This window comes from Eumetopias jubatus, unplaced genomic scaffold, assembly GCF_037043125.1.
Source record: "Eumetopias jubatus isolate StellerSeaLion01/CBP00866 unplaced genomic scaffold, mEumJub1_p1.0 scaffold_4, whole genome shotgun sequence".
NCBI classification, from domain to species: Eukaryota; Metazoa; Chordata; class Mammalia; order Carnivora; family Otariidae; genus Eumetopias; species Eumetopias jubatus.
Genome location: NW_028274810.1, coordinates 90,558,269 through 90,701,951, shown reverse-complemented (window position 1 = coordinate 90,701,951; position 143,683 = coordinate 90,558,269). Strand labels below are relative to the sequence as shown.

The following is a 143,683-nucleotide window of genomic DNA, read 5'->3' as shown; positions in this document are numbered from 1 at the left end:
CCCATCTGCACCGTCACCTCCCCGGTCTGAGCTGCCAACATCTCGCACCTGTGTTATGACAATAGCCCCTCCCTGCGCTTTCCACTTGCACTCTTGCTCCCAATGGTCTACCTTCCATATAGCAGCCAGAGGGATCCCTTAAAACGGACATCAGATTTCTTTCCTACCCTACTTAAATCCTCCAATGGAATACAAGTTCTGGTTTTCACTTTGGCCTACAAGGTCCTACCCAATCTGGCCACTGCCTGTCACTCTAACCTCATCTCCTGTGGGCCTCCCCCTTGCTCATGTCATACCAGCCTCTTTGTTGCTCTTCACTCCTGCCCAACACACTCCTGCCTCAGGGCCTTTGCACTTGCTATTCCCTCAGATATTCCCAAGGCTCATTTACTCTCTTAATTTAAAATACTCCCTCCTCCGAAAGCCCATCTCTGGTTTCTATACCTGAAATAGCACTCCTTACCCTGTCACTCTCTGTCCCTATACTTTTCTTTCAAGCACTAATCACTTTCTAACATTGCATTTTATCATTTATGTGATGGTGCCTCCCTCTAGAATGTAAGTTCTATGAGCGCAGAGGCTCGCTCAGTTCTTTTTCATCCCTGCATCTTCAGTGCCTAGGACAGCGCCTAGTGTAGAACAGAGAGGCTCAGTAAATATTTGTTAAATGAGCCAGTATTCTGTTTTGCATAGGGCTGTATTTGCATACATAGCAACACTTCCCACCTAGATGACATTCTTATGGAGGGGAGGCGTTCTATACCCTAAAAGCAATTTCCAAAGTGGCATCCAAACTGCCTCGAACCATAGTGGTTTTGTTGGCGTAACAGGGGTGGCAAGTAACAGCATCCTTGCTTCAGTTTTCCCCTTCCACTCCCATAATAGACATTATTTATGGACCATGGTTCACCAGGCTTTTCCCAAATGTGGGTTTGAAATCTTGGACAGGTGATGTTATGGACTGCAAGTCTGTGTCCCACCCAAGTTCATATGTTGAAATCCTAACCCCCGGTGGGATGATATTGGGAGGTGGGGTGTATGGGAGGTGATTAAGTTTAGATGAGGTCATGAGGGTGGAGCCCCATGATGGGATTAGTGCCCTTCTAAGAGGAGAAAGAGATTAGAACTCTCTCTGTCCACCAAGTGAGGACACAGCCAGAAGGCAGCTGTCTGCAAACCAGGAAAAGGGTCCTCACCAGACACTGGATCGGTTGGCACCTTGATCTTGGACTTCCCAGCCTCCAGAACAGTAAGAAGTAAATGTTGTTTAAGGCGCCCAGTCTCTGGCAATTTGTTAGAGCAGCCCAGGCTGACCAAGACAGGTGAGGCACTGCTGGGGTCGTCCTCATCAGAGAAAGCTCCCTGACCTTGAAAGTCTGGATGTTTTCTTTGATGTGACTCACAGCTGGGGGAGACCACAAATGTGGCAGAGGACAGAATGCCCAGAGGGGCTGGACTACCCATTCGAAATTGACATAATGAAGTTCAAGCAAGGTCAATATTGTCCTTCATTTAAGTTCCCGAAAATCAAGCATTGCGATTTCTCCTGAGGGAATAATATAGAATGTAGATAGAGATATATGTGTCAAATTGTTTATCATGACCTTATCTGTCTTAGTGAAAAACCAGAAGCAACTCCATTTCCAACAAGAGGAGATTGGATGAGTCAAGTCTCGTGGATCTACGTGAGGGACTACTAGATAGCAGGGGTCTCAGCCTCGGCACCATCAGCACCTGGGGCCAGAGAATTCTCTATCGTGGGGGCTGGCCTGTGCATTGCGGGGTGGTTAGCAGCCAGTAGCAATGCCAACCCCCCCCCCCCCCCCCGCCGCACCAGCTGTGGGAGTCTCGAGACATTGCCAATTGCCTTGTAGGGGGCAAAATTGCCCTCAGCTGAGAACCACTGCTGTACACTCAAGAAAAATAACACTTCTTAATACCATGGGAAATGCTCATGCTATGATGCTGGCTTAAGAAGAAAAAGAGGCAAAACGTGTTTTCAACTATATTCATATATAAAATAGAAAGCAGTTTGGAAGGTAACCTACCAAGATGCTCGCAATAATCTCTGAATTTAAAAGCTTTTCTTTAACTCTTTATTTTAAAAATCCATTCATTCATTCAGTAGATATTTGTTGAGTGCCTATCACATACCATATATTGTTTCAGGCTCTGGGAACAGGCTGTGTACAAGACGGACACAGGCCTGTGTATACGCAGGGCTCTGCCTTCACGTGGGTGAAGTTCTAAGGGGGGCACTGACATTAAACCCAGAACCTTTAAGGAATGATAATCTGAGATTATGAAGGGAGCGATGAAATACAATAGGAACAAGGCGAAGGAGAGAGAATTGGCCCAGTGCTGCTGTGTTCAATGAGTAGTTTTTAAATGAACAAAGAACACTTACAGGTTTTAAGAAGAGGAGATAAATGATCTGATTTCCCTTTAAAAATAATTCTTGTCAGAAAAAAATTAGTTTCAGGAAGTTAATGCCTGTTTGTTCTTATGAAAATTCAAATAGCCTCAAGGAAAAGCTATATGGAGACTATAAAGATCCCATGGAATGCAGCCACAGAGAAGAGGCCCCGCAAGCATGTTCATGGCCATCTTTTCAAGCACGCTTCTCGTTCCTTCTCTCTCTATTCCTGTCCATCTCTGCCTCTCTTTATAAATATACAAAAGCGTTTTATCCAAGTGGATTCAAACCATTCATGCTGATTTGTAACCTGCTCTTTTCCTGCCCTTTGTAATTTTATGCTCATTGTAAACTTTCCACAGTGGGCATATATTACTTTTATAATCCGAAACAACAACAACAACAAAAAAAACACAAAAGACCACAAAAAATAAAGTGAAACCCGCAAATACAGGATGAGGGATCTCTGGCTGAGCAATACGGCTGTGAAGAAAGGCTTTGGGGTTTCGCTGACCACAAACTCAGCATGAGTTGACGGCATCATGTGGTTTCTAATTTCAGCTCAGTTCATTTTATCAGACAATTCCCCAGCTCCTAGTACGGGAAAAGCCAAGGGCAATATGAACAGCCTTCTTTGGGCTCAGCTCAGAGTAACTCAGTTCTGTTCAATCCCCTGCCTTATAAGTTTTGAAGCACCTACTATGTGTGAAACTGGGATGATAATAACAGCTCATGTTTACTTAGCACTGACTCTGTGCCAGGCGCCGTCCTAAGAGCTTTCCATATATTAACGCACTTAATCCTCCCAATAACCCTATAACCTGGGTCACTTTATTGTTCTCACGTTATAGATGAAGAAACTGAAGCCCAGAGAGGCTACATAAAACCTGTCTGAGGTCATGCAGTTCAGTAAAGTATCATGAGAAATACCAAGAGGACCAAGTTACGGGTCTGCCCTCAAGGAGCTGGCAGTCAAAAAGGCAAATACAATAACCTCACATTAATTCATTTGGCAAACATTCACTGTACCAGGGGTCCCACGAATCTAATCTCAGCCTAACCTTGGTGGATATTCATTATTCAGTAATCCAGCACATTTTTATTGAGCACCAACTATGTCCCAGGCAAAGTGCTTGGCACTAAAGAAAGAGTGGTGAACAAGACAAAGCCCCCACAGTTCAGCTTACAACTGAGTGGGAGAGAGAGACAAGCAAGTAAGGACCTGGTCTAATTTAATCCTGTAAGGAAGCAAGTCTGATGAAGAAAAAGAAGACTAGGGCAGGGGTTGGAACCGACGGATGTGGGAGTCTGAGCAGGAGAGCCAATGTAGGTCATTTAGAGATGACCATCAGGAACAGCCTCTTAGATAAGATAGTTTTGGAAAAGTGATCTGAACAAAGAGAGGTAGCAATCTTGGGAAGCTGTGGTTCAGTGCTCTCCAGGCATGAAGAAAGGCAAGTGCAAAGGCCCTGTGGCATGAGCAAACTTAGAAAGCCCAAGAACACCAAGGAGCGGATGTGTCTGGATCAGAGCGAGTGAGGCAGAATTGTAGGAGCCTGAGAGGCAGTCGGGAGTCAACAACACACAAGTGGCGTTTGGCTGCCAGGTAGGACAGTATTATATCCAGGCCGGGAAGTCCCCAAGAGTTTTTAGCAGAGAAGCAACAGGCTCTGATGTCTGCTTTTGAAAGGTCACTGGACCAGAGGGCAGCAGGGAAGAGGAGAAGCAAGGCTAGTTCAGCAACCGGGACATATGCTGATGGGATAGACAAGGATGTTCGTGGCAGTCAAGATTCATTATTAAATTAGCACTGACCACACCTGTGGCTGGATAGAATGCAGGATGTGAGGGAAACGGAAGAGGCAGGATGACTCCAGGAGTCTGGGTTGAAGCAACCAGGGATGTCATTGACCTAGGAGCAGAAGACGGAAGGGAAAACGGGTTTCAGGAACTCAACCTAGATGTGGTGGGTCTCCTCCAAGTGGGAAGCTGGGTGTAAGAGTCTGGAGGTCAAGGGAAAGACCTGGCCTAGAGATAGACGTTTGGGAGATGTCAGGTTATAGAGATTCCATCTACACCCTCAGACTGGATGAGCCTACCTAGGGAGAGGATGCAGAGCCCCGGGGTGCTTCAACATGTATCCATTTGGAAGAAGAGATAAATCCCAGAAAGGAGCCTGAGAAGGAATGCCCAGGGAAGGAGGAAAACCAAGAAAGTGTGGTGTCCTGGGAACCAAGTGCTTAAGGCAGGAGACAGAGATTAGCATCCCCAAACCTAGACTTCTTGATTTCCAGCTCCAGCCACAGACTCACCAGCAGCTCAGTGACCTCTCCTCAGCCCACACAGGTATCTGGCAGAGGATTCCAGAAAACACCAGCCAGTGTGCTGGCACGGCCCTCCCGGCCCCAGCAGGACAGACCATCCTCCCCGGACCAGCAGATGCACGCAGGGTGCAATTTCCCAGAGACCAGTAGCTCCCTCCTCCATATGGTTGTGAGGGTCACAGAGCCTGGAAGAAACCCTCGTCAACTCAAACACAAGGTAATGTGCCTTCCATAATGAGCTCTGATCATGGTCATCAGAAAATAACTCCTCCCATGGGCGCCTGGGTGGCTCAGTTGGTTAAGCGACTGCCTTCGGCTCAGGTCATGATCCCGGAGTCCCGGGATTGAGTCCCACATCGGGCTCCCTGCTCAGCGAGGAGCCTACTTCTCCCTCTGACCGTCCCCCCTCTCATGTGCTCTCTCTCTCTCTCATTCTCGCTCTCTCAAATAAATAAATAAATCTTAAAAAAAAAAAGAAAATAACTCCTCCTCCAACGCCGTCTCCTCCTTCCCACTCCTCCCGGAGGCGACTCACCATCCCTGGGACTCCCCCGCCCCCCCCAAATTTAGCCATCTCTTTCAGGGGTCTTTTTGGCCATGCAACTGACAGTTCACCCCAGTCAGCTCAGCCTTCCTTCCCCTCCTCTGCTCATCACATTCTTCCCCCACCCCCAGGAGAAAGCGGAAGGGTAATAGCAGTGAAAGTGGGGATGATGATAATGATGAATGCCGATGCCCCCACGCCAGCATTTCTCCATGCCTGACCCAGTCAGTCTTCTCATCTCTTGTCCCTGCAGCCACCGCGGTAGGTGCTTTCCAAGTGACAGAGCTGTCCCAGACACCGGCAGGACAATGGCAACGCCTACTGTCCATTAGGCACTTACCACATGCCGGTGTGGGCTAGGCACTTTCTGCTCACTCCCTCCTTCTGGCCTAACCTCAATGGTAGGGGATAATTACTCAATGACGACAGGCTGAGTTGTTAAGTAAAAGAATAAATCTTGGATCAGAATTCAAAACTCAGGGTGGGGGCAGAGAGACTCCAGAAACAACTGCTAAACATTGTCTCCCCCTGAGTGCCCGGAGAAATGCAGGTGTGGGGTGTATTGTGTATTGGATGGGGGAGCAGGGAAATGCACAGCGCTGCTCTCTTGGGAGTCCTGCCCGGAGGGAGGGACCCCTGGGTCCTTAGCTGTGAGAAGTGCAGGTAACAGAGGCGCCAGTGACTTGAATGTGTCCCATGGGGGATTGTGGCGGTCTTTGCATTTTTGTGGCATGAGGTGGAAATTTGAAACAATAAAGAAAGGGGAGGGAAGAGACAGAAAGGAGAAAGAAAGAAAAAGCAAGGAAACAATAAAATGTTACCATCTTGCAGGCGCCAGCCCTGGCGATGAAACCGCTAATGAGCCGAAGGTTCTGCAGAGCCCAGCATCTAATTCAAACCAGACAGATAACAGCCCCAGACGCCCCTGTCCAAGTGCTGAGAATGTGCCCTCGAAGCAAGGCTTGGGTGGGTGTCCCTGCCCCTGACCATGCTGCCCATCCATCCCACGGCCCAGCTGGGGCTAGTCAAGGTAGAGGAGAGGGGACGAGAGGTAGCTGGAAACAAGGTGAGTATACACCCACCTGCCAGGAGCTGTCCTTTTGTCTCCTTGCCAGGGAACATTCTGGAGCATCACCTGAGGCCAGCTTACCCACAGCACTACCCGCTCCCCATTTCAAACAACGTTTCATGTTGGGGGATGCACATCTTGCTAAACTTTTAGGGAGATTTCCCCCCTGATAGTCTACCTTTGAACATTTTAAGGATTTTTATTTTATCTCACTTTTTCTTCTTCTTTTTTAAGAGGGGGGGGCAGAGGGAGAGAAAGAATCTTTTTTTTTTTTAAAGATTTATTTATTTCAGAGAGCGAGAATGAGAGAGAGAGAGTACATGAGAGGGGGGAGGGTCAGAGGGAGAAGCAGGCTCCTTGCCGAGCAGGGAGCCCGATGCGGGACTCGATCCTGGGACTCCAGGATCATGACCTGAGCCGAAGGCAGTCGCTTAACCAACTGAGCCACCCAGGCGCCCGGGAGAGAAAGAACCTTAAGCAGGCTCCACGCTAGGCTTGGAGCCCGCCCGACACAGGGCTTGATCTCACGACCCTGAGATCATGACCAAAGCGGAAATCAAAAGTCAGACGATTAACCGACTGAGCCACCCAGGAGCCCCTAGGTCACTTTTTCTAAAAGCACTTGCTCATTTGAATAAGCAACTATACTTGTTTCTTGATTGCTATAATGTAAGTTTACTCTTCCAAGTCTTGTGACTACCTTTTAGGTATCTTCGAAACACGATAGTGCAAGGACCCTGGAGTAGAGCTTCCTGGGTTTGAGTCCCAGTGTCACCAGTACTAGCTGTGTGATCTTGGGCAAAGAATTAACCTCTCTGTGCCTCAGTTTCCCATCTTTAAAATGGAGATAGGGAGAGTCTCTACCTCCCAAGGTGGTTGTCCAAACCTTAAATGAGAGCATTAAATGAAATGGTATACATGTAAAACATTTGTCACTGAGTAAACATTGAATGAACTTAGCTGTTTTGTCTACTTTGACACATTTTATTTATTTAAGACTCAGTATTGACTGAGCATTTCCTGGAGCCAGGTGCTGGTCTGGAAACTAGGGAGACAATAGTGAACATGACAAACAGGCCCCTGCCTTCACGGTGCTCCCTGTGCAGTAGGAAAAATAGACCAGCAAAGAGATGATTACAACGAAGTGTACTGGGGGGATGGGGCAGAGGTCTATGGCAGAACACAACAGAGGCATCCAGCTGGTCATAAGTAATCAGAGAGGGCTTTCTGGGGGAGGTGATATTCCAGTTAAGACTTAAAGGATAAGAAGGCATCAGGCAGCATAGAGGGACTGGGCATGCCAGGTGGTGGGAACAGGGTTTGCAAAAGCTCAGAAGCATACCACACCAGGATGCTCTCGGAGAACAGCGACAAGGCAGCTGAACAGGTCATGGACAAAGCAGGGGCCAGGCCCCAAGGGGCCTCCTAAGCTTCAAATGCTGGACTGAGGAGCTTAAACACTATTCTGAGGTTGATTTGAATTGAGCTCCTTCTTCCTTGTCTATAAAACTGGGGTGTATCGCAAGCATTTGGATGACATGACACAAGCACTATGCCCTACATGGGCCCACCATGTAGCCCCAGCTCCACACGTGCAGGCTGGAGTGAACACTACCATCCTAGTCTAGCAGAATTATCAGGAGACCAAGTGAGATAATGTAGGCAAAGTTCTCAGCACAGCATCAGAGAGCATGGTGGTGAAGAGTCCGAGTTCTGCAGCCAGGCTTCTTGGGCTCCCGTCCTAGACCCTCCACCTAAGAGGGGGCGAGTCACCTCACCTTTCTGAGCCTCGCCTGCCTGGTCCATTACATAGGGGCATTTACCCCCTCGTGATGTGAGGATGAAGAATGCGGCAAAAGCCTGAAATGTTCCTGGCAGATGACAAGGGCTCGACGAAATTAAACACTTGGCAATTATGAGCACTTACTCATCACCACCAGTATCTCTGCATCTTCTCCCAGTTACACACAACCTCTTCGACTTCCGATTACACATGAGACCCTTTGAATGAATAGTTTATTAGCCGCCAGGTATTTTGTTTTGTTTTAAGATGGTAGGCATAAATCCAACTCAAACTCCACTGCTTTTCCAATTTGGTGAGGATCATAAATCCCTTAAAGCTACTGCAGAGTTCACAGGTAACTAACTACTGGTAATTAGTAGGTAACTACAGGTTCCCTGCTAAATGCTGAGTCCTGGACTTTCGACATAAATGGTCCGCGTTAACAACGAGCACCTGCCTGGCACCATACTTTTAACAAAGGGCTTTCCTATCCGGCACACTTTGAGGCACGGCAGCATCCCCTCTTTGCATTAAGGAGATGGAGAGTCAGAGAGATCCCTTGGCAACCAGCACTTGGACCCCAAGCCTGTGCCCTGAGTCAGGCTGCGATCTCTCCTTGGATAGGAGTGGGTGGGGTCTTAACCTCCTTTACCACTGTCCATTATGAAGCTTATTCGAGGCTCAGAAGGGAGAAGACCTGTCCAAATCACACCAGGAGAAAATGGCTGTCCAGAAGTGTAGCCAGAGCCTCCTGGCTCTGGAGGAGAAGGGCAGAGAACAGATGGGGGTGGAGGGTAAGGCGAGTTCTCAAACCTGGGAGGCCACGGGAAGAGGGAAGCTAGGGAGAGGAAGGAGGCTGCAATTGGAAGGATAGAGGCTGGGGGAGAGGGGGGAGGTTGGGGAGGGGGTGGGGATGAGAAGGGGAGGGAAGCTAGGAGAAGAAGGGATCTCTCCCCTCTGCCCAAGGCAACGCTCCTGCTCACAGATGTGTCCCCAGCACCTAGAAGGCCGGGCATATGGAAGGTATTTAATAAATACTTGTTTCAGACCCTGAGGCAAAGGAAAGCCATCTGTTGACCTTTCTGCCCTTGAGCGGAGCAGACCACTGGCTGGCCTTGGGGCTTAGGCGAGCTGGGGCTGAGTTTAGAGCTGGGAGCAGATTCAGGCCTGGTTAGTGTTGAGTTTTTGGACTGGACGGTAGCTGCAGTGCATCCAGGTTAGGCCTGGAGTTGGCTGAACTTGAGCTGAGCTTGAGATAGAGTTGATGTCACGTTGAACTGTGGACAGGGCTGGGGTGAGGACAGTTACAGAGGTGCTTAGCGCTGGGGCCCTGATGAGGACCGAACAGGGTTTTGAGGTGGGTGCTGATGTCCAGTCTGAATTCAAGACGGTCCGGGAATGGCCCTGAGATTTGGGCTAAGGCCGGTTCTGGAGCTGATGGAAGAATAGGGCCTAGGGCCCCCTTCCCTCCACTGCCCTGGCCCCATGCCTCTCTCCACCAAGCCTGCCCCACGGGTCCTTCCTGGAGTCCTACCTGCAGGCCACTAAGGCCCAAGCAAACACCTCATCTTGACCTATGGCCTGTGACGCAGACACATAGAAGGGCCCTGGGGGTACTAGGCTGGGCCCTAGCTTCCCGAGGACAGAGCGTCCTTACAGCTCTGCCGGACTGGTCAGAAGCAATGGGGCCTGGACATTTACAGCCTTTTCACAAATAAAATATACCAAGTGAACCTTTTTTAAGGCAACAGTAAGTATGTACCACTGTGTGGCTTCCTCAGCCCCTGATTTATGGGGGACCTGGGCTGTGGGGCAGGGTTCCTAGCAGGGGCTGCCCCAACCCTGAAGCTCATGTGTTAATGGCTTGAGTCCAGTTTCTACACCTCCCTGGGCAGGGAGGTGCTGATGGGGCCAAGAGCAGCTCAGAACTCTGCCAACTGGGAAGAGGGAGACCCGCCATCTGAGTCTTAGCTCCCACCTCTGCGTATTAGCACAGGCTTTGCAGTCAAGCAAACCTCAGTTTTAATCTCAGCTCTGGGACTTATAAATCAGCTACCTCATCTCCCTGAGCCTCAGTTTTCATATCTCTAAAATAGGGATAATCTTCCTCTCATCAAGCTTTTGAAAGGATATATCCAGCTCAGTGTCTGGCTTACAAAAAAGGTTTGCTGTCCCTTCGTTCTTATAGAGGTTGAGAGATTAGGCTCGAGACTCAGACAGACCTGGGTTTAAATCTTGGCTTTGCCATTCATTATCCGGGGGACCCCGAGCAAGTCACTTCACTTTTCTGAACCTCGGTTTCCTCATCTGTAAGATGGCCAAGATAATAGTATCTATTTCATAGGGATACATTGGTCAAAGCAAATGATTGCAAGCAACAGAACCTGACTCTGTCTCTCACGAGTGCACAAGTGAATTTACTGAAAGCATATTAAGAGCCCACAGACCTCTGGCTGACAAACACCACACACAGAAAGTGAATAGAAAGCAAGGAACGATGAAGGGCAGGGCAACAGAGACCAGAGCAAGTGGGAGCAGCCCAGATGCAGGCCACAGTAGCTATATGAGAATGGCCAGGACTCCAGTGGTCCCTGGGCCGTCACATCACTTGCTCAATATTCATAACCTAACCTGTGTTTTACGTCAATGCCCCATTTCTTTGGTTTCCACAGAGGACAGCGTGACCTCCTAGCAATTCCCCAGGAATTATCTGGGTGCTCATGAGAGGGGCATTTGGAGGTAACCACAAATGTTCATAACAGGGGTCTTTGACAATGAAATAAACACATATGGTCCCCCCCGTGCCCGGCACCAAGTAATGCTAAATACCACCAGTAAATGGCGGCCATCAGCTGTTGCCGCAGCCTTTTCCAGCATGGCCCCTGCCTGCAGAGACTCCTGTATTAAAGCGGCAAGTGTGGACAGAGCGGGGAGTTTGGCTCATGAGGCAACTGTCTACTCCGTCAGGCAGCATGATGTGAAGGAAAGAGCGTTTGACCAGGAGTCCCGCTCTGCTTCTCGTCATCCCTCTGCTACTAATCAGCAATGCAGTCTTGACAGGCCCTTCGGCCCTCCCTGAGCTCCCAGTTTCTCAGCTGAAAAACAGCATCCCTGCAACCTGCCCTGGCGGCTCCAGCACCAGAAGTCAGGAGGAGCATATGTGATAGCATGGGGGAATTTTGTTTTATGTTTTCTAAGAACATTTACATATTTTTAAGTTAATAAATTAACTCATATACCATAAAACTCCCCCCTGTTAAGGTATATGCTCCTTGGCATATTATTATATTCACAAGGTTGACCATCACTACTAATTCCAGAAAATTTCATCACCCCCAAAAGAAACTTTATACTCTAACAGTGCCTGGCAACGGCTAATCCACTTTCTATCTCTATGGATTGGCCTCTTCTGGAGGGTTCACGTAAATGGAATCATGTAATATGTGGTCTGTTGCATCTGGCTTCTTTCACTCAGGATGTGTTCAAGGTTCAGCTGTGTAGTATCATGTGTCAATACTTTGTTCCTTTTCATGGTGGAATACTATTCCATTTAACGGATATACCACTTTCTGTTTACCCATTCATATAGGGTTATTCTCTTTTTTTAAGATTTTATTTATTTATTTGACAGAGAGAGACACAGTGAGAGAGGGAACACAAGCAGGGGGAGTGGGAGAGGGAGAAGCAGGCTTCCCGCAGAGTAGGGAGCCCGATGTGGGACTCGATCCCAGGACTCTGGGATCATGACCTGAGCTGAAGGCAGACGCTTAATGACTGAGCCACCCAGGCACCCGATGTAGGATTATTCTTATTCACACTGCCCCAGCGCTGGGGACTTAGGTGTTCTCAGAGGGAGGGAGGTCAGCACAGAATGAGGAAAAGGGGTTACATCCACACGGGGAGGGGTGTGCAGCCTGAGGAGCTCAGTCTCTGGCCTTATCTGTTCTCAAAATGCCTAAAGACATTACAGAAACTCCCTGGATTCCAAGCATGGAGAATTATTGCTACCTAGAATCTGGGCTTTCTATCACCTTTGCCTCAAACCCCAGGTTGCCATGAGCACCAGCAAGGATTTCCTGGGGGAGGGGAGATAGCTGACACAGGGCCAAACAAAGCACATGGTAAGTGCTCAACAAATACGTGGATGGATAAAGGGATTGATAAAGATATATGGATGGGTGGTTGGATGGACGGACGAACAGATGGATGGATAATGGATGGGAAGATGCATGGATGGATGGATGGTTAGATGGATGATGGATCGATTGGTGGATGGATTGGTGGATGGAGCTGGTTCTACATCTTGCTAACACCTATTTTATGCAGAGAAGAGAGATAAACTTTCTACTTAGAGAGAAATCCTAGCCCAAGGCATTCTTGAACCAAAGGACCTATCATTTATATAGTAACTCCTATTCAGGAGTAGGAAGGATTGAATCTCAAATCTTTGGAATTTCAAATTAAAGTTATTTAGGGGATCCTGAGTGGCTCAGTCAGTTGAGCATCTGACTTTTAATCTCAGTTCAGGTCTTGATCTCAGGGTCATGGGTTCATGACCGAGGGAAAAAAAAAGATCTAACTGTGCTTGGTACATAGTAGGTGCTTCATACATTGTGAGTGAATGAATGACTTAAACAATGGAAGAAACCTATTTCCCACCCATTTTATGAGTTAGGAAGTGACACTCATTTATAAATGAGGAAAGGGGCATCTAAGGTCACCCGGAGACCAAGGGCAGAGTGTGGTGTGGAATCTAGACCAACTGGAAGCCCACCATTCTTTCCCCCAAACCAGGCAGTTTTCTGGTTCCTGTTCTCAGCTGGGGACATGTCAAAACAAAGGGGTCATTTCCAGACCTTGGATTTTGTGTTCTCCTACCTGCAACAAGGAGCTCACTGAGCTAACCACATTTCTGTTTGATGTTTGAGAGTAGAGTGTGTGTGTGTGTGTGTGCGCGCGCACACAAGTGTTTGTGTGTGTGTGCATGTGCATGCGCACACTCAAAGAACAGAAACGCAAATATGTCTTGTCAGCAGCTTCCACCTTTCCATTGCCCAGCTGTGGCATGTCAGGTGTATGGGACACTTGAGATAAGCTGGTTTTGACACACTGCAGATGCCTGCCTACCTCCCAGGGAGGTTGTGACAGCTGCATGTGACTGGTACAATGACATTCAACATCTGGGTAGCAGCTTATATGAGTTAATGACTGCCTGGCACGTGGTAAGTGCTCAGTGGATGGTGGCTGCTTTCATTAAATAATCACAATCCCTCCAGCCCACGCATTCTTATCAGGCTGCATGCTTCTCAGTGCCACTGGACTGGGAATCAGGAGGGCTGGTTCTAATCCCAGCTCTGCCATGCACTCCCTGTGGGACCATGGATGTCTAACCTTACCAGACTCCAGTCTTCTCATCTGCAGAATGGCGGTAACCATATCCTCCTCACAGGGCTGGGGAGACAACAAGAGAGACGGGCTATGAGGGTTCTTTGCATGCTGCCGGCTAAGCAAGGGGCAGCAGACTACCATGGGCCAAATCTGGCCCACTACTTGTTTTTGTAAATAAAGTTTTATTGGAACACAGTCATGAACATTCATGCCTAGATTGGTTGTGGCTTCTTTTACACTACAACCACAGAGTTGAATAGTTGCGACGGAGACTGTAAGACCTGCAAGGTCTTAAATATTTACTATCTATTCATTGACAGAAAAAGTTGGTGGACTCCTGTTATTGATCAATTATTCCCAGGTCTTAGCAGCATAGACCTCCTCTCCTCCCTGGGAGCTTGTTGAAAGTATCACTCCCAGGCCCACCCTAAGGTTCTAATTCAGTAGATCTGGGGTGAGGCTTGGGTATCTCCTTTTTGACAAGGGTTCCTGATGATTCTGATAAAGAGAGGTCTCTAACCCAGATCTTGAAACACATTATGGTAGACAGCCTGGGATCAAATCCCTGCTCCCCCACTCATCTCTCATCTCTCCGAGTCTTGGTATCCTCATCTACAAAATGAGGACAACAATGTCTGTCCCTTAGGCATTGCTGGGGAGATTAAGTGAGAATCCCTATAAAGTGCTCAGTAAGTCCCGGGGACTCAGTACTTGACAGCCCTCTTTTCTTCCTACATCCCGGGACATGCATTCTCCCATAAGCCCTGGGCTGGCCCCATCTCCATCTCCCAGTTTTCTCCCAACCCTCCCAGCGGCGCACCCCTCCCACCCCCCGCCCCACCGCAGCCGGCAGGTCCTGCTGCCCCAGCACGTGGTTAGAGGCAGTGTCAGGGGCCTGGTCTGTTAGAACCTGGAGTCCTCAGCCTGTTTCTGACACCGAAACTGCCGCTAGCTCCATGTTGACACATTTACTCTCATAATATTTGCTTTCCATGGCCATTATTTGCCTGGGAGCTGACGTCAGATGAAGACAATCAACTCCCCACTAGAGCTTTCAAAGAGCAAGGTCAGCACCTCCCTGTCCCTGTGCACTGTCCCATCCTCTCTCCTTGTCTGCATTTTCTAAATTGACCACATTCTGGCCGGCAAGTGACTTGGCAAAACGTGATGGTGTGAGACCAGGAGAATAGGTAGATTCTGGTTCCAACCTGTCACTGACCTTGGGGCTACCTTGGGCAGGTCTGGACCTCTCCCAGGGCCTCAGCTCCCTCAGCTCAGCCCGAGAGCTCTGGCTTGTCAGCACCACGATTCCATGACTCTGGGGCTCCAAGAACTCCCCGCCTTGGAAGATTCCAGAGTTCACCTTGCTGTCACTCCCCATCCTCACCCCTCCACCCTTCTCAAGTGTGGGAAAAGTAAGGAGACAGAGAACAGAAATTGTGAAAAACTAAGCCAGACTTCCATTTATGTACAACCATGCAAATAGCACAATCTTTCTCTCATTAAGATAGAAAATAAGAGCCGAGAGAAACTACAAGCCCTTCAATCGGATCATCTCCTGGAGGTGTGTTCTTCTACCACCCCAAGTACCGTGCAAGCTGGGGAAGCTCGCAGGGGGAAGCTCCTCTGCAGCCTAGGGAGGACGAAGAATCAGGCCCGAGTCCCGGGGAAGAGAAGATGGCTATCTGAATTCAGAATCCCCTACCCTGTTGAAAGGTGCTACCATATCATGGACAATTGGTTTGTGAGAAGGACATTGGGGAGGGCACCCACACCTCCAAAGGACTAAATAAAGGGCATTCATCTGAAACCTCGGCCTGAGAGACTTTGGGGAGTTGTACCAAATTCCCTCCCGCCCCGGCACCAGTTGGTGTGGGGTCATGTTGTGGTTGAATGGGAAGTCTGTGGCGCTAGACCGACTAAGGCTACTGGGTGGCTGGGTGACTCTGGGCAAGCCAGGTCACGTCTCTGGGCCCCAGTGTTGCCAACTGTGAAATGGACAAGTCCTTGCAAGCACTCCCATGTGATCTGTCCTCGATAGCATTTCTTGCCCATAGACATCACTGTCCCTATTTTATAGCTGCTGAAACAGGCTCAAAGAGGTGAAGCAATTTACCCAAAGCTCACCATGCCTGAGTTAGCGGCAGACCAAAGCCCAGGGCTTCATCCCCTGGTCAACGCTCTTTGCACTTCCTTCCGCAGGGTCACATCCTACTGGCCCCCTATAGCCTGAGTGCACCCAGATGTGTCCAGAGGCCTCCCAGGTACCCGCCCCAGGCTTCCCAAATTCTCTTCTGGCTCAAGTGGACGGTCAGGGCCAGTGGAAGGAAGCTCACCCAGAACTGTGGGGACACAGCGCCCTCCAGTGGCTGCTTGCTGCAATGAGGGACACTGAAGTCAGGGGAAGCCTCATTTTCCCAAGGGCCGCAACCCAAAACAGAGAGGCACAGACCAGGTGTACACTCCAGCTCCTACCCTCACCAGTCCACTAGGGTCACTGGTGCCAGGGTCACTGGTTCCTTTACACCCCAAATAACCCCTCTGTCCAAGGCTCTTCGAATCATATCATTTTAATCTGGAAAGAAACTGCAACACCTCTTAAGCAAACACTCTCTTTGCACAGAGATTATGGAACCCAGGGTGGAGACAGCATGTCCAAGGTCACACAGGGAGTCGGGCAGAGTAGAGACCAGAACCCGGATCTCCTGCCTCCCACTTCAGGTCCAGCAGGGAGGCCAGGGAGGCTGGATCCAATAATGCTGCTGCATCTGCCCCGACCCTCCCCCATTTTCCCCTCTGCCCCCTCCCCCATCTTCCCCTCTGCCATCCCCATCGCCGCCCCCCCCCCCCCGCCACTGACTGCCAGACACACCAGGTAGAGTGGGACAGGCTAAGGAGTAAGAGTGACACTCAAACTGTTGATGTCTGTGTGACCTTGCACAGGTTACATAACCTCTCTGTGCCCCAATTTCCTCCTCTTTGAAATGAGAAAAATAATAGTACCTATGTCACAGGATTGCTGTGAGGACCAAATAAGCTGCAAACTAAGAAAGGTCGGTAGCTAGTAACCAGCCCCCAAACATGGTAACCCTTGCTACAGTGATTACTATTTGTGTGGTGTCTTTAATTCACTGGTTCACAAGCTCGCTCAAGCACAGCTCCCCTCCCCTTCTCTCACACCATTTCCTCTCACCAAACCCCAAAGTGGCAAATGGATCCCCAGCACCTGTATCCCGTGTCTCTCCTTTGAAGGAAGTGGCCTGTTCAGGGCCTGGAGGGTCGGCACCACAGGCACAGCCACCTGGTGGTTCAGCAGGGCCACTCTGGCCCAGGGTGAGCTTGGCCAAGTTTGAGTCTTGGAGAAGGGCTGAAACCCTAGAGGGTTTCTCTGGGGCCAAGAGAAGGACAGGCTCAAAGATGCTGTCAATACCTTCCTGGGCTTCTGGAATGATCCTGAGGGTCCAGCTTTAAAAGTTAGACACCACCAGGCTCAGGTTTCATGAGGGAAGCCCCTTGAAAGTCCCTCCTCGGTTTTTCCTTTCCCACCAGGTTTGGAGCCAGGCAGATGTGGGTTTAAATCCCGGCCCTGCCACTCATGAGCTATGTGATCAGATGTCTCTGAACTGTAGTTTCCTTGTCTGTGAAGTGGGGATGATGATGGGATTGTACAGAGCTGTTTTTTGGGTTTGGAATAAAGTACACAGAGCAGTTCCTGGAATGTGGCATTTTGAGCTGCTTATTCATCAGCAGCTCAAAATAAATTCACCCTCCTTCTCCCCAAATTCTGCTCTTCCTCCTGGATTCCCTGGCCCAGTAGGTGGCAGCATCCACCATCCATGGAGGAGCAGCCCCTGTTCTCTGACCTGTGTCAGCTCAGGAAGTGAGGAGGTCAATCCTGTCACACCTAGCCCTTGCCCACCTGCTCCTCCCCACCCTCCTCCGCCCCCACTCTCATTCCAGGACTGGGTTACGGCAAATTTATGGCAGTTTCCTCCTTCCACCATCCACACGTCTGCTGTGGTGGTTACACCACACTCTCAACATTCATGCACCTCACTCTGAAACCACTCACTCCCCTACACTGTGAAGTCCAAACTGCTCAGCGGAACCAGGATGGCAGAGGCCCTCCGGGCTCTGAGCCCCTACTCCACCTACCTCCCCAGCATCATCTACTCCCACCCCTGCCTTCTGGCTCTGACCTGTCCCTGTGCTCTGGTCCCCCAACAGCACCCTGCTACCTCATGCCTCCAAGCTTCTGCCCATGGCCACAGGCATCCAGAGCATCTCCCTCTAAGACCACATCTGTGAGCCCACTGACTGTGCTCCCTCATGGAGCTGAGCACCCCTCCTCCGCCCACCCATCCCCCACCCCCACCCCCCACTCCCCGGTCTCTCTCAGACCTCCGTGGTGGCCCCCTTCACCTGCACTTGGCACACTTACCTGACCAGTCAGTCCCAGAAGGCCTGAGAGAGCACTAGTTGAGATTAAGGCCTCTGGGGTCGTGTCCCTGGCTTGGGCTTAAGTCCTGGGTCTTCGTGCTAATTTACTAAGAGGACGTGTATAAAACCCTCGAACTGTGCCTGCAGCATAGTAGGTGCAAAATAAATGGAAACCATTCTTTTTATTACGATTCCCCCACAAGACTATAAATTCCTGGAGGGCAAGAGTCAGACCTTATTTATTTCTGCATACCCAGCAACTAGCATGCGATCTGACCCATAGCAGAAATTTAATAGATAGATGAAGGGATGTGACTCAGAGGAGGAAGAAAAATGTAAAAGCTGCCATTTGTCTGGTAATTAGGCAGTGACAGAAACACGCAGAGCACTTTACAAAGCGGTGTCACTTAATCTTCACCCCATCATGGAGATAGAATCTATTTCTGTCCCCATTTCAAGGCGGAGAAACTGGCTCAGGGAGGTGAAGACATCTGCCAGAGCCCCAGAGCGATGATGTTGGTGACAGAGCTGATAGTCAAAGTCACTTCTCTCTGGCTACAAACCGCATGCAACTTCTGTGTTTCTGCACTGCTTCCTTAAAGGGGCGGGGGGGAGTTGGCGTAATAGCCAGCATCTGAAGGAAACAATCATCAGCATTTATTGAGAGTTTGCTAAAATTGCTGGGCGTTTCATACTTATCTCATTTAATCCTCACAAGAAGGCAGGCTGCGCTCATCCCCACTATACAGATGAGAAAACTGAGGCACAGGGAGTGTGTAACTCACGGACAGACACAGGGCTCTTTGCTACTGCGTGAGCCCTTCTGCCTCCCTGATGCTGGTGGTGCCTAATGCAGCTCGGAGGGGTGAAGCTGGTGGGGCGCATCCTGGGTCAGAAAGTCAGAGACAGAGGTGAAGAGGCAGAGGTGTCTGCAGATGTTCAGGGCTTGGTATCAGGGTGCCCAGGAAATGTGGCTGTCATTACTGTTACTAATAACGTACTCTATTATTATAGATGCTAAATAAGTATAATTATTAAGTCGCTTACGTTGTCAAGGCACTTTACAATTTTCAGAGCACTTTTGCATGCATCACTAATTCTTCCTCACCAAGGTCCTTTGAGATATGCAAGGCAGGAATTTTTTTTTAAGATTTTATTTATTTATTTGACAGAGGGAGACACAGCGAGAGAGGAAACACAAGCAGGGGTAGTGGGAGAGGGAGAAGCAGGCTTCCTGTGGAGCAGGGAGCCCAATGTGGGGCTCGATCCCAGGACCCCGGGATCATGACCTGAGCCGAAGGCTGACACTTAATGACTGAGCCACCCAGGCTCTCCTAAGGCAGGGATTTTTTTTACCACAAACTTACAAAGCAAATGGCTTCAGAGGAGTTATGTGAATCCTCCCAAGGTCCTAAAGTTGGCAGGTGGCTCTCCCTGGGTCCAGATCTGGGCTTTTCAGATTCCTGATCTGAGCTGTTTCTCAGGCACCTGCAGCCTCTCCAAGAACCTCGACGGTACAGTACAGGCACAGTCAGCAGGTTGACGTGAGTGTTGATGGAGAGAGAGAGAGAAACAGCGGAGATGGATGAGAAGAAAGGAAGCGGGCTCATTAGGAACTAAGAAGGGAGACTCTGCTAGGACAGGGAACAAGAGGAGACAATCCAGGCCTCTCTGGGCTTCTCCCTGGGACCCAGCCTCTGCTCAGAGCCACGTGGCAGGCTGGCTACCCAGATGTGGCACAAGATGGCGCCCTTGGCTAGAGAACCAGCGGCAGTGAGCCTGCGGAGGCGCAGACTGTCAGGGCTGCTGGGGAGGCGGCTGTGGTTTCCACCCTGCCTCTGGCGACCAGGGGCATCTCAGCACATCAGCTTGTTTCAGAAGGACCCTTTCAGGCCTCCTCTACTGAAATCCTACGTCTGTACGCAAATCCACAGACAGCCGAGCCACGTGGTTAATCAAGGGTTCACAGTTTTTACCAGTCAGGTGCACCTGAACATGGGTGAATGCAGATTTTAACCACAGTCCAGACCTCCAGTGTATGTCCCTGGGAAATGCAAAGTGAGGGGTTTAGGCAGAGATCTTTCTAAAGTTATTGAGCCCTTCTGATGGGACGGGCACCCTGCTAAGTGCTTCCTCTGCATGTAAGGTTGTCAGATAAAACACAGGACACCCAGTTAACTTTGAATTCCAGATACACAGGGAATAATATCTTAGCATAAGTATGTCCCAAATATCGCATGGGACATACCTATACTACAAAAATTATTCCTTGCTCATCTGGAATTCAAAGTTACCTGAGCGTGCTGTTTTTCTACTTGCTAAATCTGGCAATCCTACCTGTATTGTATCATCCTTAGAGTCACCGAGGAAGATTTTGAAATTCATCTCCACTTTAGCAGGCATCATAAGCGAGGCTCCAAGAGGTGAAGGAACTTGCTGGTGTTCGCAGCAGGTGAGCAGCGGGGGCTGCCCTCCTCCTGAATCCATACCCTCAACCAGCCTCCTCCCTAACCAGCACGAGGGACTAAGAAAAGAGGCTGACTACCTCTGTTCTCTCATGGAAGGACCAATTAAAACTGGACCCTGAAGGCAGCGAATGTAAATATCCTCAACATGAGAGTAATAGAGGTCCCACTCTAAAACACGAATGGGTCTTACCAGTCATCCAGCTGGGAGGCAGCTCAGCTTTGGGGTTAAGAGGTGGGCTCTGGAAACAGGTCGTTGGATAAAAGCTCCAGCTCCATTTGTTACTAGCTGTGAGACTTTGGGCAGATTATGTAACCTTTTTGTGCCTCAGTTTCCCCATTGAGAATATGAGGAAAATACTACCCATGTTTCAGGGTTGTTGTAAAGATTAAATGAGGTAATACATGCGCAGCACTCAGAACAGTGCCTGCCCCAAGTTATATATATTAGCATCGTGTATGCAGTCCAACCACCTTACTTCACAAAGGCAACACCGAAGCCCAGAGCGGGGAACTGCCTTGCTCAAGGCCACACAGCACATGAGTGGCTGAGCAGAGTCTCACTCCCAGGTCTCTGAAGTGAAGTTTGTGATGTCAGCCTTAAAAGAAAAAGAGAAAAGAATCACCATCAGTGGCAGGCCAAAGCCCCATTCCTGATCTTCCAATCCTGACTTCTTCCACGTCAGTTGGTACAAAGGAATCTTACTGCGTTTGAGGCCATTTATAGAATTTAAATCTTCTGGTTCCTTTTCGCCAGTACAATACTGTAAATGTATTTCTTCTTTCCTTCCACAAACATTTACTGGGGGCCTGGCTCCTGCCGGGCACCGTATTCGGCACACAGGATGAAAAAACAAGTAGCTACCAAGAGACAGTGATGTGATTGACACCAGCAGCAGAGAGCCCAGGGCCCGTGGAAGCCAGAAGAGGGACACCTGGCAAGGTGGTGGGAGTGACAGAGAGGCAAGTGATAGTTGACCTAAGCTCTTTGGGACAAGGATGGTCAGCCAGGTACAGAAGGGGCAGAAAAGTTCTTCCAGGCTGAAGGAAAAGCGTGTGCCAAACCCGAGAGGCCAAACAAGAAAATATGCCATCTACCACAGGGCCCACGACAAGGAAACCAGAGTTATACCTGGGTGAACCAAATGCTCCCCCCAATACCCCTGACCTGTGCAGAGTAGACAGCCCCCTCCAGTGGGATGGTCAAGAAGCAGCCAAGAAGCAGCCAAGCCAGAGAGGTGCTCATGTCGTAAAGAAACCACTGCTCAAGAAAACTGCCAAGCAGCACCCCCATTGATGGCATTTACGCAGAGACTGTCTTGGGCTTGGCTTTGTGCTACCGTGAACATGAATTCATCCACCACTGGGTAACTGAACCTGGAATGGAGGCCAGGTGTCGCTGCACCCCGAGAGTCCCCAGTGTAAAGGCTGGCGTGCTGGCTGAAGGCAGATCTTTAGCAAATCTCCATCTGTTTCATCTTGGCGCCCTCAAGGCAGAAGACGAATTCTAATTGCTACCAGGCCAGTGAGGCGGTCAGCCATGCACTCTGGAGTCAGGGTGGCTCCAGCCCTGGATTGGAGAGTGTCCTCCAACTGGCTTTGTGCTCACTTGGATCTTCCTCTGAAGGTCATTAGCACCAAGGTCATTGGCAGCATTGCATCTCTGGGAGGCCAGAGGTATTTGCTGGTTATTGGATGATATTTCTTCCAGCGTCCTAAGGGAGCCCGAGTTGTGGGAACGCTGGGAAGTCTGAAATGCCTGCATTGCCGAAACTGTTGACATCATCTATGCCCAGCAGCTCCCTCCACTGCAGGTGCTCTCCCCTCTTCTACTAGGAGTTATTCCCCACCCCCACCCCCACCCCCACTCCCTAGAAGAAGATGGAGGCGGATTTAAAGGGGGCATGAGTGTTGAGTCAGTGTCTTCTGGAATCATTCTCATGGGCTTGAGGTCTCGCTTCTGGCTGTAGGCAGGTTACAGCCACAAGGTATAAATGGCACCACAACCAGCCAGTGGGTGAAGTCCAAGCTATGGAGACCCTCTTTGCCTCCTGTCTGTCCTGCTGGTCCCCTGGGCTTAAAGTCCTGGAGCTTTTGCCTTCCCAAGCCTCTCCGTCCACTTTCTCCACCACCCCTCCCTCCCACCCTGGTCAAAGCCATGTCATCTCAAGCCTAGGCATTGTGTTAGCCCACCTAGCAGCCTGTCCAACAGCCTACAATCTTAGCCCATGTGCTCTGTTTGCAATTCTACAACCTAGAGCCATCATTCTAAAGTTAGAATATGATCTTCCTGCCCTAAACCCTCCTATTCATTCATTCTTCATTCATTCATTCATTCATTTAGTCAGTGAGTCATTCACTTTATGCCATTAGGAATACCTCAAAACAAAGCCCCTGCCCTCATAGCATTTACCTTCTAGGGCATGTTCATCAAGAAATACACAACTCAGGAGCGCCTGGCTGGCTCAGTTGGTTGAGCATCCGACTCTTGATTTTGGCTCAGGTCATAATCTTGGGGTCCCAGGATCGAGCCCCGCATTGGGCTCCAAGCTCGGCTTGGAGTCTGCTTGTCCGTCTCTCTCTGCTCCCACTCACTTTCTCTCTCTCTCTCTCTCTCTCTCTCTCTCTCTCTCAAATAAATAAATAAATAAATAGATAGATAAATAAATAAATAATCTTTTTAAAAAAATCATTAAGAAAAAGAATTCTACACCTCAACATGTGATAGGAACAACAATAAAGTGGAAGAGATAGAGAATGATGGAAAGGTTGGCCATTCTCTAAGAGTGGTAGTGGAAGGGCTCTTAGAGGATCATGTGAGTGGATACCTGAATGAAGTAGGGGCCCAGCCAGGCAAAGCTGTGGAATCTTGGAGAACGTGTGAAAACACTTGCTCTATGGTACATCAAAAGTTGTTATAAAATGCTAGAAACGGAGAGAGTGAAGTGCGGGCACAAAGACAGACGAAGAGAAATCTAGGCTCGAACAAGGAAGAATAAGGAAGCCAGAAACACGCCCTCACCTGTCTGGAGAGTAGATTTATGACAAAGGGGTGGATGATGGTCTTTTTGATAAATGGCTTGGGGGAATTGAACATCTATATAGAAAAATATTTATCTCCTATGATTCCCCCTGTTCCCCCCAAAAATCCAAGTGGGTTATAGATATTAATGTGACAGACAAAATAATAAAACTTCCAGAAGATAGTATAGGAATATTTATTCTCATGACTTAATGGTAGGGAAAGATCAAATTGCACCCCCTCTGCTTAGGGACATTCCATCACCTCTCTGAGCCTTGGTTTCCTCCTCTTTAAAATGGGGGCAATATTACCCACCTCTGGTTCTTGTGAAGCTTAAAAACATAGCAAATACTGTGCTTAAGACAAAGCTTGAGGCAGAGCTGGAGAACATTACCTGCTTCTCTTCCTGTTACACCTACTCTACCTTTCATAGCCACACCCTCTCTACAAAAGGCTTCCTTGAGGAGGGAAGTCAGGTGGTGGGATTTCATGACCAGAACGTTCCAACCTCCATATACCTTCTTTTGTTAAAAAATGCACACATGCACTAGAGATCCTGGTTCAGATCAGAGGCAATCTGTAGCTTTCCAGGTGACTCCAAGGTAAGGTTTCCAGACCAAATTTTGAAAAGCATCATCCTGGAGCTGGAGGGAGAATGAACACTCAGGCAGAGATCAAGCTGGATAGCCCAGGAGAAACAAGAGCTCTGTAGGATGTGTTCTAAGCAAAGCCTAGGTAAAAAGCGCAACAATTTGAGTGCAAAATATCATACTTAGTGAAAAACAATATCCCATAGGAGACAGTAGAAAGTTTTCTAAGTATATAAAACTTAGCAAAAGAGAGTAGGCTGATCATCCCTACAAAAAGCTAGGTATTTAGAAAAACATATATTAGCTGCACAACCTTGAGCGACTGACTTAACCACTCTGTTCCTCTGTTCTCTCATCTGTAAAATGGACATTCTACCATTAGTACCTATTCATCAGGTCCTTGTAAGGACAAAATGAGTTATAGCATATAAAGTGCTCTAGCATGGTTCCTGGTACAAGTCAACTATGATTGGGATCACCACAAGCACCTTTTAATGGGGATCATGGACCCCTTTGGACTGATGAAAAATGTGCACATGTACACACACAACTCAGCACACAATTTTGGAGGTTCGTAGATTCCCTGATGCCCATCCCCAGTGGCAGGGGAGGGGCACATGGACGGAGCTCAGAAGCCTCCAGCTCCAGATTCAACTAGAGAAGCTCTATGTTCACCTGTTTTACGTAGCTGCACATTGTATTTCCATGTGTGATTTCATTTGAAGAAGGGCTATTTTTAAAAATATGAAAAATGCTCATCTTTCCCTCCCTTCTCACTTCGTAGATGAGGCAACTGAAGGTCAGAAAGGGGAAGATACACGGCCCAAGGTCACACAATAAATTAGACAGTCAGGACTAGGGTCCAAATCTCTTGTCTCCCGGGTTCACCACCCTGCCCTCAGAGACAAATATAAAAAGGAAACTGGTAGAGGCCTCAATGGGTGCACGTGGTCCCATTGGAGTGGGCACAGCTCAGTGGATGAGAACATGGGTCTGGGAGACAGGCCTGGGTATAAATCTTGAATCAGCCACTTACTCAAGTTTCTTAACCTCTCTGACCATCAATTTCCTTGTCTCTAAAATGATGTAAAAAATACTAAGGTGTATCAAAAGTCCTTCCTTGTAAAGGGGCAGTGTTGAGTGCCGAACGGAAAAGGCGACTGTATATAAACGGTTTGGCATCACTTTCAAATATGTCTTAAAACGCTCGTGACCCTGCATGTCTGTGTTCCTTCTGGATAAAAGCCTTGCGTGATAAGACAGTTGCTAAACAAGTCTGTGAAGTTGAAGGCAAAGGTGTGCTTGATGGGAAAAGAGCATCAGGAGCCCCTGGGGAACAGGTGGGAGGGAGAGCGGGGAAGCTCTGTAGGGGCTCTGCACCTGTTCCACGTAGTTGTGCCCTGGATGCTGCTCTCTGCAAGCCTCCATCTGGCTTTGACAAGATAATTCTGTTGGTTTATTTATTGCTCATAAACTGCATGCTTCCGGGAAAGAAATTTTGAAACACTCTAATAATATCAACTTCGTTGGATTGTTGTGGATGTAAGGAGATTCATTCCGTGCTTAGCATGGAGTAAACTTTTAATATGTGCCTACCAATTTCAGAAGGGTGAGGTCACTGTCAATTGTGAAAGCAGGAAGAAGAATTTTGAGGCATGGTCTGTGTCATTTGTCTCCGAACCCCCAGCACTGAGCACAGGACCTGGCACACCCTAGGAGCTCAATAAACCTCAGGTGAATAAAGACAGAGCTGAAAGATTAACAGCAAAAGGGAGAAATGTTTTTTGGGTTAATTATGAGAAATACACTGAACCAAACAGGAGTATAACGGAGAAGTTTTTTACAAAACTTCAGAAAATTCCTCATTCATGCCATCAATGCACACTGAGCTCTTTCTCTGTTCCAGGCACTTTTCCCAGTGTGGGGGCAGAGCAATCGAAGGAAGGAGACAAGGTCTCTGTTCTCCTGGAGCTTACGTTCTTAGGGGTGGGGTGAGGACAGATAATAAATGAATAAACAAATAATATGATAGAATAAGTACCACGAAGAAAAATAAAGCAGAGTAAAAAACTAGGGAGTAAGGGAGATGCTGTTATAAACAGTGAAAACCTCTCAGAAAAAATAACATTTAAGCAGACCTTTGAGTGAAGCCAGGCGAGTAGCTGAGGGAAGAGATTGCCACACTTGGAAACAAGTTGAAAAGAGAGCAAATGCATTTCATCCAGCAGCTAGGCCTCATTTTCAAATCGACGGAAACAAAATAAAGACTCTTTGTAGTGCCTCGCCGGAAAGTTGAACAAGAAACATACTCAGCATGAAAGGCAAACCTTTAGTTAATCTGTTTTTGTTGTTATTGAAATCTTAAGTACCTCCTTTATGGCAGATGGCTCGAAACCTGCAGGGAAAGAGATACTTTCGAAACACAATTCCAAATGAAAAACAAAAAAACCCAGCAATGATAATGGCCTCACAAGAAATAACTTGAAATTGTGAGTGCGCTGCTTGATGAGATTAAACAGTTGGAGGCAAATGATGCAAGCCCCAAAGAGGAAAATATTCATATGAATCATTACACAAATCCCATGTTGTAGCACATCAGACTCAGCGATTTTATGCTTGGGGAATAGTCAGACATTCATTCAAGAAACATTGTGGAACACCCGATTATTTTTAAAACTGGGTGTTTTGCGACTTAAAAGATGAATTGAGCCCAGATCTACGCTTAAGGAGTTTTCATCTTGCTCCACATTGGCACATACTTATTATTTATTTTTATTTATTGTTTTGTTTTTCAATTTAAGTTTTTCTGTTCATCTTCCACTTCTAGTCCAGTCCCCTATCCCCATAGGCACTGTTCTCAGGTTCTCTGTCCATTTTGTTTACACTTATAAATGCGTTTATGTTTTAAATGCATATATGTCTATTTATACAACATATAGTATTGTTATGTATGCATATTTCATGTACATAAGTGATGTATTGCCATATATCTCATTCTGCTTCTTTGAGATCTATTCATGATGATTAATGTATATCTAGTCTACTTCTTTTGACTGTCGCATTATATTCCATCATCTACAGGTATTATATTTCATTAGTAATCCCTTACTGAAGAACATTTAAGCTATTTCCAACTCTGTTATTATAAACTAACGCTGCAACAAAAATCCTTGAACATATCCCTTTGTGTATTTAAGCAAGAATCTCTCTGAGATTTATATATGAGACAGGATTTGCAGTATAAATTGTTGTGCATTTTGTCATTATCACTAAATACCTCCAAAATGCAAAATGCACCAATTTTCAGTCCCCCCAGCAGTACATAAAAGTTGCATTTTCCCCACATCTTTGGCAGTTTGATATTATCACATGTTTTATCTTTGGATGCAAAGAAATATCTATTTCTCACTCTATTTTGCATTTCTGTGACTATTAATAAGGTTAAACATCTCTTTATCTGTTTGTTAGCCATTTAGATTTCTGAGTTCCTCTTCTGTGAATTGCTTGCTTTTCTTTCCACATTTGTATATAGAAATCTCCTCTTTTTTTTTTTTTTCCTGCTTTGCTGGTTTCAGATACTAATGACAGTCATATATATTGTGAGTCAATTCTCCCACCACCACTTATTAAATAATTCATTCTTTCCTCACTGAGTTGTGATGCCATCTCTATCATATACCAGTTCCCAGTACTCCATTGGACAGTAGTGGTATTAGAAGTATGCTTTTCTGGTTTCCATATTAACTAGAAGTCCACTTTTTTTTTTCATTAAATATGATGTGTGTTGTAAGTTTTTAATAGAGAATTTTATCAGGTTAAGAATGCTACTTTAATCACAAATAGATCTTTTTCTTAGATCTATTGAAATATCGTATTTGTTTGTTTAATCTGAAACACCTTGATAGATTTATCTGATGCTAAATCATCCTTACATTTCTAAACTAAATCCCACATGGGGTTGTTTAAATTAGGAATTTTGCATCTATAATTATAAGTAAAACCAGATTAAAATGATCTTTCCTCATATCTGCTATAATACCAAGGTTTAACTAGATTTATAAATTGGTTGGGTGACTTTCCCTTCCCTCGTCTCTGGGAAAACTTGAATAGTACAGGAACTAGCTGTCCTCTAAAAGCTTGGTAGAACTGACCTGCAAAACGATCTTGGTCTGGTGACTTTTTTTACTGGCAGGGTGAGGGAGGTAGGGAGGGGAGGTATGGGAGAGTCAGGAGGGGTGAGAGAGGGGGAGTGGTGGTGCTTATTAATCACGTTTTTCAAGAGTGCCTAGCACTTAATAAGTACTCAATAATTATTTATTGAATGAATGGGTGAATGGATATTTTATACAAATATTTTTCTTCTTGTGCCAGTTTGGGCATCTCATATTTTTCCAAGCACTTACATATTTTGCTTAGGTTTTCCAAATTTTTTGGCATCAAACTTTTCATAATAATAGCAGACATGTTGACAGCAGTCATCTGCCTATACCTCCATTTTTCTCCACTTGGTCACATACTTCAGGGGAGTGTAGCCCCCTGCAGCCTCAGCCATTTGGACGGTGACCCAGATCTGGCCGATGCCAAACACAGTGGTTCTCTGTTCCTTGTCAGCAATTAGCTTAGCTGTGAGTACATGATGCAGTGAGGCCGAACAGTACAGTTGACCCTTGACCAACACAGGTCTGAACTGCACGGGTCCGCTGACCGGAGGATTTTTCACAATACGGTACTCTCAATGTATTTTCTCTTCCTTAGAATTTTCCTAATATTTTCTTTTCTGTAGCTTACTTTATTGTATAATACATATAACGCACAAAATATGTGTTGATCGACTATTTATGTTATCAGTAAGGCTTCCCATCAACAGTAGTGATTAATAGTTACATTTTGGGGGGAGTCAAAGTAATACACAGATTTCTGGGGGGTTCAGTCGGTTAGGTGGCCAACTCTTGATTTGGGCTCAGGTCATGATCTCAGGTGGAACCCTGCATCGAGCTCTGCCATCAGCAGGGAGTCTGCTTGAGATTCTCTCTCTCCCTCTGCCTGTCTCCCTCACCTCACATGTTCTCTCTCTCTCTCTCTCTCTCTCTCTCAAATAAATAAATAAATAAATCTTTTAAAAAAGTATACACAGATATCTGACTGCACAGGGCTGGTGTCCCTAATGTCCACATTGTTCAACGGTCAACTGTATATGGTAGAGAATGAGGGGCTTGGGGGAAAGATTTTTTTTCTCTGACAAAATGGGAAGCCTAGAGCCACTAAGCTATCTTGTGTCTAGGAGGGGAGCTGCTCTGTGGCTGAGTCTGCTGCCAGGATGGAAAAGTAGAAGGATGAAAAGAAACTTGACTTTGATGTCTCGATGAAGGTACAGCTAACCAGTCCCTGAATAATCCTACCTGTGCACTTCCTGTTCTATAAGATAATTAATTTCTTATTGGGAAAATCAGGTTAGTTCGATTTCTTTTTTATTATTTGCAGCCCAAAGCATCCTGATACAGCAAAACTCTTTGATAGTTTTTATGTATTTTTTGTTTTATTTTAATAGCATTAAAATTAAATGAAAATTTCCATTTCTGCTGTAGCTACACTTGTTTATTCATTTTTATTATGCATTTTATTTATTTGTTCCGTCTTTGCCAAGAGTGTGTCTATCTTAGTTTTAGGGTTTTTTTTTCCTCAAAAAGCAAATTTTGGTTTTGTTAATTGTCTCCCCCCCCCCCCCATTTCATTGATACTTACCCTTATATTATCTACTACTCCCTTTCTTCTTTGGGGAGATTTATTCTGTTATTTATTTTTTATTTTTTAGCTTCTTTAAGATTAACTTCATTTTACTTGCACTTTCTTTTTTTTCTAAGAAATGCATTCAAAGCTATAATTTTCCCTGCAAGAAATGCTTTAGGAACATCTCACTGATTTTTACATACTTTTGTCTTTAATAGTATTTCTTAATCTCCCTTATTATATTATCTTTACCCCATGCATTATGTAGAAGTATAATTTGAAATTTTCAGACATATGGAGTTTTTTCGGCTCTCCTGTTTGTTAATGATTTCCACTTCTATTGGATTGGATCAGACAACTGACCAGGATGGTGCTGATTCTTAGGAATTTATTAATAATTCTTCTTGTAGCTTAGCACGTGATCCATGTTTGCCTGTTTCATGTGATTTTGAGAATAATTTGTTTTGGGGTTTGAGGATGCATTCATCTATATTAGCTTATACTTTCATTGTTCAAATATTCTATATCCTTGCTTTTTTTCCTACTTTATCAATTTCTGAGAGGGGTGTGCTAACATCTCCAACCACCACTATAAATTCAGCTAGTAGGCCTTATAAGTCTATCCATAGTTTAACATATTTATAAGTTGTATTATTAGATGCTTATATGTTTGTAATTGTTATGTCTCCTCAGTATATTGTACTTTTTATTGATATATGTGGTCTTTTTTGGTCTATATGGGGGTGTTGGTGTCCTAGTTTCCTTCTGATTTGTATCTGCTTGGTATATATTTTTCATCTTTTTGTCTTTTTTTTAAAGATTTTGTTTATTTATTTGACAGAGAGAGAAACAGTGAGAGAGGAAACACAAGCAGGGCGAGTGGGAGAGGGAGAAGCAGGCCTCCCACCGAGCAGGGAGCCCGATGTGGGGCTCGATCCCAGGACTCTGACGCCCAACAACTGAGCCACCCAGGCGCCCCATCTTTTGATCTTTTAAAAAAAAGATTTTATTTATTTATTTGAAGAAAGAGAACACACAAGTAGGGGGAGGAGCTGAGAGCGAGGCAGGGGGACAAGCAGACTCTGTGCTGAGCGCAGAGCCTGATGCAGGGCTCAATCCCAGGGCCCCAAGATCATGACTTGGCTGAAACCAAGAGGTGGATGGTTAACTAGCTGAGCCACGCAGGCGCCCCTCAGCTTCTTGTCTTGAATTTGTTGAGTAAATAATATGTTTATATGATTCAAACTCAGAAAAATATTTAAAGGTACACAGTGCAAAGTTCTGGTCCTACCCAGTTTCCATCCACCCCGTGCCAGTTCTCATTTATTTGCCTCTACGCCTTAGATTCGTTCTACTTTTTGTTGCTTTGTGATACTGGAACTAGAGCCTGTAAACATTTGTCCATTGGCAGATGGCATAGTGCTGCCTTATCAGCAGAGGGTGCAGAAGGAAACTGCAAGAGCAAGAGGCTTGTTTTCCAGTTCTGGTGCTTTGCTTTCCGGCTTCTATAGTGTGGCCGCTTCCGTGTTAGCAGGTGCTTTGGTATGCAGGAAACCCAGTGGTACACACACACACCAGTATCCCATGGGCTACAGCTACACCTTCTCCGACGCGGTGCACATCTCACTTTGGGGGGCTGAGGGGCTCTTCCAAGTTTGTTCCTCCTTGACTACACTCTCTCAGCCTTTGAGCTGGCAGCTTATGCCCCACACCTCTGCCCCTGTGGTAGCCACTAGCCAAATGGGGCTGCTTGAATTTAAATATAAATTAAAGTAAAATCAAACTTAAAAATCCAGTTCCTCAGTCACAGTAGCTACATTTCAAGTGTTTAATAGCCAATGTGGCTCATGACTACTACACTGGGCAGTGAAGACACAGGACACGTCCAATGTTGCAACATTCTATTGGAATCACTGCTTCAGAGGTCTCTCTATTGCTCTTGGGAGCTTATCTCCTTTGTCAGCTAATAATTCTTTACATTCTACTAGTTAATATTATACTAGTTATATTACTAACTAATAATTCTTTTCTTTTTAAAGTAGGTTCCACGTCCAGCACGGAGCCCAATAAGGGGCTTAAGCTCACGACCCTGAAATCAAGACCTGAGCTGAGACCAAGAATCGGGCACTTAACAGACTGAGCCACCCAGGCGCCGCACTAGCTAATGATTCTTTAAAGTTTCTCTGTTCAGATTTCCCTGGTTTCCTGTCTCCTCATTGGCCCTTAATGGATACACACCCCATTTGTCATATGTATCTTTTCAATGTTTTTTTAAGCAAATATAAGCAAATACAAATATATATTCTTATCTACACACACACACACACACACACACTCATTGACACAAAAATAACAAACTCTACGTACAGTGTAGTGGTCTGACAAACTATAATCAGCAGGCCAAATCCAGCCCAATCTGGCCACACCTGTTTGGTTATATACCGTCTGCTTTCTTTCCGGCTACAATGGCAAGTCAGCAAGTGGAGCAGATGCAAGAGATTACATGGCCTGCAAAGCTGAAAATATTTAGTGTCTGGCCCTTTACAAAAAAGCCTTGTTGATCCCTGTTTGATCTCTTGCTTTTTCAATTTAGCAATATACACTGGAGTTCTTTCCCTATCAGGATTTTAGAGCTTCCTCACCTTCTTTTTTTTTAAGCTGCGTAGTATTCCATTGAATAAATGCATCACAATAGACTTCAGCAAGTTTTTTTGGTTTAAATTCCATTTTGTTCCTATTTCATGAATTATTTCAGTAAATAACCTTGTATATGCCTCATTTTGTACACATGCAGGTACATATATAAAATAAATACCCAGAAGCAAAATTATTGGGTCAAAGGGAAAATGCATTTTTTTAAAGATTTTATTTATTTATTTGAGAGAGAGATAGAGAGCACAAGAGGGAAGAGGGTCAGAGGGAGAAGCAGATGCCTCGCTGAGCAGGGAGCCCGATGTGGGACTCGATCCCGGGACTCCAGGACCATGACCTGAGCCAAAGGCAGTCGCTTAACCAACTGAGCCACCCAGGCACCCGGTAAAATGCATTTTTAAATTGTGATAAATATTGTTAATCTACATAGGAACTGTACTAATTTCTATTCCAATCTGTAGTGTATGAGAGTGTCTGTTTACCATCCCACTATCAAACTGCCAGAATTTTTCCCAATTTTATGTGTTAAAAAAAGATATTTCAGGGTGGTTTTAATTTGCACTGCTCATAGTATGAATGGATCGAGCATCTTTTTGTGTATTTATGGGCCATGTGTGTGATAGGTCTTTTCACATCTTTGCCCACTTTTCCTAAGATTTTCAAGAGAGTTGTGTTCTTGTTCTTATGAATTTCTAGAAGCTCTTCATGTATTAGGGAAATTAATCCTTTTAATATGTTGCAAATATATTCTCCCAGGATATCATTTGTATTTAGACTTTGCTCATGATTTTTCTTTTCCTTTTTTTTTTTTTTAAGATTTTATTTACTTGACAGAGAGCGAGCGAGCGAGCAAGAGAGCCAGAGAGCACAAGCAGGGGAAACAGAAGAGGGAGCAGGAGAAGCAGGCTCCCCCCTGAACAGGGAGCCTGATGCAGGCCTGGATTCCAGGACTCTGAGATTATGACTCAAGCCGAAGGCAGATGCTTAACCGACTGAGCCATCCAGTCACCCCTGTTCATGAGTTTTCTTGAAAATATTAAATTCGGGGCACCTGGGTGGCTCAGTTCGTTGGGAGTCCCGGGATTGAGTCCCGCATCAGACTTCCTGCTCAGTGGGGAGTCTGCTTCTCCCTTTGACCCTACCCCCTCTTGTGCTCTCTCTTTCACTCTCTCTCTCTCAAATAAATAAAATAAAATCTTTAAAAAAATGTTAAATTCATCAGTCTTTTCTCATTTGGTTTTTGTATTTTGCATCAATTAGAAAGAACTTCACCACCTCAAAGTTATAAAGAAATTTGCCCACTTTTCCCTAGTACTTTAATGTGTACAATTTTTTAGCTTTAAATCTTTGATCAATTTTTAGTTACTCTAGCATAAGATGTGGGATATAGATAAAACATCTTTTTCAAATGATTAACCCAATTATTCCCAAACCATTAATTATAAAATTTACCTTTTCTTTCTTACACTTTTAGCATATACTAAATTTCTATGTGTAATTTTGTTCTATGCTTGGACTTCTTATTTTGTTCCATTGGTTTGTTTGTCTTTTCGTGTGCTAATTGCCCACTATTTTAATTGCTGAGGCTTTAGAATATAGTTTAATATCTGGTAGAGCTGGTTCTCCAAATTCTTTGTTGTCTATTTTTCCATTTAAACTTTATAATCAGCTTCTTTGCAGAAAAAAAAACAAACCAAACCCTGTTGGTGTGTTTGCTGAGAACTAACATTTTTATGATGTTTAGTTTAGTCTTCTTGCTATTTAAGAAATGGTATGTCTTCCTTTGGTTGTTTTTTTTGTTTTGTTTTTTTGTTTTTTTGTTTTTAGAGAGTGGGGAGAGAGAGAGAGAGAGACAGAATCTGACAGAATCTTAAGCAGGCTCCATGCCCAGCACAGAGCCCAGCACAGGGCTCAATCTCACGACCCTGAGATCATGGCCTGAGCCAAAATCAAAAGCCAGACACTTAACCAACTGCACCACCCAGGTGCCCTGGTATATCTTTCTATTCAGGTTTTCTGTTGTATCCCTCACTGATATTTTAAGTTGATACATCAGTATTTTTTTCTTTTGTTGCTATTGTAAATGCAGTCTTTTCTTCCATTAACTCTTCTGAGTTCTGTGTAAAGTTTACACATTGATGCATCAGTCATGGTTCTCCAGAGAAAAGGAACCAATAGCATAGAGATCGAGATTGAGATAGAAATATCTAGGAGGAGATGTATTTTGGGAATTGGCTCTCACAATTACAGAGGCTAAGATATGCACTGATATATCATCTGCAAGCTGAAGAACCAGGAAAGCTGGTGGTATAACTCAGTCCAAGGCCAAATGCCTGAGAACAGGGGGAGTTGATGGTGGGATTCCCAGTCCAAGGCATGGGCCTTTGTCTTCTAGTTGGTTTCTGTATGTTTGTCTAATACATCACCACCTTACTTTACCACCTTCTCCTTCCTCTCCCTTCCCACATTCCCTGTAGCTTTCTCTCCCTTTTCTCTCTCTTTTTTTTAAAGATTTTATGTATTTATTTGAGAGAGAGAGAGAGAGAGAGAGAGAGAGTGTGTGTGTGTGTGTGTGTGTGTGTGTGCAAGCAGGGGGAAGGGCAAAGGGAGAGAAAGAATCTCAATCCAACTGCGCACTGAGCGTGATGCGAGACACACAGGGCTGGACTCACAACCCTGAAATCATGACCTGAGCCAAAGTCAGGAGTCGGCCGCTCGACCAACTGAGCCACCCAGGCACCCCTCTCGTTCTTTTTCTTATAATTGGTTATTCAGGAGATTCTCTAGGGTTTTCCAGGTATATAATCCTATTATCTCTCTTTTCTCTTATCTGATGGTGTTGAGTAATACATCCAACATAACGTTAAAAAAATAGGGGTGATGGTGGCCATACTTATGTTGTTCCTAACTTTTACAGAGGAACGCACCAGGGTTTCCCCATTAAGCAGATGCATTGTGCTAATAGTTTTTCTCTTAAAAGGAAAAATCGATAAATTGGATTTCATGAAAATTCAAAGCTTCTGGTCTTTGAATGACACCATCAAAAAAAAAAAAAAAATGAAAAGGCAAGCCAAGACTGAACTATTCATAATGCATAGATCTGATAAAGGACTTGTATCCTTGTATCCAAAACATATAAAGAATTTCTATAACTCAATAATGGGAAAAATAACAACATGCAAAAGGAAATGAAAATGAAAACCAAAAGCAGATACCCACTTCACACCCATTACAATGACTACATTTAAAATAACTGACAGTACCAAATGTTGACAAGGAGGTGGAACTCTCAGCATTGATGTTGGGAATATAAACGTTACAACTGCTTTGGAGAACTCTTTGGTTGTTTCTTATAAAGGTAAATAAACAGCTACTATATAACCTAGCCATTCCATTCCTAGGTGTGTTACCCAGGAGAAATGAAAAACACACATCTACACAAAGACTTGCACACAAATATTCATAGCAGCATTATTCATAATACCCTAAAGCTGGAAACACCCAAGTTAACAGATGAATGAATACACAAATGGTGGTCTATCAATACCAAAGGGCCCAGCAATTAGAAAGAATGAAGTATTGATAAACTTAGCAACGTGGATGAAGCTCAACTAAGTTATACTGAGTGAAAGAAGCCAGGCACAAAATACTACATACTATATAATTTCAATATATGAAATTCTAGGACAGACAAGAGTCATCTATACTGACAGCAAGTAAATCAGTTGTTGCAGGGGAAGGGGGGTGGTTGCAGAAGGGCAGTTGAACAGGGAAGGGGCACAGGGCAACAGTGTACTTTTTCAGGTGATGGAAGTGTCTTAGGACTCTGGTTTCTAGTCTAGCATGAAAGAAACTTGGAAATAGCCATTCTGTCCTAACAAGTAAAAATCTGAATAAACAGAAAAATCAATTCCTCTTAGATCCATCAGAGAAGTGAGGTCACAGGGCAAACTGCTACCCCCCCCAAAACTGAGAGACAGACACGTGGACACAGAGAATCACAACTTATCTGAGCAGAAACCCATGAGCAGAAACCTTGGTGGGAACCATTGTAGGGACAGGGAAACCTGAACTGTAGTTGATAAAATGCTGGAGGCTCAGTGTGAACAAATCTGAGAGTTAAAAACTCCAGAGGGACGGGTCATGGGGGAGGTTAGTCTTGTGAGTTTGTGTTAGTTTTACCTCGAGGAGCTCCACTAATGAATATCAGAGAAAAATCCCTTGGTGCTTTTGTCAGGGGGAGTGGAAAGGAGCAATTTGGAAATACACCAGAGCATTCTATTCTTCTTAAGAATAAGGTCTGCCCTTGTTAGGAAATGACTTAACCAGAGTCTAATCTGTTGAGGTTTTATCTGAGCCTAACTGACCTGGGGGAAGGGAAATACCCAATTCTAACCCACTCTAGATATCCTGTACCACTTAAGGGGCCAAAGTGATCCCAGAGTTTATATGGAAAGGCAAAAGACCCAGATTGGCCAACCCAATATTGAAGGAGGAAAACAAACTTGGAGGACTGACAGGACTCAACTTCAGGACTTACCATAAAGCTACAGTAATCAAGACTGTGGTATTGGCAAAAGAATAGATCAATAGAACAGAATAGCCCAGGAAAAAAAAAAAAAAACCTCTATGGAGTTAGCTCATATTTGAAAAAAGTAGCAGAAGTGATACAATAGGGCAAAAATAGCTTCAACAAATGGTGCTGGGAAAACTGGACATCCTTGTGCAAAAAAGAAAAGAAAAGAAATCTAGACACAGACCTTACTCTTCATAAAATTATCTTAAAGTGGATCACAGATCTAAATGTAAAATGCAGAACTATAAAACTCCTAGAAAATAACAGAGGAGAAAAATCTAGGTGACCTTCGGTATGGGAATGACTTTTTAGATACAACGCCGAAGTCATGATCCATGAAAGAAAGAATCAACAAGGTGGGCACACGAAAATTAAACTTTCTGCTCTGCAAAGGCGCTATCAAGAGAATGAGAAGATAAGATACAGACTGGGAGACACTATTTGCAAAAGACGTACCTGCAGAAGGACATTTATCCGAAATATGCAAAGAACTCTTAAATCTCAACAATAAGAAAACAAACAACCTGATTAAGAAAGGGGTCAAAGGCCTTAACAGACACCTCACCAAAGGAGATATACAAATAGCAAGTAAGTGTATGAAAAGATGCTCCACATCATATGTCACCAGAGAAACACAAATTAAAGCAACAATGAGATATTACCATACACCTATTAAAATGGCCCAAATCCAGAACAATGACAACACCAAATGCTAATGAGGGTGTGGAGCAACAGGAACTCTCGTTCATTGCTGGTGGGAATACAAAATGGTATAGCCACTTTGGAAGACAATTTGTTGGTTTCTTACAAAACTACACATACTGTACACTCCAGCAACTATGCTCCTTGGTATTTACTCAAATTCAGAACTTAGGTCCACACAAAAGTCTGCACACAGATGTTTATAGCAGCTCTAGTCATAATATCCCAAACTTGGAAGCAACCAAGATATCCTTCAATAGGTGAATGGATAAATATACTATGGTCCATACTGATGATAGAATATTATTCAGTGCTAAAAAGAAAGGAGCTGTCAAGCCATGAAAAGACATGGTGGAAACTTCAATGCATATTACTAAGTGAAAGAAGCCAATCTGAAAAAGCCACATACTGTATGATTCCCATTATATGACATCTTGGAAAAGACAAAACTATAGAGACAGTCAAAAAGTCACTGGTTACCAGGAGTTGGAAGGAGGAGGAAAAATAGGTGGAGCACAGAGGATCTTTAGAGCAGTGAAACTCTTCTGTATACTATAATGGTGGATATATGCCGTTCTACATTTGGCCAAACCTATAGAATGCACGACAAGAAGAGCAAGCCCTCACATGAACTGTGGACCTTGAGCGATAATAATGTGTCAATGTAGATACATCAACTGCAAGAAATGTATCACTCTGGTGATGGTAGGGGAGGCTATGCATATGTATAGGCAGGGGGAATATTGGCAATCTATGTACCTGCTGCTCAATTCTGCTGTGAATCTAAAACTGTTCTAAAAAATAAAAATGTTCTGTATCTTGATATAGAGATGGTTACACAGGTGTATGTGTTTGCCAAAACTCCGCTTTAAATGAGTACATTTTCTTGTTTGTAAATTATGCTTAATAAAGTTGATTCTAAGTGACATGAAAAATTATGCTGGCTTGCATCTGCAGAACAAAGTAAAGGATATCAAAAGAGCTGGAGAATGAGGACATTACAGTAGGTGAGAGATAAAGGTCAATTGGACTTTGGCCATGGAAACGGAGAGTATATATTTAGAGGTAAAATCAGTCAGACTAGGTGACTGATTGAGGGTGAGCAACAGAAATGTCAAAGGCAACTTCCAGGTGTCTGGCCTGAGCAATCAGACAGAGAATGGTGATGGGTGTGTTGTCCTTTCTGAGCTAAGTTGCTGAAGAGGAGAAGCAGGTTTGGCTGGAAAATCATAGCTTCTGTGGATGCTCCATCTCCATGGAGATGTCAATTTCATTTCATCATTCTAAATAAATGAACAATGAAATAAAGCGTCTTTTGTTTCAGGGGGGGAAACCAAGGCAAGGGATTCATTCACAATAAATGATATTGGTAGGACCAGACCCACAGAAGGGCTCCAGATTCCATTTGGGCAGCCCCTTTGCAGCGAGGCAGTCTCCCTCCTCCGAGTCTTTTGTCATGCCGGATGGATGAGCAGGCGGCTGACCTTTCTGAGTCATTCAGCAAATTCCAACAGCTTTCTCATCTGAGACTCGCTGGTCTCCACTGGGCGAGATCTGAAGACCAAGCTTCACTTGGATTTGAGAAAAGGGTAGTGAAATTTGAACACTTAAAAAGCCAGGAAAAAAGAATGCCAAGGCCCAGATACCTACTCTAACAAATAAAAAGCGTATGTCAAGCATCTAGCAAACTTCACTTCTACAAATACTGCGACCGCCTGAGGGAACGGCAGAGACATTTGACCGGGCAGCAGCTGTGGAGAGGGTGCTATTTAAAGACAGCTTTTGCAGCCCAAGGACTCTGGGCTTAGGATTTGATTAGAAGGCAGAGAGCAGACAGCAAAGACTGAGAAAGAACGAGATGTGGGGAAAAACATCAGCGGGTTGGTGGTTGGCTGCTGATGTGAACCCCGAGTATGTGAAATGAGTTCGTTTTAATAAAATTATGTCTCTCCATCTCTCTCTGAGTAAATTAAATATGTTAATTCATGGAAAGCACTTGGAACAGTGTCCAGCACATAGCGCAATACCAGAGGGAAACTCATTATCATTATTATCCCTCCATCTACCCACCTATATATATATGCCCAGGGATGGAGAAATGCTTCAGCTAAAATGATACGTTACTGCTAAGTGCTAGGATTTATAGTGATTCTGTTTCTAAATCTCTTGTTCATTTTTTTTTTTCTGTAATCCTTGAACTCTTTATAATGGACACATCTATTTTGTAAAACCCTCAAGTCATTATTCTGAGGGGGAAAAGTGAAGACTCTGGAGTCAGACTTCCTGGGTTTAAACCCCACCTCTCCTTCTTGGGAGCTGTGTCACCTTCTCTGAATCTGTTTTCTCTTGCATAAAAGAGGGCAATAATGTCACCTATTTCTTTGGGGGGTGATGAGAATTCAATGAGATAATCTAGGTAAAGCTTGGCATGGTACCTGGCAGAGCATAGGGGAGAGGTAAATGATGCCTGGCTGTTATTAGCAGTAGAAGTGGGGTCAGCTGTGCTATGACCTATGCCAGGGACCATGTCTATTCACCTCAGTGTCCTTGGCACGTAGTAGTCACTCCAGAAATAACTGGTAGTTTAGCTGGAGCCCCCTCAGGCATCAGCCTAGGAACATTCTCTGTCAAGGTACAAGAAAGTGTGAAAAGTTCTCAAGTACCTTCCTCCTTTAGGTCAAGGATTGGGTCCTTTTGGCGATTGGGAAGCACAAGTTATTTCTTCAAAAATCCTTGAGGCTCTCTGGAGAGATGAAGTGCTTAGAGGTTCCCGTCTTTGTTTTCTCATTCTCCCATGTGATGGCCAGATGGAAGCCGGTACCATTGTTTCCATGACCCTATGCTGTTCTTCATGAACTATAGGCAAGGCAGTCCCCTGGGAACTTCTAATAATGCAAAACCTCACGTAAACAGTCATGGAGAAACTGCAGCCATTGACCCATGACTCTGTATGAGTGTGTGTTGAGGGATGATATTCTTTGTCTGTTTGTGATAGCTAAAACAGTCCTTCAGAAAGAAAGAGTCCTTCCTATATTTTATAAACATATATTCCTTTTAAAATAAGAAATTCAAAATTAAGAAATCCTATTCTTTGTAACTGTGGTCCCAGGAATTCATGTATGTGGTAGCCACATTTCTCGTGTTTTCTCCTAGTCCCTGTAGGATGCAGAACCTTGTTAAATGGAACAGGGAGGACAGATCATGGCTGCAAACTTATTCCTACTGTTTGAGATGTTTGAACCACAAGCCATTCACATTTATATACAGTACATCAGCAATAATCCTGTTTTGCAAAAAAAAAAAATTCATTAATTCGAGAACTATTTTTTGAGCAGCTAGGATGTGCCACAGACCATTCTAGGTATTTGTTGCTTGTTTGCCAAATCTGGCAACCCTGTATATTGGGGGCTTCTATTAAAGGAGAATGCAGAGATGGTGGAAATGCAGGATCGGGGGGATAACAGCTGTGGTGTGGCTCTAGTGACTACAAAAGTGACTGGATGTCAGCTATAGTAAATCTGACCCTGAATGTGAGAGGGACATGTGTGTAAAATAGTGAAAGTGACTAATTGGGCAGTAACGAGGACAGCTGTGTACCCAGTAGGGGCCTGCTAAATATTGGCTTGACTATGGGGCAGTGAAAGTAGCTGAATGACAATGACGGTGAAAACAACCGAAAGGGTGACAGCTGGGCACAGGGTCCAATTGCTGCACTGTACGGAACTGTTTGAAGTTGTGGTCATTGACAGTGGTCGCCTACAGGACAATGACAGTAAACAATAATGAACCCAATGACAGCAACAATGCAAGTGACAGTTCTGCCCAGCAGATTGAATTTGTGACTAAAAATGGTGATGGAGTGGGAGTCAGTCTGACAATGACAGCTCTCAGAACGACCGAATATTGACGTTGTGGATGTAACAGCTGTAACCACAGAGGGAACTCGGCATTGTACTGAGACTGCTGGATTTGGGCGGCATGACTGGCAGTGACAGAAAAATTGGCTGCGCGTCAGTGACAGAGTGACAGTGTGAGGTTCAGTGGGCCAGCACTGATGTGACTTAATTTGTCTGATACTGTGGGAATCTGACTTAATCTGTTGGGCTGTATGAGGGTGGCAACAGGAGCTCCAACGTGGAACGCTCACTGTGCAACAAAGCGTGTGAAAGAGAAACTGAGCAAAAAAGCTATGATCGCCCCCCTACACACACCCCTTAAATTCCTGAGAGGGACGAGGGAGAGGCGGGATCAAGATATCTTCAAGACACCACGATTGGCTGACACGAGCCTGTTAGCCTATGACGGCCGAGCCGCGCCAAGCCTCTCCACCAATGAGGATGCGTCTGGGGACGCGGCTCTGGTTACGTCTCCGCCTCGCACGTGAACGTGTTTTGGAAAAATGTAGAGAAACCTTTTGTGTCTACTTCTGTGCCATTCTTGAAATAAGATCCTAAGCCTAGCACTGCCCCAGCAAGAGTCCATGGAACCCCACTAAAACCTTCGAAAGAGAGTGTGGGGAGAGGAGGGAGTGGCCAAGGGTCAGAGGTCAGAAAACAAGCCCGCGACCCGCTAGCCCCAGCACCCTAGCATTGGTGGAGGGCGCGCGCGACGCAGGCCCCGCCCCGTGAGGCCCGCCCCCGGCACGTGACTGTGGCGCGCGGGGCAGGCCGGGCCGCCCCCTCCCGGCTTATACTCCTTACGCGCCGGCCTCAAAATGGCCGCCTTCTGGCGTCTCTGGCGCTGTTGAATGGAGAAAGCTTTATTGTTCCCTTCGGGCAGGAGTGTTCGTGTCCTCTATGGCGCTGTCAATAAAGAACGGCAGTTTGAATCGGTGCTGAACAGGTAACCATAGAAACGGGGCTGGGACTCAGCTTGGAGACCCCTTTAGCAGCTGAGGCCCGAGAGGCGCCCCAAATGAGGGGCGCGCTGAGACCCTTCGGCGTGCGAACTCCGCGGGGCTCTGCCAAGTCCCAGCCGCCTCCTCTCGCCCGGGACGCGGACCCCCTGGGGCGGCTCCCACCCCGAGCGCAGGCTCGGCTGTAAGTCTGCGGTGGGGAGAGGCCGCGGGGCTGCGTCGGGGCGCCCCCGGCTTGGCCCCAGCCTGGGGCCTGCCCGCCGCTTGGGGCCTGCCCTCGCCCCTCACCGTCTACTGTTTGGCGCGATTTGAGGCCTCCTCGCTGCTGCTTCTCGAGTCTCTGCCCCCGCTCTTCTGCCAAGTGCACCAGGCGTCGGGAAACTCCGGCCTTGGGCCAATCCCCACCCCACCCCGTTTTTGTCTGTCGGGAACTAATAGTGGTTTTTACATTTTTAAATGGCTGCGGGGTGGGGGGACGGGGAGAAGACTTTCGTGTAATTTGTGAAATGTATATGAACTCAAATCAGTGTCCTCAAGTGAAGTTTTATTGGAGCACAGCCATGTTCATTGTTCTGTATCATCTATGGCTCCTTTCTTGCTACAAAGGCTAAGTTGAGTAGTTGAGATAGATATGGCATAGCCCACAAAGCCGAAAATACTTAGGCCTGGTCCTAAGCAGAAGTGTGCCAACTTCTGCCCTAGACACAAGTAGACTTGTCAGTGTTGTCCAGCGGTTCTTCTGATCGCTTCTCACGGAATGGGAAACTTCAGTTAAAGCTACCCCGTACATCTAAAGCTCTGGCCTTATTGATCTGTTATTCAACGTGAGAATTGTTTCCCCTATTTTTGATAACAGTACCATCCATCTAGCGCCTACAAGAAGCCAGGATTTTATTTATGTTCATACCCGGGGTTTTTTTTGTTTGTTAACACTTCATAAGTAAGTGTCCATGTTTCCACCTAAGAGAGGAAGCCCAGATTCTGAGGTTAAGCTTCCTAAGTGTGCAGTAGATTATAGGTCTGGCAAATTGAGCTCACCCTAGGGAGCCCTCTGCTTGGTAACCCACCTCACACAGCTTCAACTTCTTTCAAGTCTCAACCTGGGGCTCCTTGGTTCTGGCTTGAAATTGTATCCAAATCTGTGTATGGTTTATGGAGATATAATTTCAACCTCAAAATGAAGTTTTTCTTTCCTTAGCTAAATCGTCAAACTTCTGCCACACCTTCCTTTCTAATTTAGATGCCTTTCTTATATGGCAGTCGTTGCCAAACGGGATATTCATCACTAGTTTAACTTACAAATGATTTCAGAACACCCCATGCCTGCATGCATGCCTTCATCAGTCATTCAGTATTAGTTGAGCACCTACTTGTACTAGGGATGATTCAGATCCCTGGAAATACAGTGGTGAACAAGATCAACATGATCTTTAGCCTTTCACAGAATTTAAATTCAGTAGGGTCTTGGACAGATAGTATACAGGTAAATAAAGGTAATTTAAAATACAGCTGTCATAGCATCATAATAAAATTAGTAGTTATTTACTAAGTGATTTCTGCATGCTAATGCACTATGTGCTTTATTTATGTGGATTATCATTCAGTCTTCTCGCTAACACTATGACAAAGGTAGTATTAGTATTTCCATTTTAAAGATGAGGACACCGAGACTCAGAGAGGAGAGATGTCCAAGGTTACATAGCTAATATTCAAGGGAGCTAATATATGAACCTTAGCTGATCACACCACCCTGTATTATCCCATGTGTTTATTATCTTTTCTACCAATTGGGATGCCCTCAAGGACAGGACCACACTTTACCTGTTTTTGTATCAGCTGCTAGCCAGTGTTCACAGCCTGTAGTCTGGTAAGTATTTAAACAAATTCAGGCCATTGGTTGAGCAAATATTTGACTGCCTGCTATGTACCAGACACCACTGTGCTAGGCCTTACGATTACCATGAGCAAGATGGACCTAACACCTCTTGTCTAAGGCAAATAGTAGCATCTGTGATGAAGGTAGTCAAATAGTGCTAACCTGGAAGATGCCCTTTTACCGGAATGGCCCAGTAAGCTGCTGGAGAAAGATAGCTTAAGCTGAAACTCTCTGAGTGACAAGGATCCAGTCCAGCAAGAAGGGAAAGGGGAGACAACTGGGAAGGAAGAACTTTTTAATAGGATCAGAGACTGTGAGGTGGCAAGATCTGGGGTGTTGGAGGACTGGAAGAAGTGAGTAGTGGTGCTGTGATTCAGTCCTGTGCTCCGAGTCTCTGGCCCCTGAAGCCAGCTTTACTGCTGAGAGAGTGGTCTGCCCATGGGCCAGTTACAGATTAATATGTGAAAGGCGCATGATGGTACCTCTTCCAAGGGTTGTTGTGTGGATTAAATAAGAGAAAATGTAATAGCAGGTTGGGTGTTTTCTTTTTGTTGTTACACATGTTGCTGAGTTCCAGTTAGAGAAAACTAACCAAATTTGGCCCCAAATGGAAATTTATTTGAAGTGCTAAATAATAACAAAAATCCAGGATTATGTTATCGACAGAACTGAGGGTGTGTATGTATGTTTCTGTCTTTGATGGGGTGGGGGGACAGGAACAGATCTTATTCTTTCTTAATGTGTCTGTTGAGAGAGGAACTCTTCCAAATGGCTTTTAATTTTTTTTTTCAACCAAATTATACAACTGTCTATTCAGAGCACTTTTCATTATTTTAGTGTGTTCCTCCATTGAAGGCATGTGCATTTCCTTAAGGCAGTCTAAGAAAATGATAGGTTTCTTCTAGTTGGTGGTCATTTCAAAGTTTGTTTGCAAATGATTTTGGGTTTCCTCTGAAAATTTTTCAAAATAATGTTGCATACTTTATGCAAGGCATTGAATGCTTTAAAACAAGTAGCAGACTTTTTGAATTGGTAAAAATCAGAAGGTATTCGGGTTCATGAATGTGAAAAATTGCGGAGGCAGTAAGAAATCAAACTGTATAAGAAGATCGGCCATGTCAAGTTTTGCTTTAAACTGTGTCTAGTAACTGGATCGCACATGTCCTTAGAAGATGTAATCCATCCCAGCAAATGGAGCAAGGAACTGGACAGGGAGTGGCATGTTAATGCAATGTTAACAATAAGCCCTGCATTAAATTGCTGTTTTAGTTTTGGGTGGGACCTTCACATTTCAAGTATTCCAGTTTTACTCTGTGATTTGAGTCTGTTGGGTTCCAGTAAAGAGAAGGTGGTAACGCTAGTTCGGAAGGATAATATAAAGCTGCAGTAGGAGCGAGGGCATACCAATTTGTTTTTCAATCTATTTTATTTCAGTTCAAAGCATCATTGCAGACAGGCACTGCAGGAAAACGAGCCACACTTTGGCAATACTCAACTGCTTTTGGAGATTGAAGAAGACTGGGTATAACCAAAGTGTGGCTTGTTTTCATGGGCTGTGTGTCTGCAAAGAAGCTTTGAACTGAAATAAAATAGATTGAAAAACAAATTCGTATGCCCTGTTGCTTCATACTGAGTGTTTACGTCACCCTTCTGGAGTACTGCCTATACCAGCACCCCGGAGGAAGACAGTGACCCCTCAGCCGCTTTCAAGTCTTTAAGAGAGTGAGCTCTCTGATTTTCACAAGGAAATTGAATTGGAATTTATGGTTTTCCGGATCTCCAATAGGCTGCCTTCTAAAGCCATCATCTTGATAATTTGAAGAAAGCAAGTTGTAACCATGTAGAGGAAAGAATTAAATGTTAAGGGCATTTAAATTCAGAGATGAGATTGTCACTTTCTCTAAGTCTCAGAAGGGATACGGTATGCCATTTGCAGAGACTGTTGCAGTTTTGAGGCTTCTGTAGCCCTCAAGGGAAAGAAGGGTAAGGAAAGAACTCTAGCTTTCCTTATATTTCCCTAATGTTGTTATTTAACCCCAAATGCTCAAACTCATAACACCAAGTATTTAATTTCCTTAGATGAAGTAAATACATTATAGCTGATCCCAGGTTGTTAATCTGGGGTAAATGGTTGAGTTGCAGGGGACCCACAAATCCTTTAAATTTGCCTGCAAATGTGTCTGAATGTCATTTTTCTGGGGAGTGAGTCCATTTCTCTAATCAGGTCTCAGAGGGATCCATGACCCTCAAGGTGCAGAGCCAACAATGAAATGTCACATGTAATACCACTGGCCCAAAGTAGTGTTGAGAATCCCCCTGAAACCAGTTACTTCTTACTGCTGTATGGTCTTGACTACAGTTTTGAAAGTATCTTTTCGGGCCATGTTTCCTGTCAAAAGTGGCCAAGCATAGTTGAGTGATCATGTCTGGTAGAGGTATTTACCCAATGAGGCACTTCAGAAATGCCTCAGAGGTCGTTGTCATGATTTTACAGGAGACTGCCACACTGATGATGTGTTGTCTTGGCAACCTTGGTAGCAATTGCCATATTTGTTTCTTCTGACAGGTGAAAGGAAGAGCGGTAGCAGCCTAATACTTTGGCTCTAGGCATCAACTTCGTGCAGATGGACTCGGTTTCTCAGGACCTTAGGAGCGAGAGAGGAGGAGGAGAGGGATGGATTCAAGGAGGCAGAGACGGAGGGGTGAAAGGAGAGATGCTGTCCCTGCTTTGTCCTGGCGTCCCTCTGTTGTCTGTGAAGGGAGAGAGAGCTCTTTCTGAAACCAGACTCACCTTACTTCACTAATATTAGGACCTCTGAAAAAGTCAACTCCAAGATGCAATTTCTGGTTTATTAGAAAAATGGAAAGAAAAGGAAGGAAATGTCTTTAAGTCTTTACCTTGGGATGTTTTGCAAACGGGACCTCAGTAGAAAACTGCTGTGGGCCACAGTTTGTTTGGCCCATACAGTGTTTGTCAGTGAGTTGCTTATATTTACAGAGAGAGATTTTACATCTGTCTGACCCCTGGAGGTATTTGCAGGAGTGACCTCTGCTCTTAGCAGAGAGTCTAATTCTGGGACTCTCAATGTTTGATGAAGTAAATTTTTATGAAGGAAAGGGCCCAAGAAGGATGAGGGAGATTAGAAACGAAGGATTACTAGCTTTTGGGGCTCTAAATGTTGGTTACTTGAAATTTATTAAAATAAACAAAGTGAACAGTATGTGGTTCTATTTCTGATTTTGAGAAAATATTGCAAGAGGTCAGCTAACCTGTTAGTTTCATCTGGTTCTCAGCTTTCTAAGACTGCAGCCTGACTGTTGGATCTTCATCCTTGACTCCTTTAGCTCCTTGTCCCCACTAGCTCTGAAGGATGATGTCAGGGGCTCTGGCAGCAGTGAACTTGCCATTTTTCTTCCATCTGGTACTTATCTTCGGTTCCTAATCTCAGTGGTTGGCACCATAGAGTTGCAAAAGGCAGAAAGTCCCCCCATATTCTTCCCCTTCTGTCAACCCCCTACCTTCCTTCCATCCCATACCCACAAATAGCACACATTTATTTAGGCTACAAGCCTATTGATGTCCCCTTTCTCTTTTGGTTAAAGCTACTATAATCTCTTGCTCTGAATTACTACAACAGCTTCAGAACTGGCCAGCTGGCTTCTTCCTTTGTTCCTTTCTAATCTATTTTGTACACTGTTGCCAGTGATCTTTATAAAGCACAGATCACATGTGACTGTTTCCGCCTTGCTTAAAACTCTGGGCTGGCTTGCCTGCCCTCAGGACAGTGCAGTTCCTTGGCTCGGACTGTGCTGCCCTCAAGCTCTGGCTAGGCCTGTCTCAAGCCTCATCTTACTCTCTCCCCGCCTTCACCCTTTCTACTTGAGTACCAGTCCGTCATGCTCAGTGGGCCACAGAGCTTCATCCTTCCCAGGGCAAGTGGGCCGCACTCTGGGGCTTTGGATTTTCCTGGCCATGTTACTAACCAGGCCGGTAGCAGTGCCACTATCTGCACTGATCGTTAGATCACCGAATGTTGTTTTTTTTATGTGGTTCCTTTGTCCCGAGACTACGTGCTGTTTCAGATGTGTAGTCAAATACTATCCTGAGGTCAGTTGATATATTTATATTTATTATGCCACCAACTTGATAAGCTTTATCAACAGGCTAATTTGTTTTAAACTTTAAGAATTGCTTTTAGGGCACCTGGGTGGCTCATTTGGTTAAGCGTCTGCCTTCCGCTCAGGTCATGGTCTCAGGGTCCTGGGATGGAGTCCCGCATTGGGCTCGTTGCTCGAGCCAAAAAAATTTTGTTTTTTAACTGTGTAAACCATCTATGTGGTTCAAAAATCAAAACTACATAACAAGGTGTGTTCATAGAAGTTTTTATTTTATACCTGATCCTCCTCCTCTGTTTCTCTTGAGTCTTCCTATCAAAGTTTTGGGGGGTTTGCCCATCTGTTAGGTAAGAAATCATTTCAGTACAGTTTAAATTTGTTTTCTCCTTAATGAGATACAGGATACCTGCTCAATGTCTGTGGTATGAATTGCAAAAATATTTTTTCCAGTATGTCATATGCCTAACTTTGCATATGTTGTTTTATTGCTGTACAAAAGTTTTACATCTTTATATATTATGTTTATGGGTCTTGCAGTGTATTGCTTTAGATTTTGAGTCAGTTAGGAAGTCTGCCCTGTTCTTAATTTATGGGGAATTCATTAATGTTTTCTTCCAGTATATGTATGGTTTCACTTTTTATTTTTTAAACATCTAAGGTTCTTATCCTTTTGGAATTTATCTTATTTATTTATTTGACAGAGAGAGAGAGACAGGGAGAGAGGGAACACAGCGGGGGAATGGGAGAGGGAGAAGCAGGCCTCCTGCCGAGCAGGGAGCCTGATGCGGGGCTTGATCCCAGGACCCCGGGATCACGACCCGAGCCAAAGGCAGACGCCCAATGACTGAGCCACCCAGGCCCCCCTGGAATTTATCTTGACATTTGGTTTGAGGAAGGATCCAATTTTATCTTTTCCCACGTATGGAAAGTTCTTACTAGGGGGCCTTGGTGGCTCAGTCAGTTAAGCGTCCAGCTCTTGATTTCAACTCAGGTCATGATCTTGGGGTCATGAGGCCAGGCTCCATGCTGGGCATGAAGCCTGCTTAAGACTCTCCCTCTCCCCCCCCTTCCCCCCACCCCCGCCCCGTTCTCTCTCTCTCTTAAAAAAAAAAAAAAAAAACTTACTTTTTGTCTATTGATTTCAGATGCTGTTTTAATTGGATACTAAACTGTTGTATACATTTGGGTTTCTTACTGGATTTTCTATTTTGTTCCATTGGTTTGATTGTCAATTCATATGCCGTTACAAAACCATCTTTTAGACGCTTTGTAATTTTTTAACATCTGGAAGGGCCAGTTTTTTCATATTGCTCTTTTTTAGTGTTTTCCTGGCTGCTTTTGCTTGTTTATTCTGCCATATAAACTTTATAATCAATTTGTCTAGTTTTAGGCAGCAACAAATGGATGGTATTTCTATTGAGATTATGTTAAATTTATTAATTAGCTTAGAGAGAACTGACATCTTTATGATGTTGAGTCTTCTTGTCCAAGATCGTGTCCCATCTTTCCTTTTGCTCTAGGCTACTTTTGTGATTTTTCAGGAGTGTTTTATGTTTTTTCCTATAAATTTTGTATGCTTCTTGTTGATTTTCAGTCTTAAAAAAAAAAAAAATAGGTAATTCCTTTTAGAATCCCTCCAGAACTTCTCAGAGGGATGTATATACCCACATAGTCAAAACTTTTTATATATCATTTCAGATAGTTCATAGATGTCCCCCGCCAGCCCATCCTGTTATATTGTCCCCTCAAAACCCCTTCTCTTGTCTGTTCTCCATTCTCAGTACGTAGCTCTGTGTCCTACATACAGTAGGCAGTCTGTGCATATTTGTTGAATGGATGAATAAAGCAGGAAGGGGAAGATGAAAGTAGATGAAAGAGCGAGGCTATAAGACCCATATATGGAAAGATTGTCCTTGTACAGGGTGCCTGGGTGGCTCAGTCATTGGGCGTCTGCCTTCGGCTCTGGTCGTAATCCCAGGGTCCTGGGATCGAGCCCTGAATCGGGCTCCCTGCTTGGCGGGAAGCCTGCTTCTCCCTCTCCCACTCCCCCTGCTTGTGTTCCCTCTCTCGCTGTGTCTCTCTCTGTCAAATAAATAAACAAATAAATCTTAAAAAAAAAAAAACAAAAACAGTGACCTTGTACAGACATCCAGATATTCCTAATTGTACAGTCGGCAGCTATTAGTTCACTGCTTTGTAGTATGTTGTTCTCTTTGCCCTCGTCCCAGAACTTTAGTAAATAGCATGTTGATAATGATAGTTATCATTTATTGAATACTACAAAGACCAGGCGCTGGCTAGGTATTTTCCATAATTATTTCTTGTAATCCTTATAGCAATTAAGCAATAGGTTTTAGTATCTCCATTAAAATATGGAAGTTTCAAACACACAAAAGTGTGAATGGCATTATGAGCTCCCATATACACGTTACCTCCCTTTTACAGTTGAGGAAACAGGTTTTGAAAAATTAAGTACTCAAGGTTACAAAGTTAAAGTCAGGTTTAGAACCCAACTCTTTTTAGCTCCTTATTAAGATTATTTTTCAGGGGTGCCTGGGTGGCTCAGTTGGTTAAGCGACTGCCTTCGGCTCAGGTCATGATCCTGGAGTTGGGATCAAGTTCCGCATCAGGCTTCCTGCTTGGCGGGGAGTCTGCCTCTCCCTCTGACCCTCCCCCCTCTTGTGCGTTCTCTCTCTCATTTTCTCTCTCTCAAATAAATAAAATCTTTTAAAAAAATTATTTTTCAAATTTTAAACTCCCAACTGGCCAGGGAAAAGAGAAAGCAAGGGAGACAGTCAAGAGCCACTCCATTCTAAACTCCAGCTCATAGTATTACATTAGTCTTCCCTTCTAATTCGTATTACAAAGATTTCCCTCACTTCTGTTTGCAAACAGTAAGCCCTCCTATCACCCCTTCCTCCTTGTTCCCTAATGCTCTGCTCTCACTTGCCTTCTCTTGGCACACACTGTCCCCTGACTAAGGAAATGGGGCTGTAGAGCCCCGCTAGGGCTGCATGGGCTCCACCTCCCCCAGCAGCACCGTCACCTTCTTCGTGGCCTTGGACAAGTCAGGGCCTTGACAAGTGTGTGTGGCGCCTCATATAATACAGTCCAGTACTAGTTGATTTTTAAAGGCCTGCCAGTGTTTTGAGTACCTGGCTCCCAGCATGATATTGGGAACATAGTAGGAACTTGTGAATTTAAATAACAGTAAAATTTGCTGCTCTTATTCATTTAGCCTATAGGTTTAGTGTGGTATTGTAACTTGTGAATGATGCTCTGAAGCCCTGGCAGTCATTAGATCTGACCACCCTAGATATTGGCTGCTCATATAGCTGGTACTCTGCTGTCAGCTGCCTCAGTTCCAGTAAGGTTCAAACCTTTCTAAGGTCAGAGTCCAAGACAGCAGAATAATTGGCCCCTAGAGTTCTGGATCTTTTTCTCAGGCAGTGAAGTGTTGAGGATGAAATTTTCATGTCTTCCTTTGAACATTTTTCAGCAAATACTGTGGGATCCCATAGCTCTTTCCCAAAGTTAGAGGCAATAGAGAAGTTATCCTCTTTTGCATTTTTTGTTGTTGTTAGCTCCTCAAGTTGACCCTTTTGTCATACTCCCTGGTGATAGACAAGAGAAAGCTAGAGATGAAAATAATTCCTGCTTCTCCAAAGACAAAAACTTCCAGCACTTGGAGGAGAGGAGAATGGAGTTCATCTGTGAAGTATGCACAGAGGTCTAGCAAAGGTTGGGTGATCTGCATGGTGTCCTAGGGCAGTAATGTGGGCAGTAGGAGCTCCATAGTCTTCAATGCTTCTGATACTCAGCTACTGAGGTGTAAGAAGAGTAGGATTCCAAGCTGAAAGTGATCTGTTCTTACCTGTGCCCATTCTTTGAGAGCAGGATTATGCTGAATTTCTTCTCTGTAAGGACAGCTTTAGATAAGGGTGTTTGGCTGGGCTCAGTAAAGATCTGCTGGATGGACAGGCACACACTGTCCCCTGACTAAGGAAATGGGGCTGTAGAGCCCCGCTAGGGCTGCATGGCCTCCACCTCCCGCAGCAGCACCGTCACCTTCTTCGTGGCCTTGGACAAGTCAGGGCCTTGACAAGTGTGTGTGGCGCCTCATATAATACAGGATAAGTAGCCTCTAAATTAATGGCATCTCTTCTTTAAAAACACTTTATTTATCTACACTATCAATGATGAGCACTGGGTAATATATAGAATTGTTGAATCTCTATATTGTACACCTGAAACTAATATAACACTGGATGTTAACTATACTGGAATTAAAAACAAACAGCAGCAACAACAAAACCCCACTTTCTTTACTATGTATCTCTGCACTGCTTCTGAACAGAGAAGTTACCAAAAAAGTAGGAGAAAGACTGAGGGATCAAGAGCTTCACAGCTTTTTCAGTCCCACGCTTGGGCAGTATCCAGCGGTGAAGGTTCCGGCTCTGGAGTCAGACAGTGTGGGTTCATTTACGGACTCTGGCACTCACTGGCTTTGTGATTTGGGGCAAGCCGTTTACTTTTGGTAGGATTCTACTTTCTCAGTTGAAAGTGGAATTAATAATGGTAACTACCTCACAGGTTTTGCAAAAATTATATAAGGCTACTATGCAAAGTACTTGGCATAGTGCCTGGAATATAATAAACCTTTGCAAGTGGAAGCTCCTGTTGTTAGATTCCTACCTTAACCCTTCCAAACTGTGTCCTTTTCCCTTTCCAGAGCGTGTTCTTCATTGCTTTCCACTTATAGAGTGTGTACCAAAAACATAGGTAACAGGAAGAGTCTCATTTCTGTCATTACTGACCTGGTAGATCTTAAGACACTTGTCAGCACCTCCGTTTCCTCATCTACAAAATGTCTGAATTGGACCAGGTGATTTCAAACATTCCCATATCTCTGGCTAATTTTCAATGAGTTTAAGGCTTTGAATTCTCTCATACTGTAGCCCAGCACTCTCTGTTATGAGAGGCCTAACCCAGCCCATTTTCTCTCCCTTTCCTAGCTGACTCCCATCTCAGACCAGCTGTTTGAAACTAGCAGTGTGGTTGTCTATAAAGTTTATTCTTTTTTTAAAAAAAATTTTGCAGTATTTGACATAGAGAGAAGATACATACGTAACTTAGATAAGTGATGAGGCAGAGTGATTTTTTAGAAGTACATCTGTGAACGGATTATCCAACCTAAGAACTATAAAATAAAATATTTTGGCAGGTGGATTTTATGCTTCCTTTTGACATTTAATGAATGTTTACAATGTTATAGGAAATGTCCTTCACACATATTGGCTCATATACATGCAGTGGCTTATTAGTGCTTATAGCTACCCCACTAATAAGCACTAGTATCCCTATTTTACATATGAGGAAAGTGAGGCCTAGAGAGTTAGGCCACTTGTGTAAAGCCACACAGCCGTTGAGAGGGACAGCGCTGTGATTCGGCCCCTGGGCAGCGGGCGGGCTGGCTCTAGAGCCTCTGACCGTTACTGTTAGGCACCTAGTCTCTTGAATCACCAGGCCTGGTTTGGTATTGTATAGTTGCCTGAGCTCTCTAATTTGTACATTAAATGGGTATCTTTGAATTTGAAATTTGGTACGGTGTTACCATGTGTCCAGTTTGATTATTCCCTGCTGAGGAAAAGTGTATTCTCATAATCAAGTTGGTGAAATCTCAGAACTTACCCACATCTTCAGGTCACTGCAAAATGCCTATAAGGACCAGTGACAAAGCCAAGAGTTTTTTGTTTTGTTTTTTTAACATCTAAGAAGTTGGATATAAAAGCATTGGAGTGATGATTGCTTATTGAGACTCTCGACTATAGGATGGAAGAGTCCCAGTAGGTGGAATGCAGTCACTCGTTAGATGACTGTGTTGCTCCAGAGATTTTGCAGTTTGGCCTGTGAAGAGTCATCTTGGGTGAACTATTCAATCAGAGCAGCGGGGCCGGAAAGGCAGGCAAAAGACAGATAAGCCTCTCAAAGCCTCCTTCCAAGGCTAGCCTTGAAAAATTGCTTGTTTCTAGGAGTTAGAAGATAAGAGGACACAAGCAGTTTGTTACGGTGACTGTTTTGATGTTTTGTCTCATTGTGTTTTATAGAATGCCTCAAAAGAAGAGTTTCATTAGAAATTGAGAGACTCTGGAAAAAGAAATTAGTTTAATATAATGGTTATTATAGGCTTATCAAGAATCAGATGCTGCCAGTTTTGAGATGTGGAAAACAACCTTTCTAGTGGTCCTTAGTCCGTTCTGTCTCTGCCTCCTTGAGAATTTAGTGGTGGGGTGGTGGCAGTGGTAGTGATGATAGTGGCTAGCAGCTGATGCATTTATTGAGCACTTACTGTGTCCTCAGTGCATACTGCCGATGCTTTAGGTATATTAACTCCTTTAATCTTTTAACCACCCAGTGAGAGAAGTACTATTATTTCCCCTATTTTGTAGATGAGAAACCTACGCCCCTCAGATCACACACTTTGTGATTGGATGTTCAAGCTTCACACCAGGTAGTCTGGCTCCAGCTCCATCCTTAACCATTAAGCTACACTGCTGCTCAGGACAGCTGTGGGCCCTCTGCCCCAGAAAGTGTGCAGATGGACAACATTGCCTGTAATTTAGAGAACACATGGACTCTTCTTTCCTTTCCTAGTCCATGGACTCAGGTTTAAACCCCATGCTAGACTTGTGTAAATTCCCTGCAGGCAGAGATTATATCTTATTTAATTTTGCTTGGCACATAGTAGGAACTAAATAAATGTTTATGAATGAGTAGAGTGTTGGAAATGACACTGGCTTTGAAGCCAGCCAGACCTACCTGGGTTTCTATTTTTAAATTCCCTTGTTATAAAAATAATACATGTTTATTATAAAAAATTCTGAAATATATGAGGAAGAAAATAAATCCCCCATCATGACACTACCTAGGAACCTACTGTTAGCATTTTGATATATTTTCTGTTTTTTAAATGCAAATGTGTACATGCATGTACATATATTTTTAAACCAAATTGGAATTTTATATACAATTGCATGCTGTTTTTTTTTTTCTTTTGGTAGATTGAGAGCATTTCCTCATGTTATTAAAAATCTTCAAGAGCCTAATTAAAAAAATTTATTTAGCTATAATTCACATACCATACAATTTACTGTTTTAAAGTGTACAACTTAAAAGTCTATGTAACCATCACCACTTTCTAATTCTAGAACATTTTCATCACTCCCACAAAAAAACCCATACCCATTAGCATTCACTCCCCAACTCCCCCTCCTCCTAGCCCCTGGCAACCACTGATCCACTTCCTAGCTCTGTGGATTTGCCTGTTCTGGACAGTTCATATAAATGAATCCTCCAGCATGTGGCCTTTCATGACTGGCTTCTTTCACAGAGCATAGTGTTTCTAAGTTTCACCCCTGTTGTATGTTTTCTGTATTCCATTCCTTTGTATGGCTGAATAATATTCCGTTTAATGGATATACAACATTTTGTTTGTTCATTTATCAGTTGGTGGACATTTGGGTTGTTTCCAGATTTTGGCTGTTACATATAATGCTCCATGTGTGGATATATGTTTTCATTTTATTTGGGTTAGACCTAGGATTGGGATTGCTGGCTCATATAGTATCTCTGTTTAACTTTCTGAGGAACTTGTAAACTGTTTTCCACGGTGGCTACACATTTTACATTCCCATCAGCTATGTGTGAGGGTTCCAATTTCTCTACATCCTCAGCAACACTTGTACTTTCCGTGTGTGTTTGTTTTATTATAGCATCCTAGTGGGTGTGGGGTGGTAGCTCTTGGCAGTTTTGATCTCCATTTCCCTAATGACAACTGATATTGAGCATCTTTTCATGTGTTTATTGGCCATTTTGTATATCCTCTTTGGAGAGAGATTTATTCCAATCCTTTGCCTGATTTTAATGGGCTTATTTGTCATTTTGTTGGTGAGTTGTAAGAGTTCTGGATACTGTATTCTGATATGCTAATATTTATATATTCTGGATACTAGACCCTTATCAGATAAATGATTTGAGAGTATTTGTTCCCATTCTGGGGTTCTCTTTTTACTTTCATAAAAGTATCCTTTAATACACAAAAGTTTTTAAATTTGATAAAGTCCAATTTATTTATATATTTATTTATTTTTGGTTGCTTGTGCTATAGGTATCCTATAGAGAGCTTAATTTTTACCGGCTGCATATTTCATAATATGTCTGTAATATCATATTTACTTAAAAACCTCATATTGTACATCTAAATTTCCAGTTTTTTTACCAGTGATGCTATTCTTCTGAATTCAGTATACATAAATATTTCATTATATCTCTAATTAATTATTTCCACATAGATGGATTCCTAGAAGTGGGTCTAAAGGCATAAATATTAAAAAAAATTTTTATTCTGTTATGGGCTTCTCATTCTTTTTTATTTATCTATAATTATACAACTGATATATAAACATTCTGGTAAAACATTCAGACAGCGCACATAGAGAATATCCTCCCAACCCCCACAAATTCTCATGTCTTCCTCCAAAGACACTTTTTATAGCTCTAGATGAGCAGATTACTTACCGTATTACTTTCCTAAAGGATTTTTACCAGTTTATACTTTCATCAGCACTGTGTGGGCACCTGTCTCAATGCTCCCTCCCCTGCGTTATTAATACAAGTAATATTTTTATAATAATAGCAGCTAACACTGAGCATTTACTGTTGACAGGAACTTTTCTAAAACAATTCAGATGCATTATCCCATTTCATCTTCACACACCCACACAACTGTAAAGACGTTAAGGTCACAGTGATTAAGGCGACTTGCCCAAGGTCATTGAGTAAGTGTTTGAGGCTTTAAACTGAAGTCTGCCAAATCAGAGTGCGTGGTCTAGAACTACTGCTTCTCAAATATTATCATTGCAAAATTTTTCCAATTTGATCACCCCAAAATAGCGTTAATGTTTTAATTTGCATTTCTTTAATTATTCATAAGGGTGAACTTTTTAAATCAGTTGGATTTTTTAATTTCTTTTGTGAATTTTCTTTGTCCATTTAAAAAAAATTGAGATGTTAATTTGTTTATTGATTTGTATGATCTTTCTATTCTAATATTAACCACTTATTTTTCACTTCATATGGCACGTTTATCATTTATCTTTTAGTATTGTTGATACTGTTTTTTGGAAGTTTATGTTTTTATGTAATCACATCTATTGATTATTTGTGAATTTCTTCTGTTTCCTTTATGTGTAAAAAGGCCTTTTCCATTATGACCTCAGTTACATATTCATTAAATATGTTACCTTTTAAGTATCTTAAATAGTCACCTTAAAAATGTGTTTTTTCTTTCTATTGTTCTTGTTAAGTCACAAATCTACCTTACAGTTCTACTAATGACAGTGGATTGGGGAATTTGCAATCATATATTCCCTGAGACACTTTTGGGCAGTTTTCTGGCTTGAGGATAATTATTTTCTCATTGAAAGAGCTATCAGTGGTTGGTATTTAATCAACATTCAAAGAAAAAAATAGCAAATGTGCTGTGTAACACACCTAGTGCTAGTGGCCGCCAGTCTATTAGATACCTAGGAAGCCCTCCCCACTGCGCCCCTCCCCTGTTTTATATACTTAGGAGTTTGGTATTTTGGTTCAAGTGCTGTCTTGAAAACGTACATGACTTGGCAGGTCACTTAATTTCTATCAGTTTTTTCATCTGTAAAATGACAGGTCTGAATTACATAGTCTCTAAGGATAATTTTAGTTGCAGAATTCCCTGATTTTTATTATCCTTCTGATCAAGAATCATTTCATGTATGTTTGGTATCGATAAAAACTTTTAAAAAGTTGTCATTAGTGATGTGTGGCAGAGTGGCTGAAGGGAGGCAGAGTGACAGGTGACAGAAGTGCATGGGAGGGGGAGGAGGTGAGGAATGGGAAAGACAGGGAGTGAGGACTGAATCTGGTAATAGCCAGGGAGAAGTTAGAGGGTGGCTAAGTTTGAAGTGAGCTGGGAGCTTCAGTGGGTGAAGCTCCTTGCAGGAGGGGTAGTTCTGATCTGATAGATGCTCAGAGCACTGAGTGGAAAGCCTGTGGGCAGGGGCAACAGGAGGGCACTGCTTGCATTTGAGAGAGACTGAAAAGTCAGCACATGGTCAGTGCTACCAAATACCTGCACAGGGTTACCTCAGAGACAAAGCTGAGTCCAGCTTTTTCAAAAGAGAGACTGGAGCCATAGAAGAGTCCAGGTGACAGAAGGGACACAACAGAACGCCTTGTGGTGCCTCTGTAGTGTACATTGATGCTCAGACTCTACCTGCCCGGGTGAAGACAGATGCACCAAGTTTCCACTGAATGTTGGTAGCATACAATCTCTTCTGATGATACTTGACCTTGCTGCTTGAATTTTTTCACACGTAATTGTAAAGAGTAGGCCTCTTTCACTAATAAATGAACTAATAAATTCACTTTCTAATTTATACTTCTTCTCTTATGAGTTTAGGCTGTGTTATCAAACCTCCAAAGTCCAATTAACTGTGGGACTTTTATAGGATGGAGTGTTTGTATCTGGAAGGTTGACAACCAAACTAGACCTTTTGGTAAATTAAGTTCAAGCTATCAAGGGAAGTCTCTTGGCAGCCAGCCAGCCAGCCTGTTCCAACGGCACTCTTTCCAGATACACATCTCCATCCATCTTTCAGCAGAGACCAGCAAAAGAAATAAGGCGTCTCAAATGCAGGTGCTCCTGTCAGGCCAGCCAGCAGCACATCTCTGTCTGTGGAGAGGGGTTGAGGAATGCTAACACTGAGCCCAGAAATTCTGTCAAGACTAAAGTAGTAATTAAGAACAGGGATCCAACAGATCTTCATTTGAACTGTGCTCAGACTTATTAACTGTATGGTCTTGGGCATAACCTGTTAGACATTAGTTTCCTCATATGTACATTAGGGGTAATAATGGTATCTACCTCATAGGGATGTTAGGGAAATTAAATGGAAAAGTATGTGGACAGTGCTTAGCACAATGCTGGACATTATTACCGTCATGGAGCAGTTGATGACTTTGTCAAAGGCATTCAAGAGATTCAAGCATTTGAAAAAGAGCAGAGACCAGTGGATTGGGCAAAAAGGATGTTTTAATCACCTCTTATTCACCCTGTTGCTGAGGGAAGAATTCCTACCCTAGGATTATGGGGATGAACACACAACAGTGGACACTGGCAGGTGGGACTGACCGCAGCTTTTATTAGTCACATATACTCAGAGCCCCAGAAGAGGACACAGTCTGCTACTCAGGGCCACTCGGGGTTGCCCTCAGGAGCAGAGTGAACAATCAGGGGCTGTGGGAGGCAGGCTTTGTCGTATCAAAAGGGTGAGGCACCTCCTGGTTTCTGCCAGGGGATGTGATTGGCTTGCTAGAATAATCTTGGGGGCTGATAAGGAACTGAAACCCACTAGTCAGGGGTAAACAGGAACTGGACCTTAGTCCCTTTGATAAGGAGGATTGTTTGGCTCAGGGACCTTGTCTACTAGAGCAGAGTGGGTAATAGAATTTGAAGTTAGGTCATTTGAGGCCTTCCTGATTTTATCAGATGGCAAGGCAGCACATAATATTGAGCCTTGAATTTAGACTGTGCCACAAAAGAGAATGCAGGCCTTGAAATGCTGTTCAATACAGCTGTCGGGGAAACTGGGTAGAAGGCTATGGAAGATAAGTAGAGGTGTCTGATTCTGGGCAAGACAAATGGCATAGTGGCTGGAAAGGAAATATCACGGTAGTTCATATATAGTGTCATAAGCAGAGATCTCTTCATTGTTTTCAGTTCAGCATACATTCATTCATTGGCTGTACCATCCTAGGCCCTTCCAAGGCTTAACCAGGTTCAGTTGACCATGTTAGATCAGGAGCAGTTTGACCTCTAGTTACTTTGGCAGCAGCCAGGGAAGCCAGACTAGCCCTGGAAGAACAGATTGCTGAAATGCATTCTACAGGAGTTGGGGTTGGTGCTAGGCCGTAGAGCTACTTGCCTCAGGCATGGTTATTGGAGTCCTCCATATTTTGTAGGTTTTATTCCCAGAGCTATTATGGAGTTTATTTTTCTGACTGGAGCCAAAGGCAGGTGCAGAAGGGAAGGATCTGAAGATGACTTGAGATTTTTTAGAGGTGAAGAGTTGCTTAAGACATATTATGAAAAAAATGATTGGAGTGGCGCCCGGATGGCTCAGTCATTAAGCGTCTGCCTTCCGCTCAGGTCATGATCCCAGAGTCCTGGGATCGAGCCCCACATCAGGCTCCCTGCTTGGCAGGAAGCCTGCTTATCCTTCTCCCACTCCCCCTGCTTATATTCCTTCTCTCTCTGTCAAATAAATAAATAAAATCTTAGAAAAAGAAAAAAGTGATTGGAGAACAGGCAGTGTTGTATAGTGCTTTGTTCCTCAGAGAGGGTTCCTGCACTGACAGTATCCATATCACCTGGAGCTTATTAGAATTGCAGAATTCAGGCCCCACCCCAGAACTTCTGGATCAGATTCTTTGACAGGATCCCAGGTAAGAAACCTTTTAGTGGATAGAAGGGCAAGAGCTTTAGGTCAGGCAAACTGGATTAAGATCTCAGTTCCTCTACTAATTTGCTGTATGATCTTGGGCCTCTTCCTTAACCTTTCCACTATTAGGATTTATTGTAAATTGGGTTTACCTATCTTGCTGGATTGTTAGTATTAAAGGAGTTAACATAAAAAGTGCTTAGAAACATAGTAAGCTACTTAATTATTAGTAGCTCTTATTAGTAGTTATTTGACAAATAATATCTTTATATAATTTGACAGAATATGAAAAGAAAGAGCAGGATATCATTAGGGCTAACTCTGTCATGAGACATGAGTTGATAATTGAGAAAAATATCCTAAGCTGATGGGGCAGTGGATGTGATTGGTTCACTAACCATTTCCCTCAGGGTGAGACCGTAAGTGTACTTGTCAAATAACCAAGAGTTGACAGCTATACTTCTTAATGGCTACTGAACTCTTGGAAGGGAAAATTATCTGCGGAAGTGGTAGCTAAGTCTTGGCATCCAGCAAGGCCTTCACATTATAGAGGACAGAACCATGGCTTGAGAATTGAGACCTGGGCTCATTCTGCCCCTTGGTAACTCATGACCCTTAACCACGCATTTAACATTTCTGAGCCTTGGTCTTCATCTATAAAATGAAGATTAATGGGATGTGGTGTAAATTCCGGTACACAAGCAAGGGATTATCATCTCTATATCATCCTTACTTGGTGTCTACCATATTGCTCACTAGACAGCATCCAAAGCCCCAGAGGTGAATTTTATACTTGATGCCACCAGCCACTTGAGAATCTTCACTCCTGGGGTTCTTCGGAGTTGTTCAGGTTGCCTGGATTTCCCAGTGACCAGAATGTACCTTAGGAAAGCACATAGGCCATTCAGGTATTGCTATAAATCTCAAGGACTGGAACTGTAGGAGACTAGACTTTGGAATGGAATGAGAATGATAGTGGTAATACCGTCAGAAGCAACAATGACAATACATATGACAGGATACTACCACGAATCCAGGAGTGCCAAATACGGAAACCTCCATCCCTTACACTACATGTTACTGCCTTTCAGGCCCTCCATGTAAGAGACAAGACCAAATGACAACTGCTTTTAAACTTGAGAAATCTGGGCCCACTAAAAGCTGCAGTCACCCTTTTCTGACCTCACCCATTCACCTTGTATTCTCAGAAATAATTGCTAGTGGTTCTCTTTTAACTTAGCTGATTCCTTAGATACCTTACATTTTAAATCATTTTGTGTGTAGCAAATGCCCCATTTCTTGTCTCTGAATGTGTGATCTTTGCTCTAATTATGTTGAGAGTGCCTGTTATTTCACCTGACTCCAGTTGTTTGTGAGATACTAAATAGCCATGGGGTTAAAGCCGACTTGCATCAAAGAGCAACTCAGCCTCTCAGGACCTCAGTTTCCTCGCTTAGAAAGGGAAGAGATTGGACTAAGGTCATTTGGTCATGCGACAAGAGTATGTGATAGATAAAGTAATGAACTTCTGTTTGCTGAAAGCAATGAATAGGGCTCTCCAAGGTCTCTTCCAGCTCTCTGGTTCCAGCAGAGCCCAGGCATCAAGGTGGAAGTAAAGATTTTATTCAGGAGAAAGGGATTATCAGCAGCAACAGGAAAAAAAAGAAGAAAAAACTTTAAGCAGATAAGGTTGCATTGAGCCAGACCGTAAAAGAGATGTCTCAGAACATGAGATAGATGTGAGCAAAGGACAATGCAGAATTGTTAGGGCAACCAGAATCGAGGACCCTTGATTATGTAATAAAATGGCTTTTCTCTCTTGGATGTTGGAACACACAAATCTAGGAAGAGGTGGGCCCAACTTCTCCATGGAACTCCATAATATAGGATGTCGAAGGCAACAACCTGTATAGACAACATAATAGAAGGCGACCTATTCTTCCTTTCCATTGCTAGTCACTTTTGTTATTAGTCTAGCCCTCATGTCACTGGGAAAGCTCTGCTTTAATTGTGCTATTCCTATTTCAGAAGCTCCTCCCTCAAGACAGGTGGAAGTTCCTCTGCTTATTTTCTGGCCTCCCTAACCTAGGTAGCCTTGTGCTCCACCCTTCCTCTTCCGTGAGTGGTTTTGGAGACCCACCCTAGCCAGCCCAGTGTCCCTAATAATGATGGCAGCTAGTTACGGATGTCCTTCCAGAGCCGGGTGCAGTGCCAGTGTCCTGGACACGTACAGCACCCAGGCCAGGTGTGCCGCTTCTGGAATGGAGTTCACGGCTCTTCCTCTGTCTGGAGTTCTTTACCTTTCACCCTGGCCTGTTGGAGTTGTACCTCACTTGCGTTCACCAGCTGTAGTTCTTGCCTTTTCCTTGTCACTCACAGGGATCAGTCTGTTTGTTTGTTGTTGTTTTTCTCTTCTTCCTTTCCTTCTTGTCTCTTACGGATTGAGTCCTTTTAAGAGATCTGATTTCAATCATTCTAGCATTGGATCAACTTTATTACCAATTCCCTGTGGACAAAGATCTTGTTTTATATTCATTTGAATCCCTCACAGCACTTAGCAATGTGCTGAGTAAATAATAGGCAAATGACCCATAATTAGGAATAGGATGACATGTGTATATATAGTATAGTAATTGGGGAATGGGAGGTCCAGTTCCTGAGGTATAGAAAAGAGCCTCCTACTCTCCAGTAGTGACAACAAAGGCCTTTGAGTGCTTTGCTGAGGACATCACCAGCACTTGTAGATTTCAGAACATCTATTTTATTTAATTAAGCAGTGCATATCGAGAGTAAGTCTTCAGTGTTGTATTCCTCCTTGTTCATCAAAGGGATTGCATGTTTCCTATGAACTATGACTTAGTTCTCACTTCTGCTTTTTCTGGTTTTTGTCTTGTTTCTTTTTAACTTAAAAAATTCTTAAATTTTCAACTCCTTTTTGGAAGTAGACAATAAAAATTTAAATAAATAATAAACAACAAATAAATAAATATTCTTTGTGCTCCTTTTAGAAAGCTGGCCTAGTTTCCACTTTGTGTTGAATTCCCATTTGTGTTTTGGGTCATTATGCAGCACTTGGTTCAGCCAATTAAGTTTTTTCTTTCTGAGTATCTTTATTCTATACAGTATAGTCTTTTCTTGAGGCTTTAATATTGTTCCTTTGAGGAATCCATCTTTGTGGTGCTATTTTGTTGCTTAAATGTTCTTCCCTTGGGACCTTTGACAATTTTCCCAAGACTAGCAATTTCAGTAAGTGCTTAATAACATAATTTAGGTTGCCTCTATACAAGAACCTACAGGACTTAGAGATTCCAACATGAAGTGTTCTAACTCTGAAAGGTACACTTTCACAACATTATATCTAATGCTGTATTCTCTCTCCTCAGTTTAACTTCCCTACAAAGGGAATTAGGGGAAACAGTAAAATATGTTAGAGGCTCTTATATTTTAGTTGTGAGATCAGCAAAGTATAGTTTAGCCTCTATAGTACATTTCAGTAGCTCCCAAATCACCAGTGTATTCCTCATGATTATATATTAGATTTATTTAATAACAGTATTCTGTACCTGAAAGTGGTCTACAAAGACTATATAGTTTAATTGTTTATTTACAGATAGATACTTGAGCTGTCAAGTCAGATGGCTAGTTTCAAAACAATTTAATGAGGATGATTCACAGTCTAGTAATAACAACTACCACATGTAGTAGTTTCTATGTGCTAGGCGGGGCTTTAAGTGTAAACACGCCCACTCATTAATTCTCTTATAAGTAACATATAGCTGAGTTTTTAAAAACCCAATCAGAGAACCTCTCTGCCTTTTAAAGATTTATTTATTTGAGAGAGAGAGAGAGAGAAAGAACGCACGCATGCGTGCAACCTGAACATAAAACCTAATGCTGGACTCGATCATGATCATGACTCTGAGATCATGTGACCTGAGCTGAAACCAAGAGTCAGACACTTAACTGACTGTGCCACCCAGAGGCCCCATCTCTCTGCCTTTTAATAAAAAAGTTCAATTTGTTTATTGTGATTAATAATACATTTGGACTTATTTCTGCCATCTTGTTTTCTGTTTAATGCGATTTTCTTTTGCCTTTCTTTTTTCTTTTCTCACTTGCTTTTGGATTAATCACATTTTCTTTATTTTCTTTTGTATGCCCTGTTTGCAAATATTTATCTTGCTTCTATTCTCCTACATCCTTACCTGTTAATATACATACTTCATTTAGGCTAAAGGCTAAAGTCAATCATTGTTTTTGTCATCCTCTTGACTCTTGGAACACCCTGACTCTGGTCTCTCATCTTCCATGTTGTTGTTGATTGTTAATTTGAGAGAGGCATTGGATTTCTACGAATACAGACTTTAGAGTCTGGCTGCCTGAGTTTGGACCCCAGCTCTGCCACACATTAGTGTAAACCCTAGGTAAGTTATGTAACCTCTTTGTGCGACAGTTTTTTTAATCTGTAAAATGTGGATAATAAGAGTACCTACTCCATAGAGTTGTTGAAAGGATTAAATGAATTAATATATGCAAAGCATTTAGAACAGTGCTTGGCACATAGTAAGCTTTCAGTAAGTGCTATATGGTTGTCATTATTCTGTTTTGTTTTTAACCTTTCCTTCCAGTACCCATTTTTAAAGTCAGTGCATTTTAAGTATACCAACACATTTCTTAATTTTTTATTGAGATATAATTAACAACTGAGCTTAGATGTTACGTTTGAAGAGCTTTGACAAATATCTACTCTTTAAACACCACCCAAAATAAGATGTAGAACATTTCCAATCCCCAGAAAGTTCTTTTGTGTCTCGTTCCATTCAGTTCCCTTCCCTACACCATCCCAACAACCTCCACATTACTATCTGATATTTATCACCGTTAATTAGTTTTACCTGTATTTCTGTTTCCTGTAAATTGAGTCATATGTGTGTACTTTTTTATGCCTGGCTTCTTTGACTTAACATAATAGTTTAATGGTTTATCCATGTTGTTGCATTTATTAGCAGTTTATTCCATGCTATAAGAAACCTCCACGTAGTTCTCCTTCATAGTTGTACCATTTTACACTTCTGCTAGCAGTGTATGAGAGTTCTAGTCATTCCACATCCTCACTAGCGTTGATGTTATCAGTCTTTTTTTTTTTTAAAGATCTTATTTATTTATCTGAGACAGAGAGAATGAGAGAGAGAGAGCGAGCGAGCACATGACGGGGAGAGGGTCAGAGGGAGAAGCAGACTCCCTGCCGAGCAGGGAGCCCGATGCGGGACTGGATCCAGGGACTCCAGGATCATGACCTGAGCCGAAGGCAGTCGCCCAACCAACTGAGCCACCCAGGCGCCCCTGTTATCAGTCTTTCTGATTTTAACTTTTCCAGTGGATTTGTTTAGCAGTTTCTTTGCTTGCCACTTGCTATTTCTTCTTATGTTCTATCCTTTTTCTTTTTTCCTGGTTCAGTTTCCTTCTTAAAGTAATTCTTCCAGTGATGGTCTGTGTCTGTTTGAAGATAATTTTATTTCAGTCTGGATAGTGATACTTGATTGTTATTTTCCTTAATATTCAAAAACTGTTATTGCATTTTCCTCTGGCATCTATTGTTATTTATTTATTTATTTATTTTTCACATTAACATTCTTAGTTTATTAATCCTCTCATGAAAAATCTGCCCAACCACCACAGATAAAGCCACTGCAACATCTTTACTCCTTCTTTTTGCCAGCACCAACATTGGCTTTTGTAGTCCCCCTGAGTTTCTTCATTCTGTTCTTGCGTTCCTTTCGCTGTTTTCTTGATGTCTTTTTCTTCTCATACCGGCCATGTCTTGCAAGTCTGTGTTTGGGTTCATTTTTCTTTGCATAATCCAAGGAATCATAAATCATGCCAAAGCCAGTTGTCTTGCCACCACCAAAATGGGTTCTGAATCCAAACACAAATATGACATCTGGTGTGGTCTTGTACATTTTGGCTAGTTTTTCCTGAATTTCTGTCTTAGGTACTGTTGCCTTTCTGGGGTGAAGAACATCACTGACCATCTGTTTGCACTGAAGTAGTCAGTTAATCATGAACTTCCTGGTCCAGATAGTTACTGTGTCATTTATGATGGCGGCCAAGCCTGTTGTTATTTAAATAGAAAGTCTGTATCAGCCTAGTTGTCATTCTTTTGTAAGTAATGTCTTTTCTCTTGGTTTCCTTACAAATTCTTTTTCTCTGTGTTGTTAGTATTTTGAAGTTTTCTTCTGAAGACTCATGTTTGTCTTTAATTCTGGAATATTCTCAGAAATTATCTTCAGATTGTTTCTCCTGTACTTTTTCCATTATTCCCTCTGGAACACCCTCTCATTCTGTCTTCTGTGTCCTTTAACTTCCCTTTCATATTTCTGTTTTTATAAACTCTGCTACCTTCTGAATAATCTTCCCAGACTTCTTAGTCATTAACTTTTTCTTTAGCTGTGTCTAGTTTATTTAATTTATCAATGTGTGAATGTCAGTGACTTAATTTTTTATAACTATAAGTTCTTTTTTACATCTGACTATCCTTTTTCCATATGATCTTGTTCTTTGATTTTGACTTCCTTCATGGACATCTAAATTGCCTCTGGTCTTCCTGCTACCAAAAACAATGCCCCAGTGATCTTTCTGGCCTTGCTTCCTTATGGACCCATGTAAGAATTTTTCTAGGATATGTATGGAGGAATATGATTACTGGGTCTCAAGGCATATATATACAGAAAATTTCACTAAATATTAGCAGAATGTTTTTCAGAACAGCTATATCAATTTATATACCCACCAAGTGCCCTAGATTCAAACTCAAGTTCTACCATGTGTTAACTGTGAGATCTTGGAGAAATTACTCAACCTCTCTGGGCCTTAGTCTCTTCATCATAAAAGGGGATAATTACAGCATTTGCCCCATCAGGTTGTTGAGAGGGCAAAATGAATAAATATATGTAAAGCATATTCCTGAATATAGTAAAAACTTCCTGAATACAATAATCATTAGATAAATGCTAGCTGCTATTACTACTGTTATTTTTTTAAAGATTTTATGTATTAGAGAGAGAGAGAGAGCACAAGCAGAGTAGAGGGAGATGGGAAGAAGCAGATTCCCCACTGAACAGGGAGCCCGATACGGGCTCGATCCCAGGACCCTGGGATCATGACCTGAGCCAAAGGCAGACACTTAACTGACTGAGCCACCCAGGCGCCCCTATTACTCCTATTTTAACAACTACTATTACTACTTGTTGATTAATTAAAAGTAAGCTTTTCCTTCTCTGAATTGCCTGGTTATATCATTTGCTCCTTTTCCCCCCTTGGATTTTAATTTTTTTCTCTAGATTTGCAGGAATTTCTTATATCTTCTAGGTATTAATTCCGTGTTGCCTTTAACTTTGTGCAATATTATCTCCTGAATTTACCCTTTGTCCATTGTCTGTTAATCATGTCTTTGATAGAAACCTTTACTATCACTGCGGATTTACCATCCCCTCCCCTTTTTTTTGGCATTTGGGGCATTGTTTAAGAAGTTTCCCTACCCTTGCTTCAAAGATACCTTCTGGCATTTTCTACTGTTAGCCTTTATAGATTTACCTTTCACGTTTGTGTCTTCCTCATATGGTCTGTAATAGTGAGCTCTGTTCTGTGTTTTTCTTCTTCACTGTGTGAGTCTCTGTGCCTTGGGTTGTGAAAGTACTCTGGTTTTTTTCTGTTGCAGGTCAAAGACCAGTTTTTATGTTAATTTCTCAGCTCAGGATTCCTGTGTGATACAAATTTGCATTCCTGCACTTGCCTCTGTCTAGCATAGGCCTGCATTTTAGATTTCTTATGGGTGCTTTTTCCTCTTCTTAAGGCCTATATAATTAACAACTTTTATTGCTGCTTCCGAGCCAGTGAGCAGAGATTTTTTCAGACTGCATATCAAGGAAGGATAGGTATTTGAGCCTCTGGGCTTTGTGCAAGGGTCTCAGCTTCAACTTGCCCACCTTCTACCTGCCTGAAGCTGTATTTCTAGTCTCCATGTGAGGATTAATGCTTTCTCCTCCAAGCCCAGGGCCTGTATTGGTGTTTGAAACCCCTGTGGGCCACCATGGTCTCAACACCCACTTAATGTACCAGTTTTGATTTTGATGTCTCTTTCATTTTAGGTGCCTGAGGATTTCTTTCTTTCTTTTTTTTTTTTAAATCTTGACTATATATTTTAAAAGCATGTTTTAAGATGTTTTATCCAGCATTTCTGTATAAAGTGGGAGAAAAGGTCCATTTACATCAGCTTGGCGTGCATTTTGCCAAAAGTTTGCTCTTCAATTAGTTATTCCTATTAATCTTAGTAAAATTTCACCTTTTAACATTGCCAACTTACATTCATTAAGTAGCCCTTGATCACCCTTGAAAGTTTTCTGCCTTACCTATCTCCATTCTCCCTTTATTGCAAGTTTATAACCATGTTTTTAATATCTGTGTATTGATAAGCCACATAATTCAGTTCACTTTTTTTGAACCTTGCTCAGTTGCTTATTCTGCTACAGTTATTCTATTATTTTCCCATCTAATTTATTTTTCTTAAAGATTTTATTTATTTCAGAGAGAGAGAGGGAGTACACGAAAGCATGAGCCAGGGGAGGGACAGAGGGAGAAGCAGACTCCCTCTGAGCAGGGAGCTCAGCTCGATGTGGGGCTCGATGCAGGGCTTGCTGTGGGGCTGGATCCCAGGACCCTGGGATCATGACCTGAGACAAAGCCAGCCACTTAACTGAGTGAGCCACTCAGGCGCCCCCCCATCTAATTTATTTATTAACAAAAATATGAAATAGTTCTGACCACAAGGTTCTGTAGTGAATGCTCAAAATACCTACCTCTGGATCATTGCTAGATCTTTTTTTTTTTTTTAATCTGATGAAAGCTGTAGATGACTTCCCCAGAAAAATGATCAAAAAACATCTTAAGTAAGTTCGTCCTGAAAATATAATCCCAATCACTTGTTTCGTATTAATAAGAATATTTTAAAAGATCTAATAATATGTCCAGTAAGTGTTTTGATTTATTGAATTCATAAGACCTGTGGTTTCTCTTAGGGGGAAAAAAATCACATTCTACTGATATAATTCATTCTTTAGAAAAACCTTAGTGTCTAATAGTTTATACTTTTTGTTACTTGCAAGTTGAATTCTTGTTCTGAAATTTTCCTCAGTTATTAAAATAAGTTAATTTACAAATTTTAAGAATTATCTTCTTTTTAAAAAAGATAGTCCGTACTTTTGCCTGTTTTAAATCTTACAGAATCTGTTTTGTTTTCCACCAGTACCAGGAGATAGGAATTCCAGTCCTGCCCCTGCTGCTGCTACTAGTATAGCAAGTTGGGTGCTCCTAGGCTGCAGTTGATTTGTTTTTAAAAAACATGCATTTTTATAATGCAGGTATTAAGACAGATTGTACTCAAACAGTAGGGCTAGATGTTTTTAAATATATTCTGAGTAAACTAAAAATATTATAGAAATTCATAAATGTTCCATAATATTAAATATCATGGTATAGATAGGGCTTGGGGTGATTAGAACTGAAAACTTTACATTCATTTTATGAAGTCTTATAAATAAGTGAACTTTATTTTTTAGAGCAGTTTTAGGTTTACAGCAAAATTGGAAGTACAGAGTACAGTGGAGGGTTCCCCACACCCACATAGCCTCCCCCACTATCCCACAACGCAGTTTGTTACAATCAGTGAACCTACATTGATGTATCATTATCAAAGTCCATGGTTTTCATTAGGGTACACTTTTGGCATTGTACATTCTATGAATTTTGACAAATGTATAATACATGAATCCACCATTGTGATGTCATAAAGAATTATTGCACTGCCCTAAAAATCCTCTGTTCCTCACCTATTTATCCCTGCCTGCCTTCAGCCAGTGACAACCACTGATCTTTTGACTGTCTCCTTCGTTTTGCCTTTTCTAGAATGTCATATAGTTGGATTCATTCAGTATTTAGCCTTTTCAGATTGGCTTCTTTCACTGAGCAATATGCATTTACCTTTCTTCCATGTCATTCTATGGCTTGTTAGCTCGTTTCCTTTTAGTGTAGAATAATATTCTATTATCTGGATGTACCACAGTTTATCCATTTACCTACTAAAAGACATTTGGATTGCTTCCAAGTTTTGGCAATTATTAGTAGAGCTGCTATAAATATCTGTGTGCATGTTTTTGTGTAGACCGTTCATTTGGGTAAATATCAAGAGCACAATTGTTGGAGCATATGGTAAGGATATGTTTAGTTTTATAAGCTGCTAATCTGTCTTCCAAAGCAGCTGTACCATTTTGCATTCTCATTAGCAATAAATAGGGGTTCCTGTTACTATAAATCCTCACTGCATTTGGTATTGTCAGTGTTGTGGATTTTGGCCATTGTAATAGTTTGCTTTAATTTGCAATTCTCTTATGACATATGTTGAACATTTTTTATACTTGTTTTTTATACTTGCTATCTGTATCTCTTGGTGAGATGTTTGTTAAGGTTTGGTACATTTTTTAATCAGGTTGTTTGTTTTCTTATTGTTGAGTTTTAAGGGTTCTTTGTATATTTTGGATAGTAGTCCTTTAATAGAGGTGTCTTTTGCAAATATTTTATCCCAGTCTGTGGCTTGTTTTCTCCTTTTGTTGACATTACCTTTCACAGAACAAACGTTTTTTAAAATTTTAATGAAATCTAGCTTATCGGTTATTTTGTTTAGGGATCATGCCTTTGGTGTAGTATCTAAAAAGTCATCACTGTACTCAAGTTCATTTCCGTTTTCTCCTATGTTATTTTCTAGGAGTTTTATAATTTTACATTTCACATTTAGGTCTGTGATCCATTTTGAGTTAAATTTGTGAAGGTTTTGAGGTCTGTGTCTAGATTCGTTTTTTTACATGTGGATGTCCAGTTGTTCCAGCACCATTTGTTGAAATATTATCTTTGCTGCATTGTATTGTCTTTGCTTCTTTGTCAAAGATTAGTTGACTATTTTTGTGAGCTAATTTATCTATTCTTTGACCAATACCACATTGTCTTGGTTACTATAGCTTTGTAGTAAAGCTCATCTTAAAGTTGAATAGTGTCAGTCCTCCAACTTTGTTACTCTCCTTCAATAGTGAGTTGGCTAATCTGCCTCTCCATATACACTTTAGAAACAGTTTGTCAATATCCACAAAATAACTTGCTGGGATTTTGATTAGGATTGTGTTGAATCTATAAGTCAAGTTGGGAAAAGTTGAAATTTTGACAGTACTGAGTCTTCCTGTCCATGAACATGGAACATCTCACCATTTACTTAGCTTTTCTTTGATATCTCTCATCAGAGTTTTGTAGTTTTTCTCATATAACTCTTGTACATATTTTGTTAGACTTATCCATAATTATTTTTTATATTTCATTTTTAGGTGCTAATTAAATACTAATTTTTAAAAGATTTATTTATTTATTAGAGAGAGTGTGCACGCAAGCGTGAGCATGTGATGGGGACGGGCAGAGGGAGAGAAAAATCTTAAGCAGACTTCACACTCAGCACAGAGCCCAGTGTGGGGCTCAGTCTTATGACCCTGAGATCATGACCTGAGCTGAAACCAAGAGTTGGATGCTTAACTGTGCCACCCAGGCGCCCCTTAAATGGTAATGTTTTAATTTCAAGTTCCAGTTCATTGCTGATATATAGGAAAGTGATTAATCTTTGTATATTTACCTTGTACCCTGCAATCTCGCTATAATTGCTTATTAGGGTTTTTTTGTTGTTGATTCTTTTGGATTTTCTACATAGACAAACGTATCATCTGTGAACAAAGACTGTCTTATTCCTTTCTTCCTAACCTATATTCCTTTTATTTCCTTTTCTTGTGTCATTAATTAGCTAGAACTTCCAGTATAATGTTGCAAAGCAGTGATGAGAGGGAACATCCTTACCTTATTACTGATTTTAGCAAGAAAGCTTCAGGTTTCTCTCTATTAACTATAACATTAACTTGGTTTTTTTGTAGATGTTCTTCATCAAATGGAAGAAGTTTCTCTCTATTCCTAGTTTGCTGAGAGTTTTTTTTTTTTTTAGTATAAATGCCTTTTGGATTTTGTCAAGTACTTTTTCTGCATCTGTTGATAATATAATGTGATTTTTCTTTTTCTTTAGCGTGTTGATGTGATGGATTACATTTATTGATTTTCAAATGTTGAACCAGCCTCGGGTACCTGGGGTAAATCCCACTTGGTCATGGTTTATCATTCTTTGTATACATTGTTGGATTTGATTTGCTGATATTTTGTTGAGGATGTCTGTATCTTGGTTCATGAGAGATGTTGGTCTGTAGGTTTTTTTTTTTTTTCTTATAATGTCTCTGGTTTTGGTGGTAGTATAATTTGGCTTCATAGAGTGAGTTAGAAGTATTCTCTTTGCTTCTGTCTTCTGGAAGAGACCATAGATACTTGGTGTAATTTCTTAAATGTTTGGTAGAATTCACTAGTGAACCATCTGGGCCTGGTGCTTCCAGTATTGGAAAGTTATTAATTGTTGATTCAATATCTTTGATAGATTTAGGTCTTTTCAGATTGTCTATTCTTGTGTGAGTTTTGGTGGATTATGTCTTTCAGAGAATTGATCCCTTTCATCAGAGTTCTCAAACTGTGGGCATAAAGTTGCTCATAATATTTCTTTATTATCCTTTTATTGTGTGTGAAATCTATAGTAATGTCCCATTTTTCATTTCTGTTATGAATAGTTTGTGCTCTCTCTCTCTTTTTTTTTTTTCGTAGTTAGCCTAGCTAGAAGCATATTGATTTTATTGATCTTTTCAAAGAACCAGTTTTTGGTTTTATTGATTTTTCTTTATTCATTTACTCTTTTCAATTTCATTTATTTTTTGGCTAATTATTTTTTTCCTACTGTTTAATTGGATTTATTTTGTTCTTCTTGTTCTTATATCCCATGATGGAAGCTTAGATTATTGGTTTTAGATCTTTCTTCTTTTCTAATATATGCATTCAATGCTATAGATATTCCTCTAAGCACTGCTTTTGCTGCATCCCACAAATTTTGATAAGTTGTATTTACATTTTCATTTAGTTTAGAACATATATATTTTTAAATTTCTACATCTAACATGGGGCTCAAACTCCTAACCCCGAAATTAAGAGTCTCATACTCCACTGACTGAGCCAGCCAGGCATCCCCTAGTTTCGAATATTTTTAAATTCCTCTTGAGATTTCTTCCTTGACCCATGTGTTATGTAGAAAAATATGTGTTTAATCTCCACACATTTGGGATTTTCCAGCTATCTTTTTGTCATTTTTTTTTTTAAGATTTTATTTACTTGAGAGCGAGAGCATGAGCAGGGGTAGGAGCAGAGGGAGAGGGATAAGCAGATTCCTTGCTGAGTGGGGAGCGTGACACAGGGCTCAGTGCCAGGATCCTGAGATTATGACCTGAGCCGAAGTCAGACGCTTAACCAACTGAGCCACCCAGGCACCCTGTCATTGATTTTGAGTTTAATTCCATTGTTGTCTGAGAGCAGAGATTGTATGGTTTCTATTTTTTTTTTTTAATTTGTTAAGGGTATTTTTTGGCCCAGAATTGGTCTATCTTGGTACTGTTCCATGTGATCTTGAGAAGAATGTGTAATCTGCTGCTGTTAGATGAAGTAGTCTATAGATGCCCATTATATCCAGTTGACTTCCACTATGTTCTTATTGATGTTCTGCCTGCTAGGTCTGTCCATTTCTGATAAAGGGATGTTTAAAGTCTCCAATTATAATAGTAGATTCACCTAATTCTTTTTGCAGCTCTTTCAGTTTGCCTTCCTTGTTTTGATACTCTGTTGTTAGGCAAATGCACATGAGAGATTATGTTTTCTTGAAGTATTGACCCCTTTTTGATTATATAATGCCCCTCTTTATCCCTGATAGCTTTGCTTATTTTGAAGTCTGTTCTGTCTGAAATTAATATAGCTACCCGTTTTCTTTTTTTTTTTAAAGATTTTATTTATTTATTTGAGAGAGAGAGAATGAGAGATAGAGAGCACGAGAGGGAAGAGGGTCAGAGGGAGAAGCAGACTCCCCGCTGAGCAGGGAGCCCGATGCGGGACTCGATCCCGGGACTCCAGGATCATGACCTGAGCCAAAGGCAGTTGCTTAACCAACTGAGCCACCCAGGCGCCCTACCCATTTTCTTTTGATTAGTATTATCATGATATATCTTTCTCTATTCATTTGCTTTATTTATTTTTATTTTTTTTAAAGATTTATTCATTTATTTTAGAGGTGGGGGGAGGGGCAGAGGGAGAGAGAGTTCCAAACAGACTCCGTGCTGAGCACAGAGCGCAAGGCAGGACTTGATCCCATGATCCCAAGACCACAACCTGAGCTGAAACCATGAGTTGGATGCTCAACTGACTCGCCACCCAAGCACCCCTGCATTTACTTTAAATCTGTATGTGTCTTTATATTTGAAATGGGTTTCTTGTAGACAACATAGAGTTGGGTCCTGTTTTTTGTTTTTGTCTATTCTGACATTTGCTTTTTAAAAGGTGTATTTAGACCATTGATGTTTAAAGTGATTATTGGTAATGTTGGATTTATATCTGCCATATTTGTTAATGTTGTTTATATGTTGCCCTTGTTCTTTGTTCCTATTTTTGTCTTCCACATTTTTTCATTCTTTTGTGGTTTTAGTTGAGCCTTTGACATGATTCCATTTTCACTTCTTTCTTAACATATCATTTGTATTTCTTTTCAAACTTTTTTAGTGGTTGCCCTGTAGTTTGCAGTATACATTTATAACTAATCCAAGTCCACTTTCAAATGACACTGTCCTACTTCACTGGTAGTACAAATACCTTATACTAATAAAATAATCCTAATTCTTCCTCCCATTCCTTGTATCATTGCTGTTATTCATTTCACTTATGTATACATAAGTATATCTAAACATAAGCAAGCATAATCAAATAAATTGTTGCTGTTATTTTGAACAGTTACATGTTATATCAATTAAGAATTAAAAAATAAATTTTTTACCTTTACCTATTCATTCTCCAGTGCTTTTCATTTTTTAATGCAGATTCAAATTTCTATACTTTATGATTTTCCTTCTCTCTGAAAAACTTCTTTAGTGTTTCTTGCAAGGCGGGTCTGATGGCAACCAAGTCACTCAGTTTTGCTTGTCTGAGAAAGTCTTCCCTTTCACTTTTGAAGGATAATTTTGCAAGGTACAGAATTCTAGGTTGGTTGGGCTTTTTTTTTTTTTTTTCCTTCTCAACACTTCAATTATTTTATTCTACTCTCTTCCTACTTGCATGGTTTCTGAGGAGAAATCAGACGTGATTCTTATCTTTGCTCCTCTCGAGGTAAAGTGGGTTTTTTTTTCCTCTGACTTTTTCTGAGATTTTTTTTTTTTAAAGCTTTCATTTTTTTTGCAGTTTGAATATGATACGCCTAAGTGTAAGATTTTGGCATTTATTGTGCTTGGTGTTCTCTGAGCATCCAAGACATGCGGTTTGGTGTCTAACATTAATTTGGGGAAATGCTCAGTCATTATTGCTTCAAATATTGCTTCTGTTCCTTTCTCTTTCATCTCCATCAGATATCCCCATTTGCACAGATGTTTTACCTTTTGTAGTTGTCCCACAGTTCTTGGATATTCTGTTCTGATTATATCCTCAAATTCAGAGATTCTTTCCTAAGCTTTTCTCAGTCTACTAATGAGCACATCAAAGGCATTCTTAATTTATGTTTTTGACTTACAGCATTTTTTTCATTTTTTTCATTTCCATCTCTCTTCCATTGTTCATCTGTTCTTGCATGTTGTCTGCTTTTTTCCATTAATGCCCTTAGCATTACAGTTTTTAAAAATTCCTGGTCTGATAATTCCTGATGTATCTGACTGTGGTTCTGATACTTGTTCAGTCTCTTCAGACTGTGTTTTTGCCTTTTAGTATGTCTCATATTTTTTTCTTGAAAGGTAGACATAAAGTACTGGGTAAAAGGAATTGTGGTAAATAAGCGTATAGTGATGGGATGGTAAGATGTAGGGGAGGAAGTGTTTTATAGACCGATGATTGGGTCTCAGTCTCTTGGTGAGCCTGTGCCACAGGACTATGAACTTCACTGAAGTTTTTCAGTTCATCCCCTCCCACCCCTAGTGCAGGATGGCTAGAAGTGGGCTGAAGAGTATTTCTCTTCCCCCAGTTAGGTTGGAATCTGGTAAAATAGTTTCTCCTGAAGCTAGGCCTTGTTAAGAACAGAGTGCTCTGGCATATTTCAAAATGGTTAGTTCTCCCCTCCTCCTTCCAGAAGCAGGAGGGAATTTTTCGCCTGTATTCACCCCTTAGAGCTCCCAGAGGTAAAACTCACAAAATTATGACTTGGTCCCTCTGGAGTTTTTAACTCAGACTTGTCCACCCTGAGCCTCCAGCAATTTGTCAATTTCAGTTTTTGTTTTCCTTTTCTGGTACCAGTTCCCACGGATGTATCTGTTGGTGGGTTTCTGCTCTGAGAAGTTATGATTCTATCTGCCTTTTTCTCCAGTTTGGGGGGGAGCAGTTTTGCCCTGTGACCTCAGTTCTCTGACAGATCTAAAAAGAGTTGTTGATCTTTCCATTTGTTTAGCTTTTTACTGTTGTCAGGATGGAATGATGACTTCCTAAGCTTCTTACGGGCCAGACCAGAAACCAGAACTTGGAAATAGTTTTATTTTTATTTTTTTTAAAAGATTTTATTTATTTATTTGAAAGAGAGAAAGAGAGCACACAAGCATGAGTGGGGGAAGGAGCAGAGGGAGAGGGACAAGCAGATTCAGTGCTGAGCACGGAGCCAGACATCGGCTCCATCCTATGACCCTGAGATCATGACCCAAGCCAAAATCAAGAGTTGGACGCTGAACCAACTGAGCTGCCCAGGCACCCCTATTTTTATTTTGATCTTTCAGCTTCAAATGTGGGAAAATGAAATAGTGGTGGAAGGGAAAGGGGATCACCCACAATCTTGCTAACAAAGAAGGCAGCCAGTGTTATTTTGACGTTTGGCTTTCCACCCTTTTGTCAGTGTATTTTCTTTTCTTTATACAAGTGAGATTATAGGATTTGGCTATCATCATAAGATCCTCAAACCCAAAACTGAACCACATGTCTTCTTCCCAAGACTATTTTCTTGTGTTATCTGGATCATCTCAGCATCCAGTCCCACTCAACCAGACCAGGACCTGGGAGCGGTCTCTCTCTTCCCTCACATCCACTCAGACTTTAAATCATGACAGTTACATGTTCTAAATATTTTTGGCTGTCTCTTTCTCTCTCTTCTCTTGCCCCTTCTGTGGGTCAAAGTCCTCATTGATTTATCTCTGAACTCCTGCAATAATAGAGCCTGTCTCTAGCATTATCCCCCTCAATTCTGTGCAGATGTCACTTAGATGATCCATTTAAGATGCATCTTTGACCATGTGACTTCCCTGCTTAAAGCCTTTCAAACCCTTCAGTGGCTCCTCGTTGCCTTTCGGATAAATCCAAGCTCCTAAGCATGGCCCATGTATCTCTCTGTGGCCACAAGCCCTGCCTGCCAGCTTTAGCTCCTGATACCCCCTGTCCCCTGCTTATGTTGCAGGATCACTGAATTCCTTCCAGTCCCCCCTGCACCCCTTCCTTCCCTCCACTGGAGATGTTTTCTTGTCTGCACGCCTCATGCAGGCTCCTTGCCCGGAGCGCCTATTGTCTCACTCCCTTCACCTCACCAGGGCCTACTCATTTATTCCAGCAGCTCAGCTCCTCCTCCAGACCTTACTCTGACTGCTCCACACGCCTTTTCCCTAAGCTGGGTTTCTGGGTGCAAATCTCTGCCATTACATCTCCTTCCATTCATTTATTCATTACACCAGCTAATCAACAACATTTGTGTGAGGCAGAATTTTAAGCACTGGGATATAGCAGATGATTTTTAAAAAAGTTCCTTCCCTAATGGAGTTTACATTCCAGTGAAGGGAGATACATGATAATAAGTAAAATATAATATATGTCAGTAGGTGATAATGCTGTGATGATAAATAGAGTAAGAGGGATGGAATGTTCTAAGGTTGGAGAGGAGGCTGCTATTTAAAGGACCTGGTCAGGGGAGCCCTCAGTAGTGATGTGGCCTTAGAGCAGAGACCTGCTGGAAGGGAGAGTGAGCCATGCACACGTGTGGAGACACCTGTAGATGAACACGTACAGACTGTTCCATGATCGGTAAGGAAGGCAGTGGGCTTAGGGCCGAATGGGTAAGGGGGAGGGCGGTAGAAGGTGGCATAGAGAGTAAATGCCAGCCAGCTTATGAGGGGGGTGTAGGCCATTAGAAGAACTTTGGCTTTTTGCGTTTACTCTGAGACCAGAAGCCAGGGAGGCTTCTGTGCAAAGAAGGGACAAGCTCTGGCTGCATGCCAAAAAGAGCCCTATGACTCCTGGATTGAGGTAGGGTGGCGTAGGGGTGGGGCTAGAAAGGGGCAGGGGTGTGGAGACCAGTTAGAGGAGATTGCTGCAATAGGCCAGATCCAAGGTGATGGAGGCTTAGACTGAAGGAAGAGCCCAGAGCCAGGGGAGGCAGCAGGAAGTGATTGGATTTGGGGTGTACTTTGAAGGTAGAGCCAACAGGACTTATAAAGCATTGGATAAAGAGTGTAAGAAAAACTCTGGAGTCAAGGATGACTTCTGGGTTTTGGTCTGAACAACTAGAAAGACAAAATTGCTGTGGAGTAGGAAGATTGCAGGAGAGTTTTGGATGTAAGTTTAAGCCACCCATCAGGCCTCTGATCGGAGATGCTGAACAGGTAGCTGGAGGTGTGCATCTGGACTCCAGAGGAGACGCCCGAGCTCAGGATGTCAGCCTGCAAGCTGTCAGCATTCGTTGACATTTCAAAGGTGTGGAATCAGATGAGACAGAAGACGAAAGGAGAGATGACTGAGTCCTGGAGCATTCCAAACTGTAAAGGCCAACATGACGCAGAGGACCCAGCAAAGGGTGCTGGGAAGGCGTGGTTCGGGAGGTCATGGGAGAAGCAGAGAGAGCAGGAGCAAGCGAAACATGTGTTTGAAGTGGGAGGGAGTGATGACCTGCGTGCGTGTTGCAGATAAGTCCAATGAGATGAGGACATTGTGTTGCAGATCTGTTTATATAGTTGCCTCCTTCCGTTGGCTGAGAATTCACTGGAGGCAGGAACGCATCCAGCAATGTATTACCTACAGCCCTGAGGTGAGTGATACACAAATGCCATTTAACGGCTCCTTTGCCTCAGGCTGGTTGTCTCAGTACCTCTAAGCTTCAGTCTCATCTGTAAAATGGGGAAGGTACGGTATCTTTCCCATTGAGTCATCATGAGGATCCAGTGAGACTGTCCAGATGAAGCACAAAGCATAATCCCTTTCACAGCATTACGCCCGTGACTGCTCTCGTCAGCATTATTAATCTAGCGTCCCTGGCGCAGCGCCCCTCCTGTTGAGCAACATTGGGCGAATGCATGTGTGAGTTGACTGTTTGTTTGAATATTTCATTCAAGGTCTTTCCCTGTGTGCTTGTGATGTATTAACATAGCACTTTTGGGGTTTCTCTAGGAGACAGCACTGATCCTCACAGAGTGGGTTCTGGAAGAAGAGAGGGCGAGAAGTCTTCAGGGACAGAGCGGAGGCGATGGAGCTCCCCAACTATAGCCGGCAGCTGCTGCAGCAGCTCTACACTCTGTGCAAGGAGCAGCAGTTCTGTGACTGCACCATTTCCATCGGTGCCATTTACTTCAGGGCCCACAAGCTCGTCCTGGCTGCGGCCAGCCTCCTGTTCAAAACCCTGCTGGACAACACAGACACCATCTCCATCGATGCGTCTGTCGTGAGCCCCGAGGAGTTTGCCCTCTTGTTAGAAATGATGTACACTGGCAAACTACCCGTGGGCAAGCACAACTTCTCCAAAATCATCTCTCTGGCCGACAGCCTCCAGATGTTTGATGTGGCCGTTAGTTGTAAAAATCTTCTGACCAGCCTTGTGAACTGCTCTGTTCAGGGTCAGGTGGTGAGGGATGTCTCCGTACCATCCTCAGAGGCATTCAGGAAGGAACCGGAGAAGCCTGAAGTAGAAATCCTTGCCTCTGAGGGCGCTGCAGAGTCTCGTCCTTCCCTGGAGGCTTCTGCCCCTCTAGCGGGCCCTGTGAAAGCCGAGACTGAGGACGCACGAGAGATGAGTATGGGGCCTTCCAGTGCCCAGGAGATGCAGGGGAACACAGACATCTCGGTGGAGACTCCTCGTCCATCTGAAGTTTGTTCCTCCTCTCCTGCTGTACAAGCCTTTAGAGAGGCAAAGGGGGCAAGCACAGAGCCAGGTAATCTTCGTTTAATAGTTCTTTTATAATCTGTCCTTCTATTGTCAATTACTACATCCAGTGATCTTTATGAATTTTTTTTGTTTCAATGATAAATTTACCAAAAACCACTGCTAGATAGGAAACCAAAATCCAGTCCAATCCAACACAGAATCCAAAGCAAAACTCCCACTGGGGCATTCTTCTTTTTTTTTAAGATTTTATTTTTTTTCAGTCATCTCTGTACCCAACATGGAGCTCGAACCCATAACCCTGAGATCATGCGTCGCATGCTCCCCCAGCTGAGCCAGCCTGCCCCCCAAGGGGGCATTCTTCTTTTTTTAAAGTGTCTGTGTTTTTGAGTGATGGAACGCTGAGGATGAGCTACAGAGCAGAAAAGCAATGCTAAAATAACAATGTACCAGGGGTGTTTTTGTTTTGAGACAGAGAGAAAGAAAAAGAGAGCAAGTGGGGAGGGGCAGAATGAGATGGGGAGAGAGAATCCCAGGCAGGCTCTGTGTCCAGTGCGGAGCCTGACTCAGGGCTTGGTCTCATGATCCTGAGATCACAACCTGAGCCGAAATCAAGAGTCGGATGCTTAACCTACTGAGTCACCTTAAGTGCCCCTGATATACCGGTTTTGTTGCTTACCCATTATTCTAACCAGGATGAGGGCGGCACAGAGGAGGAAGCTGGTAGGGACACTGTTTTCTGTTACCCACGACTGATGTGCTAGGTGTCAGTTATAAATGCAGCATACGACCTAAAGGTTGTCAGCTTAAACTTTTAAAAATCATCTCAAATAATGAATCACTGATATATTTTTTTTTATTCTGTTTTGTACTCAGAGTATGAGAGGAAACACCATCAGCTGAATTTTCTTCTAGAGAATGAAAGTGTCTTCTCTGATGCACTCTTGGTAACCCAGGATGTTTTAAAAAGACTAGAAGAGTGTTCGGAAATTAAAGGTGCACAGGAGGAGGTAAGTACCGTTTTATTTGTTTGCGGATGTAGTGTTCTCTCGATACCAGACCAGCTTCCCATACGGGGCAGAACTCTGAAAATGCAAAATACTCCAGGGTCTTTGTTTTTTCAAACTTTAATTTTTTTTAAAGATTTTATTTATTTATTTGTCAGAGAGAGAAAGAGAGCACAAGCAGGGGGAGCGGCAGGCAGAGGGAGAAGCAGGCTCCCCGCCGAGCAAGGAGCCCCATGCAGGACTCGATCCCAGGACGCTGGGATCATGACCTGAGCCAAAGGCAGACACTTAACTGACTGAGCCACCCAGGCATCCCTCAAACTTTAATTTTTTTTGACATTTGTTTTCTAAAGGGCAGTCTTGCAAAAGTACTAGGCAAGATGCTTTCAAAACTAAGTTATATTCTGATCACCAGGCTTACAACCAGTTTTGATCCAGGATACGTAACTGATCATACCGTTTCCTCCTGATTAATCAAGGATAAAATGAGGCAGAAAGTAGTCATGGATAACCCCAAATCAAGACTGAATGATAAAAACCAGAGCAGAACAATAAGAAATACTCAAAACAAGGTACGAAATGGACTTAATGTAAACCTTATATAGTAAATTGCATCCAATGTTTAAGAATACAGTGGCCATTTTATGACATAAAACCACTAGTGGTGAACATTTATTGAATACTTACCTTGCTATGCTTGGCACACATGTTATCACATTTAGTTCTCACAAAAAATCACCCGGGTGGGTACTATTTTACTGTTTTTTAGCCCCATTTCACAGATGAGAAAAATGGTTTCAGGTATATAACCTGGCCAAGGCCGCAGAGCTTGTAGGACTGAGCAAGAATTCAGAGTCAAGCATTCTGACTTTAGAGCGGTTCCCTTGCACACTGGGTTTTACTGCCAGTAGGGGAAAATGATACATGTATGTCATGTATGTAGAAGTGTTTAGGAACGGCCCAACAACTGCCCAGTGGTTATCAAGCTCTTATTTCTTAAATAACTGGCCTTTTCTTTCTTTCAATCTCTCAGTGAGACGCATCCCCACCAGTGGGCTTCCTCACTACCTGACTCCCCATCCCTTGAACGTCCACAGCCACTTTAGGACTCCTCTTGCTTTGCCTTTCCCCCAGCCATGCGTCCCGTGCTGAGCGGGGCTTGGCAGAGCTGGTGGGCACTGTCCCTGCAGGCTTGCTCATCTGCGTGGCGGGAGGCTTCCCATGTCGCTGTAGGCAATTGCATGTCTGTTAGTTACCTTCATCCAAGCAGTGAATGCCTTTCTGCTATATAAGTATTTCCCAGATTCATAGCAAGTTACTTTAAAACAACAACAATTCAAGTCAGGTATTTCTTTTAACCATGGTTAATTGACAGCTGACTGTAAATTACTTTCTTGAAAGAACAGCTTTTCATAACACTGTGTTAACCCCAGTGACTCTGTTAGGGAGGTGATAAGTTGTAAAACCTTGATATTCTTTGTACCGATAATACTGAAGGACATTATGGTTTTATATTTTTGCACGTGGATGTTCTCTGTTCAAGCTATCGTTTTTGTTACAAGTTTGTTACCTGGATGGCTTAGAGACGCACCTCTTCATTTTCCCTCTTGGGACTTCCTCTCTACTTAATTCCGGTGCCTGAGGAGCAGCAGCATAGATCAGCAGTACTCAGATTATTAGGGTTGCCTGGATACTCACTTGAACTGTGTGTTAAGCATTTTTTTTTCTAATGCTGATACCTAAAAGTGTCTGTCTAATAACAAGTGCTCAAGAAAGTTTTGCTGTACATGGTTTCATCCAACATTTTTTTTCCCTCCCAATTCTTGTCCTAATCTTTTGGTGACAATAACATTAGTAGTACTTAGAAAGAACACTGATTCACTGTTGGGGTCATTATAGGCTTATTTTATTTCTTCCTCGGTTTTAGAGGTCAGAGTAAGAGCTCTACAAATCACTTGGTGGTAGTATTTAAAACTGATTCTGTTATATTCCATAATAAGCCTTTCAGCTGCAGAAAGAAAAAGAGAAAAAAATATTTGAAGAGCATAAGATTCCATTAAATAAAATACATAGAGTTGGTAAAGTACTGCTTTGTACTTGGGCCCTGTGCTTCTCTTTCTCTTTTTAACTTTCTTTTAGATCAGTTTATTAAGGTAGGTTACTTACAGTGAGCTGTATGTATTTAAAGTGTGCAGTTTGATAAGCTTTAAAATCTGACGCCATTGCCACAAGCAAGATACTGAACATATCCATCACCCCTGAGTTTCCTTATGCCCTTAGTAATCCCTCCTCCTACCCCTTTCGACCTGCCCATCTCCAGGTGACACTGACCTGCGCTCTCTCTGTGGATGAATTTGCATTTTCTAGAGTATTATATATAAAGGGAGTCATACAGTCTATATTCTTTTTGGTCCGGCTTCTTGCATTCAGCATAATTCTTCTGAGGTTTATCTATGTTGTTGCATATTTATTCCTTTTTATGCCTGAGCAGAGTTCCATTGTGTGGATATACAGTTAGTTATTCAGCTCTACCATTTGCTAGTGTTGTGACCTCAAACAACTTAATCCCTGTAAGCCTTAATTTCCTAATTTGTAAAATGGGAATGTTGTCACCTATATCACAGGATCATTGTGAAATTAATAAAGATTATTGATGGAAAACTCACATTAAAATGCCAGGCCCAGAGAAGGAGCTCAATTGGTGCTGACTGCTATTGTTTGTTTATACGTTAACTTTGTATTTTTAGACTTAGCTGACCTTGAAAACCCCCTTTTTACTTAATGCCTTATAATATCCTAGTGCCATGGTCATTTGCTCTGACACATGAGATGGATTGCTGTTACTTTAAGCTTAATTTGTAAGTCATGCTTTCAAACAGGGACCATTACCCATTTGGAAGTACCTTCCTGAACTGCAGGTATAGTGTCTGGTACAAAGCCATCAGTCTCTAGAACAGTGGTTCAGTGTATATAAAAATCATCTGGTGCACTTGTTAAAATGTACATCTCATTTCCAGAGAGTCTGATTCTTAGGTTGTGGTAGAGCTTGGGGATCTACATCTTTAACAAGCTCCCCGTGTTTCTGTTTTGGTATCAGTAGACCACATTTCTGAGAAGCACTGCTAGAGAAGTTAATGGCTTGCACAGTTCTTAGTGTATGATGGCAGATGTCACAGTGTCTGTGCTGACACCTCAGTGTTTTGAGGGGCCACCGAGTACACATTTTTCCCAAGTGTTATTCTTTGCTTACCCCTTGATTCAGCAAATATTTACTGAGCAGCTGGTGTGTGCCAGGCATTGAGGTGGTTGCTAGGAAAATACATATAAATAAAACTGGATCCCTATCCCTATAGAGTGTCTTGACAGCAGAGAAATCCTGCCACATATGTAATTATTTTTTTGGAGTCACCAAACTATGGGAATCCCCAAAAGGCCTCAGTACTGAAAGCATTTGCAAACTGTTCACTTGAAATATCAGTCTGCGTTTCAGCTCCAATTGTAAAGGCTGGGGGTTTGTTGTTTTTCTGTTTAAAGAGTTTTAGCTCCCAAGGAGCTTTGAATGCTTTTTGTTGTTGTTATTTGGTTAATTGGCATAACATTAAAAAGACAGCTTAACGTTAAAAATGATCTGTGCTTAGATGTGAAATTTGGAGGCTTGTGAAGGCCTCTGAGTGTTCTGGTTGAGATGGACCAGCCTGTTCCTTTTCTGAAACACAGACACAAGGTGTGCACCTGGCCTGGACTGCCCCAGGTTTCAGGAGGATGCCACGAACTAATTAGTGTCCTGCTTATTTTATTTCCTGAGATAAATGATGAAAGGTGGCAAAGCCATTCCCTGAACAGTGATTGCAGCAACATGGGACGAGGCTGGGCTGCTTGGATTGTGTGAAACCAAAGCCAGAACTGATTAAGGAGAAATCTCTTGGGTGCTGGGATGGGAAAGTGGCTTCTGCCCATCTTTATCTCGGTGTAATAGCCCTACCCATTAGAGAAAGCAGATACTGACCTAACAGGCTTTCTGGCTGAGCTGAGCAAATCCTGTGTTTAAAGGCAAGCTCATAATTTTTTTTAGCTTTTATGCAGGAACTTTTAATTGTCTTCTTTCTTTATTCCTAGCCATGTTCCTGCTTTTAATTAATTGTGTATATAGCAAAGCGAATCTTTGACTAGAATAAGAAGATAACTTCTACTATTGATTTCCTTGCTGTTTGATCCACTTTTCACCTAAAGTTCTAGAACGACTCCCAAAGCTTAAGGCCTAGTAGCTTTTTTTTCTCTTTCAACTTTGTTTCAAAGGCAAACAAGTCTCCTCTCCTATGTGAATCTGATGTTTTCAACCGTGTCACTACTTTGGAGATTTGTCAAGAAGTGCATGTCTGTGTTTTTTGGACTGTGTTCACTGAGAGTGTAGGGTTCATTTTACGGGTCAATGAGAAATGGAAGTAAGTTGTTGTTTTGCCATATCTTCTCTCTAATTATGAAGTCTAAGATAATGTAGCCATTGATAGAAAGGCTATTGGTTTTATGGCAAGGGAATATGGCAAGGTATTCATTCGGTTAAACAAATATTTATGAAGCATCTACTGTGTACCAGTCTGTATACAAGTCACTGGGACCAGGAGGAATGGTACAGATTGTCTAGATATGACCCATTGGGTTCAACGTGATGTTGACTCTATAAGTCCAGGAGAATGCAGTGTAAATGGATTTGGTTACACTCAAAATCTAGGGGTGGGAACTGGTGAAAGGGGTGCTGAGTCACTGGAATAAACTCAGGGTTTCTTCCCTGGTACTCTGCTTACTGGCCACGCAACCTCAGGCAAATTACTTCACCTCTCTCTCATTTAAGTAGTTGTGGTAATAATGCCTCCGAGGACTGATGTGAGGAGTTAAGTATATGACATACGCACAGTGTCTGGGATTATGTTGAGCTCTTGTGGGTCTATGTCATGAGTGCCATCATCTGGCCCTTGGCATTCAGGGGAGACATGGGTGAGTAAGAACACAGCATAACTCAAACAAATCCAAAGGCAGTAGGCAGACAGTTGGGAAAATAAGTAAATTCAATTAAAAGACCTTAGTGTAAGGCAAAGCTTAAATTTTAAAAGGAAAAGAAACTGTCCCATCTTTAAATATATTGGCCTATAGTTCATTTGGTATGAATTTATTGAAGTACCTTTAACTCTAAGAATCAAAGGAATTCCAAATGTTTGCTTAAAGAGCAAAACTCTGTTTTGGGCTCATGTCTTAGAGTTCTGTTACATGGTAGCAGTCGGTGAACCTCAGTCTGCCACAATATGGGACGCCCTCTGTTTAGGCAGATATGCTACTTCAGAAAAGGGCTCACTGCACGGAGGAGCCCCAGGCAGTTCAGGGAGCTGATGGAGTAACAGTTAAAACGCTGGCTCTGGTGCCAGGCCTCCAGTAGGTTCTGGAAGAAAGAGCAAAGAGCAGGGCTGTCCAGGCAGCTGACTGCTCCCTCTGGCCCTTTCATCGTCTCACCCCTGCTCCTCTTCCCAGATGGTCACACCCTAGCGTCACTGCTGAGCAATGAAGTTAACAAATGTTTTAATTTCACTGCTGAGCAGTTCTGCAGAGGAGGATACAGCAGAGAGGATAATGAGAAGTGCATCAGATGCCACCATTGATGAGAGCGCCTCTTCCCCGCCGGCTCAAATGATAATGCCAGACAAATTGGATACTGAGATTCAGAGAGCTTCAGGTGAAAGCACACTGGCCTAGGAGAGACGACGACTAAATGCTCTATCAGTTAAGATGCATTGAAGAAAAGGAGGAAGGAAAGGAGAAATAAAGAGAGAAAAACATGTTTACTGAGGGCATAGGCATTGAGAGGGTATGTATTAGGTATCTATTGCCGAATAACAAATTACTCTTTAACATTTAGCAGTTTAAAAGAACACACACTTATTACCTCACCATTTCTGTGGGTCAGGTATCTAGGCATCCTTCGCTGAGTCCCTGGCTCAAGGTCCAAGACAAGGCTGCAGACAGCTCAGGGCTCAGTGGAGCAGGGTAGGGGTGGGGTGGGGATGGGGAGTGTCTCCTTCTAAGTGCACTCATGTGACTGTTGGCAGGGTTCTGAAGATTCACTTCCAAGCTCACTCACTGACTGTTGGCCAGAGACATCCGTTCCCTGCCACGTGGGCCTCTCTGTAGGGCAGCTCACAACATGGCAGCTTGCCTCCAGAGCGAAGGCAGAGAGTGCCCACATGGACGAGAGGGAAGTCATGGTGACTGAGCCTCAGAAGTGCCCTCCATTACTTATGCCATATGCTTTTCCTTGGAAGCACACATCAGGTTCAGCCCAAGGGCATGAATACCTGGTGACAGGGATGTTAGGAACCATCTCGAGGCTGCCTACCACAGGTCCCTACTGCTGTCAGGGAAAAGGCATTCCTTAAAGAGATTTTAGGGTGACTAAAAAGAGCATGGAAGGTTGAGTAAATGTGACTGAAAGCGAGTAAGCATTCAGCTGAGTTGGTATTTCATTTGTTTATTATTTTCAAAATGGAGACAAGATGAGTTACTCAGGTTCATGGAAGTTACTTAATTTAGTTAATGTGTATTCCAAAACTGGGCTTTATCTGAATTTACTTTTGTATATGACTAAAAATCACAGGAGCCTTTTTTTTTTTTTTTAAGTTTAACTTGGCTTTATATGTTCATTCTGTGATCAGGAAGCAAGCTTAAGCAAAAGCCAAGAAACACAGTCTAACTTTAACTTGTTCATAATTTCTGTTTATTTGGGAGGAGGAGAGAAAGATAAAAATCTCTCTAAACAAAAATTTTAAACCTGTAATTACTACCAGAATTTATAATAACTGTCTAGCTGAACTTTGCAAGTATAGATATTCATGAGATCCTTTCATGGTGTGTGTGTGTGTGTGTGTGTGTGTGGTGTATGTGCAGAAAACCGTAACTTTTTGCTTTCTTGTGAGGAAACTCTTCTTTTATGGTATTGACACTAAAAAACATCAAAGGTTGTAGTTTTGCCAAGTAGAAATATAAAGGCTATGCACATAAAATTAACTTTTGGTTCCAGATTTTTTAAAAATAAATTTATTATTGCTAAAATAGAAATATTAACCCTTCCTTCCAGTTGGCCTTCCTCCCGCTAATTTTGTTTATTTCACCACTGGAGTTGCTGATATTTTAGTACTCCAGGGTTAGAAGAGTCCAGATGGTGGCATGTGGTGCCAAGACCTCTGGAGGATAAGGCATTTCTAGTAGAAACTGTGTGGCTCCAGATTTAAACAGAAAGCTTAGCATTAGGGAGCTAGTTTTCAGGGTTATCGGCCTAGAGGTGTTATGAAAGCTGTATATGTAAGAGCTTTTCCAAAGGGAGATCATACAGGAGAAAAAATAGAGTTGGGATCAATTTTCGGTACTGCTTATGGTTAGGGATTTGGAAGGAGAATCAGTGAGGAAGGCCGAGTAGGAGGGATCAGAAAGGTGGGTGCTTATCCATCCTGAATGCTTCAGTGTTCTGAAGTCAGAAGAGCTGTGACGCAGAAGCCATCGTAATGCCAAATACCATGAAAGGCCAAAGAGGCGGGGATCAAATTGTTGAGGGCCTCACTCGCCAAATCCAAGGAGCGTGGGGTTCTCATGGCTGGCTGATCTCTCTTTCCGGTTACTTGTGTCCACAGACTATAATGGGATGTCTTGAGGGTGAAGAAGGACACTCGGCATTCCAGAGAATCCTGGATAAAGTAAGAGACGAGAGCCTGGATGTTCAGACTGTCGTGTCGCTCTTGAAGCTGTACCAAGATTCCGATCCCGCAGTAAAGGCAGCACTGTTAGACAGAAAGCCGGAAGATGTCGATGTGGTGCGGCCAAAAGGTAGGAGAAGACCCCATCCACCTGGGTGGCTTGAGTTTTATTCTGGGAAGGTGCTGTCAAGTTTGCTCTGGTGATGACATTTCCTCGGCGGCTTAGTTATCATTAAGTGATTTTCACATCAGTTCTACACAGAATTCCAGAAGCTGCCTGTTAAATATATACAAGCTAAATTTGAGTCTCCGTTCCTGTCCCCTAGTTAACTAGTCTGACACCTTGAAGTTGGAGAAGATCATCAATGTTCTCCTGCCCTTCACAAGCCACACATCCCAGGCGATGTTTTGAGTGCCCAGGGTGAACTGGTTTGCCGGCAGCACTGATGGCTAAAGTTTCTCTCATTTGGGTTAGGTACAAAGCGGTGGCCTTGCCAACCGGAAGTTAACCTCTGCCTGGCTCTGCAGCTTTGTGTTTCGACAGATAAATGAAACATTTTTCCTTTCATAGAGTTTAAACAGAATAATAAAGTATTTTCCTCTCCAGAAAGAGATTCTGCATTTGGGTGCTCAAAATAGGCTGAGAATCACTTTACTATTCTGTTAGATCTCTCTTGACAAACCGTGCTGTCATTTTCTTCAAATTGACTAGCTTCTCCTGTGCGTCTCTCACACTCTCTCTTCCCCCAGGGAGCACAGAGGAGGGAAAGACCTTGTCTGCTCTGTTACTAGAACACAAAGAGGACCTGATCCAGTGTGTCACACAGCTGAGACCTATCCTGGAGTTTCTGGAAACAGCCAAGGAGGAATTCCTGACTGGCACTGAAAAAAGGGTAACTGTGGTGTTGAGCATCCCTTCCTCCCTCCTGAGTTTATGTAGCACTTTTTTTAACCTCTTTTGTGGCCCATAGCACTTTTTCCCTTGCAGTGTTTTTGTACCTACTGCATAGTAAGCACCTAGAAGTTCACATTCTTGAACCGTGTCTCTTTGTACCCTTGGCAGCAGCTGGCTGAGGGGCTTGCACGTCGTGTCGTATGATGAAATGTTTAGATACGTGGATGGGGTGGGGATAGTCCTGCTCTGACTCGATGAGTTGTTAATGTAAAACAGTTGCCCCAGGAGTGAAAACGTTTAGGCACATTTGTAATTATAATTTTGACACTTTTCTTCTTTACAGAAACGATACACTGTTCACCTGTAGGAAAAATTGGGGAAACAAGCAAAAAGAAAAAAAATTAAAATCTCTCACCATCTCAGCACTCCGAGATGATCACTGCTGACATTTTAGAGCATGTGCTCCCACTTTTTCTCATTTGAGTCATCCTGGGATAGGCTTATACAGAATGACTTTGGGTTTTTTATTTAATGTATTGTGAATATATTTCCATACTATAATATGGACTTTGGTAACTGCATTGTATTTTGTTTAATGAACATACCATAATTCGTTAGTTGTTTGTTGTTGCACATTTGTTTCCAACTTTCTGCCATAATAAATGATGTAGAGAACATCCTTGCACACAAATCTTTGCATACTTCTCAAACTGTTTCCTTCAAGTAATTTCTAAGAAGTGGAATTTTGGAATAGAGAGTATAAAATTTTTCAAGTGTTTGCTATATATTGCCAAATTGCCCTTCAGAAAGGTTGTACCAGTTTACTCTCCCACCAGCAGCTACTAAAATCCTCATGAAACTGCTGTCATGACTTCTCAAGTCAACTAGATAACTGTGTTTGTTGGTGTTACTGATTTCAACTTTGTGCTAAAAATATTTTTATATCTGGAAGGAAGGAATAGGGACAGAGAACTTCTGTGGCATCAGTTCTTAAAGCTGGGAAGTGGCTTACATGTTTGGGAGAGAAAATGTTTAGAAAGCAGTGGTAGAATGGATCAGTAGTAAAGACTGGACCCCCAATTCTCTTTTTCTCAGTGGTCATAAATTGTAGTTTTTTCACATAAAATGGGAACAATCCTTAATCTCAAAATTAGACTTCATAAATTATGTGTTCCCAAAATTATAACTCCTTTGAATTTCTTAGAGAAAGATATTATACAAAATAAGATTAAGCCCCTGGTTTCTCCTTAGGCTTAAGACGAATGTAATTTCAGGCACTCAGTTTAAGTAAGTTGCTTATAGCTCTAGAAGTACCTGATTCCCTATTTAGGGATTTCATTCGATTACTCATTCAAACCTTTTCCTTATTAGCTAAATTGAATGTGTCCTTTGAACTGTTTCATTATCTCGGTAAAACAGCATTTATAAGAAGAGCCCAGACTCAGCCTCATTCTCTGCACCAAGACAGACCACACTGTCATTTTCCTCTGTCACTTTCAGTTTACTTGACAGAAAGGACTGAAGCAGAAGAACTTAAATTAGTTATAAATCACAAAAACACCTCTTAGAATTGGGGTTCTACTAGAGCTTCATTAAGCTACTTCTTCTCGTGAAAATTGAAGCGAAACAATAAAACAGGACCATAGAGGTGAATGTTGATCTAATGGCCACAGTGTGTGGGCATCACATGGAACATGCACTCGGGCCTTTTAGAACTCTCTTCTGTTGCGCAATGATGCTAATCAAGGCACCACGGCCCCTATGTATACATACCCTGGGTTCTATAAGAAATGGTAAATAGAAATGTCTTTACTTCAGGATTGGAAACAGATACAAAAACAGTAATTACGACAGTTGTTAACTTACTGCTTACCGTGTGCTGAGCGGTGTGCTGAGGACCTTTTAAACATTACTAAATTCTACCCTCACATCAACTTTATGAAGTCACGGATATTACCCTCATTTTAAAGATGAGGAAACAGACACTTAGGAAGGTGAAGCAGCTCACCCAAAGATACAGCTGCTGGGCATCCATACTGGAGCTCAGACTTGGAAACACGGCATGTTCTCTTAACCACTGTGCCTACAGCTGCCTAAGGGTATCAATACCAACTGTCATTTAAAGATCACGTATGTCTTAGACGTTATGTCAGGCTCTGCAAATAGCAACTTCAGAAACTCCTAATAACAAGTGTGCAAGAGTTGGTATTATTCTCTTCTTTCACAGATGAGGAAGATAAGGTTCAAAGAATGAAAGCACTCACTGAAGGTCACACTGGCTGTACATTTTAGGACTGGGGTTCCTACTAGGCTTGTCTGGCTTTTTAAAGGCCCTACCCACTCTGGACAATATCTGGCTGCCTCATTATATATCAGGTCATTGCTTAGGAACTAAGAGCACCAAAATCAGCATGGTTTTTAGATACAGGTGCTCTAATTTTAAGTTATGATTCATTTAGTAGGAATCTAGTTATATTAGACATTAAACAAAGAGAATGACTATGTTCTGTACTGATGAATATGACAGCTTAATATATAATGTATGCATTCCTTCCATATATATAATACAGATGCTCCTTTCATATACATAAAACTAATTTGGTTTTATAGCTAAATTTATTTTTAAATGGGAGTTAATTTGATAATGGCATCCTCTAGCATGCTACTGTGACTGATCTGCTTGACTGTTTCTCCTGAAAGCTGGTATTTTCCCAAAGGAAAGCTCAAAATTTGGTTACTTAAGGAATCTGTAGATTACATATGTTGAAATAATCCCCCACATTATCAGTGTTATAAGAGCCAAGTTATACATAGTGAGTTGTAGTCCATTAGGAAATAGTTATCTTGTAATAGGAAAATAACGATAAAATAACAGTCGTGTGTTTTATTGTTCAGCCTCTTGCTGGAGCCCTGTGCCCTCCTGACTCCAGCACACCAAGGAAGAACAAAGGGGGTGGAGGTGGGGGATGATGACTGGAGCCGTGTGTGTGTGGAGCTGATAAGAGAGATCGAGAATCTACAAGAAAAATTATCCAGAAATGCACTTTAAATGAGACCACAGACTAATGTGTAAATTATCTGGACATTCAAATTGCTATGAAAATTAAGTAAAAGGAAGTAAAATAATAGGATTGCCCTGAAATTGCAACCTCTTCCCACGATCATGTAGTTATTGAACGGAGGCTGAAAACCGCTGTAGCTGGATTCATTAATTGCCAGTCTGTTTCTCAGTCCCTGTGTCTGAATGAACCCAGTCTGAAGAACCAGGGGAGAGGTAGGCTGCCTGCGCTGCCATGTGGGCTTCGGGTAGGAATCGCACAAAATGCAAACTGGAGGGGAGGGGTGGTGGGGAACCACAAAGCATCTACACAGACCTGCAGTTGAGGAGGAAGGATTTTCACAGAGCTGTTCGTTCGGAGAAAACTTGGGCTTTTTACTGACATAGCACAAGGAGGAGACTCTGGGAACAGCGGTGCCGGAGGCCGCGGAGGGGGACCTGGGGACAGGCGCCCGGTCCTGCTGAGAGTCTCACTGGGTTCCCCTGCGGCGCCTCAGATGCATCTGGAAGTGCCGGTAACCGCTGTCTGCCCGATTGCTTGCCGCTGCAGGTGATCCTGGATTGCTGCGAGGGCGGGACACCCAAGGAGACAATGGAGAAGCTACTGCACAGAGTGTCTGAAGATAAGACTCTGACTGCAGAGAGTTTGGTAAAACTCCTTCAGGCTGTGAAACCGACGTCCCCACACTTGGGCCTTCTGCTGGAGAATTTGCAGCGATTAGCCACCTCGTCAGGCACCCCAGGTATCCGTTAATTGTAGGCTCTCTGGACTGGAACCTCTCCCACAGAAAATTAGAGCTTCAACACCCTTTGGGCTCCATGCTGGGGAGATGAGGTAATGGTGAGAGATGCCCTGGTACAACAGAAAGCAGTGATTCTCAGTAGTTCTGGAGTTAAGATCTGAAATCTGAGAACACCTCTTGTCCGTCAAGCGTCCCCGTGATGTTCCCGTGGTTCGGGGTTTGTGAAGGTGTGGCTTTCCCAGGGCTGGCACCTGGCATCTGGGAATGCCGAAGGAGCCAGCCGGCTCACAGAGCTCATAATTTTGACAAGCTGTTTTGATAAATCTGAGCAGCCAAGACTCCGATCTTGATTTTCCCACTCCCGTGTGAGTGCTCTTTGGTTCTGGCGGTCCCCAGAATTACCCACCCCTCATGTACATTCAGTCTGGGGGGATAGGAGTCCCTGTCCCAGTCCTTAGAAAAATGTGCCAAGTCTAGCCAGTTCTCCCCAGTCCCAGAGCACTTGAGACCAAGGTGGTTTTCAGAAAAAGGGTAGTTGCAAAAGGAGAGGACTTTCTTCTAGCTTATAAAAATAATTAATACCAATACAAACTTGAACAATTTACAAAATAAAGAAGAAAACAACCTCAAACCCTCCCACTTGATTATGTCAGTACTAGCACATTGACGTATTTGTCACATTATTTTTACAATGGTGAGATATTCTACTGTATTTTATAATTTTATAATTTCCTCTGCTTAACAGTATAATATACTTTCTCCCCCACATCGCAGAAAACGCTCTATAACCCTATTTTTGAAGGCTGTGTAGTTTTCCATTACAGGGATGCATATCATGCATTACTTATGTCCTGTTTAGGGGTACATGTGGCGTAACGGTTAGGGCTATCAAGACTACCTGATTATTTTGTAGCTGTGTGACCCTGAGCCAATGACTTAACCCTTCTGAACCTCACTTTTTCCTCTCTGAGATGGGGGTGAGAATGGCACCCATCACATTCATTTTTGTGGCTACTGTGAGACAATATATATGCAGCATGTAGCAAATCATAGGTCCTTACTAAATACTAGGTGTTCTCTTCCCCCTCCTCATCACAGGTTACACAGTGACAAATATCTTTGTACACAGACTTTTTGCTTCCAGAGCATTTCTTAAGGCATGATTCCCAGAAGCAAAGTTAACTGGGCCAAAGAGGAGAATACATTTTTAAATATCTGTAAAACTAAAGGAAATTCCTGATAGTGTTTATTTTTCTGACTTTGAAATTAAATATGACCTTTTAAAAGAGAGTAACAGATTGGCTCAAAGGGCATGAAGAACGATGGGTCAGCTTCACTACCGGAGTCTTGACTCATGCCTGCTAGTATTTTGGATTGCCACATGGATCCTTAACCTCAGGCTCGAGGAATAACACCCCTTGAATCTGTATGTCTGAATCTCTTACAAGCACACCTTCTAATTACCTCCCTGTTGAGCAATCACTGACTTTGCAAACCGCTGACTTTGAAAGTGTTAGTGGTTTTGTAACCCGAAGCACCAAGTGATTAAGGGTAGACCAAAGGAGATCTGAACACACATACATGAGGCCCCAAGCCAGGAGCCGAACTTGCCTTCCAGAGGAGACAGAGCACTTGTGTGATAATGCTCTTCCTCTGTCGTTTGTAACCTCCCTAATCCTCTGTAGCAGAAGCCCGTAAGGACATTTTGTTGTAGCAAACATTGTTTTGCTAATATCCTTGCAGTCCGAGCAAGCCCTGATGATTATGGGACCGAGCTGTTGAGGCGGTATCATGAAAACCTCTCGGAGATTTTCACAGACAACCAGATATTACTAAAAGTGATCCCACATGTGAAGGGTTTAGCCCGTGGAGAAAGAGAGGTAAGAGAAAAAGCGGGGGAGAGGGAGGGAGGGTGGGTAAAAGGAGAGAAGGAAAAAAGATGACAAATATACATACTTTAAAAATATATTTATATTTTACATAAATGTACACACACAGCCGTGATGAGAAATGCTAAGGGGTCCGTAGAGAAGGAGAAAAAGTGATTTGATTTCTAGGGCAGAGTGATAAGTCAGAGATTGTAATTTCTGCAGTAATAAGAAAGGCATTCAAAAGGAAGTGTGAAGAGCTTTGGCAGTTCTAAAAGTCTCTCCGGTTGAGAAGTGATGTTGCGAAAGCCCCAGAAATACGTCCACTGTAGCCCAGGACTCAGACTCGCAGCTCTGCAGCTGGGCTGGCGCCTAGAGGATCCCTTACATGTATTTTTGTGCCACATCTTGAAGGTCATGGAGAAGCTCGTGAAACGTGACTCTGACTCGGGTGGTTTCAGTTCTCTGATGTCAGCAGTTCTAGAAAAGCAGACTCTCTCTGCAACAGCCATTTGGCAATTGTTGCTGGTGGCTCAGGAGACCAAGACCTGCCCCCTGAACCTGCTCATGGAGGAAATACGAAGGGAACCTGGTGCCGATGCCTTCTTCCGGGCAGGTAGGCCTACCTGATCTCTGTCAGAGCCTTGTCCCCGGTGGAGAATAGCGTCAGTCTTGCCAGAAGAGAGCAGCAGCTCTCATGGCCATCTTCCACATCCCCACCATTGGAAGTAAGGACTGGCAGTTTTGTTGAAGGACATGGGAGTTTGTGTACCTCGTAAAATAAAATACGCTGGAAATAGTCTAAGCTTATATTAATTTGCCATTTTCCCCACTCCCAGCCCCAGGAAGGAGATCGGTGAAGTGTATCCTCCCTGTGAAGAGTTGAGAAAGGTGAAGGAAAAATGGTGCTCATAGTTTCACTCATGAGTTTTCAATCCCCCTTTCTTTCAGTGGCCAGCCCAGAAAGTGCAGCCTTGGAAGCCGTCCTGAGGCATCGCAGACTGATCTTAGAGGCCATCCAACAGGGGGTGGGACTCAAGTGCTTTACTGCAGAGGAGGAACAGCTGGTAGACGCTGTGAAGGAGGTGCGGTGGGGGAAAACCCATTGTTCCAGAGAGTTCTACCAGGCTAATGCCTGGGACGGTCTCGTTCCTGAGGGGGGCACCAGATTATGCGGGGTGCCTGTTGCAAGCCGAGCTCCGTGCTGAGCCAACACTTCTTTGTTTTTTAATTCTCCCAACTCTGTGTGGCAGGGTGGTGTCATCCACACTTTACAGATGAGGGAACTCAGGCTCCAAGGGGTTCGTTAACATGTCTAGGATGCTCCAGCTGGTCGAAGTTGAAGTCAGGATTTGAACCCAGGCTCATGTGACTCAAACCTAGATGTATTTCATTTGCCTAAACGTAGGTAAACTCAAGGGGAACCATGATACTGTTCCCTAACATGTTCTCAGAAGCAACTGCTTTCAGAGGAAGGAAAGTAAAGTCGGTCATATTACATACTCTGTTCCGGCGTCTAGGAAGAGCCAAGATAAACATAGACAGAACAAAGCTTTTGCCCATATGCGGTAGCAAATAGTGCCAGCTCATTTTCTGTAATACTTCTCAGTGTGGCCAGCATCCCAGAAAAACCAGGTGGGGACGGCAGGGGGATTCATGGGTGTCCAGCCCAGGATCATGGGCATCTCAAGTGAGGAAGAATTATAAAGGGACTAAAATTAGGTTCACCTGTACGTGCTTTTTAATCCAGGTAGGGGTGGAAGGTGTGCAGAAGGGCAGGTTTCTAGCACTGTCCACACAGGTGACAGCCCCACCTTGGTCTGACTCTCAGATGGGAAGAAGGTGGAACATACTTCTTTGGGGCTTCACAGGAAGGATGCATCTGCTAGACTCTCTCTAGCATGCTTCCCGCTTCAGAAACGGAGCTCCCACAGTTGATGAGTTTGAGCCTTGCTAATGAATCTCAGGCCTGCCTCCAGGGACATCAGGTTTATTTAGATAGACTTGAAAAGAGCAGAAATAAAATGTCTTCCCAAACGAAAATTCCATTTGGCCATCTGTGGATGGTTTTGCTTTATTTTCTCAGTGTACGGACTCTTTCTGCTGATAGCTCTAACATTCTGAAAGAGGATGGCTTTGAAATAAAATTCTTGGCCTCTTTAAAGCCCCTATTTGAACCTTCTTTAAAAAGCTGAGGGTTTTTTTTTTTTCATGAAAGAAAATGTTTAAAAGGGTACATCTAAGGGTCTAAAAATGTGAAGCCACTGATCATGCAGAATTACTTCCAGACACTGAGACAATTATATATTATGAAAAATTATCTTGATCTTCAAGACAGAGCCACCAACTACCAAATCCTACAGCTTTCCAAGCTTTTAATATTAAGATCTAGAAAAGTTCTTACGGATACTCCTGGCTTCTGAAAAGTTACTTCTTGTAGAAAATGCGCAGTGCTTCCTTGCTGGTACCTTCTTTGTATTTGCATGTGTGTCTTGACATGGGCCTCCCTTTTCTTTTCTTTCTTTCTTTTTTTTTTTTAATTTTGCCAATTTCCCTGTTCTCTGGAAAAGAGGGTTCTCCACTACATTTATCCAAGAAATGTAAACTTCTTATAGAGGGAGCAGTGCCTTCCTGAAATTAGCTTTTTTTCCCCCCTAAGTTGAAAACCATGGAGAAAACTGCTGGTATTAACCACAAACCTTTGTCTCATGGTGTTCATTTAGATTCTGAGCATTTCCTCTGAGACAGCCAGCCCTGAAGCTTCCCTGAAAGTAGTGCTGAGCAGAGCCATGGAAAAATCTGTCCCGGCCATTGAGATATGTCACCTCCTGTGCAGCGTCCACAGATCTTTCCCAGGCCTGCAGCCTGTCATGCATGAGTTAGCATACACTGGTAAGGAACAGAGTGGGGTGGGGGTCCCGTCAGGCCTGCGGGTTGTGTCCCTATTGGAGAGAAGAGGCGGCAGTTCTTAGCAGGGTTCATCCGTTGCCGCCTTATTACTTCGGTATGCTCTCAGTACCTAGATAGGTCACAAGCAGAGATGTAAACTGATGCTATGGTCATGTATCGGAAAGTAAAGGTGACAGTGGTATTACTCCAGAGTTTTAGAGGGTCCCACATAGTCTGCAGCCTTCTCTAAGAAAAGTTAGGAAGCAAAGTAGAAATGTAGAATTTCCAGAGCCATGCAATTTCTCTCTGTCTGCAGGCTTCCTTACTCAGGAAAGTGGAGGGAGGGAAAGATGGAAGGTGAATGCTAAATTTCACCGTGAAGCCAACGACAGAGCAGATGAGAAGGTAGCCGAGCCAGCAGAGGAAGGCTGCCAGTCTGGGAAACAGAGCGGTCAAGGCGAGACCAGTTCCTTGCCAGAGCAACAAGAGAAAGACGCGTCTGCCTCCCCCGACTCTGCCAAGAAGAGCTTCGTCTGTAAGGCCTGTGACAAAAGCTTCCATTTCTACTGCCGCCTGAAGGTGCACATGAAGCGCTGCCGGGTGGCCAAGAGCAAACAGGTGCAGTGTAAGGAGTGCAACGAGACCAAGGATTCTAAGAAGGAGCTGGAAAAACATCAGCTGGAGGCCCATGGTGCAGGAGGAGAGCCCGATGTCCCGAAGAAGAAGAAGAAGAGGCTGCCGGTGACATGTGACCTCTGTGGAAGAGAATTTGCCCATGCCTCAGGTACTTTAAAGAAGGCGAAGTAATTTCAGAGGGTGAGAATTCTGGAAATTGTAGTGTGGATTCTAGGCCTTGCCTCTAGTTGTGTGCAGGAAGGCCTATGGATGGGCCTGGGAAACAGAGCAGACTCCTACAGGGGCAGGGTAATGTTTTGAGAAAAGCATGAGCTGTGGAATCAGCCCTCCGAGCTTTAATTTTCCCATCTGTTAAATAGGCACCCTGACACCACCCACTTTTTTGAATTGTTACAAAGATTTAAGATAATATAGTTAAACACCTACGTACAGTGCCTGCAGTAGAGTTAGTAAATTGTAGCTACTATTATTTATAGTAATAACCAGCTATTTAACACCTGACTCTTAGCTTTCCACATATCACTTGTTTCTTGATAATAAACGAGTCACAGAAACCCTGGGGTGTGTAGTCAAAATTGTTTACCCTTGTCCCAGATGTTGGATAAACCCAGTGAAACATAAAAGTGAGTTTTGTTTCACCGTTTCTGGGTGGTGGGTCCTATTTAAGAGAGAGAGGGGAGGGGATAAACCCAGAGCACTTGATGCCTGCCCCAAACAGGAGTGGGACCAAGGTGACCTCTGGAGTGCTGGGCGGTAGGCAGCTGAGCAGCATGGCTGAGTAAGGTCTGAGTGAGCATGGCCTACTGTCCTGTGGTTCATGCTGTGCTTCCTCTTGGGGCCTGGCCTCAGATAGTGCTGTTATGTGTCCTCATGCTGGAGTTCTCACATTGATGACTGGTGTCCCTCTGGTCCCTGGCATGGCTTTCCTAGGCATGCAGTACCACAAACTGACAGAGCACTTTGACGAGAAGCCTTTCTCCTGTGAAGAGTGTGGGGCCAAGTTTGCAGCCAATTCTACCCTAAAGAACCACCTTCGCCTTCACACGGGGGACCGCCCGTTCATGTGCAAGCACTGCCTCATGACCTTCACCCAGGCCTCTGCCCTGGCCTACCACACCAAGAAGAAGCACTCAGAAGGTAAGGCGTGGAGAGTTTCTTCATTTTTCCTGCCAACTTTAACTGGGTGAACTGCCCAAAAACCCATTTGGAACTAGGCATGACATACATCTCAAGTAGATTAAAAACAAAAAAACAATGCAAAGTCTCTGTCTGGAGTGATGACTGGGAGTACATAGATACACAGGCATGTAAAATGCTTATGGTGAGAGTTTGCGAAGAGAGGCTAGCTAATGTAGGATTGTCACCTTATAGTTACAGAATTGGCAGAAAGCCAGGAGTTCCTTGGGCTTGGAGGTGGAGTTCAAGCATGAGAAAAACCCTGGCTGAGCACCTGCTGTGGGTCAGGCAGCGGCCGCGGCCAAGTGACGAAGCTGGAACTGCTTGTGCTCCCAGAGCTGATGGGCCAGGGGTTCCCTGATGTAGAGACCGATGCAGTGCAGACTTCATTAATTTCTTGTGTTTCTAGTCAGTCTCCCCCTGTTAGAATGCAGGCTCCATGAGGGTGGAGCTGTTAGTCTCCCCCGCTCACTGCTGTATCACTGGAATAGTACCTAGCAAGGGTAGACCCTCAGGAAGCATTTACTGAGTGAATGGATTTCTACAGCACTATTCCAGGCCCCGGGGAGAGTGTAAGTATCCACACCGTGGTCCCGTGGAGTTTGCATTCCAGTGGGTAAGAGAGACCATAAGCAGATGTGTAATGCAAGTTCAGACGGTAGTCATTGCATAAAGCAGGGGAAGCAGCAGGGGAGCGGCCGGGTTCGCTCTCATCAGAGGCAGCCTCGGAGACGTGAGGCTTGTGTAGGAAACTGAGTGACGTGAGAGCTGGAACCTACAGAAGATCTAGAAGAGCCTCCCAAGTGCAGAGCCCGCTCCCCAAGTGGGAATAAGCCTGACCTGTTCGACATTAAGGAAACCAGAAGGAGCCCAAGCAGAGTAGACAAGGGAAGAGCGGTAAGGGAGAAGGCCAGAGAGGTTGCCAGGGGCCAGGTCTACAGGGCCTTAGAAACCAGGGTCAGGATTTTGTTTTTTGTTGTTGTTGTTTTGTTTTGTTCTGTTTTTAGGACGTGGGTTTTTATGCAGTGTGTGCTGGTCTGTGTTGCTGCTGTAACGGATTACCACACACAGTGGCTGAAATCGACGCAAATGTATTAGCTCACCCCTTCGGAGGTTAAAAGGCTAAAAGGGGTTTTAGGAAGAGTCAGAGTTTTGGCGAGTGGGTTTCTTCTGGAAGGTCGGGGGGAGAACTTGTTCCCTGTTTTCCCAGCTTCTGGAGGTCGTGTGCCTTCCCCGGCTCATGGCCGTGCCCCTGCAACCTCTGGGTCCCCTCTCGTGCCGCCTCCTCTGACCCTCCTTGCTCCCTCTTCCAAAGACCCTGTGATTATGTTGGGCCCGCTGGTATAATCCAGGATAGTCTTCCCATCTCAGGATCCTTAACTTAATCATATCTGCAAAGCCCCTTTTGCCACGTGAGGGGATGTATTCCCAAGTTTCGAGGGGTTAGGACATGGGCACCCCTGGGGGCCGTTATTCCACAGCAGGAAGCCGTAGGACAGTTGGGAGCAGAAGAGTAGTAGGATGTGACTTAGGTTTTTTGGAGTTAATTCTGGCCACTCTCAACAGTCTGCTGTAGTAAGGCAAGAGTCGTGTTCACAGGGAGGCAGGTGGGCCATTTGTCCAATGTGGAGGTGACGGGGCTCTCAGCCAGAGTGTGCTAGGGGCAGTTGTCAGACGTTCACGTTTGGGGGTGTGGTGTTGAAGCGGGAGTAACAGGACCCGTGGTGGGCTGCGTGTGGCTGTGCGGGGAGGCGTTAAGGATGGCTGTGGGGTTTCTGGCATGAACGGCTGAGGACATGGCCCTGCTAGTCACTGCAGTGGAGGAAACCGGAGTGCATGGGGGCTGGTGGCAGGTCGCGGGGGTGCCAGGGACGGAGCCTCAGGAGCTCTTGTCTGGGGGACCAGTGACACCTCCAGGCGGAGAAGGATAGTAGTAAGAGGCTGGATGTGTAAGTCCGCAGTTCTAGGGGAAGCTGGGAGCCAGGGATAGAACTGTGGGCGCTATCAGGGTACAGGTGGTATATCTGAGCTCTGAGATAAGGTCATCTACAAAGGGAGGATAAAGAAGAAGGCCAAGGGCTGAGTCCTGGGCTTCTCAATAATTTCAACTCTTGATTAAAGAAACCCTTTTTTTCCTAACAAAATCTTATTTCAAAGCCCAACATGTGAAAAATGCAAATGACGTTGATTGCTCTAGTTGAAGTAGGCCCTAGGATTTGGGGGATCTGGACCCTCACCTCACTGATTTCTCCACTTCTCTGCTGGCCCAGAAGGGAGCCTGGGGGCATAGCTGGTCTGCCAGTTTTCCAGCCTTGCTCTTTACCTCTATTTCCCAACAGTCTTTGGCAGTCTGGCCATTGTATCCTCATTATGTGTGTGAGAGAATAGAGAAGCCAAATGATTTATAATAACTTTATAGCAAGTCAGCAGGGGGAGGCTTCCCTTCTCTGAGTCCCGTCTGTCACCTCTGTGTGCAGGCACAATTCTGCACAGCGCGTGTGGTGAGGGATCCAGACCCGGGAGTTTCTGGGCATGAGGATATATGTTCTGCTTCCTGAGAGTGGAATGAGCTCTTCCATACTTGGGGTGGCCTGGTTAACAGATGGGTGGCCTTGTGTGATGAGAACTCTGTCCTTATTCCTCGGGGAGGGGGGCCACACGGTGCCATCAGCTGTGTGTGAGATGCCATCCGATAGAAGGGCCCAGACCTCTCACCCAATGTGTTACAAATTGCGTGTGGTTTTAACGCCATCTCCCAGATTATGTTCCCCAACACGTGCCTTACAGTGTGATCTTGTGTTAGGGAGGCCATACATGTTTGGTGCTGTTTCTAATAAGGAAACTCATGCGTGTTTCCAGGGAAAATGTATGCCTGCCAGTACTGTGACGCCGTGTTCGCCCAGTCCATTGAACTGTCCCGCCACGTGAGGACCCACACCGGGGACAAGCCATATGTCTGCAGGGACTGTGGCAAGGGCTTCCGGCAAGCCAACGGCCTGTCCATCCACCTGCACACCTTTCACAGTACGTACTGAGATGGCGGCTGTCAGGCACTCAGCACCAGGCCTGGCTCTGAGAAGGCGTGTAACCATCATGACAGAAGTTGTCACTCCACCAGAGCCAGGCCCCATTTGGTGCCTTCCCCTCCTGATTCTCCTGCAAAACTGAGTCCCTCGTTCCTATTTCTAGAAAAATCCTGTTTTAACATGTCATTGTGTAATGTCCGGGCTGTTTCCTTGTCTACTTTTTAGTCCACCTGGCACTGCTTGGCTGACAAAGGCAAATTATGCTTGAAGGAGAGCCTCAGTAATAGACAGGCCATAGAGCAACAGAATATTCCCATTAGGTCCACTGAGCAGCTCTTTACATGCCCCCTCCCTCCCCCATTCATCTTGGAGTCCTACCTGCGTTCCCCATAGGAGCAACCGGACGCTGTCTGAGGTAATGTCTCCCGCCGTGAGTGGTCCCTGCTCAGGCCACCCACCTCCCACCCCGGGAAGCCTACTGCACGGCATTCTGTCCCCTGTGCCCCTGGAGCCACGCAGGGAGTGGGGTCTGCCCCTGCCTGTCTCCCCTTCTACTGGAACTGATACAGACAAAACACACTTCTGTTCAACACACGCACAGGAAGCCAAGGAGAACTCTGTGCGCCCTCATCCTGGCCTCAGGAAATGGCCAGTGTGGTGTCTGGCGGCCACGTCCTGCCTCCCCCAGCAGACTGGTTACAGCGGGAGTGAGCAGCACGGTGCAGCAGGGGGGTTAGGAGCTTGGGCTCTGACAGCACACAGGCCTGCAACTGGACCTTGACCCCACCATTTACTTTCTTGAGACCTTAAACAGATTTCTTTACCTTTCCAAGCCCCGTCTGCCCCTTCTGTAAATGAGGAACAGTAATAATGCCACCACCTTGGATTGCTGTGAGAACTAGTAAGGTATCCCATATAAAGCATGAAGCTCCCTGCCTGACACACAGAAAATGCTCAATAAATGCTAGATAGTATTATTGGTGGCGAAAGCAACCCTCTCAGGTGCCGTTTGTCACCATCAAAGCCTGTCTTTCTGGCATCCCACGCACCCTGCGTGTCTTCTCCCCTTCCTCCCTCCCCACCCATTTCCCACACACCGGTTGCTAGCTGTCAGCAAAAACAGTGCTTCACAAACACGGGCTTTATTATCAGCCAGCCAGCAAAGGACACTGTCAGGGCTCCTATGTGCCCGACATGGGGCTAGACACTGGGCAATGCAGGAGGTATATACAGTGCTGCCCCTTTCCCCCGGAGAGTTCACAGGTCCCCGTATCCAGCTGCAGTAGATTCCCAGATGAGTGATATCTGGCTTAGATCTAGTGCCATAATTTCAGTGTCGTTTCGAACTTTTTAAAGGACATTCTGCTCTAGTCTCCTTTTCCTGGTAGCACTACCTGGGAGCCAGGAGAGGGTGGGACTTAACCAACTGTCAGGATGAAGAGGAGCCCAGAGACTTCCGTGTCTTAGGAAGGGTCATTGGCAGCAGGCCTGGACCGCTCCTTGCCTGTGTCACAGGACCGCGTCATCACTTCACCGTGCCTTCAGAGACCGTGTGGACTGAGATTTCAAGAGCTCATGTCCACAGGGACAGTGGTTAATGACACCGAGTGCTGCCGTGTGTCCATATTCCAGAATTAATTGGACTCCGTGCACACGTAAGATTGGCTAGTAGGCAAAGGATTGTATTATTAAAACGTTCTGCTTTCTGTTGCTCTCAGAAAAAATAAATTGAAGTCTCTTGCCATAGTGATGGCAAATGTATCCTTCATCAGTGCTAGTTCTTATTTTTGAGGCCTCCCTGAAAAGTTGGCATGTCTAGTTAAGTAGGTGGCTCAGAGCACGGCCTTGGGAGTGAGAGCTGGGACTGTCACCCACCTCAGCCATTTCCTGCTTGTGTCCCTGGGTGCTCTCTAAGGCTTGCTTTTCCTAATCTCTAAAATAGGGTGATAATAGATCCCACTCATAGGGTTATTGGAAAGATAGAGTGAGTTTATGTTTGTAAGGCACTTAAAACATGCCTGTCATACAGCACTCATTAAACATCGAAAATGTTTTTATTGTTGAATCTAAGGTGAGGAGGAAGGAAGCATTCTTCCTGTCAGTCATATGCTGACAACAAAGGAAATAGTGAGGCTCTGGGGAGTGTGTTGGAAATCTCTGCAGAAAATGAGAACACTCAGAAATGCCCAGTGCAGGCGGGGGAAGAGCAAGGGCAGTACTCCCTGCCAAGTAGTTAAGTGGAATTGAACTTGTAGGATGTGACGTGAGGAATGGCGATGAACTACTTGGTGCCACAGAGGGGGTTTAGTACAGAAGCCTCAGAGGCATCCCCCGTCCTGGGACAAGACAAAGGTAGGGGGTGGTCACGTGATCGCTGTACGCTTGCGGCTGGTCCTTGGAGTGTGTGGCCGTGCCTGACCTCTGAACAGTCTCGCACCTGGAGCCGTGCAGAGCAGCCGCGTCTCCCTCACAGCTGCCTGTGGTGTTTTTCCCCTCCCTCTCTCCTCACGGATGTCGGTGAAACCAGACATAGAAGATCCGTACGACTGCAAGAAATGCAGGATGAGCTTCCCCACTCTGCAGGACCACCGCAAGCACATCCACGAGGTGCACTCCAAGGAGTACCACCCCTGCCCCACGTGCGGCAAGATCTTCAGTGCCCCTTCCATGCTGGAGCGGCACATGGTGACCCACGTCGGAGGGAAGCCCTTCAGCTGCGGGATCTGCAACAAGGCCTACCAGGTGACCGCGTGCTCCGCCGGGAGCACCGCCTACCCCCCCGCCCCGTCCCCGACCCCCGTTCCCGTCCCTACCCCCAGTCCCCAGCCTGTCCTCCCTTACATCTGCCAGGAGTCCAGAGAGGACGAGGTGGCTGCTGCCATGAAGGATGCAGCTTGTAATTACCCAGATTCGCTAAGGTGATCTGGTCAGAGTAATGCACTTGGGAGCTTTAATTGGAGCCGAGGATTCCTAGACCTCTTCTCTTGGATTTCAGCCCTGTCATGAGCTGAATGCTGCTTTTCCCCTTGGACACTCACACTCCGTGGAGCCTATTGACCCCATGTGTCAAGGGATGTGAGAGTGACAATGGGCTGTGTTAAGATTGCCTGGAGTTACCTTGTTTAGCACAATGACTGGGTTGTTGTTGCTGTTTTTAAACTCATAGGGAAGGGGTCTGCTTTTTCACTGTAGAATTTGGTATGTACTTAAAGGGAAACCCCATATGGAACTAAAAAGAAACCACATATGAGAAACTCAACTCTAAAACTACAGAGAGAAAATGGTTCTTGTGACGTCTGTAGGATTTGGATGTAGGGAGAGAAGCCCAGCAGCTAATTTCAGCTCCACAGACATGGAGAGCTAACTCCACACGTGGTGCTGTGACCACAGAGCTGTGTAAGGCCTCGGCTTGGTCTCTGGGAAAGCCTGGAACTGTAGGGAGAGTGTCCCCGGGCTGCTCTGGAGCCTGGGAAGGAGCAGGGACAGCACATGCTTCTGCTCCAGCGGGCTTCTCTACTGCTTCCCGGGGCCTCTGGGAGGCAGTGAGATACAGCTCAGATGCTCCAGTTGGAAGGCCAGGGTTTGAATCCTGGGCCTGCTGTTTACTAATGATCTGACCTTGGGCAAGTCATTTAACCCCTGTGTGCCTCAGCTTCCACCTCATTAGAAAGATTCTGATGCCTTGCTCATAGGCTTGTTGTGAGGGGTGAGAGTTTCTGAAGGACCAGGCTGTGCCCTGCCCTGTAGTGGCCTCTCAGTAAATACACAGGTGCCTGGTTCCCCCAAACACCAGCCTTTCCCCTCACGTGAGCACTCAGTGTGACGGGTAAGAGTGTGATTCTAGATCCATAAGCTCATTTGTCTCACGAGGGCCTTGGGACCTCTCCAGCTTGCTGGAACCTTCTAAGACTTAACGTTTGCCATATTCCTTGCAGCAATTGTCTGGTTTGTGGTACCACAATCGGACCCACCACCCTGATGTGTTTGCTGCTCAGAACCATCGATCTTCCAAATTCTCGTCACTCCAGTGCAGCTCCTGTGACAAAACCTTTTCCAACACCATTGAACACAAGAAGCACATCAAGGCAGAGCATGCAGGTGAAGTTTGGGTGCCTGGAGACCGCGAGTGGGAGCTGATGAGTGGGAGCGGCTCGATGACAGTGTCCTGGGCTCCAACCCCAAATCCCAGCTTCCAGTGCTGTAGTGTGGTGTGTGTGGCGGTGGCCTTTGTTCTGTCCCGGCACACCTGAAGGAGGCCTCGCCGGCCCATCAGTAACGAAACAGTAGCTTGAGTGGCAGTGGTTCTCAAACCCGGGGGTCTGGAGCACTGTAAGCTCCTACCAGCCCTGAGGGACACTGGTACATTGTGGGGCCTGGGACGGGCAGTGGCTGTAGTGGCAGACAGGCTTGGGCGGAAATCCTGACTCCCGCACGGAGCAGCTGCATGACCTTGGCAAGTGACCTCTCTTTCCTGAGCCGGTTTCCTTCTCTTCAGAAAGTTAATACTGACCGTGCCGGTCAGTCTGAGGATAATCACCACGGTCATGAAGCATCTCCTATGCGCCAGGCACCTGCTAAGCATTGGTGGGCGCTTTCTTATTCCATTCTTGTAGCAGCCCTACTTCCATCCAGGCGGCCTGGCTCCGATCTGGCATTTTGTTTACACTAGACCGCGCTGCTAGCTCATAGCTGTGAGGTTCCTGGCACTTGGTAGACACTTGCTAAGTGTTGGCCATCACCGCCCTCCCCAGCCTGAGAGAGCTATCCTCTGGTTGGTTCCCACCACTTCTTTCCTTGTGTGCTCTGCAGATATGAAGTTCCATGAATGTGACCAGTGTAAGGAGCTCTTCCCCACGCCAGCATTGCTACAAGTTCACATCAAGTGCCAGCATTCAGGTCAGTGCCCCTCGCGAGATGCTCCTGGCCTGGACTGCCTTGGTGCATCTCGTCTCCACCATCCACAGCTGTGCAGTCCTAGGCCAAGTAACCGAACTGACTTGTGCATCAGTCTCCTCATCTATAAAACGGGGACGATTATATTGCTTCCTTCCTTATAGGGTAACTGCAAATTGAATACGTTAGTACATAGAAAACACATAAGGCCTGGCACCCGTGAGCATCCCTCTAGCATGACCTGTGATTATTGTTACTGCCATGTCTCCTCAAATCTAAAATGCTAGTCTTTCATGAACCGTTAAGAAAGAAAAACTGCTGCCAATTAAACTATACTTTATCGTCACTTAGAATTTGCAGGTGATTCTAAGTGCTGTTTTGGACTTAATTTGGCATAGATTGCACACACTCTTGTATGGGTACATCAGAAGGAGAATCACCAGATAAATCATGGTGAGCATCCCGCTTCTCAGAGCAGCTTTCACCTCCGACTGTCGAGGTGCGTGTCATCACACGTGGCGCGGTGACAGGGCACAGGCAGGCCGTGGGTTTGGGTCCCTCAAGCATGACGTGAAACTGGTCTACTTTTGCTGCACTGGGGATGTAGCCGGACATCCACCCCTTACTCATTCCTCCTAAACCATTTGGTTCCTGGGAGTTAAAAACGTGTACCACTCCCGTCTCAGGGATGTTCTTCGAAGCCGTGGGCACGCCCCACAGGTCTTGGTGCTGCCCCTGTCGCCACCCGTGTGTGTGGTCACTGCTAATTTTACATCCAACTGCTGCCTGGCCCGTAGTGGTCCTAAGAGGTCATTGAACCCAGGTCAGAGATGTTAAAGCGTGCCTCTTGGACTTGATGAAGTATGGTGTCGTCAGCATCCTGACCTACAGTTGAGTGAAAGAATGGCCTTCAGCCGAGGCCAAGTCAGTCTGAAGCTAATGCTGACGAAGCTGTGGTTGCCAAGCCCCTTCTTGCATGGGACCTGTTCCTGTATTTGTAATGTTGCCTTATCTTTCCCGAAAAGGATCCCCCAGACTGTAGAAGCTTCAGGTCCCACAGAACCCGAATCTGCCTCTGCACCTCGATCCCGGTTGCTCCTTCCTCTCCCCTGTCCCTGCTCTTGTTTGTCTCAGGGATTCCGTCCAGCTATCCTTTCTGGCCCCCCTCTTCCAGGATCCCAGCCGTTCAAGTGCTTGTACTGTACAGCCACCTTCCGCTTCCCGGGAGCCCTGCAGCACCACGTCACCACGGAGCACTTCAAGCAGTCAGAGAGCACCTTCCCCTGTGAGCTCTGTGGGGAGCTCTTCACCTCCCAGGCCCAGCTGGATGGTCACTTGGAATCTGAACACCCAAAGGTGATGGGCTCTGAACCCCAAGCAGCAGCCTCACAGGTGGTACAGGTGATTGTGGGGCCATCAGATACAAGGGTGCTAACACGGGGTACCTGAGGCTTCTGTGGTGTGGACGCAGCTCTGTCACACCACCCAGCCTTTCTCTTGGGGGCTCCCAGAAGATCCCATTAAGTAATAACATGACCAAGAGGGCCTTGTAGAGGAGTCTCTCTGGTGGACCTCTTACCGAACAGAACAGAACATTCTAGTCTCCTGGCAAGCACCTGCAAATGGCCCCTGGGTAGAGGGAGCCTGGAATGAGAATTTCCAAAAGCAGAACACCTTTGGTTTGTCCTGATTCACATACTTCCCCACCTTCTGCGGAACACCGTAGGTGGGACAGGAACGGCAGGAAGTCTCGGAGAAGGGCTGAGCGCTCTGTTGGGACCCCCTGCCCCTGAAACACTTTGATAGCTCCTCTAGGCTGGGCGCAGGACACTGGGTACATCAGGGCTCCTCACCTTTACCTGGGGGAGAAGCTCGCCTCTTCCTGTCTTCTCCAGAGAGGCTGGGCAGAAAAGGAAAAGAAACACAGTTCTGTGGGTTGTCTGTGGATGGACGGGAGCAGTGCTGTTAACTGATTGGACCACGCCGTTGTCCAGCCCCACAGAGGAGTCCTTGATGAACCATGTTCTCACGGGCCTCTGTGAGAGCAGAGAGCAGGTCAGGTGGGCAGGCTGCAGCGAAGTTCCTGCTGCCATGTCACCCAGAATGGCTGTGCTTTGGTCTTTTTTTATATATAAGGATTCTTGGTAAGATGTCCTTTGAGGAAAAAGGGGGAAAAAAAGGCTTCCATTCCTAAAGAAAAAGAAAGAAAACCAGTTTGAAAACTACTATCCTAGGTGATTTTTGATTAAACATCATAATCCGTCTTCTCACCCCCCACAGCACCATGGGGCTGGACTTGGCTTTCCCCTTCTGCCACTCAGGCCTAGCGCTCTGCTCCCCACCCCTGGCTAGTTCTCAAGGGCCACGGGGGCTGTGCCGTCTGTGGGCTCCCTGGTTTGAAAATACCAGGGGGCACCAAGCTGCCCTGAGTCCCCACAGGTCACAAGCATCAACTTGGAGGTTGTGACGGGAACTGGGTGTGCTTCACCATAGACTGGTTCTCCCTGAGCCATCTTGAGCAGGTGACACAGATTTGGAAGGGGTCTGTGTGGCCTTTGGAGAAGGGCTGCCCACTGGGGAGGCCAAATGAGGGAGTTGATAGAAGTCACATTTCCTCCACTCGTTCCTGCTCCTAAGTTCTGTAATGATATAGCCTCCAAGGAAGGCTCTTCTTCACCTGAGGGCCAGAGACACCACCTTTGGCCAGCCAAGGCTGCTGATAAATCCTTCCATTTCTGTGGTCAGGCCTGAAACTAACCACTTTCAGTAGTCTTCCTTTCACATGTCGCTTAACTCTGCAGTGTGATCCTCAAGACAGGAAAACCCAGTGTAAGAAACTGAGCCGGTATTCACTGGTAGGTAATCATAGAGTCCAGGCACCCTGAGATGGCGTACTGAGCTAAATTATAGCAATTTAGCACACCAGAGTTATTTAAATTGCTTGCCTTCTCTTTTGCATTGCCGGTGTGTTAGACTTGCCTCTTCCCATTAGGTGCGTGTAATTGCTCTCCTCAGGTTAAAACATAAATATCATCATTACAGCATGAGACAAAAACCATGTAAATTCTGGGGAGCTCCCTGTGGACACTGCCTAGACAGCCTCACGGTCTTTCCCTTTCAGGTGATCCAAACCCCAGAGCCGGCAGCCCCGACAGAGCAGGTGATCACTTTGGAGGAGACCCAGCTTGCTGGGTCACAGGTGTTTGTGACGTTGCCAGATTCGCAGACATCTCAGACCAGCTCTGAGCTTGTGGCGGTGACCGTGGAGGATTTGCTAGATGGTACTGTGACCCTGATCTGTGGCGAGGCCAAGTGAGTGGCCGATCATCCCATGGAGGGTCCTGCATTTGCAGCAGAGCGAACATTCCGCGGCTTGCCGTTGGCCCTCCGTCCCTGGCTGTCCTGAGTAGCGAACATCTCAGCCTGCACCAACCAGAGCACTCTCACTTTGTTCTCACAGAACCGACAGTGTTGGGGTCCTGGGCACGGAGACCACTGCCCTCCCCAGGAGACGGACCTACTTCCCACAGGCCTGCTGCCGTGGCCTCTGATGAGCAGTGGGCTGGGAGCTGGTGACCGGGGCACTGGAGAGGTGCTGCAGGCCGGCGGCCTTCAGTGTGCAGCACGGTGGGTAGAGGTGGGCCTGCAGCCCACAGACTGGGCCTTCCAATGGTGCTTGTGCCTCCTGGCCATTTAGAAATGAGAAAAAAGCACCAACACACCATCCAGAGACCCCCCCCGGCTGGAGCACACTTGGCTCCTTCCTCACTGTCATCCTCCCATCCGCTTGGGTGGCCCGGCCCTCTCCTGGTGGCAGGAGGACAGGGAGCAGCGTGTTCACACAGGCTGAGTCCCAGCTCATCAGCACAGTTAGCCCTTGCCCAAACCAAGCCTTGCAGGGTTTCTGCGGGATGCGCTCTGTGTGGGGCCATCCAGCTGCAGACAATCCCTGCCCTTCCAGGGTCTTCTCCACAGTGTTCTCTACCCGAGGGCTGTCCCCGCAGCCTTCCGTGTTCTCCTCAGAGCCGAGACTGTCTTCCCCTCGCTCCAGGGCCTGTGGAGGGCTCACAAACCAGCGCCGGTTGCCAGGGCACCCCGGCTCCTCCCCCCGCCACGGTCTCCCTGTCTTGTGAGCAGCCTGCTGTCCAGTTCCTCCAGGCAGCGCCTGTTACTGCGGGCTAGTGATCCTTTGGTGTCTGAATTTCACAAAGCTTTTTTATCTTCAGTTCCTAAAATCTGGTAATTAATGGTTTGTGGAATCCGTTATGAAGTGCAATTAGATGGATGTAGGTTCCTGCCGTTCGGAGGGAATGACTAGCATTTATCTTCCTTTCCTCGATGCCAGAAGGTCGAAGTCTGCTAGTGCAGTGTTTACACACCGGGCAGGGCTGCCGGCCGCCTGGTGCAGCGTCACCCCTGGCAGTGCGCAACTTCATCACTCACCCTCCAGCTACGGGCCGGCAGAGGACAAGCCCACGCCTTCTTTCCAAGCGCATTTCATGTCACCAGGTACAAGCAGGGGCAAGGGGTCAATTTGGGACACGGTCGGGACTTCCACTGCCTCCGCACACTGCGGCCCGTAGGACAGAAGGCAGGGCCCTGCCACTGCCTGCCGTGGCTGCCGTGGCTGCCGTGGCCGCCGTGGCCGCCGTGGCCGTCTGGCTATGCGCCAGCAGCGAGTTCCAGTGCGGGCCTGCGCACCCAGGCAGCTAACTCCTCCCACCTCCAGTCGCGTCCTCATTTTGATCTGCAAGTCACTTGAGCTTGTCGGCTCAGGGATCTTCCCATTCTGGAGTAAATGAAGTTTTCAAAGGCAAGTCCTCAGAAGCCGAAACCTGACCAGAAGATGGTGCTCAAACCTTGAAGACGTGGCCTCCACACAAAGCCCTCCCTGCTCCTGCCACGGCTGGCTCTTCTTCAGGTGGTGCGGTCCCGGGAGCCGTCAGAGCAGGAGAGCTCTTGATCTGCAAGTGGCAGAATGGCACCAAATCTCCTGTTGGCACCAGCTGAAGCCCTCTGAAAGGGACCAGAGTGGTTCAGCCCAGCGGACAAGGATGCTGGTCGGCTGCGGTGGTTGGGGGTTGCGGGGTCATCAGAATTTCTGCTCGCCGAAAAACAAATAAGAACTGAATTGCTGAGGGCCTGTGGGGGAAAGTGATTTTTCTTTTTCAGAAGTCTTGTGATGAAAGAAAGCTGTAAGTTTTTAAACCAAGTTTCACATCCTTTCAAGTACCGAGAACTTGCTCGGGTTTCCGACAGAGCCCCCGATGGTGGCAGGGCATGCGTTTCCTTCAGAATCGCGGGCCCCACAGCTCGCTTGCTGTGTGGGGCGCACACAGAGAGGTGGGCGCTGTCGTGGATGCGCACTCACCTACCCCGTGGCACAGCCGGCAGGAGGCACGGACACTGTGCTGCCTCCATTCAGGAATGAGGAAAGGTGCGTTCTGAACGTAGCCTTTGCTCTGAGTGGACCTCTGCAAGGGGCTGCCTTGGCAGCGATTTTATAGTGTCACTCCCTAGAGATGCCCAAGTGTGGACTTTATTGTAGGAAGACTTTTCCTAGCTCTGCTTGGCCATTTTGTTCTTTCTTCCCACTGCTGAATGTCTGCCACAGAGGACATTGTCATCGTGCTCTCCTCGGTCCCCCTCACTTGCTTTCTCACAGCAGAGGTGTCTCTGCCTCATTGCCATGGGTGCATCCTGGTGGCCTCCAGGCTGAACCCTGGGGGCATTTGTGGTGGTGTGGAGGATGTGGGCTCCTTGGAACCCCTGCCTGAATATGTCCATTGGGACCCCAGACTTTCTCTGCTCCCAGAGCTCATGAAGCAGCTGGTGAGAAGAGACAGGCTGTCAGATTCCAAGCTGGATTCTAAATCTGTGGGAGTAATGGGGATCGCTTAGGGAACGGGATTTGCCATTCCAGGTAAGTGAGGCAACAGGTAGGAGATTCAAGAGCAGGGGTTGCCAGAGGAACATGGGACTGTCCCAAGGACATGCCAGCACCTGGCCACAGGGGCAGCAGAGGGGCAGAGGCAAAGGCAAAGCTCATGTTTAAAGCCTGTCTCTTCTGTCTCAGAAGCTTTGTGTTTAGAAAACATGGAGCCCAGCGAGTACCAAGGACTGTGCTGTGAATCCTGGGTTCCCCTGGTGATCCAAGGCTTCTCTGTGGAAGCGCTCTGACTCTCCTCTCTCCCCGACCACCGGCATTGGCCCCGTTCCTCAGGGAAGAGCTCTGATGGTCAGGTGCTGAGGGACAAAACGGGGTCCAGTCTGACAGGTGAATGGGGGGAAAGGTCCCCTTCTTTTCTGGTTTAAATAAGTCAGGGATACTCTCAGAATCAAGAAGAAAGATGAGATGGGCCCTAAGAGTTTCTCACCCCAGGTGATGTCACGGTCACCACAGGCTGATGACATATTAATGAAATGGGAGGGCTGTGCCTTTAAATCTCATGTGCCCGAGATCTGTGAATTGCCTAAGGGATGGAAGAAACTGCTAACCTCACATAGACCGGTTCTAGGGGATAAGGAGTGTTTGTATTAAATTGGGGCTAGAAAGCAGGACAATGATGGAGTAATGGCTGAGATGCTTTAATTATTTCTCCCAAAGAAAGAATAGCAGCCTTAGCCCTCTCCACTTGGTCCAGTATTTCCCAGGGACCCGTGGGAGGTAGGGAAAAAATGGGAGTAACAGTAAGATTTGGGGTTGAAGAAGGTATCAGAGGCAAGCTGATGATTGTTTTGTTGCCGTGGAAAACCTTGGGGTTGTAGGACTTGGGCTAGAAGCTCAAAACACAGCCAGAGCTCGGAAACTTCCTGCATGTACAGCTGTGCCTATAAGGACGAGAGAAGCTGCCTGTGCTCTGGGATTACGCTGTTGAGAAAAATTTGAGAAAAATTATCGCCTGGGCTAATTCACATTGTGTCCAAATCATGGAAATGTTCATCGTTTCTCTTCCCAAGGCCAGCCACACCTCCCACCACGGTCGGGACAACCAGCCAGCACCTGATGCTGTGTAAATTAGATTACGAACCATTATTTTCATTTAACTTTTGCACTATTCTATATAAATAAAATATGTACTTTGAAAAAGTTGTGCTGCATGAGTTTCAAACAGACTGTAATGAGACCTGTTTCCTCTTTGGTTCTGGCCAGGGGCACAGCCTTGACCAGGGATTCCTAGGGGCTCTTGTACCTTCAGGCCAGGCCAGCATGGTGGGTGGAGAGGATGCTGTCCTGTCAGGGGGAGGCTCTTCCTGAGAGCCCGCTTGCCCCAGGGAGCAAGTGTGGTGCGGTGTCTCGGAGGCGGGCATGGGTGTGCAGCCTGGGTATATCCGTGCTGTGCCACTTGCTGACCACGTGGCCTTGGGGGAGACACCCTCTCAGCCCCCTCCTCGCAGCTCCCATCTGTAATGGGGAACAGCGCCACACAGAACGGTACGGGGAATTCCAAGGCTGGCTTTAATGAACTTAGTGTTGAGACTGTAATTGTTGGCTAAGTCTTTCATGTGGCGGTCAGCCATTCCCTGCAATTGCTGGTGCTGAGTGGTGTCCATTTCTGCACCTTTGCACTTCTCTTCTCCCTCCCTCCCTCTCCCTCCCCCCTCCCTCCCTCTCTCACTCTGCTTCTGTCTTTGAACCCTCGGGGGACCTTATAACACCCACCACTTTTCATTTATCTCTGGCATCTCAACTGCCCCAAAGCACAAAGTGCTGAGCAGATGAGTATAACATAAGCAGAAACCTTTTGTGGTAAATAGCTGAAAACGTCACGTTGCTGGCAGCCAATGAGGCAACAGAGAGGCAGCACATGGGCAGGATGCACATCATTTCTGCAGGAAGAATCCGCATGAAAGACAAGGGGAAGCACGTCCCAGCTATTCTGTCTGCCAATCCTCTAAGGTTGGGTCAGCCCCGAAGCCGGGGAAAGCAGGGGTGAGGCGGCTCTGTGCTCGAGTCTCCCAGGACCGCCCTGGAGTGGCACGAGTGGACCCTTGTCCAGAGCCCACAGGGCAGAGTACCCCTGCCTACACGGTATCGGAGACAGGCTGGAGCACTCCGTTGTATTGGGAGCAATAATCCTTACAGTGTCCTAGGCAGCCCTGGATAATTGTAACACACCGTGGGGCTCCAGCCATGAAGGTGAAAGTGTGAAGAGGTAGGAAATGGGCTGAGTGATCCCTTGGCAGTCCCATTATCCCTGGGCCTGGGGGCTGCTGTAGGAGGCTAGATGGCGCAGTGGGAAGGGCATGGACTAACTAGATGGATGACCTTGGGCAAGGCCTTCCTGAACTCCTCATGGCATGTAGATGCTTTGGGAATGATGTCTGTTACTGTTCCCAGCACTTCTAAAGAGCCTGGGGGGAGAGGGCAGAGACGGGCGAGGAGTAGGCCCATCATATCCCAAAGTTGGAGGGCCTGGAATAGAGTGCCGGGGTGCCCAAGACCGAGGTAAGACTCACGTCTCTGAGCCGTACTGTAGTAGTCCCGGGGCCCCTGTCCCAGCCCCAAGTGAACAGGGCATGGGGGGGTGGGACAAGAGGGGGACCGGGCGTCCTGGCTTGGAGCAGCACAGCTGAGGGGTCTATTCTGAGTACAGTGGCAGCCTCTGAAGGTCAGGTGGGAGCACACGCAGTAAGAACTAGGGAGTGGAAACACGGAGTACGTAATGGTGTCTGGCCTTCCCACCCTGCCTCTGGAATGTTCTCTTCGGTGTTCATCTTACCTTCCATGTGTGCTCAGGGATGTGTCTGGGTGAAAAGAGAAAGGTAGCTTCTGGCTGCCTCCATGTGAACTTGTCCTAGACTAAGGGGCTTCACCCTTCATTGGGAAATAGCCCAGAAGTCAGGGCTTCACTAGAAGAGAGGGTCTAGGTTCATTGCTTCTTGTGAATGTTCTTGAGGGTTTATTCTTGTGCATCTGTCCCATCTTCTGCCCTGTCACCCGGCGCTACCAGAGCATAGGTCCCATGCCCACTAAGGCACTTGTATCTGCTCTGCACACTTGGTGCACCAGACAGCACGCTCAGGTGCTTAGTAGATGTTGCTGCTCATCTCACCTGCCCTCACAGCCTTCAGGGAGAAACCAACCTCCACATCTCACCCCTGCCAGCGAGGCTGTTCCCCAGGCTACCTGTGGGCTGCTCTATCAGAACATCCCCCTTTCTTTGCCCTCCGAGGAGAGACTAGCAGAAGGTGAAGAGCAGCTAGCCAGGCCCAGAGCTCCCCAGCTGCTGATCAAACAACACTCCTGCCAGCCCTTCCTGCATGGGTTCCCCCAGCGTAGCCAGAAACAGCTGATCAAACACACCAGGACAAGGTCAGTCCAGGGACCCGCAGTCCCCTCCAGGGGAGATTTCATAGACTTGCCATCAGGAAGGTCTGATAAAAATGGGCAGGGGTTGGGGAAGGGGGCCCACGGGGCTGGCACAGGACCAAATGGCTTTTCAATCCTTTTAAGGTTGAAACATCTACACTCCACACAGGGTCCAGAGCAAAGCCAGCACACGCAGAGAGGCCAGGGCTAGCCCTGCCTGTGAGCCTGGGGACCTGAGGTAAAATAAGGAACAGGGTAGCTGTGCGCACACGCATGACGGGGTGAGAGATGTCAGGCAGGAGCCAGTGTGGGTTTGGGAGCATAGGATTCTTAGATTGTCACAGGGTGACTTAAGATCCTCCTTCACTAAACTGTGACCCCTTCAAGGGCAAGTGCTGTGCATCATCCTGTTAACACACACACACACACAGTGAGCCAGGCACATCAGGTTCTGATTGCCCAGGTCTGTTGTCCCCGAAGTTCTGGAGTCTCTGAGGTCCTGTTGTGTGCCTAGTCCCGTGCTAGATGCTGTAGAGGTTGGGTTGTGCTGGGCTGAGATGGGGTGTGGTTCCTGCTTCCAGGGACTGATCATCTTGTTGGCCAGGCAAAGATTATTTATGAGAAATAAGAACCAAAAACATCCATGCAGGTCCAGACCAACACCTGAAGTACCTATAAGTGCTGTGTTTCTTGCTCGCTTGCTCTCTCTCTCTTTTTTTTTTTGGTTGTCTTTTTCATCGTGATGATTAATATTTTTTAGAAAGTCTCATAATAAGTAATGTCTGTTAGGTGCTTAGTGTATGTAGCACATGGGGCAGAGATCCTTGTGTAGTTCTTCCTTCACCGGCACCGTGACGCAGCTGTTGTTCTCCTGGGTTACAGACGAGGAGACCCACAGCAGGGAAGTCACGTGATGAGTGACAGAGCCAGGGAGCTGCGATTTGAACACGAGCAGTCTGACTCCAGAGCTTGCTCTTAAACACCATGCTGCATCCCAGCAGTTCTTGCTTAATACCTAGTCAGCTAGAAAAGATCTAGTCAACGGTGGTTCCCAGTCCTTAGCAGCCTGGTCTGTCATGCCTGGACTGTTGTCACAGGACCTAGCAAGGCTCCCGGCCTGCTCTGTCCTTGCCCTTCTCCATCCTGCCTGAGACAGCCAGTCAGACCTAAACCTCTGCTTCTATCTGCTAGAGATGTGGTGTCCTGGAGCAACAAGTCATGTCCTTTTGCCTTGGCTTCAGGACTAGATGGTTTGTTCACCAGTCCTCAGTCCCGACTCTTCCCTGGAGAGCAGAAGGAGAGCCACTGGAGCTGCCTGAGCCCCCGCAGGACCAGCGGAGGCCCACACAGCCTGGTGCGAGTGTGCAAGGGTGGTTCCTCCATGCACACAGCTCTGGAGAGTATCTTAGCCTCTCTGACTTCCCCACCTCTCCCCCAATCCTGGCCTCCTAAAAGGAAAATGTTTTCTAGACAGCAGCCACATTATTGGAGAGGATCTGATTAGAAGCCAAGATGAAATGCAGTGGTTCAGAGCCACCCTTTCGAGGGATTCAGATCCGAATTCAAATCCCTGCCCTGTCCCTTGTTAGATGTGTGACTTTGGGTACATTAAGCTTCTCTTTACCTTGATTCTTTTTTTGTCTGTAAATGGAGGTAATAAAAACTCTCACAGTAATTGTGGAGATTAAAGGTAATGCATATGGAAAAAAAATAAAGGTAATGCATATGAGACCTTGGTGTAGGTCATGGCATGTAGCAAGTGCTCAATAGAAAATACCACTCATGCCAAAAGGGGGCCCAGAGCTCTGGGGTGGTCCCTGCCCCAGTGCAGAGACCCCATGGGTACCTCTGAAGCTCAGATAAGGGAGGTTTCTGGGTGGGGGAGGCAGATGAAAAACAGACCAAGCTGGACAGAGTCCCAGGAGAGCAGGACCTCCTCAGCCGTCTCTTTGTGCCCCATTTCCCTGGCAAAACCGGGGGCAGCGCTGGGGTCGGAGGATGCCGAGGAGTCGTGCTCCTTAGGCTGCATCCTACTGTACCGCAGCACCACCTAGAGCAAGGTCCTGCAGCCCAAGGCGCGTGCCACAGATGCAGGCTGCCTTCTTGGATCCGACCACACCCTGAGGTCCTGGCCGTGTGGCCCCAGTGGAGTTGGCGTCTTGTTGTGGCATCAGCAGAACGGATTGTCTTGGTCCATCTGGTGCCTCCATTTCTGCTCCAACCTGGTGTGCTGGCTCGGAGCAGGAGGGCTCTCAGGCAGGCAAGAGACAGAGGAGACAAGGTGACAAAACGCTTGGCCCAGCTTGGCCTCCCTCTTTTTAGTATGGGCAACGGTAGTCCCATAATGCCTACTTACTCTTGGGCTATTTTCAAGTCATTACTGAGCCTCACAGCAACATGAAAGTTTAGGTATCTTCATTATTACCCCTTTTACAGTGAAGGAATTCAGAGGCGGCCGCCTCTGTGGACGTAAGGGTCCTCAGCTAGTGAGAGGAAGTATTGCAGTCGAGTTGTCTGACACCAGCTGTAGGCTCTTCCCACTCTACCGTGCTATCCTTTTGTCACCATGGTCCTCATATTTCAGAGCACTTTGAATCATTTACTCACTTGACTCTGGCAGCAATGCTCTGAGGCTAAAAGAACATGAATTATTATTTTGCTAATGAAGAAATTGAGGTTCCAGGAGGCGACATCACTTGGTCACCCAGTCAGTCGGTAGCAGAACTGCAATCAGAGCAGCTGGACCCAGCATTACATCCACTTTGCAAGAAAAAGCACTACTTAGGCCCGGTGAGTAAGGGGACGCTGGGCTCAGCCAGAGTCCTCGTAGCAGGGGTGGGCTGAGCCCTCCCTTTTGTTGGCCTCAGCCTCGGGCCAGGCTGTGTGCATCATCCCCAATGCGGGCATCACATCTCCATCCGGGTCATCAGACGAGTGCTGCCCAGTCCCGGTAGGATTCTCTGTGGTGAGAGAAATGGTCTGTTCTGCACTGTCTGATGTAGGAATCACTAGTCAGATGTGGCTTTGAGCACCTGAAATGTGGCTAGTGTACCTGAGAAACTGAATTTTAAATTTTAATTTAAATAGTCACCTGTGGCTGATGGCTATCCTGCTGGGTGAGAGTCCTACGGGGAGTGGCCGAACCCAGATTCAGGCCCAACCCTGTCAGTCCCCAAAGCCTGTGACATTTCCACGGGTGCCTGGTGCCAGGGGCGACAGGCACTTGAGCAGTAAACGGCGGCTGCAAGGTCAAGAGTGCCTGCTCTCGTTCACTAAGGCTAGCTCTGGCGTAATGCTCCTGTGGCGAGCACCAGCCCCGTCCTGTGCCTCCTCTGTCTTCATCTTCATCGTCGTCCACACCAGGGGCTCCAACTCCACAATAGATGCTGGAACTCTACAGTGACATTCCTTTTAGCCCATTTTACGGGTGAGTACATCAGAGTTCAACAGGGTTGAGGAACTTGTCCAAGATGACCCAGCATTTGCTAGAAGGGTCTCACTGGTAAAATACCTAGTTCTTGCTCCCGTTTGTCACCAGCTCCAGACCAGAGCTAACCTGAAATAGAAGGTGCCACAGGGCAGCCAGGAAACCCTCTCCCTTCCCCATCTTTGAAGAGGACACCATTACACCGAGCATGCTGCCCCGGGGGCCAACCTTGTCCACATAGAGTGAGCGGCTGGGGCCCATCGTGCGCCCAGGGCAGGCTCACCTTCTGTGTCTGTGGCATTCTGATGACTAGTGTACTAGGAGGTACTTGCCTCAAGCACTTTTTTTTAAAGCATACCATAAATTTACACGTGACTTTTGTTTATCTTGGAACTAACAAGATTTGTGGCAACGCATCAGCACATTTGTAACGGAAGCCCTGGGAAAGCTAAATGCGTTGTCACCCACGAGCCGCGCATGACATTGCACGAGTCTTTCCAGCAGCCCCTGCCCAGTGACTGGATTGGACAACCTCTAAGGGCCCCTCTCCAGCGGTCTGTGATCCCCTACATAGCCCTGGTCGTGGAGAAGTCGGGGTTCTGGGCTCAGCTCTGCCACTGTCACGCGGTGTGACTTGTCGCTGAGCCTCGGTTTCCTCGTCAGCGGTGGCGGTGGCCCTGCAGAGAGCCGCGCGCACTGAGCCTGGGCTGGGTCTGCCACCCGGTAAGCATGCAGTAAGGGCCCTCGGCAGCGCAGCACCCCAGCTGTACCTCAAGTGGGAGCGGAAACACGTCCTCTTTGGGCCAAAATGCTGGCCCCGGTGCGGAGAAGGGCACCAAAGAGCCTCCCGCGGCAGCTTCTGTGCAGTACAGGCCTGCCTGCCGTCACTTAGTGAGGCTGAGGGGACTGTGCCCGCCCCTGGCACAGCTGGGAGGAGGGACAGGGACCGGTGACAGAAGCATCTGGGCTGGAAGAGGGAAGCTCTCCAGAGCTGGGGGGAGGGGCTGGCCCCGGAGGACAGGGGGACACAGGGACAGTGGCTCTGCCCTCCCTGCGAGCCCCCGTCTGAAGCAAGCCTAGAGCTCACGGTAGCCCCACGGCCCGGGAGTCGGAGGGTCAGGTGCCAACCTGAGTGTTCTGGCTTCGGGCAGGCCACTTGGCCTCGCTGAGCTCTTTTCCTTCCCTGTGAAATGGGGAGGGGGACAGTCCTTGCCTATCCCTCGGAATTGTAAAATAACATGTGGTGCCGGGCACAGAGGGGGCTCAGTGAGTGGTTATTCCTCGCTTCCCTGGGCCTGAACCTAGAAAGAGCAGCCGTTGCAGGGGGAGGCTCTGCTTTGTAGTCTGGACTGTGGCGGCCTCAGGGCAACAACGAGGAGGGAGTTCCGGCTTGCTCTACCATGACTGCTGAGGCTGTGGCCTCAGCACTAACAGGGAGAGTCAAGGCCTGAGGCCCAGGGTTTCTGTGCCCCGAGTCATCCCGGTCAGGCCTACCTGGCCGGTGAACAATCCCGGAACCCTGGCTTTGTGGGGGTGCCCTCACCCTCCACTTGGCAGGCCTGAGGAGAAAGGATCCCCTGGATACCATGAGCTGCCCCCTATTTCCTGGTCAGAAGCTCCCCCACAAGCCTTCCTGGGGGCTCAGACCCAGCCTGGCAGGGGGACGTGACAGGGCTTCAAGGTTCCCGGCATGGGGCCACATGTACCCCAGCCAAGCACACGTACACAGGGCCAAACTTAGCTCCTGGCCTTCCTCTTCCCCCAACCTAGCCACATCCTCTGCCAGACTTCTCCTGCCCACCTTCTCTGTGTCCTTCAAGGCCCACCCCAAATATCACCCGCCCACTCCAGAAAGTTGCCCCCAGTCACGCCAGCCAAAGTGTCTTCTGGACTTCTCTTGTGTTACCTTGTGTGACCTACAATACTGAGCATGTGGTAATCTCTGTTCTTTTTCTTTTCTTTTTTTTTTTTGCCTTTTTTTTGTGGTAAAATATACATAACAAAACAATTTTCCATTTTAGCCATTTTTAAGTGTAAATTTCCATGGCATTGAGTACGTTCACACTGTTGTGCAACCATCACCACCATCTCCAGAACTTTCTCATCATTTCATACCGAAACTCTACCCACTAAACATGTTCATCACCCCTGAAAGAAGCCCCAAATCTGTTAGTATCACTCCCATCCCCCCCTTCTCCCAGGCCCTGGAAACCACTCTACTCCCGCTCTCTATGCATCCATCAGGGTTCCTCACAGAGGTGGGACTATACGGTATTTGTCTGTGTTCATGTCTTAACTAACCCTCCACAGAGCCCTGGGCCTCTGCTGAGTGACTGAGTACAAAGGGCACATGAAAAGGCCAAAGAACAAAGATCATGCCATGACTAAGGCTTCCTGGGCCAGGCATGGCCCCTGCCATACCCCTCCCACATCCCCAGACCAGAATTCATTCATTCATTCATTCATTCACTCGACAGGTATCGATCCAGCACTTACTAAGGGCTAGACCATGTTCTGGGCTCTAGAGACACCACAATGAATGGAACAGAATAAGATCCCTGCTCTCATATTTTAGTATGGGAGACAGACCATAAGTAAAGTATGTAGAACGCTAGATAATGCTGAGTGTCAAGGAGAACATTGGCAATGTCACAATGATGTAGTTTCAGGTGAAGTGGCCAGGAAAGCCCTCGCTTAGCAAATGACTTCAGCAAAGACCTGATGGCTTGAGGGATTGACTGTCTGAGTGTCCAGGGGAGCGACCCCCACCCCCTCAGCAGAGAGAACAGCCAGTGCAAGGGCCCTGAGGCAGGAGTTCACATGGCCTGTTTGAGGAATACTGAAGAGGCCATGTGGCCAGAGCAGAGTAGGCAAGGGAGAGAGTAGTGGGAGAGAAAGCTAGGGGAAAAAATCAGGGTCCAGAGGATGTAGGACCTTTGAGGTCACATTAAGGATCCAGCCACTGGCAGATTTTAGGTATGGTGCTGCAGCTACAGGTAGAGAATAAATATGGGGTGAAGGGTGAATGCTAGGGGATTACTTAAGGGCTATTGTCATATCTCATCACAGCAGAATTGCTGTGAAAATTTTAAAATGAAAATGAGACTGTGACCAAAGTCAGTTTCTGAGTGGCTCATTTGTTAGCCAAACAAGGGAAAGGGATGATGGCTTGTACTGGGGTGGTGGTGAGGAGTGGTCAGATGCTGAAAGCAGAGCCAATAGAATCTGCTGATGGACCGGATGTGGGATCTGAGGGGAAGACAGAGGAGCCAAGGGTGATTCCCAAGAGTTTTGGTCTGAAATTAGCTATGTGCTTTGATGGGGAGAGACACAGGAAGGCGAGTCTTGGAGGGAAGACAAGGAGTTGACTTTGGGGCTTGCTAGGTTTGAGATGTCTATTAAATGCCCAAGTAGAGGTGTAGGGTAGGCAGTGGAAGTGTGAGTCTGCAGTCAAGGGCATTAGAAACCACTGTGTCCAGCATTCCTATTTTGTTTTCTGAGGCTCACCTGGCACCTGGCATCACCAGAGCTTTCTAGAGACCTGAGCTGAAGGTTGGACTCCACTTCCTTAGTGTGGGGAAAAGACTGGGCATCAGTCTGCTCTTCCTTTGTCCATCCATCCATCCATCCATCCATCCATCCATTTATCCACCACGCCCTGCATATCTAACTCTGGTCAGACACAATGTCAGGTGCCGGGTGGGGGGAGGGGTGGGTGGGATTCAGGAACGAGTAAGACAGGCCTCCCCTCAACAGACTCACAATCTGGTTACAAATTCTCTAACCCCCACGCCTCCACATGCATTCTTTGGCCTCAATCTCTCCATCAGTAAAATTAATTTGGACCAGACAATCTTTAAGAGCCTCACCAACTGAGACCTCCTATAAGCCCAGTGAGGCCAGCTTGCCCTTGCCCCCCTCTGAGCTGGGCCCCCACAGTTTGGGCAGAGCTTCCTGTTCCCAGGACACCCATCTGAACAGCACATGTGCCCTGACATCACTGTTGCTCTCTTCATGTTCCATCAAGAAGTGATTAACTGTGGTGAAGCAATTAAGTCAACCTAGCAAGGGTGACTTGTGGTCCACAGGACGCACAAGTGACTTGGGTTAAGGCTTGCATTCTTCGGGGGATGATAATCGGCTGTTGGAGGGTGACAGTCATACTCTCTACGTGTATAGTACATACACTGATAGACAGTATATCTGTACTAGAATTTCATAGGGTTGGAGATGAGGGGAGAAAATGTCTTACAAGACTCCATGGGGAGCAATCCTGAAATAAAAGCATAAGAAGCACTAGGTTAAGGGAAGGAGAGGAGGGTGAGGGCTTAGAGCACACACTCATTTGACCACACATTAATAGAGGGCTCAGTTCTGGTGCTGGGGACAGAGGGGACCAAGCTAAGTAAGGGACACTGCCCTCAAGCCCACAATCTAGTGAAGGGCAGACAGGAAAATAGGCAATCATTATACCAACGACAAGAGCCATGCCAGGGGCAGGGGGTGGAGGTGGGGCCCTAGCATCAGGAAGGTTCCAAAGACTAGGCCAAGCAGGACTTCGGCAATTTGCATAGACAGTTCTGGGCAAGGCTGCTGCGTTGGATCCCAGCTCCCTATCTAGGGGCAGAGAATGCAGATGCCTATGTAGAATGATTCCTTTGGGTAGATGGGGGTACAGAATGGGTTTGGGGGAGACTGAGAATATCCTTCTGTCGTGTCCTCAGCTCAGAGTAGCATTGTGCTACTGGGAATTGCTTGGAATCCCCAAATAAGAGCTTCATCCCTCAACCTGAGATACTGCTTTTGATGATACCTGATAGAGTGGAAAGAGTTCTAGACCAGTTGCCAAAATAGGACCTGAGTCCTGGTCCCAGGTGTGCCCCCAATGTGCTGAGTGACTGTCCTTGGACAGACTGCCTCCCTTCAGTCTCGGCTTCCCTGTCTCTCAAATGGGAGATAAGCACAGTCTCTTCCTCTACCTACTTCACACGGGTGCTGGACAGAGGGAGGCACACAGAAGCCATCGGTCATGGCTTCTAGATATGTGAGCTTACAAACACACACACACAATGAGAAGGTTCCTCCCCATTTTATAGGTGAGGGACTGAGGCACAAAGTTAGTCATTTGCCCAAGACCATGCAGGGAGTAAGGGGGGGAGCTGGGGTTTGAACCCACTGGCTGAAAGCAGACATGGGTGGGGTGAGAAGACACAGGTAGGGGTGGGTTTAGGGAGGCAGATGCCCGGCCCCAACAGGTGCTCTGTGCTCAGCTTTCCCGTGGGCGGCTCTGGCTGTCCATCTGAGAGCCACAATCTCTCATTTCCGAGTGCAGGGCGTACTGAAGAGGTGGGAGGGCGACAGCCGGGGGCCCTGGGGGCCCTGGAGACCCGGAGCCGGAAACGGGAAGGCCGAAGGGGCCCGAAAGCTGTCTTCACAGTCCTTTCGACTGTCAGAGGGATCTGACTTGGTCGTGCCCTGGCTCCACCCGCCACAGCACCCAAGATGAAGTCAGCCAGGCAGGGCCCTCGCAGAGCCGACCGCGGCCGGCCTCTCCTCTCTGCCATCCCCCTCATCGCTCCCCACTCCCTCATACTTCACTCCGGTTCTCAAACTGCCCGAAGCCCCTGCCGCACACCGTGTGCCCAGCCCCACTTCTGGGGCGGGAAGGAGGAGCGGCTCCCTGCTCCCCAGACTGAGGCCGGAGTGCCGCCACCTGTCGTCCTCTGTGCTCTGCCGCCCCTTCTCCTTTCCCCGATCCTGGGACTGTTGCCGCGGCTGCCCTGCTCGCCCGCGCAGGCCTGGCCAGAGGGGGCCTCAGTGGGTGGACTGCCCGAGGGGCCCTCACCAGGAGCAGGTGCAGCCTCGGTGGTGTTCCTATCCCCAATATACAGGTGAAGAAATGGGGTCTTGGGGAAGGAAAGGAACTTGCCCAAAGTCACACAGCTGCTGGCCGATGGAACTGGAACGGAACCCTGGAAGTCCCGTGTTAGAGCCTCTCAGCTGTGCTGGGAGAGCCCCCCTGGAGTTGGGGGGACAGGGAGGTGGGGGTCCCTGTCCACACTGCCGAGAGCCGCTCCGAGCCACTGTCTGCCTTCCGCCCTCCTTCGGTTTTCTGATAGCACTTATCGCGACCTAAGCTTTCATAATACCCCTGGGTCTCTCTCCTCACCTACAGCAGATGCGCTGCCGGTGGGGGGACCTGGCCTGCCTTGCTCACTGCTGGATTCCCAGCGCAGGTGCCCCGCCGCTGTTCACCGAGCCAACGGGTACTTGCCGTGTGCCGGCGGGGGCTGAGCGCTGCCTGGCTGTCATCTGCCCATCTTCCCAGCGATCCTTTGAGCTAGGAGTTAGGCACACTTTCAGATGAAGAATGGGCCCCCAGAGAGCTGAAGTGACCGGCTCAGGGTCATTGGTAAGTGGCAGAGCCGGTGGCCGGGTTCGTTGGGTTCCAAAGCCTGCACTTACAGACGCCAGGTGGCAAACGAGGAAGCTGGCACCCAGAGAGGCTCACGGCCTGGCCCGGGGTCACCCAGCCAGCTTTGGCTGAGGACGCTGGCTTTGTTCTTCACACAGCCCTCTGCCGGGTCCCCTGAGGGTCTTCGTCCAGGAACAGGTCATGTTCTCAGGGCTCCCATTCTGCCTTTTATGAAGCCTTCATAACTGCCCACCGTTCAGCTACGCCTTCTCCCCCCGCCGCCTTTGTAAACGAGCACACTCCTCCCCAGAGGCAGTGGCTCTCTGGCCTCTGTCCTTGGGGAGGAGCCTGTGTGGGGATCCTGCGCCACCCCAGGTAGGAGCCTGTCCAAGCTCCTCAACCTCCTTGCAGCTGTTGGAACCGTCGAGACCTATGCCTTCTCGCTCCCTGCTGATGAGCTGGTAGCCCGCTAACACCAGAGACCAGTGTTTGTCTCCCCAGCTCTGCTCCCGATTGCTAAGTATGCATCTTCCAGATGCCCCTTCCCAGCTGTGTGACCTGGAGCAAGACCCCTTCCTTCTGGGCCTCAGTCTCCTCCTCCTCCTGGAGGCTTGGAGTCTTGGAGGTCTAGATGTTCTAGAACAGTGCAGTCCCACAGACAGGTAATAGGAGCCACATGGAATTTTAAATTTTCCAATAGCCACATTAAAAGAGTAAAGAGGAACAGGTGAGATTAAGGTCATATATTTTATTTAACCAATGCATCCAAATTATTTTCATTTTAACACGTGATTAATATAAAAATACTCATGAGATATTTTAGATTTTTTTCACACAGAGTCATTTTAGTTCAGGGTCCCCACATTTCAAGGGCTTGATGGCCAGTGGCTGCCAGCGCAGTGGGACTGGGCGGTGCTGGGCAGGAACTTACATCTTGTCCTGCCTGCCACCTTCACTCCCATGCACCCAGGAGCACTGTGGGGGACTGGGGGCTGCCTGTCCCTCCTGGTCCCTCCCCACCCGGCCGAGTGCCCTCCTGGACTGCAGTCACAGGGGCTCTGAAGCTGGACACCTGCGTGGCCTTGAAAGTATGAGCTGCCCGTAAGGCTCCCCTCCCCTCCTCCCTGCCTCCTCGCCTCCTCACCTCCCTGCTCACCTTGGAGAAGAAGGAGGGGTGATGGGCACTGCCTTCCTCTTCCCCCAGGAAGACCGCACGTTGGGAAAAGAGACCTCGGAAGCCAGGGCCCATATGTTTGGTTGGGTGTCCCTTCAGCTGAGAGTCACCTGAGCCAGCGTGGGACTGAACCCTGTGCATGAGTGATCTCATCTCGCCCTCCCCAGGCCCCCTGGGGTGTGAGCAATTCTCTCCCGAGTTTCTGCAGAGGAGGAAACTGCATGCAGCTCAGAGACGGAGTGACCTTTCCTTTGCTCCTGGATCCCTCTTTCCTTCTGTATCTCCCTTTCCTCTCTCCTTCCCAGTGCTCCGTGTGTGTGTGTGTGTGGGGGGGGTTCAAGTGTGTGTGCCCGCATGTGTATGTGCCTGTGTGTGCATGCACATGCGTGGGGCTGGCTCCGTGGAAATGAGGCCCATTCTGCACACAGCCCTGGGGTTGGGCCCCAAAGGTCCCCGTTGCAGGGCCCAGGCTGGGATGGAAGGCGGTTCCGAGCAGCCCCTGTGGGAGACACAGGGCTTAACCCCTCACCCCTGGAACAGCAGCGTCAGCTGAGCGGGGAGAGGCTGCGGGAGGGGAGGGGCTGGGAGACAGGACTCTCCTTTTCTGCCTCCCGGTGCCCCCAACCCTGTCTGTCTAGTTCCCCCTGGAGCCCCGGCCCTGCCCGCGGGCCTGGCGCGGAGCTCGCTTAGCAAATTCGAGTTGGCCACGGCGTCCTTCCCGGGGTCTCCTCACGCCTCGCCCACCCTCCCCTCCCCCTTTCCCTGCCCCCCCCGCCCCCCCCCCCGTCGTCCTGGGTCTCCATCCCCACCTCTGCTGGGGCTCCACTATGGGTCAAGGTCTCTCTTGCTCACTCCTTCAGTCTGGACTTTGGCCGTCAGTCTGTCTCTCTCTCCCCCTTCTCTCGCCTCTTCCCCTCTGGGTTCTATCTCCCCACCTCCTGCCTCTGTTGTTCTCTGTGGCTCTCCTCCTCCCAGCCCCCAGCCTCACCCCTGTCCAGACTCCCTTTCCCTCCTCTCCAGCCCTCTGCTTCTCTCGGCTCCTGTCTCTGCTCCCCGGTCCCCTCCCTCGCCGGCCCTCTCCCTGTCACTGGCGTGTGCCTCTCCTCCCTGAGCTTCAGCAGGGCCCCGGCTCCTCTCAGCCTGCCGTCTCTCCTCCTCAGGGAGGCAGGCGGCGGCAGCCAGCGGAGGCCCCACTGGATGGCAGCCGAGCCGAGCATCCCTCGGAGATGTCACCAAGGAAATCACACACCAGCGCCTGAAATTCAAATTAGAGTTTTGCTGAAGCTGCTAAAACTCATCAAACACTATCTTTGAAGTCCCCTAGCAGGCTGGTCATTGCTCTTTAAAGAGTCCCTGTTGGAAATGAGAGGGTGGCCAGAGGGTTTGGGCAGGGCCACCATGCCAGGGACTGGGAGTAGGTTCCCCACACGGCCAGCCTCCAGGGGTCACCCTCGGGGGGCCTCCTCAGAGCATGGTACTGGGTCAGCCACCAGCCTCACCGGTCCCCCCACCTCTCCCCGGGGCACCACCGAACCGTGGGAATCTGGAAACCAGGGGCCAAGGATCAGGAAGGAGCCCTGGGCAGAGAGCCCGAGGCCCTGGGGAGAGGGCTGAGTGTGGGCTCTCCACAGACGGCTTTGGGTCTCTCCTTGGCTCTCCTTGGCTCTCCGCCGCTGCCTAGCTTTGTGACCGGGGCAAGGGACCATGGCTCTGGGCCTCCTCTGCAAGCCGGGATGAGAGTTTTTGCACACACAGCGTGCCGGGAGCGAAGCGAGCTATGACATGAGTGGCGCCTGCAGCCGTTGCTGCGCAGGAAATGACCACCATTCCCCTAACATAACAGCAGCCCCGAGGGGGATCGGCAACCGCCATCACGGACCCGCAGCTGCTCACGCACCAGGCGTTGCTCTAAGCTGTGTCTAGGAAAGCCCATTTCATCCTCACGACTACCCGTGGGGTAGCTACTAGTATCCCCATTTTACAGATGAGGAAATGGGGCCAGAGAGGTTAAGTAGCTTGCTCACACCTCCTCCCTACCGACTGCCCCCCCCACCGCATCCCCCCCCACCCCGGCACCCTTCAGTGTGCCCAACCCCAGGGTCTGGACTTCTGTCCTGAGCCTGCCCCTTGCCACCTGCCTGCTCTTAAATTTCCCCTGGCAACCCTCTGCCTGCCCTTCTGTCGGACACGGCCTGCCGATCGAGAGCCCATCACCATTCCCTCGGCCTGCCTAGAGTCATCGAACCTTCCAGAAGGGCCTCCCTGCTTTCCCCCCATGACCTGTCCCTCACCAGCCTGACTTTTTCCACCGCAGATAATCCCTTGCAATTTGGTCTTATTACAAGCTACCACCAGGCAAGGATAGGGAGTTTTCTGTTCAAATAAATGTTCTTGGCACCTTGCTTCCTGTATCTATGACAGGCGACCCCTGGAAAGGTGGAAAGTAACTGAGTCAGATGGAAGATTGGGCCCTGAGGCCCTCGTGGGTGGGAGAGAGGGGCCCCTCCAGGAAGGGAACGGTTCCCCGGGAGAGAGCGGCCTGCTTTTTTGCACTGGCACATAAGAAGGACGGTGCCCCAGCTGAGCCTGCCTGAAGCCCTGGGCTTTCCAGAACAGGCAGCCCACGGAAGGCGTCTTGGCAGAACTGGCCCCGTGTGGCAGGCCCGCAGGTGCCTGCAGAGCCAGGTGGGTGCCACCGTCCTGAGGTGGGAGCCAGTGGGGGCCACAGGAGTATACGCCAGGGTCTGCCACCCTGAGCTGCTCTTGGGTCATTCATTCCTCCAGCAAGTCCATGTCCATGCCCATATGCGCTGGGCCAGTCTTGGGGGAGACACCACCCTGGCTCCTTCACGCCCCCAGGTGCCCGGAGAGAAGTGGGGCCCAGCAAGGACTTGTCACTGTGATACATTCTGTGATGGCAGAAGTTTAGAAGGCTGAGCGGCATGAAGACACGCCTCACCCAGATGTGGGGAGCCAGAGGAGGCTTTCTGGAGACCAGAAGTTTGAGTAGGCCGAGGCTGAGTTCCCCGGGCAAAGGGACAGGGCAAGGGAAGAGGAGCGTCCCAGCCAAGGGAGCACGGCGGGTGGCGGGGCAGGGCAACTGGAGGTTCAGAGTAACTGTTGCTCCGAGTGGGGATGTGGGGGTGGTGAGACCCTCACCTGGAGAGGAAAGTAATAACCAGGACACAGGACCCTTGGTGGGGAATTGACTCGGAAGAGATTGCCCAGTGCTCCCTGAAAATTCACTCTCACGGGACTTGGTGGCTACATTCAGCCCAACCAACCCACCCTGAGTATATTCCACATGCCTTTGCTAAGTGCCGTGGGAAGACACATGCTTGCCCATGGAGGAAACCCCCCTCACGGAGCCTCCTCAGCCCCGACTGCCCAGCGGGCTCTGAGCTGCCCCCGCACCCAGGCCGCCATCACGGGCCAGGCTGCCCGAGCCACAGGCCCGGATGACAGATGACCAGGGCAGGCCAGGGACTTTTCAGATAAGGAACTAAGGTCCAACAGGGGGAGGCCTTGGTCACACAGGAGTGAGTGGTGAGGCCAGAACTCAGGGCCCAGACTCCCCAGGCAGGGCCTTTCGACTCAGCCGCGTGGGCCTCAAAGCGCCAGGTCCTCAGGAATCCTCCTCGAGGGTTGATGCAACTAACTGCCTGTCTCCCATCGGCGCCTCTGTCCCGAGCCTGCTGCGGGCCGGGCACCGCGCTGCGTGTTCGGAGCCCGCGCCGTGGGGCAGGAAAGGGCATGGCTATCAAACAGCGTCTGACCCGCAGCAAGGCCTCCGGGCAGGATGCAGGGGATGTGCGAGCATTGTGCAAACACAAAGCGCCATCCGAAAGAGGAGGCGGCCATGAGGGACGCAGGCTAGGGCCTCCATCCTGAGGCCCCGGTTCCCCATCCTTAGGCCAAGGGGACTATTGGGACCATTCCGCAGGGTCCCCTGGCCCCCCCTCCGCGGTGCTCCCTGAGCCGGTGTGTGCACGCACGCGTGTGCCCGTGTGTGCCCAGCCCGCCTGTGTGATGAGCAGGAGCTGCTGACAAGTGCCCCAGGTGTATTTCAGGGGCCGCTAAAGCTCCATGCTTAATGGCTGGAGCCACAGTGGTCACGGCTGTCATCGGGGATTTCATGGGCTCGTTTACATCTTCAGCTTCTTCCTTCTGAGACGACTCCATCATCCCCAGCAACCCCCAACCCAGCCCCTCAGCAGCGGTGGGGAGAGGAGGTAGGGCCGGAGCACTAAGCGCCACGTTGGGGTTCAAAGCTCTGGTGGGGGGATAGGCTGACAGAACAAGCCCAAGGCCAGACCGAGGGCCTGGGGGCAGGGCTTCTGGCAGGCTCCAGGGTCGGAAATGCTTATCCTCCCCCTCCAGCCAGCACAGAGAGCGCGGGAGCTGGAGGGAGGTAGGGCTGAGAGGCTAGTCTGAAATGTGGGGGTAGGATTGCATGCGGGAGGCAAGATGGATTGGAAGGCAAGATCCGGACGGAAGCCCAGAGGTCACACCTGAGCGAGGTCAGCACCTCCAGGATCTGCTGAGGGGCTGCAGAAATGGGGCCAGGAGAGCCAGAGTGGAGACGCTGTGGATTCCCAGCTGCCCTGGGAGCCTCGGCTCCTCCCTGCCCCTGCCCAGCCCCCCCATCCCCACCCTCCGTGGGAAGCTGCTCAGAGGCCCAGAGCTGCCGGCGGCGGGGGGTTGGGGGTGTGTGCTGGTCCCTGCCAAAGTCTGGCTGAACAGGGCTGATCTTCAGCCAGAACAGGGGAACACCACCCCCCCCCAGAGGCTGAAATACCAGGGGTGGGATGTGGCATCAAGTGTGGACAGTAGGGATCCTGGAATTCTTGGCTCACTTCAGCCACTTACCTGCTGGTGCCTTTGAGCAATCACTCCCCCCCTTTATAAAGTGGGTAAACATAAGGCGCCCCAGTTTGCTGGGTGAGATGGCCACATGGGCATTTACCACGCCTGGTCAGAGCCAGGAGGGAATGAAGCAATGTGGGTGCTCAGCACATGCCCCGCACCCGTGAGAGCCTACCGCAGCCACACGTCAGGACGCGGAGGATGACAAAGGGGTAAGTGCCGGGGACCTGGGGGGTCCTAAGCCAGACTGCGGGGCTTCTGTTCAAGGAAGGCCTCAAGGAGGAGGTGAGTCCGAGCTGAGACTTGTGGGAGTAGAGGTTAGGCCCCATGGGGAGGCAGCAGGGTGCGGCGGGGTGCCACATGCAAGGGCCTGGAAGAGAGAGAAGGGTATGAGATGTAGCCCCAGAGAGAAGCAGAAGCCACACCACGAAGGGCTTGGCTTTGCAGGCCAAGGAGCTGAGCCTTCTCCTGGGGCAGTGGGCTCGCTGCACACGGTAAGCGGGGGCATGTGGCCGTTCAGAGAGATTCCCCTGGCTGTGCGTGGGAGCTGGGTTGGAGGTGGGGCACCTGGAGGCAGGGAGGCCGACGCCAGGAGTGGGGGAGGGGATGGAGCTGAAGAGGGGACAGATGCAATGGACCGTCCAGAGCCGGGACCGGGCCGGTGACTGGGTGATTCCCCGGGCTTCTCAGGAGGAGGCATCAGAGAGTCTGAGGCCCTGCCCAGAGGCCAGAGTTGGATCCCTGTCTCCAAGCCATGGGGCCAGGCTGTCTCCACCTCATCAGCACTCCCTCCACAGCCCGGGCCTGTCACCAGGAGCCCCAGGAAACATCCCCTCGGAGAGGCGCCTGATGGACCTGTCACCACAGTGCCATCCCGCCCAGCCGGCCCCTCACACTGGCGGGGTAATCTGCTTTCACCGGAACGTTGTCCTTCAGCCTCCCCCAGCTCCCAGCTCAGAGCAGGGAGGGCGGGGCACGCAGGGCTGAGAAGCCGCTTTCTTCCCTGAACAAATGACCTTGGGCCAGGAGTGGGAACAGCCTGGCTAGAATCCAAACAGCCTGGGCCCCCAGCAGCCCCGGGCTCTCAGCCCCCCTTCCACTTGCATCCCAGGGAGTAAATCTGCTTTGGGAACAATTCCAAATCAAACTAGACCCTTGGGAGCTCCTTCTAGGTGACCCCAAGCCACTGAGGGTCTCCAGCTTCCAAGTTACACCCTGTCTCCTTCCCAAGAAACCTGCCCCCAGGGGGTTGTCTGGCCAAGGGGGACAAACCCAGATCTGAGGGTCCGATAGCCTTGGGTTCACCTCTCAGTTTGCCTGCTTCCTTGGCTGGGTGACCTTGGAAGCTTGCTCTCCCCCTCTGAGCCTTCCAGGAGCCTAGTGTAAGAGGCATGATACCCCTGAAACCTTGGAGTGAGGTTACTGGAAGAGAGGGGAACTGCAAAGCATCCAGCCTACCATGGGTACCCCACAAATGAGGACCCCTTCCAGCTGACTATTTCCTCCTGCCCTGCTGGGGAGCAAGACAGAGACTCCCCCACCCTGCCCCGTCCCAAGGCTGACATGTGAGCAAACCTACAGCCCTGCTCTTTCTCCACGTTCTGGCTACTCCACGGTGAGATGGTCTCATGTGAAGCACTGGACGAGGAGCTGGGCAATTGGGTTCTGGTCCCACATTTGCTGCTGGCTGTGTGACCTTGGGGAAGTCAGCTGCCCTCTCTGGGCCTGTAAGGACTCCCCTCCTCCTCCCCACATGTACACCATCACCATGCTGTTTAGCATTCCTTCCTTTTGACCCTTCCTTAGCTTCTCGGAGTTCCCACCCACCCTCTGGAAATGACCTATTCCAGGTCAGACTAGCAGTTCCAGGAGAGCACCACCGGCCCCTGCCCCGACATTGCCCGGCCTCAGAAACCATGGACGGAAGGAATGGGACAGAGGTGGGACAGGGGTTCTTTGCTCCTACGACAGAGGAGCACGGGGGCCCAGGAGGCAGGGGGAGGGCGATCAGCCCACACGGAGCAGTGGGTGGCAGCCCTGGCTTCAGCTCAGCGACGTGGCGGCTCAGTGACCAGGATGGCCTAACGCAGGGCCAGGGTTCCCCCTGGGCCGTGGTGACTAGTGACGGTAATAGCGGTGATGGCTGGAAAGGTGGTCATGACCCTGGCTTTGGCTCCTGTCATCAGACCTTCCCCAGCAGCCGCTGCCCCTCCCTGCACACCCTCTGCCTCAGCGCCTTTAATGAAAATCAGACAGAGATCTTTAGAGCTGCTTAGCATTTCAGTACTTTCAATAATGGGTATTACCAAGTCACCCTCCTAAAACTATTCCTCTGCTCTGGAGAGGTGCCACCGCCACCCACCCGCCCCGTACACTCACACCCACACAGCCCCGGCCTCCCCGCCCGCCCGCCCCGGCAAGGCGCTGTCACCCAGGCTCGCTCTCGCGCGCTCTCACACTGTGTGCTCGAGCTCTCCCTCTCTCTCCCTCCCTCCCTCTCTCTCCCTCCCTCCCTCCCTCTCCCTCCCTCTCTCCTTCCCTGTCTCTCTCTCCCGCAAATACCCGCAAACACAGAGTTGTCCCTGTCTGTCAGAATGCTGATGTGGGCTCATCTCCTCCCGACAAGGCAGAATGATGATAAGGTTATTTTTTAATATCAGGGATATTAATACTCCTCTTTCTGATTATGAGCCATGGCTGATCCCTCCTGCTCCCTGAGGGAGGTCTTGGGGTTGGGCGGCGGGGGTGGGGGAGGGGGGGAGTGGGCGCAAAGCTGAGATGCAGGAGGGCCTACTGTGTACCAGGAACCCTTTCAATCTTCATGATATGAGGGCAGGTGGTGGTGTCCCCATTTGACAGATTGGGGCCTGAGGCTCAGAGAGGGGAAGTGATTTCCCGAAACCACAGAGCACACAGCGAGTGTCAGGCCTGGGATCCCAACCAGGTCTGACTCCAGAGCCCAAGCTCTTTGCTGCCTCCCAACACATTTAGAGACTTTCTCCCACCTGCTGCCAGGAGCCCCATCCTGATACTCCATAGGGAGGGTCCCTGCTCCACCCCATGGTCAAGCTGAGAGATCAGGCCCCGTTTGGCCCTGGCCCCAGGCCTGGCCCCAGGCCTGGCCCCATAATCCAGCCTTCCCAAAGGGCGCGGGGCCCTGCAGACCCCAGACTTGGCAGAACCTCCCCGCCCTATCCCCTGTGGTTGCCCAGCGTGGCCTCTCCTCGGGGCCACGAGCTCCTTTACCTTCCCCCAGAAGTCTGAGGGGCTTAGGGAAAGGTCAGCACATGCACCGGGTAACCCACAAATCAGTAGCCAACATGGCATCTGCTTTCTCCCTCCCTGAGACCAACCCCAAGTTCTGAACTTTCCCCTCTTCTGAGCACCCACCACTCTCCCCGCTTCCAATGCCTCACGACTAAACGCATGGGCTCTGGAAACACAGATGTGAATTCAAATCCCAAGCCTGCCACTTAGTGGCTGTGGCATCTTGGACAAATATGTCACCTCCCCCCACCCCATAGATAACAATAGAACTTACTTCAAAAGGCTGTGGTTAAGATTAACAAGTATAGTGAATATTGGGCCATGTCATCCTAGATGTTGGGAGCCCTTAGAGACCTTGCCCCAGGCTGAGCAGCACCCCAGAGAGGTACCGAGATTGGTCTAAAGTCACATAGGCAGTTAGTGGCAAAGGGAATCTAGCTCTAGTGCCAGGCCTGGGCAGGGCTCAAAAGGGAGCCAGGGACGGGGCAAAAAAGCCCTTATGAAGGGCTGCCTGTGCGCCAAATGTTGACGGTTTGGTGCCCAGGAGGAGCAGAGGAAGACCCTGCTCTCACAAGATGGTGTCTGGAATCAAGGAATCAGATATGTGCGGTAGGATTCCGAACTGAGCCGGGGTGCTGCTGGAGATGGGCAAGCTTCTGTGAGAGCGCTGACCTGGGCCAGGGCTCAGGCAGGGCTCCCTGAGAATGAACAGGGGGTACAGAGGTAGGAGAATGTTCCAGAAGAGGGACCTGAGGACAAAGTCTGTGTGCAAGAGGGGGCACAGTACCATCCAAGAAAGTACAGAAGGGGAAGAGCAGGTGCCTGGAGAGTGTCCAGACCACCTGGACTGGGCCTTGCAGGTGTGATAAGGATTTGGCTCTTTATCCAGAGAGGAGTGGAAGGCTCTGGAAAGGCTCTACTCAGGGGAGTGGAAGGTGTGGGGCAGCAGCTGATCATGATCTTTGGCACTGAATGGCCTTTTAGCTGCAGTGTGGGGTGTGGCTGAAGGGACCCAGGGAAGGTGCGTGGAGCCAGTCACCCCGGTGAGAGTGAGGGCGGCTCAGACCAGGCTGATAGCCTGGTGGTGAGGAGAAGATGGATTCAAGGTATGTTTTGGTGGTAAAATCAAAGGATTTGGGATGTCCTAGATACTTGGCTGGTGGAGAAGGAGGTACAAAGTTCAGTTTCCTGACTTGTGCAGCTGGGTAGACGGTAATGCCAGCCGAGGCCAGGCACGGGGCGGAGAAGCACGGTGCGTGGGGCTGGGGCAGCTGGTGTTTGAGGGCCGGTGGAGGTGATCAGAGTTGAGGCGGGACTGAGAGAGAAAGCCGTGGAGTCTGCAGAATACACAATTCCTTCAAGAAGTTTCCTGGGAGCGGGGAGGAGAGAGGGAGAGAGCATAGGCCAGGGGAGTGAGGGACGAAGGGATGGCGTGGTTTGGTTTCTCGGGACAGGAAAGACTTGGGCACGAGGAATAGGTAGTCCAGATCTCGGAGACCCAGGCCAGTGTGGTCCTCCTTCACCCCTGTTCTGCCGCTTCCCCTGGCTCCAAACTGTGGAAGTGATTGATTATATGTAAACAGGAGGAAGCAATTAGTCTGTGCATGCCCGGCCATTAATAAGGCTCTTAGGTATTTCTAACAACACCTCATTTACCCTCCAACCTGAGAACAAATCTCCTGAGAACAGCGAGAGATACCTGAAGAGACCTCTGAGCCGCCACCTCACCATAACTAAACTCGGTCTCCACTAACAGGGGAGCCCCTCGCTTAGAGCCCCCGAGTCTTACTCTATGTACTATTCTAATAGCGTTCGTGTTTTTTCAGGCCACCTTAGAAGCAGCAGCTCAGGAGGCCTTTGGGACACGCAGAGGCAGGAGCCCAGCAGCGGAGAGAAGGTAGCCAGCAGCCGGGAAGCCAGGGAAGGCATGGTCACACCAGGGAAGCAGAGAAGCCCAGGGTCACGTCAACAAGGTGGGTCAGCCTGCCATCGGTTGGCCTGCAGGCGCTTCTGTCCCACACTGTCCCACCACCAGTGGCCGGAACGAACTCATCTCGAAGTCCTTTCCCACATCAATATTCAAGGATTTTTTGTTCATGATTCTGAGCCACCGAGCAAGGGCTAAATTACATTCAGTATTTTTTGCTTAAAGAGGACTTTTTTTTTTTGAAATATTTTAAATCGTAAATTTTATTTTAAGTTTTCCTACAGTTTCTGAAATATTCCCTTACGTGGAAAGGGATTTTGTAATTGCCTAGTTAATTATCTGCTTCCCCGGTAGGCTGAAGATCCGGGAGAATGAGGACCGCGTCTGTGTGGCCTCACCATCTTCATCCCAGCACCTGGCACGGTGCACCAGACGGGCTCGACAACAGAGCTGTTGAATTAGTGAATTGATTAGTAAATGAACATTGCATACCAGGCAACATTCACTCAACAAATATATTATGATGTTCGATGCGGCCTATTTCTTGTTACTTTTATAATATGGCTACTAGAAAAAAATGTGAATTACAAATGTGGCGCTCACTCTGTTTCTACCTGACAGGTTTGTCTTAGGCTTTCCTGCCCCAGCTCTACAGGCAAAGTACAAAGTGTAAACACATTACCCACGTTCCAGGTGAATCTTTCCTATGTAACGTGAGCTCCTTCCTCCGTCGTGTTTGGGGGGCTACCTCCCCTCTAGCCTGCGAGCACGTTCCTGGGGGGGCGGTGGTCGGATCTCCAGTGGAGTGCCAGCACCACGTTCCCTCCGTGCTGGTTACAACTCGGGAAAACAGGTGCAGTGGGCACATTACAGATGGGAACACTGAGGCCCTAAGTAAGGAAGCAACATGGGCCTCATGCTAGGACTCTGGCTCTTCCTAAGACCTCCCAGGGCTCCATCCTCCAGCCTGGGGAGAAGGCAAGGTTTGTATATGCAAAGGTGAGGAATGTGCCCCCCTCCAGTCCTCTGACAGTGGAGGGTGAGAAGGGACTGTGGGGTGGACTTCTCTGCAGGAGTCTGGGTTGAGACAGCCTAGGGCAACAAGACATCCAGGGCAGGGCTTAGGGTGGGGGTGAGCCACAAACCACTGCCCCCGCTCCGAGCACTCACACCCACCCACCTCCCACCAGAGCATCTCTTCTACTTGTCCCTGAAGGGGCGCCCCGCGGAGTTCTTCCCTTGGGGTGTAGGACTGCTCAGAGCCAGCCCCATCCTCTCAAATACAGTAGCCCCTTCCCACCCCAGATCTCTTGAAAGGTTGCCAAGCACGCGTGCAACTCACTCACATGAGCCTCATAGCAACCCTTTGAGTTGGTGCACATCCTCATCATCCTCATGTAGTTGGGGAAACTGAGGCTCCGCAAGGCGAAGTGAGAAGAAATACTCCTGAGAGGGTATTTCTCCCAGGAAATGGAGAATGTCATGGGGCTTGTGTCATGCTTCCTTCAACCTCCCTTCCCACTCCTGGATGGAAAAATCAAGAAGTCGCAGGTTAGGGGAGGAGCCATGAAGTGGGGGAAAGAGTCGGAGGCTGTCCTGCTTGGCCAGGTCCAGTTCTCCCCACTACCCCCCCACCTTGCCTGTTCCGTTGGAGTGAGGTCCCAAGGGGCCCACGTGCTGGTGGGAGAAGGTGAGGTGAGCACTGTTCAGATTCACCCCTCAGAGAGTTGAGGTCAAGCCCACTTAGCAGGGCTGGCTAGCACACCTGCACAGTGTTCCAGAAAGCAAGCTGTCCTGCAGCCCAGAAACGGCCTTCGGCAACAGCGGCCTCAAGCACTTGGCCAGTGAGGCGTGGGCCCCTTGGATGGCTGCTCATTCATTCGCTCACTCAGCAAACGTTCCCGCAGCACCCAGCCAGGACCCTTCATGGCTGCTGCCCTTGAGAGGCTCAGAATCCGGTCGGGGAGGAGACACAAGCTAACCACAGCCATTCTAGATCCCACCTGTGCACCTCACAGAGCTTCCTATTCCCTCCTTCCGTCCTCACGAATCTCACTCTCCTTGCCTTTGAAATGGGGAAAAAGCAGGGATTGGATGAGAGAAGGGATGCAGAGTCTAGCCTGGGAGATGTGCTGATGGTGACAGGGACGCTGGGGAAGGCTTGTCCCTGCCGGGAGGGGGGGGCCCTCCCCTGCTGCCCTGCCTGCCTGACCACTCAGGAGAGGAGAGAAGGCACCATCTTCCCAAAGGCTCTGCTGAGACACCCATTTCTTTAGGAGAAGGGTCTAATGGCTTCTTTCTTCCCACTGGCAGGTGGGCAAGTTGCTACTTTTTGACACAGGACAGGCGGAGGGGAGAGGGTGGGAGGGAGAGACCGGGACAGGGCACACCGGGCTGGGGCATCCTGGGAGTTTTGCGGGTCGAGGAGACGCCTGAAAGCAAGCGGCTCTTACCCCCGCGGAACTCCGGTGAAATGCAGTCCTAATTTCGCTAAACAGCATTCAGAATATGGAGCAGACCCCTGACAGAGAACCGCCCCTCATGCTTACGGAGTCCTTGAAGGAGTCCCCAGCTCCACAAGACTGCAATACAGACAAAACCCAGGCTCAGCTGGCTCCACCTCCACCTGGAAATGCAGAACCCCAGCCCCCAGCAAAGCCTCCTCCCATCAACAAATATTTCTGGGAGCCCTGGCCGGGATAGGCGATGCCCACGAGTGCTGGTGACTGCAACCTGCACTCTGTGTGCGGTTTCTGTCCCGCCGCGCCCACTCCCCCAGTGCCCCAGGAGCGAGTTGCCAGCCACAAACTCTTGCACCTGAGGAGCCCTGCAGGGAGGTCTAGAGTCCTGGGAGCTGTGGCCGCTCCACCACAGGCTTGCCCACATGCATTGTTATGAAAATGTTTGCATTAGCTGCCAACTTTAAATATTAGGAGATAGCACATAAAAATTCCAGCTATAAAACCTCTCTTGAAAGCACAGAAATCGGGCGCCCATCCCTACAGCGATGTGAGCTACAGCGGGGAAGACCCCCCCTAGTGGGTTTCATCAGGATGCCCGCCTGTCTCATGTGGGCATTTGAGTTTGCCTCTCCGGGTCTAGTCCAATCTGCTCCCTCTAACCCCCACCCCCTTCACAGCATCCCTGAACAGCCTTTAGCTAGTGTCTGCTTGAATGCCTCTGGTAACAGGGGGCTTACCTCATCTTTGAGAGAGTTGGTCTGAGCTGTTGGTGCTAGCAAAGGGCTCCTAATCTGAGCTATCTCCCCCCTTTCTGTAAGTAAGAAAGATGCATAGGAAAGAAGTGGGTTTTAGAGTCCAGTGGATCTGGATCTGAGCTCCTCTCTAGCATTTAACCAGCTGTGTGATGTAAGGCGAATGATGCTCTTTCTTCACTTCAGTTTCCTTAGCTGCACCTCTGCTGCAGGACTGCGTGAGGCTCAAAGTAGAGCAAGTTTATAAAGCGCCTAAAGCAGGGTCTGGAACGCCCTCCCCAAATGGTCTTGATCATTCTATGTAACCTCCAGCCATGGGTCCAACCAGCTCTTCCCGGTGAGTTCAAGGGCTGGGAGTGCAGTTGGAGAGAGCTGAGCAACGGTCTGTGCCAGCTAAGTCAGAGGCAGAGTCCCAACTTGAGGGCCAGCCCCCTAGGAGCTGCAGGTCTCTTATCTGCCTCCCGGACAGCTTGGCCCTCCAGGTGCCCAGGGACCTTGAAGGCGGTAGGCAGGGCCCCGGGAGGGAGCCCCCACATCCCTGTCCGTGCTCTCTGCACACAGCCTGTAGCCTTCCCAAGATGAGGTCCCTTCTCCTGGGAATGGAACTTGAGGTGGGGGAAGTCAGGGGAGGGAAACGCAGGGAATGATCATCACCATCATCCGGAGCGGCTGCCATTACGGGGCACCTGGCAGTGCGCCTGGCAGTATGCTGGACCCTTCCTTACCTGAGTCCTTGAACAGGATTCTCATGACAACCCTAGGACATA

General features: G+C 46.6%; 1 protein-coding gene and 1 pseudogene across 3 annotated transcripts; one reads left to right on the top strand and one right to left on the bottom strand.

The window, feature by feature from the left end:
* Nucleotides 1-42,404: 42,404 nt before the first annotated feature.
* On the top strand, nt 42,405-116,403 carry ZBTB40 (zinc finger and BTB domain containing 40). 3 transcript variants are annotated; one of them, XM_028090803.2, is made up of 18 exons: nt 42,405-42,540; nt 80,681-81,438; nt 82,266-82,399; nt 90,067-90,259; nt 90,880-91,022; nt 94,633-94,825; nt 96,569-96,705; nt 97,108-97,309; nt 97,645-97,778; nt 99,417-99,585; nt 99,899-100,366; nt 101,149-101,355; nt 104,254-104,418; nt 106,948-107,162; nt 108,356-108,518; nt 109,230-109,316; nt 110,488-110,669; nt 112,435-116,403. In XM_028090803.2, the coding sequence occupies exons 2-18, from the start codon at nt 80,757-80,759 to the stop codon at nt 112,627-112,629; spliced, it is 3,669 nt and encodes a 1,222-aa protein (XP_027946604.1). In that variant the 5' UTR covers nt 42,405-42,540; nt 80,681-80,756; the 3' UTR covers nt 112,630-116,403. The 3 variants fall into 3 exon arrangements, with proteins under 3 accessions (XP_027946604.1, XP_027946603.1, XP_027946605.1); XM_028090802.2 differs by having other exon boundaries at nt 110,488-110,714; XM_028090804.2 differs by lacking the exons at nt 42,405-42,540; nt 80,681-81,438; nt 82,266-82,399 and adding an exon at nt 82,710-82,968 and having other exon boundaries at nt 110,488-110,714.
* LOC114199069 (small ribosomal subunit protein eS24 pseudogene) lies at nt 66,784-69,502 on the bottom strand (annotated as a pseudogene).
* Nucleotides 116,404-143,683: the final 27,280 nt, after the last annotated feature.

Bases quoted from the DNA above. Each gene is read 5' to 3' on its own strand.
- ZBTB40 (XM_028090802.2), top strand. From the start codon at position 80,757: ATGGAGCTCCCCAACTATAGCCGGCAGCTGCTGCAGCAGCTCTACACT. The intron at 96,706-97,107 runs GTAAGAGAAAAA...CACATCTTGAAG, and splicing joins TAGCCCGTGGAGAAAGAGAG to GTCATGGAGAAGCTCGTGAA. The intron at 97,779-99,416 runs GTGCGGTGGGGG...GTGTTCATTTAG, and splicing joins TGGTAGACGCTGTGAAGGAG to ATTCTGAGCATTTCCTCTGA.